Source organism: Lampetra planeri, chromosome 10, assembly GCF_965212315.1.
Source record: "Lampetra planeri chromosome 10, kcLamPlan1.2.h2, whole genome shotgun sequence".
NCBI lineage: Eukaryota > Metazoa > Chordata > Hyperoartia > Petromyzontiformes > Petromyzontidae > Lampetra > Lampetra planeri.
The window spans coordinates 10,137,582-10,281,064 of record NC_136116.1 but is presented as its reverse complement, the minus strand read 5'-3'; the positions used below and the strand labels follow the sequence as shown (position 1 = coordinate 10,281,064).

Genomic DNA, 143,483 nt, shown 5'->3' with positions numbered 1-143,483 from the left:
CTGTAGAGGCTCGAACGGCACACGAGGGGGCGCTTGGGCAGCACAACGCTCGACCACCTTTGTCTCCCCAGTGGCGATGCTTACACACCCCACCAGGTACTCATTTAAGGCTGAGTCGACCTAGAGGAAGCCTAGAACCGGTTCAGATAATCGTCACCGGTGTTGGTGGCCGTGAGCGGGAATCGAACTTAGGTCGCTGGGTTCGTAGCGCAGCGCGTTAACCGTTCCGCCACCGCTCCCCAACCACACGGGACACAGACGTTGGGCACACGACAGGGGACGCGTGGTGCAGGGCAGTGGTCGTCTAGAGATAGGAGAGGGGGTGTGTTCATTTGTAATTGTACTGTGCTCAGTCTATGTGTATGTATGTGTTGAACTTCTTTCGCACCATACATAGCCAACCGTGCTAATCGAAGGTGTGGGGGAAGGACGCCAAACGAAACACAAAAAGCAGTTCCAACGAAATTAGTTTTCCATCCAGTCAAACATTTCTAAGAAATCATCATCTGCCCGAGCCGACTTGTGCCAGAGGGATTTGACGAACGTTGATTTAACATTTTGCAATATTTCTGATTTCGTTTGTCGCGCAGTTGTTTTTGCCCTGATTTATATTTGCTTCATTGCTGAAATTTTATTTTAATTTCGCGTCATTTTGGTGACCCGATTCACTGTTACAAATGAGACTCCTATCGTGATATCTCCAGTTCTCACCCAGTAACACAACAATTAACGTGAACCTGAGAGCTGACAGGCCATGGGACATGGATGGCAGCTAGTAACACGGGTAATATTTCACATATACTATCACCATCACCAGTGAACCATGGTACACCCTAAACCGCATCCGCACAAACCATGGCAGATGCGGATATCTGATGCAGAAATGGAAAAATAAAAACCTTCCAGTATGCGACTGTGGTCATCCACAACTTTCCGTACAGTGTATGACTCCGCAATGCCCCGATCCACAAATAAACGAAGGAGACATCACGGCGACACACTCCGCTGCTCCTGACGCGCTCATCTGTCTGGAACACCTGAACGTGAAACGTGCTCGTTGCTCTGCAGCTACATCGGCAGCCGTGCGAAAGAAGAACAAGTGAAACCAATCTGGATTTGAAGCTTTCGTGACTGCAGGAATCCACACTCTTTGGTTATTTCGGTACAGTCACGTAGGTAGATTTTGTTGTTGTTTTATTTTTCTACCTACGTGACTTTACCGAAAGAACCAAAGAGTAAGTGAAACCAAGCTTGTCGCCTGCCGTGGTGTTTGGCGATAATGCTGATGGGAAGCTGCTGGAACACACCGCCGCGTCAAATGATGTCATATTCCCACGCGTTGTATTCTATCCGCAAATCGTGACTTAGGAGAGTGATTGGTTGATCCAGTTTTTTTTTGAAGGCGACATTGCAATGGTGAATGGAAATCTTTGAATTATCTCGGCGCTCTTTGCTGCACGGTAGTTGGGTGCAGCAGATTGCACAGCCAAGCGCCTTGTCCTGCTGCTTGAGTCGTTAGGCTGAGAGCAGTCGTCTGGCTTTCGTCAACGTTACTAAAGCCTCCTGTAGACTTGGAGTTTGCGTGTCCTCTCTCTCTCTTTCTCCCTGTGATCGCGTGGATTTTTCACCCGGGTCCTCCGGAGTTTTTTCCTCTCCACATTCAGAATCAACGTCACGCGTTCAGAACATTTGGGCTGCAAAACATAACCAGGCGACAAGCCACTTCGTTGAGATGTCATTTGTGGATAGCCAGGTCGCTTCTGAAAAAGAGCAACATTTTCTCAGTGTGCCTTACACCTGGTGAAAAAAACTAGTTTAGTTTAAAGGGCTTGCAAGTGGTAACTGTGGTGACGCAGCGTGGTTTGCGTGGGCCTTGGGTGCTTCGGCGGTCCAATGTCCCTCGCTCTTCAGAGCCCAGGGCCTGCCCCCCCCGCCCCGGGCACCCCCCCCCCCCGCTCCTTCCGTGCCCCTCCCTCCCGCGCCCCTGCCCCCAGCCGGTGGGTCCCAGTCCAATGTCACGTGCTGCCCACTGAGTCGCAGCGTTTCTCTCCGTACACGCGTAGAGGTCCATTTACGAAACCGGATATATTTTTTATTTGACCAGGTAAGGCCCACTGAGCTATGCAGCTCTTTTTGTCAGAAGCGACCTGGTCACAAATGATCGCTTACCGAAGTGGCTTATCACGTGGAAATGTATTGCAGCCAAATACTCCGAGCGGCATGTTTCTAAGTGTGGAGGGGGAAAAACCGGAGAAAAAAAATCCACGCGACCATGGGGAGAACATGCAAACTCCAAATATACGGCAGGTGTCAGGATCGGGATCGAATCCACGACCTTCGGTGTACCAGGCGAGGTAGTTTACATCTCGCCACCGTGGCGCCCCATATATTAGACGCGTCCACGGAAGCTCTGGGTGGAAACCAGCGCAACACAAACAGCAGATACCTTATAAAGACAGCGAGGCAGATTTGTCAAAACAAATTTAAACTGAGGGCGCAACATAGACTAAACTTAATGTTGAAGTTTAAATTGATGGTTCGATACAGAAAAGAAAACTGTCTTCTCAAAATAAGTTACACATTCCTATATACTGTGTGCAAACCAAAATGCTTAGATGGATAAATGATCTTCAGTTAAACCAGCTGAGAGCCCAAGTTGACTTAAAGTCTCTTATTCCAAATCAGTGGCGGCTCCTGCAAAATCTCTCAGGGGGGGCAAATGTCTGGATGATTGATAAGGATAAGGTCCACCCATGCAATGGATAAATTAACAGCTTAAGCATGTAAAGGCAACTTCACTTCTTTAATATTAATGAAAAATAAAGTGACTCTTACAATACATCTTGTTTGTTTCTATACTCACTATTAAAACAAACCACTCAAGTTTCTTTTATTAAAGATTCCACTAGGTGGCGACAAATTATATTGTTGGATGAAACGTGCTTACGTATGATGACGTAAGCACGTATGATGACGTAAGCACGTTAGGGCGAGCCCTCCCGGAAGCCATAGAGAATGCATTGCAGCGCCCCCGTTCGAAAAAAAACATCTTTGAATGTAAGTCTATGGGACCACTCGGGGCGATTTTCAGCTGGAGGGAAATCGCCCAAAAAGAGGCGGTACTCCACAGAACGTAGCATGACGCTGATTGGACTATATCCAGAGGCACAGTGACGGCTAGCGTGACTCTGTGGTTGAATGACATTGGTGGTGCGTCGCCCAATCGCCCTAATGAAGAAACCGCCCTTGTTCCAAATGAAGACACAACCGAGATATAAAGGGTGAAACGCAATGCATACAATGTAAATGCAAGCTCAACTGGACATAGCAGAGCCAATTCAAAATGAGGTACGATTTTAAATGAGATATAAGGCGAGGTAAAATGTTAACAAATGTAATCTAAGAAACCCATGCTACGTTGTGTCCTGCATGTGACAGTATCCTTGCCTGCTGTGGTCGTGTCACAGAGAATACAATGTCGAGCACGGCATCCACAGTCATTGGCGATGTTTTAGGCGATCGCCCTTCTACAAAGTACAAGGGCCCACTAGGTGGCTGTGATTGCACCATGGTGACCGTGCCAGAACATGTGCCATTTGAGGCCACGTAAAGTGTGGGAGGCTTTCTGGCAGGACAGGGCCAGACCCAGGTGTTACGGGTGAACTGTGCTCCCCGCCGTGCCAACTGGCTGTGTTTGAGCTCCGCTCGTTACTTTGAGTGTCGCTCGTCTACTCCCAGTTGTTGTTAGAGGGCAAACTACCTCTCTGGCTTCGATCCCTCTGGTCTATCTGCTGTGAAGAAAGGCCAATGCCTAAAACATCACACGTCATAGTTGTTATTGACGAAAGGTGTTCATTTTTTTCGTGTAGTTATTTGTTGATGTGCGCCACTGGCAATGCAGCAGCAGTAGCAGCAACGGATACTTTGCTGAGGACAGGCAAAGGAACAGCATCTCCCTGCTGATGTCGCCAAGGATCATCAACCATCATCACGCGAACTGCGGTCATCCTCGCAGCAGCAGCTGCGGCAGCGGCTTTTGACTGCTGCCCATCGGTCAAAGACGGCGGTCACCGCATTGCGCGCTTGCTGATGCGCTTCTGCGGCCGTCTGGAACGCTCTTCCTTCCGATATTAGGAAGCCGCTGGAGCCGTGCACTTTTACATCAATCAATCTAGCATCGACATCTCATTTCTTTGGAACTGATTGTTGTGTTTATTTTGTTGTCCTTCCCCCGCACATCCAATGAACGTGGTTGGCTATGTACAGCGCAAAATAAGTTCAACATACACGCATGTATGCATACATCTCCACCGTCCGTCCCTATAGGAACGGCTCCAGAAACCCTCGTGCGGAGTGCGATGTGCTGGGGAGGAGACGGTGATGAGATGGAGGAACCTGGAGCTATGGACCGGCCCTCGTGGCAGAGAACGTGAGAGGAAGAGGTCAGATTGTGGGCGATAATCAACAAATGCCTTGGTCAGGAGTGGTGCTATATAACGCAATTAATGAGATTGGGATTTAGATAGCGGCTGAATGAAATTCCGTCTCAAGGCACCGTTCACTGGATAAAATAGGGGCAAATTATTAAATTGTGGACCACCAAAATGGGAGGTATTTTATATATATTAAAAATATTTTACAAAAAATATATTTTACATATTCCGGGGTATCGATAAAGGTGTCACCCACCAATAGGGGCCCACATTAATACAGTAGTATGAGCAGGGTCAGTTAAAACAAAGAACCCCGTATAGCCTTAACAGAATGTTGGAGCAAGTGCCGTCGTGCGAGTCTCTTGTCTCTAAGCACCCACAAGTCCTGCACACAGCGTTGGTGTACGGTGTTTTTTCTGCAATATTTTGCTGTCTTTTCTTAGATTTTCTGTTTGCACTCAGTCACATATTCACTTTAAGATGTTTTTTTGTTCATGTTTTTGTTTTTTGTTTGTTGCGGTTGCACCCGATTCAAGAGCCGAATGGCTCACATGGCTATACCTAATAAATGAACTTGAACTTGAAGTCCTGCGTGGAGTCTTAGGGCCTAGAGCCAGACACTTCACTCGTCGCTACCACTGAAGGTGGCAAAACTCTCGCGGTTCCTGTTTCTTTACGAGGCCAATAACAGCGAATTGTGTGATGACTCACTGAAGTTAGTGGGATTATCAGATACTTCACACTCTTGTTGACCGTATAAATAAATCGGTGCAACGCGTAGGCTTTCGTGAGCAATGTTATCCAAAATAAAGGGTTAGTTTGGGTTAGATCGCGTGAATATAAATGTGTCGTTAAACCCACCACCACCCGACACAGCCCATTAGTAAGGTTTGTCACGTCAACGAAAGTTACTACTTCGGCACACCGGTGTGTTGGAGAGTAAACCCACAACATTTAACAAATAAACGCGTTCGACTAATGTCTTTGCAACCCTTACGTCGGCTACCGATTATTCTTGCTCTGGCCCGTGGACCGAGTGCTTCGAGAAATTCCCCCGGCGTTCGCCGGCATCGAGAGAGGAGTTGATTGTCGCGAACGCGTCTCTTGACGGAGCCCACTTGAAGTTCTCCTCGAGCTTTTCAGTGGAAGATGAAGAAAAAAAATAGACTCGAGCATATATAAGGTGTCTGTTGTGAGTCATTTCAACCGCAGGGGCTTAAACCGCCGTCTAATTATAACCGCTCAACAATGGAAGGGGACTCCCATGGGATGCCCGCTATTTTCAGGGAGTGCGAGAACAAAGTGACCGATTGAGGGCAGCTCTCGGGAGCACGGAGCGGCGTCTACGCGCCACGGCTCCTCTCAAGACGCGGGACGGAGGCGGTGGGCCACGTGCACCACGAGGTAAGGATGCGATGCCATTGGCCACGTGCACCACGGGGTAAGGATGCGATGCCATTCTTTTATAAAAAGAGGGCAACGGGTGGTGGGTTTTTTTTTCTCTGCATGGTTCCAACGTCTGTTTCTCTCTCTGTCTCTCTACACACAGTTAGAAACATGCATTTCGGGTATTTGGCTGCTGTAGATGTCCACACGATACGCCACTTCGTCGGGCTACCGTTTGTGGCAGCCAAGTCGCATCCGAAGAAGAGCAACGCAAGCTCAGTGGGCCTCACCTGGTAAAATATAATAAAAGTTTTGGGTTGTTTTAGAGTCGTGGGCGAAGTAGAAGTGGAAGTTATTCAGGCCGGACTCGAACGTGAGGTGCAGGGAGTTGACAGCGCGGGTGGCTGGTGGAGATGGGTTTCACTTCCAGAGCGTGGGGGTAAAAGTTCCAGGTGGTCATATATTTTTTTTTATGTTTTATACCATTCAGAACTTCTCTCCCACGGCACCAACTCTGGAGTGGTTTTGTGACTCGTAAAGTAACAATGCGGAACTACGAGAATAGAGTCTGTGGCCACGCAGGGGCGTTTACAAAACAGGGGCAAAAGGCGACGTTGGCAAGATAGGCCGCAGTTGATAAATATCCCCTCTGCCATGTGCGTTGTTGTCCCTTTCCCCAGTCGTATGCCGATTGTGCTTTGTCAGCTCGTTACTCGAAGAAGCCATCGGGAACTCTCTCTCTCTGAGCAGCGCAGAAGCTTCGTGTCAGAGAAGAGTTCACGGACGCTGATATCGTTGAGCTACCTCTGAGATCCCTTCAAGTGACCTCTGGTTGACACAGCAAGGCGGTGGCGGTGGTGGTGGGGGGGGCAGCACTCCCCCAACCGTCACACCACTGAGAGTCGTCGTCGCATTACAGTCAAACCGATATGTGCAATTCTCAGAGCTCGGATTGAGCCAATATTAGTGCAGAACCAAATTTAATGTGATGGGGCGGGGGGGTTATTTTTTTTTCACTCTTTGGTGACCGGGCTGATACCATCAACCCACTGCACTCAAGAATCCGAGTTTGACGACAGACGGCTGCCGAAATTTGGCAGAACCCGATATCTCAGCGCTCTGGCCTCTGAATCACCCAGCCATCAATTTGAATTCGTTTATATCAATGGCCTGCGATGAGCGGTCACAAAGCGTTTGGCGGAGCGCGCTATAAACATATGGCCTGAGATGAATTCCTGATCGTGGAGTGTGCTATCTGAACCGCTCCTGGGGTCCCTCACTTGACCACGTTAGCCAGCGTGGTGAAGTATGGTCAGACAACTCCTGTGAACACCAACAGCTTGGAGAAGTCTCAATGCAGCAGTCGATCGACAAAGAATTGATAATGTCCGATCGATATTTCTGGACTATGTTATTCTTAGCCTCCATATTTTCTATGCCATCGTTTTATTACCTTTAAATGTGCGTCTTCTTTCCGTAACTGCTCTACACTTTGTACTTTACTCACACACAAAAAACAACATCGCCACATTCATCTTGATCACTGCCTTTACAGCACAAATATTGACACACGTTTAGTCGACTTCTCGGGAAATGGCCCTTCGTCAGCAGAAAGAGGCACATACGGCAGAGGGGGTGACTCATAGCTATAGATCACAGTTTACAGGTTGCGCCTAAGCATTTAAGAAAGTTGAAAAACTAACACTTTTTAATCGACTTCAAAAACTGCATCGTGGAAGGTCTTTTTTATATATATAAAAGTGTGCGCTTGTGCACCACTGCCCACCGCAGTCACTCAACGCAGTGACACTCGGATGAATCGGGGTGGGGGGGGGTGAGAGCGCCGACGCGGGCAACCACTTAGAAACCTGAGTTCGAATCCTGGCGCTCTCAGCCGCCCGCGATTCAACTTCGCGCGGTAGCGAGCTGACGACGCCGGACTGGTCAGCGAACGGCCGCTCAAAAAAGAGGAATCACATGCAGCGTTGGGTTTGGAACCTTCTTGTACCTAAGTTCCGGGCTCTGAGAAGCACGCGCACACGCGTACGCACAGAAGTCGGTTTGACAAACCGTCTCGCGACAAAGAGTGCATGGTGGGAGTGGTTGTGCCTCGTCGCTGCGCAGAGGGTTCAACGTTGTGCGTTGAACTTCTTTCACACCGTGCGTTGCCAACCGTGCTAATCGGAATGCTGTGCTGCTACTCGAAGGGTGCTTTGGGATTTAAAAAAAAGAAAATCCCGCGAAGAACATCGTTCTCACAGACGTGAGCGGTACTACATCTGCTCTGTGAGATTTCCGAGTAGATTCCCCTTCTCATTACGCGTTCTCGACGGCACATTCGCAATGTAAATAAAAAAACAACACCAATATTGCACAAGTTGTTGTTGTTTGTACCCCTCCGTGTGTGCGGCACATTGCAGCCTTTAACATCCCAAAGCGTCCAGTAAGTAAAACGGCGCCAGTGCCAATGGGTTCGGGAGCTGGTTATGAAGAATGGCGACTTGGTTAATCGATCACGCGAATGACGCAATTTCACTTGGAAGACATTGAATCGAGGTGCACGTGATGGATATTCACGGCAGGATTTCGCACTCTGAAGTTCCCAGCAGAGCCTCTGCGCTGCATTAGCGAGGCTATTAATAATCCCTGTTGTTGAGTTTCTGTGTCGAGACATCGCTGGGAGTGCATGGCAACTCGCCTTATCTCTCTCGGCAGGTGACTGTAGCTAGGTAGGTGTATGCGAAGAAAGGTAGGCAGGTAAATGGATGTATAGGTCGGTTAGTGGATACGCACATAGGTAGGTGAGTGCGTATGCAGGTAGGTAAGTGTATACGCAGATTGGTAGGTGAGTGGGTATGCAGGTAAGTAAGTGTATACGCAAATTGGTAGGTGAGTGGGTATGCAGGTAAGTAAGTGTATACGCAGATTGGTAGGTGAGTGGGTATGCAGGTAAGTAAGTGTATACGCAGATTGGTAGGTGAGTGGGTATGCAGGTAGGTAAGTGTATACGCAGATTGGTAGGTGAGTGGGTATGCAGGTAAGTAAGTGTATACGCAGATTGGTAGGTGAGTGGGTATGCAGGTAGGTAAGTGTATACGCAGATTGGTAGGTGAGTGGGTATGCAGGTCGGTAAGTGGATACGCAGTAAGGGAGGTAGGTAAATAGTAAGGGAGATAGCCAGGCATGTAGGCAGGTAGTGGTGCAATGCAGCATGGGGAAGAACACACGCTGGGGATGACTCCGGAGGGACAGACAGGTGAGCACGTGGATTTGAGGACAAACGCAACAGATAAGTAAGGCGGGACTTGCGCGGGACACTCCGCGAGAAGAGATGATCGCCCAGGTGGGATAGGCAGGTAAGTGGGTATTGCAGGTAAGTAGGCAGGTAGGCAGATATCAAGGCAGGTAGGTATGTTTATAGGTAGATAGCTAGGCGGTTAGGTAGGGGTGCATGCAGGCATTATAGCTCGGCAGGTGTGTGTTATGTCGACGTGTCGTAATGCAGGTAAGTAGGTACGGTACACTCGTATGTGATCAGGTTACTTTCATGATGTAGAAATGTAGGCGGATAGGTAGGTACACAGGTAGGCAGATATCCAGGCAGGTAGGTATGTCTGTAGGTAGGTATATATGTAGGACGATAGGTAGGCGTAGAGGTAGGTACATAGGCAGGTCGGTAGTAAAGGAATAAGAACTCACCTAGTAGTCCCAGGACGCGAAGAACGTGTGGACCCATATTGCCCAGCAGCAGCAGCAGACTTCTCACCACTCCCGATACAGATCTCCCTCCGTCTCGCTCTCTTGCACTCCACGTGCGTCCTCTGCTGCTCTCTCTGCGTTGAAGAGCAGCAACAGCAGCAGCAGGAGCAGCAGGAGCAAGCGAGCGAGAGCCGGAGACTGTGAGAGAGTGTCAGCCCGCGGCTTCCTCCTCTCGCTCAGCGTGCCTCGCGCCGGCCAGAAGTGGAACCAAACACGGCGCTCGCGAAGCCACTTTCAGCTGAATCAAAAGTGTGCCTTGCGTGTGTCTGTGTGTCAACGTGTATGCGTGTGTGTCAGTGTCTGTGTGTGTGTGTCTCTCTCTATTGTGAAGTGCAAAGTCTTGGATTGAGGCAGCTCACAGAGAGGTTCCCAGCGAGACACTGGAGTGGAGGGAGAGCTCTCGGGTCGTGTGAATTAGCCTCGAGTAGAGAGAGTCATGTTTCCTTCGGGGAGGGAGGGAGGGAGGGGAAGGGGCGGTGTGGAGAGCGTAGGGGAGGGAGGTGGGGAGGATGTGGTTGTGGTGGTGACGGCGGCACGAGGGGGTTGGGTGAGTGTCGGTGGGTGGAAGGGGGTGCATGCTATGGGTAGCGAGTGGGTGGTAATATGGGGAAGTGGGTGCTATGGGAAGGGAGTGGGTAATATGGGGAGGGAGTGGGTAATATGGGGAGGGAGTGGGTGATATGGGGAGGGAGTGGATGCTATGGGAAGGGAGTGGGTAATATGGGGAGGGAGTGGGTAATGTGGGGAGGGAGTGGGTAATGTGGGGAGGGAGTGGATGCTATGGGAAGGGAGTGGGTGATATGGGGAGGGAGTGGGTAATATGGGAAGGGAGTGGGTGATATGGGGAGGGAGTGGGTAATGTGGGGAGGGAGTGGGTAATATGGGAAGGGAGTGGGTAATATGGGGAGGGAGTGGGTGATATGGGGAGGGAGTGGGTAATATGGGGAGGGAGTGGGTAATATGGGAAGGGAGTGGGTAATATGGGGAGGGAGTGGGTAATATGGGGAGGGAGTGGATGCTATGGGGAGGGAGTGGGTGGTATGGGGAGGGAGTGGAGATATGGGGAGGGAGTGGGTAATATGGGAAGGGAGTGGGTAATATGGGGAGGGAGTGGGTGATATGGGGAGGGAGTGGGTAATATGGGGAGGGAGTGGGTAATATGGGAAGGGAGTGGGTAATATGGGGAGGGAGTGGGTAATATGGGGAGGGAGTGGATGCTATGGGGAGGGAGTGGGTGGTATGGGGAGGGAGTGGAGATATGGGGAGGGAGTGGGTAATGTGGGGAGGGAGTGGGTGATATGGGGAGGGAGTGGGTAATATGGGGAGGGAGTGGGTAATATGGGGAGGGAGTGGGTAATATGGGGAGGGAGTGGGTAATATGGGGAGGGAGTGGGTAATATGGGGAGGGAGTGGGTGATATGGGGAGGGAGTGGGTAATATGGGGAGGGAGTGGGTAATATGGGGAGGGAGTGGATGCTATGGGGAGGGAGTGGGTAATATGGGAAGGGAGTGGGTAATATGGGGAGGGAGTGGGTAATATGGGGAGGGAGTGGATGCTATGGGGAGGGAGTGGGTAATATGGGGAGGGAGTGGGTAATATGGGGAGGGAGTGGGTAATATGGGGAGGGAGTGGGTAATATGGGAAGGGAGTGGGTAATATGGGGAGGGAGTGGGTAATATGGGGAGGGAGTGGATGCTATGGGGAGGGAGTGGGTGGTATGGGGAGGGAGTGGAGATATGGGGAGGGAGTGGGTAATGTGGGGAGGGAGTGGGTAATATGGGGAGGGAGTGGGTGGTATGGGGAGGGAGTGGGTAATATGGGGAGGGAGTGGGTGGTATGGGGAGGGAGTGGGTGATATGAGGGCGTGTGTGATATGGGGAGGGAGTGGATGATTTGGGGGTCTGGATACTATGGGGAAGGAGTGGGTACTTTGAGGGAGTGGGTGATATGGGGACGGAGTGGGTGTTATGCGGAGCGCGTGAGTGCTATGGGGAGAAGAGAGGCGAGTATTGTTCGGAAAATATTAAAAAGAGACGGGGAAGTTGAAACATTGAGTTGTGGTGCGTGTGTGCGACGAGTGCGTGTGACAGTGTGTGTGCATGCGTGCGATGGTGCGTGTGTGGGTGCACGAGATAAAATACCGTATGCCTATTTTGGGGAGCTGTGTGTGTGTGTATACTTGCGTGGGGTGTGTATGTGTGTGTGTGCGCGTGCTTGTCTGGGGAGCGGTGGTGTAGCGGTTAGCGCGCTGCGTTATGAACCCGGCGACCCGGGTTCGATTCCCGCTCACGGCCAACACCAGTGACGATTATCTGAACCGGTACTGGGCCTCCCCTAGGTCGACTCAGCCTCAAATGAGTACCTGGTGCGGTGTGTAAAAAACATCTCCACTAGGGAGACAAAGGCGGCCGAGCGTGGTGATGGCCACCCACCCCCTCGTGTGACGTTCTGGCCTTCACAGGTGCTCGCTAACATCACTTGCCCCAACAGTCTGTTAAGGCTATATGGGGGATCTTTGTCTTTGTATAAACATGCATGTGGAGAGTGGTAGCGGTGCGGTGAGGAGCGTCGTTGACTTCGCAGCGCACCGCACTACGAACCCAGCCACCCGAGTTTGATTCCCGCTCGCGACCTGCAACAACAGCGGCGAATATTTGAACGAAACTTCATAGTTTACGGTGCTCGCTCACAGCACCCGCCCCCCCCCCCCCCCAACGTTGAGGTTCTACGGGGGATGTTTGACGCTGCGGCTGAGTGAGGCGGCGTGTGGTGCCGCTCTGTGCTACAATCACCCACGGGCTCCGCGGAGGAACGGTACTATGGGGGCTTTTATGATTTAGGCACACGTGCAGCCACGGGGCTCCACGCACAGGGACCCACACACAGACACACGCGCCACTAAAGACCACCCCCCAACTAGTTAAGCCCGGCTACCATCAGTGGCGATTGGCATACTTTAACCAGCCCCCCCCCTCCGCCGTCCCCTTCCTTCACCAACCAGAGCTTAACCGGCTTGGTGAAGTATGGTCAAACAAACCCCGAAGCCGACACGCTGGGTGGGTGGGTGGTGGGGGGGAGGCGGTTAATCCATACTTCACCACACTGGTCAATTGCACGGTGAAGAGGATGGGTGACGGTGTTAGACAATCATCCGGTCACTGGTGGTTAAGCGTTGCCGATAATCTAACTCGGGCAACTGGGTGCCATAAATCCACCCACTTAGACACGCAAGGCGTCGCTCTTTTGCAACGTCCGTTCGATGAGTTACAGACAAAAGGTTCCCGTGGGAGGTTTGTGTTGTTGTAATCTCGTACTGTAATGTCGGGAAATTCGACGGTTTAGAACAGCGAGGCGCCTTTGCCGTGTTCACAAAGGACACGTGTTTAGCAGAAATGTGAGTTTACATCGCGTGTGTTTAGATTTTCACATCAGTTTCACCGCGCCGTGTTCATATTTGACCACCGCAGAATACTCGGCGTCAATGATGTTAAACAAATCCAGTCTCACTCACAACAAACACAAAGACCCCCCGTATAGCCTTAGCAGACTGTTGGGGCAAGTGCTGTTAGCAAGTACCTATGAAGGCCGGCACGGCACACGAGGGGGTGGGTGGCCATCACCGCTTTTGTCTCCCTAGTGTCGATGTTTATACACCGCACTAGGTACTCATTTGAGGCTGAGTCGACCTAGGGGAGACCCTGGAACCGGTTCAGCTAATCGTCATTGATGTTGGCCGTGAGCGGGAATCGAACTCGGGCAGCCGGATTCATAACGCAGCACGCTAACCGCTACACCACCGCTCCCCAGACAAACACGCACACACACACATATACACACTCCACACAAGTACACACACACACACACAAATCTCCCCAACATAGGCATACGGTATTTTATCTCGTGCACCCACACACGCATGCACACACACTGCCACACGCACTCGTCACACGCACCACAAGCGCGCTCACCGCACTCACGAATGTTGCTTTAGAATAGACGGGGGGGGGGGTTGAAATCGCGTCTTATTAAACGCGATTTCAGTATTATTTTTAATTACTCGACCATCTCTTGAATGAACATCACAGCCCAAACCCTACGCACGACACGTGCCAATTCCCAGGCGTCGTCCCATCAAGCAAGCGCTGAGAACCAGCGGAGAACACGCTTTAGCTTACGAGACGGACGTGAGCTTAGGCGCTTGATGGCATCAGTGTGCACCCCCCCTCCTCCCCACCATCGCCCATCCATTCGCCACCTAAACACACTGCGAACAATGCCTTAGATAGCGAGCCTGGTTAACGCTGTGATTGTAAACCCTCTTCTGAGCCTTTGTTTGTAAGAAGTCGCGCCAACTCTTAGTAGTTCCCGAGACGAGTTGAGACGTTGCTATTCGTCGCTCTGTGTGTGTGTGTGCGGCGTTAGCGCGCCACGCTACGAACCCGCACCCCCATTGCAGGTCACTGACAACACCAGTGACGATTAACTGCACCGGTGCGAGGCCTCCTCTAGATCGACTCAGCCTCAAATAATAATATTTAAATGGCGCTTTTCATCGAGGATCTCAAAGCGCTGTTCAGGACACAGCAGCAGACACTCAGCAAAAAAATTAATTATAAATACATTTTTAAAAATACTATAACAACTAAAAATGTAATAAGCGGAAGCGTATAAATAGGTTTAAAGGCACATTTTAAACATGTCCACAGAATCAGAGATCCTGATACCTCGTGAAAGAGTACCCAGTGCGGTGTGTAGTAAACATCGCCACTGAAGAGACAAAGGCGGCCGGGCGCGGTGCTGGCCACCCACCACCTCGTGTGCCGTGTTGGCCTTCATTGGTGCTCCTCGCTAACAGCACTTGCCCCAACAGTCTGTTAAGGCGATACGAAGGGGTGGGGGGGCCTGGTGGGTTGGAGTGAGTGAGTTCGTTGTGGCTAACGGACGTGTAAAAAAATTAATCTGAAGTTGACTCACAAACATCATCATGACAGAATAGCGCACTTCGGAAAACAATTCGTTTCACAAGCACGTGTTAAAGAGCAAAACAAACTCATCACATTTGTCAATAACGCTGCGGCCTTTAAAGGAGGAAAAAGCCATATATGAGGCGACGTTTCGGGCCCTTCTTCACAGCACACGATGACTATGTTCGAGTTGTTGTCTTTGCCGGAATATGCGAGGAGCAAAAGTAGCTACATATGTAATTACGGGCCCCGCACTTTCAAGGGTCCCGCGCTAAATGCTTTCAAGCTATAAATTCCGGTTCAGTGATTCTGCACTTGCTCTATTACTATAGTACTATACTGCCTTCAACTTTTGTGAACGACGGGGTGTTTAAGGTTAGCGATTTGTCCAATTATCTGACTGTATAGCAAATGCATTTATTTTGTTACTTTACTATGCAAGTAAAAAATGTGTGTGTTTTTTAACATTTATGTTTTTTCATTTTATAACATATACTACAGGCCCCGCACTAGCTTAACCCGGCACTGGTTGTTGTAGTCGTAACGTCTCACTTGTCAAGTAAAACGCTAAAAAGGCTCGGCTTACCAAAACGTTTGGCCGGAGCTAATTTATGATGCCACTCGCAAATCTGCGAGGCTCGATTGTGTCCCCAGTGTCAGGGCTCTGTGCAACGACACTTTCCGTTACGTCACTCGGCAATTCAAAAGAGGCAGGGCCAAGGTATTGGTTATACAAGACCAAGTTTAGGGCGCCACGGTGGGTATGAGATGCTAACTGCCTCGTCTGGTGTACAAAAGGTCGTGGGTTCGATCCCGAACCTGACGCCTGTTGTAAATTTTGAGTTTGCGTGTCTCTCTCTCTCTCTCATCATCATCATCATCACGGTGGGTATGAGATGTTAACAACCTCGCCTGGTATGGAGGAGTTCGTTGGTTCGATGCCGACACTGACGCCTGCTGTATATTTGGAGTTTGCGTGTCTCTCTCTCAGTGGTCGCGTGGATTTTTCTCCGGGTCCTCCGGTTTTTCCCCTCCATATTTAGAAAAATGCGCTTAGAATATTTGGCTGCTATACATTTCCACATGATAAGCCACTTTGTTGAGCTAGCATTTGTAGCTGGCTCGCTTCTGAAAAAGAGCTACATAGCTCAGTGGGCCTTGCCTAATCAAATAAAAAAAATCGTTAACACGCAGTTTAACTCGATATCAGCTGTAAGTAAACGACAGTTGAAATCCCTCTGGAGTCGATATAAGTGCATACCACTGTTTGGTTTAGTTTGTTGTCTTTCTCCCGCACCTCCGATAAGCACGGCTGGCTTATGCACGGTGCGAAAGAAGTTCAACATGCATATATACACACTATTGGTCGTCTTATGGAAATAATCGCCCCCGACATAGGAATGTGGAATTTCCTTTCCTGGCGCAGGGCTACAAACGAAACATGTGCACTACCCCAATGCTCGTCTGAGCAAGGAAATCACGTCGGACCTTTTGACTGCGGTAGAGTGGAGCTCTCTGGAGCGGAAGCACTTCAGCCAGCAGTGGCGTGAGCAGGCAATTGCAGGGCTGCGCCTGTACCTGCGGTGTGCCTTCATGCACGCCCCTTGTGTATCGATCGACTGCCGGATTAGCGCCACGCTACGGCGCTAGTCGACAATTATTGTGTCGCTCTGTGGCGTAACGCAGGGAGGAGGGGGCAGCTGAGCGCACGGCGAGCCAAGCGGATATACATGTAGTACCTACGGCTGTCACAACACACTGACTGACACACACGCACGCACTCTATGCTATCACTACACATACGCACACTCCCGCCGCCAAAGTTTCCAATTGACTGCGCGTCCCAAAAGTGTGAAGGGGCGACGCGCGGTGCTGAATTCGGGGGTGAACCAGACAGCTGCTCCCTCCAATCCTCCACCCTCCTCCACCGACAAGGTCCCACCACCCCACCCCCTGTACACCCCCCCCCCGTTCCCCCGCACCCACCCCTGTACCCTTCCACCCCACGCATTGCCTGGCTCCCACCCAGCTTGTAAGTTTTAAAGGGGCAGCGCATTGGGCGCACGGCCGTGACGGATCGCTCGCACGGAGGTGGTGAAAACAGCGCGGAGCGGTGGCATCGTCAGAATCAGAATACGTATTCGTAGTGGACGAATCCGATGAGCTATGAAGCTCTTTTTGGCGGGTGTCCAGTAGGAGCGATGGCATTGAAATTGGACAGGCGAAGACGTGGGGCGTCAGTGATGCAGTTGCGCATTGGGAACGAGATCGTCTCGGTTGGGTGGACATCAGTCGAGTCGAACTGTGAGTCTGGTTCCTCTAGTCAGGCAGTGAGCCTGCCCGGCCAACCACTCGGCCAGATCGTCAATATGGCCCATCAGTGAATAAATTCGCAATTCAATAATCCAGTCATTGAGTTAGCCAGCCGGGCAATCGGAGAGCGAATCATCGATTCAGTCGGGAAATTACTCAATCAGTCAGGAGCTCAGTCAGTCAATAGCTAAGTCAGTCAAGTAGGTGAGTCCGACGGTCTTTCAGTAAATCAGTACTGGGGAGACAAAGGCGCTCGGGCGTGATTTTGGCTACCCACCCCCTTGTGCGCCGTGTCGGCCTTCATAGGTGCTCGCGAACAGCACTTGGCCCAAAAAGTATGTGATGGCTTTTTACGGGGGATCTTTGTCTCGTGTTAGAGATAGGGTGTGTGAGTGTGATTGTGTGTGTGAGCGGGTGTGTGAGTGTGAGTGGGTGTGTGAGTGTGAGTGGCTGTGTGAGTGGGTGTGTGAGTGTGTGAGTGGAATTGGGTGTGTGCGTGCGTATGTGTGTGAGTGGGTGTGTGCGTGTGACTGGGTGTGTGAGTGGGTGTGTGAATGGGTGTGCGAGGGGGAGTGTGAGTGGGTGTGTAAGTATGATTGGGTGTGAGTGTGAGTGGGTGTGTGAGTGGGTGTGAGTGTGTGTGTGGGTGTGCGAGTGGGTGTGTGCGTGTGACTGGGTGTGTGAGTGGGTGTGTGAATGGGTGTGCGAGGGGGAGTGTGAGTGGGTGTGTAAGTATGATTGGGTGTGAGTGTGAGTGGGTGTGTGAGTGGGTGTGAGTGTGTGTGTGGGTGTGCGAGTGGGTGTGTAAGTGTGATTGGGTGTGAGTGGGTGTGCGAGTGGGTGTGTGAGTGTGTGTGTGAATGTGTGATTGGGTGTGAGTGGGTGTGTGAGTGGGTGTGTGAGTGTGAGTGGGTGTGAGTGCGAGTGGGTGTGTGAGTGTCAGTGAGTGTGTGAGTGGGTGTGCGAGTGTGTGTGTGAATGTGTGATTGCTATGCCACCACCTCGCGTGACGTTCCATGCCTAATAGGTAGTTGCGAACGGACTTGTCTCAAGAGGTTATGAAGATTAACGGGGTATATATTTGGATGTCACGTGAGTGTGTGTGTGTGTATGTCTGGGTCTGAGCGTGGCTACTATGGGCAGCGGAGGCGTATTGCTTGGCGCGCTATGCAACCGAACACAGCAAACCTGAATTATAATCCGGCCCACCGAGTGACAGACTTACACGAGTTCCCAGTGCTGTTGGGTGTGAGGACATCCGCACTGGGAAGACAAAGTGGTGGGGGGGAGGGGGGAGGTGTTGCTCATACAGTCCCATCAGTCGTCGTCTGTCCTTGACCAGGTGCTCGCTTACACGTCCAGCACCTTGCACAGCAGTCGAGGAATCTCTGCGTCTCGGTATCGCTGAAGTGGTGGCCCCAACGGCTGAGGGATCTCAAATAGTAATCGCACGGCTCGACTGGAACTGCTGTGACAAGCGAATCGACCGCTGTTTGCGAGCACCTATTGAGGCCGGCTATGGGGGCGTACATAAATGACGTCACGCGATTTTGGACCATTTTTTTACCCCCCCCCCCTCGTCACACGGCGTCACAAAAAGTCAGACCCCCCCTCAAATATGACGTCACAAAGCTCTGCCCCCCCCCCAAACTATATTTCCATTTTGAAAATAAAACATGCTTCAAATCGATTTAAACTATCGTCATTGTAGTGCGTATTTAGTGTGGCGCTGTACTCTCATGTTGTAGGAGAATTTTCTTTTTTAAAGTCTATTTAATTAAGTAGAACGTGTTGTCTATATTTATTGAAAGTTGCGCATTTTGTTGTGACGTCACACATCGTCACAAATGTCTGACCCCACCCCCCCTAGGTGCGTGACGTCATTTATGGACGGCCCGCGAGGCCATCTCATTGACACGTACATGCGGTGCATGCACGTGAACACCATCTTGTCAGTCGACTGCTGGATGAGGTCGTCTCTACACTGCGCAGGCCACACAAAGGGTATTTGTGAGGAGCGGTGGGGCAGTGGTTAGCGCACTGAGCTGCAAATTCGATTCCTGCTCACGACCAATATAACAGTGACGATCGTCTGAACCAGTCCTGGGGCTCTCCTCGGTCGACTCAGCCTCAGATGTGTACCTGGTGCAGTGTGTAAATATCGCCACTAGGGAGACAAAGGCGGCCGGGCGTGGTGCTGGACACCCACCCCTTTCGTGTGCCGTGCCGGCCTTCATAGGCGCTCGCTTACAGCACTTGCCCCGAAAGTCTGCTAAGGCTATACGGGTGACCCTTGCCTTTGTTTGTGTATTTGAACATGACCCCAAACAAAAATAAACAACCCGCTGGCACGGACTCAGAGCGAATAAAACACAGTGCAATAAAGATGCTGAAAGCAACTGTTGTTTGTGTGCGTGCACCACACACAGGCGAAGTCGAACTATGGGAAGAGGCCCAGGACCGGTTCAGATAATCGTCTCTGATGTTGGCCGTGAGCGAGAATCGAACTCGGGTCGCCAGGTTCGTAGCGCAGCGCGCTAACCGCCACACCACCGCTCCCCGCTCCCTACAACACACACACACGTGCACGATGGAAAATGAAAAGACGCTTCAATACGCAAGTAGTAGCCCTGGTTCACGTCGTGGATGCGCTCCTGGAAGGCGCGACCGACGAATATGGAAACGGGGCTAATGAAAGCGATCGACGGGGTAGGCGAAGGCGACATGAGCGTGTGGGGGTCGAGTGCGACGCAAATCTGGTGGTGAAGTTCACAAAGTGACGGCGTATTTGCGAAAACGACGTAAACGGTGGTGGTGGTGGGTGACGTAAATCGGGGCATCGCTCGACTGTTTTTTGTTACGACGGAGTCAATCTACCAGAGCCCCACTACGCCTGCTATTGTGTTGTATTGTCGGTGAATGGGGGGGAGCATAGATCGTCGCAGCATCGTATAGTAGTACAACAATGAATCTCTTGCCCAGCATTTGCTCTCTGATAACGTAGCCACCACACAGCAGCCTCCGTGCAATGCTCGTTGATGCATTTCAAGCACGCGCCAGTCTCAACCCTGCGGAGGCCGTCTGGCAGTTGGAATCGCATGGCCTTAATAGGCGCTTGCTAACAGCACTTGTCCCGGCAGACTTAGTAGAAAGTCCTCACGAGATGGCGTTTTTCTCCCCCCCCCTCTTCTGCCTTGCGCGTTCAGGTATTTTCCGACCATTTTAATAGCGTCATTAATTTTAAGTAATGTTTCCACCCAGGGACTAAATTGGACTGGCGTTGCCCGCTATGTAGTTTTCTTGGGATCGGATTCAACGCTTTTAATCCATTATCGTTTGCAAGCCCTCATCCCATCCAATATCGCGCGTATATTCTGGGCTAACACTGAGCAAAAGAGACTGGGTTGAATATCTGACACCGTAAAACGACGCAACCAGCGTAGTCAACTTCACGATTCGTGATATGTGTGTCGTTGACACTTTTTTTTACAATAATAATAATTATTTGAACTTGTAACGCGCTGCACAGCTCATGCTCGCTTCATGAAGAGAGAGAGAGAGTGGCATACGAGACGCGAGGAGGAAGCACAGACGGGAAGGCAGCAGCCAAGCGGTGAGCTGGCGCCAACAATTGCCAAAGCTCTGCTGTCCTCTATATATCAGGATGTTTTCAGCCAATTCATGAGTGTTTATATATGTGTTTTTTTACGATTGTTTTTTTTATTTTACCACGTGAGGTCCACTGAGCTATATCACTCTTTTGCAGAAGCGACCTGGCCACAAATGATAGCTCAACAAAGTGGCTTATCGCGTGAACATTTATCGCAGCCAAACACTCCAAACGCCTGCTTCAAAATGCTACGTTGCAGCCTACGTGTTGTTAACTACCTCGCCTGCTGTATATTTGGAGTTTGAATGTTTTTTTTTTCTCCCGTGATCACGTGGATTTTTCTCCGGCTGCCATACATGTCCACGCCATAAGCCACTTCGTTGAACTATCATTTGTGGTCAGGTCGCTTCTTGCAAAGAGAGATATAGCTCAGTGGGCCTTACCGAGTAAAATAAATATATACCGAATAGTTTTGACAGGGGCCTAAATCCGGCCATGGCCACGTCCATGCGGAAGGGTCGTGAGTTGGACAATGTCGTCCCCTGGTGTACGAATCGGGCATTACCTGAAAACTAAGTAGAGGCGTTTTACCCTGTCTCTCTCACTCTCACGAAGCCATCTCGTCGTGGCTCGCGACAGAGCCTCGACGTCAACATTTAGCTCCTGAACGTATCGCTGCCATACACCAAGAGCGTAACGACAATCTGTCCGGCGTCTGCAACTCTGTGACACACGATTTATTCGCCCGAAGAAAAAAAACGAAACAAAAAGCCACGTTGTTGTGATACTGCGTTGGCAGTGGCGCACAACAATGCCCTAAAAGGGGCAATTATATACATGCTGTATATAATTGGTAACATTTTCAGCAATTGGCCTTCTTCATAGCAGAGAAACATTGGGCCATTACCCACAATATCGCCTATTAGAGGGTTTTTTTTCTCTTCCCCTTCTAAGGCCGCAGTGTCTTTGACGTGTGTGTTGAGATATTCACCTCGGTTGACACCGTCGTAAAAGTGGCGACAACACGATTCTGCAGTGCCACACGAGAGCACATGTTGAAGTTACATCCAATACTGTGTCCATGGTTGCGTGTCCTTCTCTGACTCGATACCTGCTTAAATTTGTGGAAACAACTTGTGTACAGAGCGATAAACAAATGTAGCCCGCGTGTCAACTTTAATTTAACACGTTTTTTGTTTTACCAGGTAATTAATGCCCACTGAGCTACATAGCTGTTCTTCAGAAACGAACCTGGCCACAAGTGATAGCTCAACCAAGTGGCTTATCGCGTGGCGATTTAGAGCAGCCGAAGACTCTAAGCGCGTGACGTTGATTCTAAATGTGGAGGGACAAACCCAGAGGACCCGGAGAAAAGTCCTCGCGACCATGGGGAGAAGATGCAAACTCCAAATACACAGGCGTCAGTGCGCATTCATTAACGTGACCTAAAAACCGCACGTCCCAACATCCCTGCTCTCAACTAGGGCCGCGGCTGATGACAAACGTGGCGAGGTTTATGTTTTGTAAATTTTACATTACAGCAGACGGGGTTAGCAATTAAATAACACTGGTCAACAAAAAAATTACATTTTTTTCTGTCCTGGACTTTTGCAGCTGTTTTAGACTGATTCCAGGGTGCTGGTTCCAAATCTGATCTCAGATTTGCTCCTTATATGCTATCGGCATACCCCATTTTCATTGATTTTACCCGAAATTAACTCTGTCACTTATGATTGCAAGTTGTTGCGAGTCAGTGACTGCTTTAGTGTTAAAATATGGTGCTGTATTTTTAGCATAGTGTGTTTATAATATCATTTTATGTAGATATCCACATTTATTTAATATTTTTGTTCTGCAGTTTTTATTGAAAATGCAATATTTGATATCTCAAAAACCCGATGTGATAGACAAAAACTGAAGCCAGATTTGGAATCAGCACCCCAAAATTACCTTAAAACCGTTGGAATACCTTATGCCAGAAAAAGTGTGTTGACCAGTGTAATTAAACGCGTGCGGTAGGCTTTCTTTACTAATTAAGAAATTCCGCTAAACTGCCGGACGTATGATCATAACGGAACACCAACGTTCTCACGCGGCCTGCGGGTTTTAATAATGAGAGAGTTTAATCGTCCAACCCACAGACGTAACCATCGTGAGTCGTGCTCTGTCCACTGCTGGCGATGATGTAGTGAGCCGTGCAACATCTTTTGCTGTGGATTAAGACATCACGAGTCTTGCATTGACCACGACCAAGACATCATCACGAGAAGTGCTCTGAATACTGCCAATTAAATTAACACACCGAGCTCTTTCTACTGCGGAATAGAGTCTTTCATTGGACCCCCCGCTGTGACACCATGGCCCATTCATTATCTTAGTTGGGAGCGCACAGAAGCTTATTGAAATTATAATTAACCTCATTATGATGTTTTTTTTATGAAAATCGTATTGATGCTTCCTCTAAACATATCGGTCATAAATTACATTTGACAGAAACTTACCGTATTTTGTTGCCTCGTCAAACTATTGATTTCTGGAAATATTAACGATGTCTTTCATCAAGGTGACTCCTTTTGCTTGCTCCTACTTTGCCTACTTTTCTTATTTCCACTCTGTGTCACGGTGGCTGGGAGATGTTAACTACCTCACCTGGTATACAGGAGATCGTGGGTTCGATCTCGACCCTGACGCCTACTGCTGTACATTTGTAGTTTGCGTGTCTTTCTCTCCACGTTTGCGCGTGATTTTTTTCTCCAGATCCTCTGCTTTCCCCCTCCACATTTAGAATCAACATCAGTATAGAGTATTTGGTTACTATAAACTTCCACATGATACGCCACTTCATTGGGCTATCATTTGTGGCCAGGTTGTTTCTGAAAAAGAGCTAAAAGCCAAGTGGGCTTCACCTGGTAAAATACAAAATAGTTTAGTTTAGTAGTTTATCATCCCTCTCCTTCAGCATATGCTTTCTTTGTGGCAGCACTACTCAAATCTGTTCTCAAACACTTCCATTGTATCCTGCCTCTTTACGTATTCCTCGCCTCTTTTGAACTCTGCTATATGTTCCCGACATCACTGGCTTTCCCAGAATTCGCCCATTATTCTGTCGGCCTATAAATAGTCGAGAAAAGTGACCATTTATCTTTCCGAAAACATTACAGCACGTTCCATTCTATGCATTCTCTTCTCTTAGCAGGAATATAATATAACATCTGGCCAATTTTTGTTAATCGTCCATCGAATCCCCTACCGAATTGTTCAAATGCCTCCCAGGAGTTAATTCGTTTATAAAAGAGTTTGGCATGGCGCGGAGAAAAATCCGTCGGGGTCTTTGACCGAAACTCGTGGGCTTCACGGTAGAACGCTCACCAAAGCTGCGTCCCGACCTCCTCTGCCGTTCTGAGACACGGTCGACTTAAAACGTCCAGGATTGTACCTCAGGGTACGAGGGCAGCAATGTCTCTTAAGGGTTGGACCGGCCTGCAAGAGGTTGCGGCAGTTGCAATGTATGTTCAAAAAGAATGTATTCTGCCGTCTCCCTTCGCACCATCTCTACACCGAGATTGCCTTGAAACAATTGTGCTAAACGTTGGTCTACCAATAGAAAATCGACCCTTGACCCTGATGTGCTGCTATTGGCTGCCTAATGGTTCTGGTAGAAGCCTGTTTCTGAAGTAAATCATCGCTAAATTTTGACTTAAAACTTTCGTGACTGCAGGAATTCATGTCATTTGGTTATTTCAGTAAAGTAACGTAGATAGAAAAAAATAAAATAAATAACAAAAATATTTTTTCATGTTACTTTACTGAAAAAAACTCCAGAAAACGATCGCTTGTGTTGTGATAGAAACGTTGTGATTTAATATTTGTATTTTATTTTATTATTTTTTTCTATCTACGTGACTTTACCGAAAGAACCAAAGAATAAATCATCGCTACTCAACCTAAAGGTGGATTCATTATTGCTGGGGACTTCAATTGGGCCTGGATTGATCCCCCACCAGAAGCTTTCCGATTTTTTAATAACGTTAAAAGTTTAATTTCACAATCTATCGGAATTATGTAACGATTCCTACCCGATCCACAACTTGAGATATTTTTCTCAGTAAATAAATGTCGTTTATTGTTTCATATTAGGTTATCTTTCTACTCATCATCTTCACCATCAGCCATAATCAAGCCACTGCTAAATTAAGGCATCCCAAAGGATTCCGTGGTATTCAGGGGGCTTCGGGTCAATGGTTGTTGCCCATTATTATGCTAAGTGGAGAGACGCAACTGGAAACCAGCAGAATGTGGATTGCTTAAGGGGCCGTCCATAAATGATGTCACGCGATTTTAGACGATTTTTGACCACCCCCCCCCCCCCCCATCGTCACACGGTGTTACAAAAAGTCAGACCCCCTCTCAAATATGACGTCACAAAGCTCTGCTCCCCCCCCCCCCCAAAAAAAAATAAACCATGCTTCAAATCGCTTTAAACTATTGTCATTGTAGTGCGTATTTAATGTGGCGTTGCACTCTGATGTTGTAGGAGAATGTTTTTATTAAAAAGTCGATTTAATGAAGTAGAACGTGTTATCTATATTCATTTAAAGTCGTGCATTTTGATTTGACGTCACATTTCTCAACCCCCCCCCCCTCGTCACACATCGTCACAAATGTCTGACCCCCCTCCCCCAGGTGCGTGACGTAATTTATGGACAACCCCTACCACAGCGTACTGCATTGTGGTGTGAGATTGTGAGTGAGAGTGTGTGAGTGTGAGAGTGTGTGAGATTGTGAGTGAGAGTGTGAGAGTGTGTGAGATTGTGAGTGAGAGTGTGAGAGTGTGTGAGATTGTGAGTGAGAGGTGAGTGACAGTGTGAGTGGGGAGCGGTAGTGTAGCGGTTAGTGCTACGCTGCGCTACGAACTTGGCGACCCGAGTTCGATTCCCGCTCACGGCAAACAGCAGTGACGATTATGTGAACCGGTCCTGGGCCTCCCCCAAGTCGACTCAGCCTCAAATGAATATCTGGTGCGATGTGTAAACATAGCCACTAGGGAGACAAATGCGGCCGGGCTTGGTGCTGACCACCCACCCCCTCGTGTGCCGCACCGGCCTTCATAGGTGCTCGCTAACAGCACTTGCCCCAACAGTCTGTTACAGGATATATCTTTGTATTTGTGAGAGTGGAGTGGATGAGTGTGTGTTTTTGCATAGTAGGGGGCACAGGTGGTGCTATCTGCCAGTCATCTCAGTCAATCAACTCATGGCACCTGGGTCTGTCCCGTGACCTCCTGTCAGCGAGCCTTAAACACTTCACGTGGCCTCGGAGTGCACCTGGCCTGGCACGAGCGCCGTGGTGACGTCACCACCACTTAGTGACAAATGGCGGTCGTTGTTGTTGTTGAGCATGTGTAGATGATCATGGAGATTAGTGCGTGTGGGTGAGCGTGGGGGTCAGTGTATTGGTTAGCTTGGATATGAGTGTGTATGTGTGGGTGAGCTTATTGGCGAGTGTGGGTGAGTGTGGGTGAGCGTAGCGGGTGAGGAGTGTGACAGTGGAGTAGGTCATGCCGCTGGCCCCTTGGTAGCGAGCAAGAGGAAGAATGACGACCTCAGCCCCAGGACCGTGTCCCTCGGTGCCTCTCCCAGGGCCTCGTGTATCCTGCAGGGTTTCAACACAAAAAGGTGCCCCCGTAGAGCCTGTTGGCAGACTTTCTGGACGAGCGCTGCTCACGAAACACCCATTAAGACCGGCGTGGCGCACAAAGGGGTGATACACAACCACACTAGTTGCTCGTTTCAGGTCTGAGTCGACCTAGTGGAGGTCCAGGACCGATTCAGATATCACCACTCACTGCTGATGTTCGCCATAACTGGGAATTGAACTCGGGTAGCAAGGTTCAATGGGCTGTGCACACTCGACTTTGCTACCGCAGGCCTCAGAAAACCCCCATAAAATCGCGAACGTATATGCAACAACTACAACCGCCATTTGCCATTAAGTTGCGGTAACGTCACCACGGCGCTTGTGCCAGGCCAGGTGCACTTTAAGGCCACGTGAAGTGTCGAACGCCCGCTGGCAAGAAATCACGGGACAGAGACCCAGGTGCCATGGGTTGACTGACTGGGATGGCGTATAATGCACACAAAGACGCAAGCACAACGGACAGCACCAGAGGTGACCAGTCGACTTACGGGTCAGGGAACTGACCCCAGGTTTCAGCCACCAGTGACTAACCCAGTTGTCTTGTATACCAAACGTATGGTCTCAACCCAGTGATCAGTGGCTTACGTAGAGACCTGCAGACTTAAACAGCTACCTACAGACTCGCATAGACTGAGTTGTGATTAAACCGGGTTCTCAAAATGTCGCGAGTTGATCGCCTGCGCCCAATCACCAACGCCTGCTCAAAACAACCATCGCGTGAAATTTAGATTTCTCACTAAATTTTCTAAAGAAACGCCATCTCTAAAGGGCAAAAGTAAACACGTATTGCCATGTAACAAATATGTATTCTTGTAGGAGGGCATGTGGGAAGGTGAGCAACCTACTACGTAGATAACAAAAGGGTCGCTGGAAGGGATCTCGGAAGTAGTTCTGTAAAATCTGCTTCCGTGGCCCTTTCTCTGACATGGGGGGGGGGGGGTGATGAACTGCTCGGTTGAAATTTCCGATCGGAAAGTCCATCGCGTGACATCGATAGCATGATCGGAATAAACTCACGAACGAAACCACAGCGTATTTCGTCGTGGGCATTGTGGGGAGGAAACTGGAGAATCCGGAGAAAACCTGAGGAGATGGATTCAGTCATCCGTTTGCCGAACTGCCAAATTGTGTGTATGTTGAACTTCTGTTGCACCGTACGTAGCCAACCGTGCTAATCGGTGGTGCGGGGGGGGGGACAACAAACTAAACACAAAAAGCAGTTCTAGAGAAATTAGTTTTCAATCTAGAACATACTGGCCACCTTGCAGACCACAGGGTTTGGGAGGACGTGATCTGTCAACCCTTGTTTCCAAAGCGCTGGGGTCGGACGCCTGCCCTACCAATCCCCGCGGAACTCCCCGTGTCTGCTCACCTCTGCGCTATCATCTCGTCGAAGGCTCTCGCGCACTCGGGGTGGCGCTTCTTCATCTCCTGGTAGCTGGAGAAGGAGCTGAAAAGTCCCACGATGTCAGGCACTCGCATGTAATTCACTCCCTCGATGCTGGTGTCTCTGGTGAACAGATGTCGTGGGTAGCATTACGAATTATCGTCGTCGTCGGCGTTATACACCACTGCTCGGTTGAAATTTCCGATCGGACACTCCATCGCGTGACATCGATAGCATGATCGGAATAAACTCACGAACGAAACAACAGAGTATTTCGTCGTGGGCCTTGCGGGGAGGAAACTGGAGAATCCGGAGAAAACCTGAGGAGATGGATTCAGTCATCCGTTTGCCAAACTGCCAAATTGTGTGTATGTTGAACTTCTGTTGCACCGTACGTAGCACCCGATTCAAGAGCCGAATGGCTCACAGGGCTATACCTAATGAACTTGAACTTGAACCATCAACCCATTCATCAAGTCCTGATCCTGGACCGCGCTGTCGCCATCCTAGAATCTCACCCAGATCCGGAAGAATGCGGATGACTCAAAGTGGAACAACGTGAACGTCCAGAATAAACACCTCCTCATTCGAGACCTAAACATCGCGACCTTCTGGCTTTGACTTTCCTCGAAGACACCAGTCGTGTAACCAGCGACCACGTCAGAACATCAACAGGCCGATGCACACACCTCCTTCATGAATGGAAAGTTAAAGACAAGCCACCGCAGTGCAAGTGTAGCCATGTAGCGATGTACCGTAGAGTGATCCACTGAAGCCTGCGCTCATTCACTGGGGAATAGCACTCACTACACCAACTCTCAGCTGAAGCCTTCTCGTGGCTAGCAGACCTCGACATATTTCCACACGCAAGAAGATAATTACTCTTTGGTTTTTTCGGTAAAGTCACGTAGGTAAAAAAGTAAAGAAATGAAAAACAACTAAATTAAATCACGTCATTTCGGAGGCAACACAAGCTTCCGTGACTTTCCCGAAAAAAAACAAAGAGTATGAATCCTTGCAGTTACAAAACTTCAAATCTAGAAGAAGACAATTATTAACGAATTAATTACCTGTGCAAAGTTTAAAGTTTACAAGACCCACGGCAGCGCACAATACAAGCGCGATAATAGAACAGCGCCTGCGATGTTGACAGTCTGATGGAAAGGCTTGAGAGCTGTCCTTGACAAGAAGAAGAAGACGAATCAAAACAAGACCCCGGTCGACACTGCGCGTGTAAGAGCGCGCCAAGCTGGACGACTTCGCGTGCGCGCGCCGTACGCACACAACGGGATTCGACCAATTTTGGCCGATCCAAAGTTCGATCGATATGGTGAAAAATGTAGCTGCTAGCCCCGCCCATCGATGTGGTTTGGCTTCCCTCGGCAGGAACATTGTATTAATTCTGTCGCGGATTCATTATATCCTGTTACAGCACTCTTTTGCAATTGGAACGCCTCCGCGTCCCACGAATTCGCCGTACCGGCTCAGCCTTTTATATTAAAGCCCCCCGCCCGGTTTTTGCCATTGGCTCATCGGTCTCATTGTGAAATATGGGTCACCTGTTTCCAACTGTGGATTTTAACTACACCCCCCACTTGGCTTAATCAGGCCTGATAGACACCTCTGACAATAGTTGGCTGATAATTGAATCAGTGGCAAACCTGTCCGGACCAGTTCTACCACCCTGGGTCAAACGTATTAAGCCGGTACGGACGAAGCGCTCATTTATCCCGTGACACTGCTTTGATAGTGGAAAATAATCAAATAACCTTTTCCAAACGCCAGTGATCTTTGGTTAACTAGTTAGGGGAGGACATTCATGCAATGTTTAAAGTGTGAGTTGGTTGTTTAAAAGGTTGCAGAACACAAAGCTTAGTAATTTGTAGAATCGTATGCTTTATGCACTCATTACACAATAAGCATGCATTTAGGATCAGAGTAAACTATCTGGAATGTTACTGTTTCTTAACAGTTATGGAGATGTAATTATGTTTTTGAATCGGTGTGTCTGCTTTATGACCATACTTTAAATAACACCAACTCACCAGCTACAAAGCACATTACACCACCACCACTTCTGTCGATTACAGCAAACGCGTACTGGAACAAAATGCTCAAGTAAACCAGAAGTGTCCAAGAAAATGTTTATTCAATCTTGAATACAGCCATGTAACCAAATTGGCATACGAGGTGGCTGGCTGCCTGAAAATTTTCCAAACGCGACCCTGGTCTTGGATGGGAGCCTCGGCGACCGCAAAACCCACTTTCCCCACGGTTCCATCGTCAAAAAAAGAATTCCCAACGGAGCTCGCAAAATCCCACAACCCAGTCCCTTGGCTTCAGCCCAAGTCAAAGCAACGGTGCAATCAGGGGGGGTGGGGGGCTTCTCTTGCATACCGAAAGGCACACCACTGTAGCCAGACTCGTGAATGTGACCGGGAGAAGACAAGTTTGTTGAGAACACTTGGGTGGTGTTAGCGAGTCCAAGTGGAACCGAGAGATACGGATATTTTGAGAAGCCACACAATGGATGCAAAGGACAATGTTTGCACATAACGCGTTGCTCTGTGACGAGACTCTGCCAAAACACTCCGCAGGGAATAATTTTCAACGCCACGCTCATCCACCAGGATTGGGGGAGGGGGGGGGTCACCGGCGGCTAAAACGAACCTGTGCTATATTCTTACAATTCATTTGTTCATTCCACACGGTTTGTTCCAAGACCGGGTTGCACGCAGCCACGCCGCTGGCTGGCATTGGCCACTGGACATGCCTGAAGAAAAATTCATCCGCGCCACTTAACCTGCTGGAATGATTTCAAGGTTTCTTTTAAGGATTTAAGGCCGCTTGGTTACCGTACAATGCATTTTCATGTATTTTTTTTCATTTGCATATACTTTTTGATGAAAACAAAAAATCTAATTCACCAACATTTCAGTTGTGTCACGTTGAAGGTGTTTACTGTAAATTTGTGTGTATCAATTATCCAAAAGAAATTAGGAATAGTCGGCGCCTCCAGTGCGGTGTCAATGTAGGCCCTTTCGAAGTTCAAAACTACGCTACAACTTACACGTGCAGCTTCCACCATTAGCACCATTTCATACAATGCAGCAATTACCATTAACTGTAAAATAATAATAGAAACAATACCAACAATTAAAAAAAACAATAACCAAGGGTAAAAATAATAAGTGCCTTCAAAACGAGCATTTACCGTCAAGTCGACGCACATTCGAGCGATATTTTAAGCAGTGCGCCTTTTAGGGAAAAACAGCACCAAAACAAATTCCGTTCTTTCTGCTCCCAATGCCGTAACATCAGCCACCATGAAAAACACAGCGCTTCACTAACTCAACTTCATATTAACCGTGCATCACCTCCGTCACACGCGCCACCCCATCCCCGAGCAGATACGCTACTGCGTGTAGTAGTAAACAGTTGTGGCGCAACAGCTGCCAGATTAATTTCTTGCGGCAACAAAATACAGGATTTTGAGATGACGCTTTAAACCGTACGCAGACACGCGTCGTCGTTCGCTACAAAAAGGGGACAGTGGGCGCAGCATACGATTTGAAGTTCTCTGCAAAGCCAGTGAGAGCATGGTTAATGTGAACTTGGTGATAAACTTGCGATGCCATTATAAAGGGGGCGGATATTGTTGAGGTTTCCCGGTTTGAGGTGTTCTTTTTTAGAGGTTTCTTGTTTTGACTGCAACAGGGGAAGGGAAAAAAAAAACGCACAGACTCGTCCCGAGCGGGCTGTGAGCTGCCTGGGCAACACGTGCCCCCATGGAGTTTTACAGAATCCCAGTTTCCAATGAGACGTTATGAGGTACCAGTGAATGAGGTAGCTGCTGCTGCTAAGTCACAGTCTTGGAAGGAAGACAGAAGTGCACGCACGTACGCGCGCACACAGAGTGTGGGCCAGCGTCTAGAAAATCATAACGAAAATCACCTGCTTTAGTGTTACACGTTCCAATTTGCTAGTTTACAAATTGCCTTTCAGCACAGTTTGTGCATTAAAAAAATATACCAACTCGTGTCAATTACAAAAAAAGCAATCTCAAAAGCAACAATAAAATTCCTACTCTTTTATTGCCTTGTACTGTGGAAATGTTTTTTAAATGTCTTTTCTAGACGCTGACCAACGGCATACTTTTTTTTGGTTTCAATAAATGACACGGACCAAACACGGCCAACAATTGATGTCGAACCGTTGTCACGCAGACTGAAACTGCTGCGTTTGGTCAACACAGCGGTGAGGAAGGAAGGACGCACTGACAAGGGGGGGGGAGGGGGGGGGGCACACGAAGCTGCGGTGAGAGAGCTGCGTGAGCAAAGTGCGCCCTAGCCCCCCAGCACCCTCTTCCAGCGTTTGGCAACAGTGTGTACGAAAGTAGCAGAGACTGTTCGGAACACGTAGTGTTTTTTTGGCCTCTGTGGTTGGGAGCAGACTATTTGAGAGCTTTCGGTAAAACACTCTTTGCGCTGGAGATATCTAACCCAGTGGGAGACACTTGAGAGAGAAGAAAGCACAGTAAACATGCTCGGTGTTCCTAGAAACAAACTTCAAGCCACATGGCGACTCCTGGCTGAGCCACGCTGGTCCGAGGATTCACTTTTTTTCTCCTTTTTTTGTTAGAGGAATACAATACAAATAAAATAAATGAAAACAATTACTAATCCCGAAGAAGGGATATGCATTTTTTTGTGGGGAGCAAAGGAGCCGAGAGAGTCAGAGGTTTTGGAACAGGGAGAGGATCTCTCTAACATCAGTAAGAGAGGAATATGAAAAGGCACTTTCATCCACCCAGGTATGAATACAGAAAACAGGTGGTTGTGTGAGTGGGTGAGAATCATAGGGCTCGCTGACAAGACTGCCTCCACAATCCAACCAACCATCCCTGTGGTTCTGCTCACTGAAAAACCTCCCCCCCCCCTTCCCACTCTCAACCCCACTCCTCACCCTCCCTGACATGGCCCCGGTTTTAATCTTGCTCCTGCTGCTGCTGCTTGCCTTGCCGAAGAGGACTGGGCCTCTGTTTCAGCCGAGCCACGATCTCACGGATCTTCCTCTGGGCCATCTAGAGAGAACACATTCCATTTGCACGATTAAAAAAGACCATTCAATTCGCTCGATAAACATCAGCTCTCATACAAAGGCATACATTAAATGTCCTTCTCAGCTAGTGGGTCTGTGCATGTCTTTACGAATGGTGGCTGCGTTGTATTGAGATATATGGCATTTACGTTTAAGCAGTCAACGCGCTCCACCTTGCCGGTCACCGCATAACAAAAATCTCACGACGATGCCACATAGTGTGGACATACAGCTGATGCCATCGCACCTGGCTGGCGAAGAAGTGCCCGACAATCTTGACGAAGATGTAGTCGTCTTCATCCGGGGTCTGGTCTCGCGGCACCAACACCTCGGCACACGTCAGGTTCTGCAGCTCGGTCACCTGTGCCGTCAACGAGGGGGACAAGCATTAAAACGCACACTCTGCGTTCATTAAGGGGAGGAGACCGGGGAACAGGCAAACAAATCGAGAAAACTAGAAGGGGACGAGGACATGAAGACGAATGGAATGACAACCCAATGAGGCCCATTGGTGAAAACTGAGGTGTGAACCTCGCCGTCCTGACCACACCAGCGGCGTCGGATGTGCCCCCCCCCCCGTGCCACCTCCCCAAATGCTACGTGCCCCACTCCCTGCCCCCCAGCTCACCGTGCGCCCTCCTCGGCCGATGACTCGTCCGGCTGCTGCCGTCGGCACCTTGATGCGCACCTCCAGCCTCACTTCCTCTCGTGGGGGCACGAAGTTCTCCTCCTTCAGCTTCCGGAAGATCCTGCCCTGAGCCTGCGCAAGTGATGGACAGCAAGAGCGTCGTTAATAATGACGACGGCGGCAATAATCGTCGTGTCACTCACTCGCCTGTCCAGGATGACTATTCGCCCAGGAGAGGAGCCTCACAGAGTCAGGACTTATTTGCAAAGAGGATCCTGCGCTCATCGGGGTACGTTTGGCCAATTCCACCCGAGATTGCTTTGCTTCATTGTGGGAAAAAAATTAACCCGTAAAAAAAGTTTTTCACTATAAATCCTTTATATGCGTGTTCAATGGGCCACAACCCAGCCCATATTGGTCTTTGAAACAGGCGGCTAGAGTCCTCTCGTCCTCTGGCTTGAGATGGCTGCCACCTATGGGTCAGATGATTGTCTGCCACCATTAAGCAATTGGTAATTAAATATATTTTTTTTTTCCCTAAAAGGTGTAAAATTTTGGAAAAAATTTTCACGAAAATACATTGTCACGCACAACGAGTCTTTGTGCAAAATGTCAGCTCGATTGGATCACGGGAAGTGGGTTAAAAAACGACCGAAAGATTTGTACGGTCGTAAGCAAGCAAGCGAACTTAATATAAAGGATTTAAAAAGAGAAGTCCTGAAGAAATCTGGGCATGCAAAGGAGGGGATATTTCTCCAAGGTCCGCACAGATGGGTTTCACCAACCCACTTCGACAATTCCATCTCTGGCAGTCCAGCAAGGTCTGGAAATTTCACAAATCTGCATGGTCGACGAACCCTTGGCCTCCACGGTGCTGAACCACAGGTTTGTACCAGCACTGCTTGTTACTTTCTGTTTGTAGCAGAAGTTCACTATGTGGGGTCCGGTGGTTATTATCAAAGGGCGACAGCAGAGAGCCAAAAGCCTCAAATGGTTACAGCATTAGTGGGTCCCCATAAAAAAAACGTTTCATGTATTCAAGGCTGGCTTCTGTGCTGATGAACGTGCATGATATAGCATCCAGAACGTCAACAATAATGTGCACATAAAAAAACAGTCTTACGGGGGTCCATGGTAAATTCCAAGAGCAAACGAAGTATTGAATAAGACGTGAATATAACATGTGAATTGTTGTGAAATTTCAATACCAATCCTGCTATAGGCACGAGATATTTATTTTTATGCTCGGCTCAAAACCCACCTTGAACTGAGCCTCGGCATGGCCTGTGATGATGACCATCCTCTCCTTGCTCTCTGGAGTTTCGGCCGGGGCGATCTGAGGATGACAACACAGCTCTACAAATCAGTGCAATACTATTTTAGAAAGATTTTTAAAATTTTACTTACCAGGTTAAACCCACCAAACTATTAGCTCTTTTTCAGAAGCGACCTGGTCACAAATGACAGTTCAACGAAGTAGCTTATCATGTGGAAATTTATAGCAGCCAAATACTCTAACTGGTAGTAGCTCATACAGAAATATGTCTGGCCAAGGCAAATATATACATATTGCCGATATGAAAGCAAGATACACAAAAGCTGGAGAGGGGAGCTGTACACAATCTCAAGACAATGAAAACTGATTTCTTTCTCACTGCTTTTGTGTTTAGTTTATTGTCTTTTCCCCGCAACTCCGATTAGCACGGTTGGCTGCATACGGTGCGGGAAGACATTCAACATACAAACATAACCAATAACTAGCTGAAAGAAAGATAACAGAAAACCACCTGGAGAAAAGATTCAAAAGATTGGTCACGTGTACAGACACCGCGAAATGACGCGACATCACAACATCTGTAATTGTGACCCTTTGATGTCACGTGGCCTGCCAGCCACATCACAACTTTATTGTGGCCCGCTGAACATCAGGGCCGAGTCATCCTGTGCTACGAAACCACAACGCCGGCGACCGCACCTTGATGTTGGCGCCGGCGAAGCGCGCCAGCTGCTGGATGTGCTGGCCCTGCCGCCCAATCATGGTGCCCACCGCCTGTGCCGGGATAAGCAGGAACACGGTCTCCTGTTCGCCCTGCATGCACCAACACGCGCACGTGCAAAACAGAAACATGCACACGTGCATTTGCTATACTGGTGTTTTAAATCGTCTGCTTTGAGATTGGAAGTGTCCCAAACAGTATGAGGATCATTGCTAAAGATGTTGTGCTTGGAAAGACATATTTTTTTATTCTTGTGAATTGTATATTTGTAAATTATTTTTTAATTGTGCGTTTTTTTTATATCTGTAATTGTTTGTTATAGTGATAAGAAATGTTTAAAGTGTGTGCTCTCAAGATGCCTTGGGTGAAAAGTGAGCAATGTCCTTGCCAAATCCTGGCCAGCTCTAAAACTCAACCAATAGATCCCTGTATTCACATATTAGTACAAGTCACTCCATTTATCTTACTGTTTTTGTAATTTAATTATTATTGCACCGTTTAATTACAAGTAATGTGCAAAAGAGCCAACTTGCTGCACGGAATGTGTGAATTAACATTCATTAATGTTTGTGCAATGTTTAAGACTTAAATCACACGAAACTTTATTTTGCTCTTAATTTCTACTCGCTTCATTGCTTTACTTTATCAAGTTTTACTTTTGTCATTTTGGTGACCCAAGTCACTTTTGCAAATTAGATTCATCCTCGTCTCTCAAGTTCTCACGGGTAAAAAAAAAAATCAACTTCACTCGACTTAAAATGTGTTTTTCCACAAAAAGTAATCGCCAGTTTCATCATCGTCATGCAACTAATGTATGCTAATGTCATTTATTTATAATACAAAAATACAAAATTCAGCCCTTTGTCAATCCACATGCTGGAAGGCCTGCCGATGCTGTTGTCAGTTGCGCGGGTTATCGGACCAACTTCACCACGCTGGTCAATGCAGGTTGGTGATATTACTGTGCACTGTCAAGAACATCATGAGATTTCTGCATTGGGATGTTTGGCCAAATTAATGGAAGTGCGTTCTAAATACAAGAAGAAATTTCAACTCCCAGAGAGGACCAATGCGCATTTGAGTGTTTAACACCCAAATGCGTCTAAACACTCAAATGTCTGAAAAAATGGGTTCACAAACCCACTTGCTAGACTGCCACTTACTTGCTGGCCACCTCACAGCCCTTGCCCCCCCCCCCCCCCCAAAGCTCCATGGTCTGGTTGAACAACTGAAAAAACCGCCGTTGGCGAGTGCATATTTAGGCCAACGCGGCAGACACAATCTACCAGCATTGTTGCCGACTACATAACACCGGGTAACTCTTATGGTTCAGGTGAAATCGAAACACAAGGAGGTACCTGCCATCGAGCACCAACGCGCATAGCTCTGAAACCACAAAGCGACTCGCTGGGATTTGCAAGGCAGTGCACACATGAACGCGTGCAAGGCCACCCATGCACATTACACAACACCCAGGGCACATGCAACGCGCGCAGAATTTTCACGGCATGCTGCTCAAAAAGCACGCCAGGCAGCTGGAGCCCGAGTGAGACCGACCACAGCTGTTGCAAGTTTTTTCTGCTGTGCCACATTGCCTGCAGCTGTTCGTGCTTTCTAGTTTAAACGGCCATTCGTGCTCCGTCTAAGAGCGAGCGAGAACGTGGGGATTTCTTTGTTTCGGACTCACGATTTTCACGGTGCAAAGAACATGCTCATTCTCTCCACGTGCGTGTATACGCGGGCATCCGACATTTACCACAACGTATAAGAAAAACATTCATTGTGGTCTTGGTGTTAAAATAACTGTCGTCACCAGGCATGTTACGAGTCACATCCCCCCGCCTGTTCCGTGGAGTCACGATCTTGGGTTGCATTTCGATTGAAACAATCGTTATTGTCTCATTTGTGCTGTCTTTTCTTCCTTGTTCAATCTACCTTCTACCGTGTTGTTGACTTCATTAGCCTGTGTACAATATGCATATCACCTGGATACATCTCAATCTACATGCTTAGATGCATTTAGAGAGAATACATTTTATATGCAAATTGTTAAACCTTCCCAATCAGCCTGTCCGCCCCTTAGAATTCGTACTTAAATGACACTGCAAAGTCAAGAAATGTTAATTCGTTTAAATATATTTCACTATCTTGTATTCAAAAAAAGAGGACAAAAATTAGCATTCTTGAATGGAGTAGTAGCATTCTGGAATGGAGTAGTAGCACACTGGAGAGCACACTGCACTGTGAACCTGGTGTCCTGAGTTTGACTACTGACCACGATTAATATAATTTAGCGAGTGATATCTGAATTAGATCTGAACCGGTCCTTTAACGATTTGCAATACCCGACGTGGTGAAGTATGGTCAAACAGCCCCAAGACCAATACGAGTTGATGAAGCCTTTTATCCAGCAGTGGATTGACAAAAGGGCTGTAAATAATTATACGGCTGTATGCATGTGCGCATGTGCGTGTGATGCATGTGTTTGTAACCGAGGAGGCAGACGACACGGTAGAGGTTTTGCTATACAGCAGTTAGCAGACGCTTACCCTGGGGGTGTTGGGCATGCTGCCACTAGGCGGAAACAGCCCCACCATGCCCAGGTTCATACCCGGAATGAAGTTGGCCTCCATCTGCGACACAATTAAAATATAACAATTTTAATTATATACACACATACGCACGTACACACACATAGCAGTCATACATATCTGTAATGCAATACATAACTGGACAGATAGCTGCAGCACAGCAATCTCTATTTAATGTGCTGTGTATATAGTGAAACTCCTCTGATCCATTTATCTAGTACTCATTACTTATTATCCATGCCACCAAATCAGTGTGCACAAATCCTACGATGTGTTGATCCTTACTATTTTCTAAGACTTTGCGATTTTAATAGAAGTAACCTGGAAGTACCAGCTAATGTATTCTATTGTCCATATCTCCATACCTTAACACATGGATAAACAGTCAATATTGATGAGAATAACTGGATCTACATTGATACTGATGCCCCTACATCAGTATCAATGTACCAATTCAAATAAACCATTTTTTCCTCTGATCAAACTTATATTTTAATTGTCCTATCGGCACCATGTCACAAGAGATAGAACATCCATTCAGAACTCGTGCAGAGCAACACCGTGTGTTAGAAAATGGCTCAAAGAAGACCAAATTACCTTTGATCCACACAATAGAGGTAGCACTTTCCAACCGAACCCTGCCAAAAAGTAACGTTCGTCACACGACAGTCAATAATTGAACTATGAATTTGGAGCGGCGGCTACTACTTTACGACTTAACTTTAGGGTACAATTTTGAACTTGGTGGATGCGTTCCAGCCCAGCACCGGCGGTGTCTGCACGCGAGCTTTGGCACGCAACTCGTAAGAAACCGCAGGAGGAGGGGAAACCAATTCCTGTACCTCGTTACTCACTTGAGCCGACTCGGCGTCCCGGTCGCACATCTCCCAGACCTGCTTCACGATTTCTGCTTCGGCCTTCATGCACTGCTCCGTGCTCCCGTCCAGAGAGATGGTCCGCTCAGGGTTGTACATGGACAGATCTTGCAGACTGTGAGGAAAAAGGCAACGTTACGCGCTTTTGCGACAACCAACGGCGCCATTGCGTCCAGTGCGAAACAAGGCGTCAACGTGTTATGACGACAGAAGAAACCGGTTTTATGCGACTTGATGTCGGCCAAAGATTGGAGGGTTTTAGAGAGAAATCTGCTTGCGTTTAACCAACCGAATTGAACAGGACTAAAGCTGAACAAGCAGTCAGAATAATCCCATTTCTCAAACACACATTGATGCAATAATGTATAAAATAGATCAGGTTTGATATCGCATGGCTAATTCCCACCCCCCACAAGTGTCTGGCTTCACACACTCCTGTCTGCCGCAAAGCAAATGGGCTTCGGAAAAAACAAAGGAATGGATGATAACCGACTTCACTTCACAAACTGGTTTCCGAACCTAAAAAAAGAGCAAATAGGAATACAATTCTGAAATTTCTAAAACCCCAGAAAATTAGCAGGGTGAAAGTTTTAAATCGCTTTTGTTGGCTTAGGTCAAAAAGGTCAAAGTTTTTAAAATCATTATCAAAATCAGGGACCCTTTTCTTACCTTGTAGACTATCATGGATAATGCTGCTTTCTCTTCACTGAATTTCAATATCGAACTCTGTGCATACAAGCCATATATGCTTCAGCCAATCCATCCCTCAGGTTTGCCATCTCACCGGGAGATGGTGATCTTCGTTCCAGACTCCTGCTCGATCCGTTTCAGGTTGCGGCCCTCCCGGCCGATGATGCGACCCACAAAGTCATTGTGAACCAACAGCTTAAGAGGGATCTCTCCGGAACTGTGATACACGTACAAATAAGCGTTCATGTTTACATGCACAGGACACACCGATGACCAAATCATATGGAATGCACACAATCTCATAATATCTCAAAACTAAGCAGGATACAGCTTGCATAGTACTTGGATAGGTGGCCAACAATCATAGCTTCGGGGCTGCAGGGTGCGTAGCAGAAGCAATGCAACAATACCCATTACTGTATTATGCTTCTATCATTCCACATCTACCCCCACGATGGCATTGCGTTGAAAAAACTGCTGTATATGTAAATACATAAAAAATCACGGTTATACATGTAAACTGCTCTCATCTGATTTGGTGTGGAATCAGAAGGGGTGGATGTGGTTATTATTTTTATCCATGCCAGATACCCCCTTTTATCCATGCGGTAAAGCAGAGATGGATGCTAACCATACGAATTTAACGCGAGCGAGTCGTACAAGTTGGTGCTCTTGGCCTCGTCGCGAACGATGTCCAGGATGAGGCGGCACGCCTCGATGGAGCCCTCCTCGCTCGAGTGGATGGTGACCACCTTCTCCGCCGAGCCGCTCCACTCCTTGCGCTGCACGTCGATTCTGTCTCATTCGAACACGCGCGGCGCACACACATTGGCGTCGGTCGGCGGTTTACAACGTTGCGCACCGTGACGTGGCACCATCCTGAGAAGTAATGGGTTAAACGGCGGCTTTTCAAATTCCTAGTCCTCGTAAACCTTTCCACATTCATCAATATTCCATTGAAATACAAACTTGTACATGCTGCACATAGGACAGAATTGCTGGCTGAAATTTAGATAGTGATTTAACGGACGTAATTTTATTTAAAACTGGACACACACAAGATCTTTGCAACAATTTCAATCAGTGATCTGTCACAAGGTATGTGTGTTCACCAACCCCCAAGAAACAGATGCATTGTGTACAATTTTTTTTCCGAATTTTACAGAAAATGTAATCAATCCTGAAAAAGGTACCATTGGCTTACAAAGACTGTGGATTTGGGAAGCCCTGGGTTAAACCTATTGCACTCAAACCACGCCAAGTTTAAATTGCTCTAACAGCAAGCGATTGATTCTACAGCCAGTGAGCCAGCTGCAGTGGCACACACTTGCAATCCAGCGCTTGAGAGAGGGGGTGAGATGAATCGCACACATTTTGAAATGCACCCCAACCTGTTGGATTGCAGGTTGGCCAGACGGGAGTACAGTAAATTGGTTTGTGAACCCATCTGTGTGGCAATTGAGTGTCAGCCCCTTATGTATTGCACTTTTTTTGTTATCCTGCATCCAAGAGCTCCTTTAAATAGAAATGCCCAAACTGCCAAATGTAGGAGTCTCCTAAAATATACTGTTGAGACTAAGTGAGGCTCTGCTGGATAAATTATAATCTTAATTACAAAAGCTTTCATTCATTTATTTTAAACGTCAAACTATTTCACCAGGCGAGAGAGACCGGGGAGAAAAGTCTCCATTGTAACGAGCGACTTTGGTAAATATGCACTCTTATTAAACTAATTCATATGCCGGGGAAGGTTAATGTCCAAAGTGTCTTTAAATCCATGTTTAGCAGCACAGAACACCATGGGATTACAAAACACTAGACGGAATGTGCCAAGAGCAGCAGGAAGGGCGGGTAAAACTTTAGACGAAGGTACAAACTTTGAGCGCGACTCCTGCGTGATTTTCTTGATGGTGGCACCTTCCTTCCCAAAAACGGCTCCCAGAAACTGGGCAGGAACCAAAATGCGCACGGGAATGTCCGGTCTGCTGGCAGAAAACACACGCTCCTTATAAAAAAGGCATCGTTTCGCGTTATCCAGCTGAACAGGTACAGTAAAAACCTTGGATTGCGAGCATAATTCGTTCCGGAAACGTGTTTGTAATCCAAAGCACTCGAATATCAAAGCACTCGTATATCAGTTGTGATCACGTGATGCTCGGCAGACAAAGCGTATACACGTACCGCGCTTGTTTATGAAATTAATATTTAGTAAATTTTTGCTCGTCTTACAAAACACACGGAGACCAAGTTACCCGCAATCCAAGGTTTTACTGTAATTAAAATAGCTATCAACATTACGTGCAAGCCTGTAATGATATGCAAACTCGACTTTAACAAATACGTTTTTTACGTATTTTAGCAGCTTGGCAAAATCCATAGCTGTCCCATATTGTTATGCTTCCACGTCTCTGCTACTCGCTTTACCAACCCATACCGATCAGCGTAACGCATGGTCAACTAACATCCACAAAGGACAAGGGGGGGTAGGGGAGCCCTCATCCAGCAGGAAATTGCCAAAATGTTTGGCTATACATGTACATTGTCCCAGTTAGGAAACCCAACTTCATCACTGCTAAGCAGTTCATTAATATTGCTGTACATTAACTATTAGTATTATTACTTCACACAGAAAACTGCAAAAGGGGTTATTATAGACATTAACAGCCAGACTCGGGTACAATATATGTGATTGCAAGGATAATTGCTTATAAGATGGGCACAAATGCCCATCAATATATCACCCACAATACAAAGCACCCACACTTAATCTGTTCTGGCTAATGTGGGCATTCATGACAAGCAGCACAGTATGACAACATATACGCCACAGGGCCACTATGTTCAAACACATGCACAAGCATCCAAAGTCGATGTGAAACTCTATTTTAAACGGCATTACAGGTGTCAACATTTTGTTTTTTGCTGTTGAGCACGTTGCGTGTTTGACAATTACTGTACAATCGGCATCATAAGAAGCAAGCTGAATTCACAGAAAAGAGTACAGCCTTGTTAGAAAACAGCGTCAAATTGTTTCCATAATAATTTATTGGGTGGCTCAGTCAAGAGCATTGAATTGGCACCGCCGAGATGGAGCTATCTAGATTTTAGCCACGAAAAAAATCGCTTTGCATCTTCAGTGGTGACCAAAGACCTCACGAAAAAAAACAATTGTATCATTGTTTGTTTTTCATTCAATGAGCTTATACGAGCTCTGAGAATTAAAAATGTGTTTGATTGGCGTGCACCACTCTTTAAAAGGGATATTTAAAGGCGTTTGCCAAGTGTGGATTAAGAGGCCTAACGAGGGGACTTGAAAATTAGTAGCGACATTTGCGGCCATTCTGACAGTGATGTCGTCTGCTAGGGCCCGTTGTAAAACATGGCGATGTACTTGTAGATGCAAGGGTTCCAAACAAAAAATGTCCAACTCCTGAAATAACACCAGACCAGTTACAATTGTAACTGCAATTAATTACCATCATAATGCAATTGTGATGTCAGCTAACGATGTTGAAATCATAATTATAATTGCAACCAGGTCTGCTTGACGTATAGCACCAATTTAAATGCGACAAAAACAAGCAACAGAAAATAAATCCGGGTTTTGAACCCAGGATCTCAGCAATGTTTGGCTCCGTGCGCTGACCTTGAGCTTCCCTGTCAACCTCAAGTCATCGTTCTAATTTTAATAACGTAACAGCAGCTCAACTTGGGGACTTCTAAGAAGTGGACAGCTGTGATGGTCATCTTTACCCTTGCCTGGGCGCATCCTGTCTGGGGAAGTAGCCCCCCCCCCTCTTGGGGTTCCGCATCGTACGGCTGTCACCCGCCTCGCGAGGGCTCTGGTTTGGCACGTCCTCGTCCGGAATGTACGACGCCTTCAGCTGCCGGCTGCTCACCTCCTTGTTATTCAGCATGTCCAGGGCACTGTGCACAACACACACGCGTAGATAAGACAACGATGCTCCACCCGCAGAGCCTCCCAGACTGTCACGGCAAGAGCCGGAAGCGAGCACCTATCAAGGAGTGCAGAGCACAAGAAAGTGGTGTTGTAGCCAGCACCACGCCCGGTCGCCTCGTCTCCCCCTTGTGCCGATCTTTCCACAATGCAGCAGGTACTCGTTGAAGGCCGAGTACACCTAAGGGAAGGCCTAGAAGATGTTCAATATCCAAGATGTTCACGGGATCACACGCCATTGTAGGGCTTGAGACGACTCCCAAGTCTAAAGTCACATGATGTCGGTGACAACACTTGCTACTCCACTACAGTTCCATGCAATGGGGCTAAGTTTACAAAGGGCAGTGCAGCAAATCGATTGTTGTAATGTATCATGCTCCATCTATGCGCTCAAGCCTTCACCAATGCGCATCTACCAGCATGCCGAAGTATGTCAAGTAGATCTCACCGAAAAGTGCCACAACCCAGGTCATGTGACAGAACGAGGGAACTGATTAGTCAGTATCCTAATAACTTTTAATTGAAATGTCCTATTCGCCACTTTCTAAACATAATTATCACCACGACTATTTGCAACCGATAGCAAGGTAAAAATAAATGCACTACCTTTCTTTAAGGTTTAAAAACATTGCTACATTTTGGGCTTCCAATTCAAGTTTAAAATACACTTCATTATTTTACTTACTCTGACCGTAATGATTCTCAAATGTGCAAAATGTGTGTTTTTTCAGCATGTCATTTGAAATAATTGTAAATAGTGAAATGCACGATTGATTTAATGAAATGGTACCGATCGGTGTTTTTCACATGCCTCCTAATCCACACTTTTTTTTCACAAGTTAAACCATTACCTTGAAAACAAAAACCTCAACGAGTGTGAAGGCTTACATCTCCGCTTGTTCCTTGGTTGAAAAAACAACGTTCACCACTGTGGAGGATCCTTCAGAATTTACTGCAAGACACAATTGGGGTTCATTATAATTTTATTAAATGGCCGCATGTTTTGTTAAACCTAAAAATACTACACAGTGTAAGACAGGAATGTGTCAGAAACAGCATTTACATAGGCATCAAATCAGCATAGTGGTGTAATACTTCAAACACTTTTCAAGAGAATTTGAGAAAAGATGGAAAGGCCATCCCCAATCAATTTTGCAAACAGTCGTAATTAAAGGGTGCCCTGGAATATCTTGAAAACCCTAAAAATCCTCACGGTCCAGAAAGTGGGCTGAGGAAAGTGAATTAAATGCGTAAAAATAATGCATTACTTATTTCAACGTGTGGAAATCTGTGCGGAGACCATCCAATAACGATCAAAAATGTGTAAAGCTTTCCCATGATGCCAGCATGAACAATCAAATACATGAGTTATCACAATGTCTTAGGATACCTAAAAGCAACTGATTATTTTTGTTTTATAAATCAGTGAACGATAGAGTATATATAACAGCTGTAGGAGTCGCATGCAACTGTCACATACATGTACGAATCGAAACCCGTGGTGGCGAGATGTTAACTACATCGCCTGGTATACAAGAGGTTGTGGGTTCGATCCCGACGCTTATGCCTGTATATTTGGACTGTGCATGTCTTTCCCCGTGGATTTGTATCTAAGTTCTCCGGGTAATCCCTCCACATTTAGAATCAGCATGCGTTTAGAGTATTTGACTGCTATAAATTTGCACATTTGTAGCCAGGTCGCTTCTGAAATATAAATCTCAGTGGGCCATATCCGGTAAAATAAAAAGTTAAGTTTTTAGCTTAAAAATGATCACTTCAAAAATATGATTCGATGTATCACAAGCTGAAGAATTAATATTAATCAATTAAATCGCTACACCCCTAGTTTTAAGATCCTCATTCCATCCAAGCGTCAGCTATCCAAAGTTCAGCTATTTTAAACTAAAAGTAGAAGTAGAGACTACGTCAATAAATCTTCCAATTTGTTTTTGTAATGTCAAAAGCCGACGCGCCACAATCATTGCATTACACCACACTGCACATTCCGTTCACATGCTAAATATAAATGCGCCAAATTATGCGTCTGCCCATTTGATTTTTACAAACTACGCACAATGTGTACGAATGAAACGTCGTGCGAAGAAAACGAACACAAGAACACGATCGCCAATTGACAAATGAGACGGCACAAATGAGACAAAAAATATCCAACTGTTCAAAGAAATTGCGACTCCATATTGAAATCTCATCAAATCCGACAGAATAGGCGAATCATCAGATGCGCGTGGATGTGTCAATCTGCAGGGGCGGTGGGGACTCACCGCGATTGCAGCTCTCCACGCTGCCACACTCGGCCAGAATGCTCAACAGCTCCTGCATGCCAAACAGAGACGATAAAGATTCCCCATATAGCAGAGTTGTTGGAGAAAGCACTAGGATGGGAGCAACTAGGTGGAGGTGTTGCCAGCACCATGCCTAGCCACCTTCGTCTCCCCAGTGCTGATATTTACACACCAAACTAAGTATTCATGAAAGGCTGAATAGACCTAGGGGAGGTTTGAGAATGATTGATTATATTTTATGGAGATCGTGACATTATTTTTACCAGTTTTTATCGTGGCTTCCCTAGGTTCCACAGATAATCAGTTGCCTTTGTTTATATTTTAATTTTATCTTTGGTTTTATTGCATTATCACTGTTTTACCTCTGATGTACAGCGTGGAAAATTAACAATTTGAAAGGAGCTTTGTAAACATGAGTTTATTATCATGACGGATTCAGATATTCACCACTGATGTTAGCCATGGCTGGAAATTGAACTCTGGTTGTAATTGTCATAGCGTAGTACGCGAACCACTACCCCCCCCACGAGAGAACAACAAATGCCACCATATGCCAGTGACGGTGACATCACCATGCAGCCCGGGCCAAGGCGCACTTGGGCCGACAGAACACACAAGACACGCACGCCGCCGTAGACAGCCGGTCGACGACAAAGCCGCGCGCGCGGCTGGGCGCATGGAACGATGCCAAGTTAAAAAGCTTGTGTGGCGAGTTTTGGCGGACCCCCTTCCAGCTCGAGCACGAATACCGCTGCGAGCGCACGCGGACGCGCCTTCAGCATCACTCACCTCCCACTGCAGGCTCGACGGAATGTCACGCACTTGTATTTTACGATATCTAAAATGGGAAGCAAAACACGTGCACGTGTCCGATGTTAACAGGCTTGATACTTACAACGTGTATATATTTTTTATTTTCTAATACAAACAGTTTTGAAAAATGGTAAGTTGATTTGATGACTCTGAGCTGCATTTAAGTGTAATGCGATTTGAAAGTACAGTAGACCGAGCAGTATTATGTAATGTATTCACTTTAATAAAGAACACCAAAGGAATATGAAAATCATTTCTTACACAGCTGCTTTTCCCCTCAAACACAAACCACTATGCTCCCGGTCCACGATAAATTAACAAGCAATGCAGTATAAAATAACAGCCATTTAATTAATTTATTACATTATGGACTGTGATTCGTGAAATGCAACTCTGCAAGCACATGCAAGAACACCGGTTACCTCTGCCACCTTGGCACGGAATGCTCGATTTCAATAGTACTCCCCTGAATCTCTGCCTTTCCTAGAAAACAGAAAAGATAATGACCTTAATTATTCAATTACAACTGGCAGGAAACTTGGTGTTAAATTGCAACAGAATATGCAGCAATGAATAAAGTTATTTCCACCGTTTATTTCCACTTTTATAACTAAAGCCATTTGGCTTAATTTTCACAACACACAACGTCAAAGGATACCCCGACAAAGACACAAGCGTTCATATTTTACAAGTGCAAATGCCTTCTTCCATTTACACCTCTCTTCCAATTTAGTGTTTGGAGCGATGCACGCACAACCCGCGCTCACCGCCACACTTTGCTGCTCTGGGGGGGGGGCAAGCAACAGGGCAAGGGGAGATGTTTTTTTTAAAAGCGGTCACTTTTTGTTTGATCACTGGCCAACGTGGCATGTGTTTACCCAATTGCTAGAGGGGTGGGAGGTGGTGGAGGAAGAGAAAAAAATAAACCCAAAACCCACTTTCAACCGTTTACTATGCATTGTTATAAACTTTCTTCAATAATGCGTGGCATTGATTTTGCAAGTGTCTGCGCATAACATGACAAACACAGCGGTATTTAGTCGGCTGCAAAGCCCATAGGACGTTACACAAACAAAAAAAGGGAAAACCGTCACGTGGCCATGTTTTATAGAAAGACCTTACAGTACAGCGAAAAAAACCAAAATGCCACGTTCATCCGTTTCTGAGGCCTGCCCCGGACTTTGTACACAGAAGCCTTGCGCTAACTGGAAAAATGTCATGCGCATGCTTGCACGCGCTCGCAAGCAGCTGCGCCGGCTATTGTACACGCAGTGTACTTTGCGGTGTGCCCCTCGACTCCAGAACTAATTAAAAAAAAATCCCTCGCTCCAAATACCAGCACATGAGCTATATAATAACATCCAGCTATGTTTCTTACTTTCCTTAACAGCGATGGGAATAAGGATTTTTAAGCACGAAACAACCAAACAACGCATTTGCACATGCGTTCTACATAAAACTGGGATGAAACGTCGTTCTCTGCCATTGCGTGTGCACATACTGAATTCTGTTTTTTTTTTACCCAGGACAGTCACACTCAAAGACATTTTTCAAGATGGTCCTGCAATGTGGGATGTTTGGCAACTTCCTTTAATGCGTTTTGGCATATGGGAAAACATCGGAGCACCTGCAAAACCTCCACGTGCAACAAGCTAACACTGAAAGCTCTGCACAGATAGGTTGAATTAATCCATTGCTGTACCACCATGTCCTGGCCACCTTGCAGTCCAATCCTATAATGAGTACCATGCAGCCCTCTCATTCATTTGCTAAGCAGGCTCCACCATACAAAAGTTCCAAAACCTGACAAGAATTGCTGCATTCAGGGCGATTTGGTCATATACGCATGAACACATATGTAGTCTAGATTTGAAATGGTACACACTTGTATTGTCATTGACGTTTAAGTGGGACCTTAACAGAGTAAATGTCCTAAATATATATAATTCTCAAAAACACGTGAAAATGAAAAAGGCAAAGGTACATCTCCTTTCATCCCAAGGCCACTTCACAAAATGGTGTAAACGAGAAAATGTTTTAATGTTGTTTGCAATTACGGAATAGAACTACCAACGCAGTGAACGGGTATAGAGAAAAAGAGTATTTCTTTGATTATATCAAATAATGCCTAAAACTAAATAAAAATTATTAAATGCTGTATGTGACAAAAATAAATACCAAATGCACAAGTCAAAAGTTAAATTCGTTATGATTAAATGTGTAAACATAAATTGCACAATAACAATGTGGCATTGATATAAATCATTTACACTTCAAGCCGCTTTTGCCTGAAAGATCACAAGGCGCTGTGCAAAACACGCAAATGCAGCCTCAAACCAATAAAATCGAACCCCAAAGCAAAGTATTCAAGAATCAGAACAGGCCCATAATAGTTCATTTTAAAAAAAGTGAAGTTAGAAATCTTGCATTGCATGAAGCATTTTAAACCAAAAAAATTCTACAAAAAGCTGAGAGAACTCAAATACCAGTAGCAATAAAATGAGCTACATTTATATGGTTATAATTACAGCATAAGAGATATAGGGAACTTAAGTGAAAAATATTTGAATTATAATTTCAATTAACTAAATCATAAAACAATTGACCTGCTAAGTAGTACTCCACAAATTAAAAATCAAAAGTGAATTAAATTCCTTTTCACGATGAAATTAAACACAGGTAAAAATGTGGAAAAGTTTAATAAAATAAAAACGAGACGAAAAAAAAATCCATTAAAACAATAGCAAGTCACCTTTTAAACAAATGTACCATTCAATTTCACTGCACCAAGACCAACTGAAATCAGCTGATGGGTTAAATTCAGCATTCACAAGTTTAACATTAGAGCTCTGCTAAGTATATTTTTAACCAGAGGAAACCCACGCATATCAGGAATAGCAGCACTCAAAAGTGCTCAGATGTGTCACAAATACGCTTGGCTCTACTGCCATCCCTCGGCCACCTCAACAGGTTGATGGCCTTACAACAGCAGACACCTCTGCAAGATCCACGAAACAAAGGGTTGGATTATAGGTGTACAACACACCGCCACATCTGGCTACATTTACACCAAAAAAACATTTCTTCCGACTGCACAGAACGTTGATCCACGTTAAAGTGATGGATGTGTTTTTTATCATTGCACTACCTTGCTTAAATCAAGAATAATGTATTGGCAGATTTTCAAAACAAAAACCCAATCATCCATCACACTTGAAAACAATGAAAAATCCATTTTGAACTCTCAGTGCACCACTCCATGTGTAATCAGATAATAAAATTACTTCTGAGATCTCACTTTTATACACATCCTACTATTAAACGGCAGTCTTATGGATAATTAAATGCTCAGTTGAAATTTAAGAAAATAAAGTCTAATGTTATCAATGGCAACCTGGCTGAGAACAACTTGCTAAAATAACCCGGTTCAGTTACAAGAAGCTGAGACCCATATTCAAGCTCAGGATCTCTCCACAATGTTAACTCAGTGCTTTGACCCCTGAACCACAAGGTGACCTTATGACTGTTTTTAAAAGCCAATGAAACACCCACCCAAAACAATCTAAGTGGGTATCCTGCTGAAAGGAGCACGAAGAAGTGATGCTCACCACCTGTTTTGCAACCCTCAGCCAGTGGTGGAAATTCCATCTTCCTGTGGTAAGGTTGAAAATTAAATCAATAGGAAAACCACTTTTAAATTCCTCGTGGTACAGATTGTATTGACCCCTCCCACCTAACCCCACCTGCAGCAATCGATCACAAAGTCACCCAGCCACAAAGAAACCATCACAAGGTGTTAACGAAAACACAGATCCATGTATGTTGCTTTAACTGTATTACCCACAATGTATCATGAAGATGTGCACTGTAAAGTTACTAAAGAGGAAAACCAAATAATGTATATACAGTACTCAAGGATGCCCAACTAACCAGTGTCCAAAACTGTCACAAGTTTTAAGCTTCATTAACGGTAAACCATACCCTGTACTATAAATCGATGAGAGGTTTTTGGGTTAGATCATGTAAATGTGCTGTTAAACCCGCCACCACCCAACGAGATAGTTGGCTGTGTCGGGTGGTGGCGGGTTTAACGGCACATTTATATATTTACGCGATCTAACCCAAAAAAAATCTATATTATGGATATTGGTCGCGAAAGCCTTCTACGTGTTAAACAGGCTATACATCGACTTTTACTCAGTTTGATGCCACTAGTGACATCATAGAATGTTTGCCTGCTACACGACAGGAACACTACCAGAATCATCCTGGAAGTAGCTTGTAAAGACTTTTAATAAAATCTAACTTCATTCAAACTTGGTTTCAAAAAGCCAGAAAGACTCTGCGTGTTCAGTGTAGTTTCAAGATAATACTCGTTTGTCTTTTACAATACAATGGGAGTGTGTATGTATGTCAACCGCGCTAATTGTAGTAATGCGATGGGCCAACATAGATTGCGAGATTTACCACCAGTAGTGTACTTGCGTGCGTGATTACACAATTATTAAAGGAGCCCTTCTTAGCTGGCAGATGGATGGATAGAGACGGATGAGAAATGTTTCGATGAATATCGAGTTGGATGAATGGACAAGGGTTAATTGAATGGGACTAGCGGATTGGATGTGTATATTGACGAATGTGGCAATTTTTGGGGGGATGTTTGAACGAGTTGGTTTGCCCAGTTGATGGATGTTATTGTATGGAGTGAATGAATTGGGTTAGACGTTTCGGATAAGAGTCTAAACCGGATGGAAGCACGGGGTTATGGACGAGTGGCTGGATACATGGCACACGAATTAATTATGGATCTCCGCCACCCCCACACGGATTGAAACGTTGCCGTTCCTGCTGTATGGATGGCCGTCGAGATTAACAAAGTAGTTTATTACTGATGGGATGAGAGAATCGACGAATAAGGCGGGCGGTGGGGGGACATGCTTATGGGCCCGACTGGCTGAACGAGAGTTCGTAACTTGTTAAACGCTCGAGTTTACTGGGGCCAGCGTGCGGTGCGGAGAGAGGGGGATGGGGAGAGAGCGAGATGGGTTTGGTGGGAGTAGCTACAAACATAAATAACCACGACATCACCGGCGGGGCCGAGACGGCAACAAAACCACCACCACGCGAGACTTTGGAGGTGTTCGGGCCGCACGGGACGCGAGAGGTCTCTGCGTGTGGCCCGCGTGGGGAGGGTGGTGATGGTGGTGGGTGATGGGGTACGTGTGGCCGCACCGGAGAGCAGGTCGATGGCCTTCTGCGCGGCCCTCTCGTCCGCGCAGTCCACGAAGGCGAAGCCCCGTCTCAGCACGAAGCGGCCCCGCGGCGGGACGCCCGCCTCCGTGAACACCCTCTCGAGATCAGCCGCCTGTGTGCCCTCGGCAAGGCGCCCTATGTACAGCTTGTTCATGCTGGGGTCCTTTAAACAAGCAGCAGCAACAGCAGAAGAGCAGCTTCAGTATCATCGGCGTCAAGAACGCGCGGTTTTAATTGCGCGCAACGCCGTTTTGCAAAGCTGAGGGAGGCGGGGTGGGGAGGTCGATCACGCACCGGAGAGGAAACTTTGCTCGTCAAAAATATCGCGCTTAGGAGTTAAATCGTCGAGAAATAACGAGCGCCGCGGAGACACAAGATGGTCGGGCTCACTGTGGAAGCGCGACGAGCGGCCGATGGCTCGAGGCGACGGCGGGAATGGACGGATTGAAATTGGAGGCGGTGGCGTCGGTGACTGTGGCGCGGATGGCGGCCGAGCTGGAACCCCCACTCCTCCTCCTCTCGTGCTTCCCTGCCCCTACCCCGCACCCACCCACCCTGATCTGCTCCCTCCCCACGGGAATTAGGGCAGTAAGCCGCGGTGTTTCTCGATACAAAAAATGGAGGGGGAAAAAATAAGAGTGGAAACCTATTGAAGAAGGACAGCAAATGCAACAGAAACAATGCAAAATATATAAACGATTTGTTGTAAGAATGAATAAGAAACTGCACCCACTGATTGATTGAGTTACGTCACGCCCACCTCGAGCCGTTAGCGCCGCCTACACGCGATGGTCACGCCCATATAGTGGACTTGGCCACGCCCATATAGTGGACTTGGCCACGCCCATATAGTGGTCTTGGTCACGCCCATATAGTGGACTTGGCCACGCCCATATAGTGGACTTGGCCACGCCCATATAGTGGGCTTGGCCACGCCCATATAGCCAACTTGGCCACGCCCATATAGTCGACTTGGCCACGCCCATATGGTCGACTTGGCCACGCCCACATCTTGCGCGTTCATTGGCTAGAGGCTCGCTAGCCTCAGTCCCCGGTTGGTCACCTTCACTCCCCCCTCCCCCGCCGTGGACACGCCCACTGTTGTGATCTAACCTTATGTAATGGCTCATTACTGGGAGGTATCGATTAGTCGATTATGTTAATTATTAAGAAGATGGTACAATCCAATGGAATCGATGTTTTTTAATCCGTACGTGTTGCATGAAACCAGTTCACGTGATTCACTCACTAGAGGCCGCTATTTTCACCCGCAATTGTTTGCAAAGTAATTGATTATTGAATTGAATCGCCGACGTTAATTGGACAATTCAAGTAATCTCCTTCGGGGCGGGGTCGAATCTTTCCGCCGCTGCTAACCACCAACAAATACATAAACAAACGACATTCATTAAGGTTCACCAGTAAGCCAACGTTTATCCACCGCTGGATGCTTTTAAAGTCTTACATCAAGACTTGGGATAACAAACAAAATAACGACACATTCATATATTTGCGCGATCTAACTCCCAAAAAAAACCTGTATTATGGATGATATTGGTCGCGAAAGCCTACGTGTTAAACTAACAATATAACGTTTTAACCATCAATAAAATGAATGACTTCATGTAAATACAATTGAATGCATAATTTCAATTAATCTCACACGAATGGTTGTCGTCAGATTGCAGCGAGATGACTCCGCCACACACTGGGAGAAACACGTGTACAGGGGGTTAATGATCTATCCAACAATACCCCACCCATGTCTAACGATCCCGTTCCTTCTCAACAAGGTTGGAAAAAGAGATAACTCCGTATGTTACAGAGGAAATTGCACACCTGTTAAACCCCTTATCAGTGCCTACCCTATTACAGCCCAAATTCAGACCTTATTGGTGACCCCGTGCCCTTATAAATCTCAACGTTCGTCCTACAAAGTCCCATCGCAAGGGAGAAAAACAAAGAGACAAAAAAATGTGCCCGTATCGAAACGGCTGTACGCCGTATGGACCTGAAAACTCAATTTCCCTGTACAAGAATACGACTAAACCGCATGGGTTGTTGACAGGTATGACCTTGCGAGATTTAATGATGACACGCGAACTGAGATCGGCGGGTACAAAGAATGCTTTGAACTAAAATGTCCAGAATGTCTCCGCGTTATTTTCGTTGGCCATCTAATATTAACGCAACATCTGTTATGCGTTAAACAATAGCTTTCACATTTGAAACGTCCCATTCACAATCAACAAAGGCTGATTTATCGAAAGAAAAAATAAAGGCGTGATTGTCGTCACGCCCTGCGTAAACTTACGAACGCTTAACAAGACAATCTAATTACAAGGCAACGTGAAGAAGGTAAAAAACATTTTTAAGGGTCACTATAAAAAAAACGCGTGCCTGTGAGAAAGAAAAAAAAGATGGAATTAAAGGGGAAACAAAGGTGAATCAACGCACGATTAAACTAATGACTTGAGGGCATCCGCCAATCAAGTTGGCTTCTTTGTTTAACCAGGTGGGATCTCGAGACACGCGGGATTAAGTCTCATTTGCAAGCGTGACCTGGGTGTAAATGAATGAATGCTTTAATTGCCTCGCTTGTTCCGAGACTGAACCCCCCCCCCCACCTCGTAATTGTTACAAGACGATAACATGTTTAACAGTTGAAGATAACACAGATACAACTCCGAATACACACGTAAGTAAAGATTATTATAATGCTGCAGAATGTAGACAAGTGGGACCTCCATTCCATTCGCTGCGGTTTCGTGATTACCCCATTCAAGATCCCACCACCTCCCCCCCCCCTAATCTGTGACTAAATAATTGGAATGCGCCCATCTCGTCCGCAGCTCAGCAGATGTGTTGAGCCACTAAGTCACCACGGCGCTTGTGCCAGGCTAGGTGCACTCCGTGGACACGGAAAGTGTCGAAGGCTCGCTAACAATTGGTTACGGAGACAGACCGAGGTGCCATGTGTTGACCGACGAAGACGACTGTGTTCCCTCCTTGCTGTATTTTAATCGCCCGGCGCTCCGCTCGTTGTTGTGAGCGTTGCTCCTCTGCCCTCCGCTGTTGTTTGAGGGGGACTGCCTCCAGCTACCCAGTATCGTCCTTCACGAGCATCCTCCTGGCAGGCGACATCGTCTAATGTGGAGCGAGGTTTTCTTTTTGCTTCGGGGAGTGCATACACATATACAGAACTGTTATGCCCTACTACACCCCAACGTCTATGCTCCCCGCTTTTACAGACCAGAATTTACCAGCGTGGTGAAGTATGGTGAATTAACCCCCACGACTCGCACGGCCCTCGCCTACCCATTGGGAGATTTGATGGTCTTGGTGCAGGATCCGAAATAAATGAACGAATCGATGATTTGCTTCGTTTTCACCGTCTCGTTTGTATTGTTTGGCGTATTAACACGTATGTTCGCTACGTTAACCTTGAATAATTATCATCATGGCATTTGTAGGTATTAATTATATGATGCAAACATAAAAAAAACATAAATTCGGACACAAATTATAGGATTCAAGTTGTGAGCCTTCATTGTGATCATTAGCCATGATATATCCACTGCTGGGTGAAGGCATCCCTGAGTTCTAGCCATATCTCTCGGTGCTGCAATGCAAAAAAACTGAAATCTGTGAACGATATAATTTCATCGCTCCATCTCATCGGTGATGGTCCTCTTGGTCGAGTTCTCTCCTTTGTCTACCACTCCGTCGTTAGTCTTGACCACCAGTTATCATCCCTTCTAATCTATATTTATCTTTTACCAGGTACGGCCCACTGAGCTATGTAGCTCTTTTTCAGAAGCGACCTGGCCACATATCATAGCTCAACGAAGTGGCTTATCACGTGGCATTTTATAGCAGAAAAACACTCTAAACGCAAGTTTATAAATGTGGGGGGGACCCGGAAAAAAAATCCACGCGGCCACAGGGAGAACATGCAAACTCCAAATATACAGGTATTAGAGTTGGGATCGAACCCACGAGCTCCTGCATAGCCAGGCGAGGGAGTTAACATCTCGCCACCGGCGGGTTTCGATTGGCATGTTGTATGCAACAGTTGCATGCAACTCTTACGCCTGTTATACTCTATCGTTAACTGATTTATATTTTTAAAAAATGCAATTGCTCAGAAACAGTGGTGCCTGTAGAAGGCAGTAGAGAAAGTAGGGTTGCCACCAAAGTTGAGTCATACGCTTATTCATGATGCTGTTTTTGTGAAAATCGGATTGATGCTTCCTCTAAACATATCGGTCATGAATTACATTTGACAGAAACTTACGGTATTTTGCTGCATCGTCAAACTATTGATTTCTGGAAATATTAACGATGTCTTTCATCAAGGTGACTCCTTTACTTGCTCCTACTTTGCCTACTTCTCTTATTTCCACTCTGTGTCACGGTGGCTGGGAGATGTTAATTACCTCGCCTGGTATACCGGAGGTCATGGGGTCGATCGCGACCCTGACGCCTGTATATTTGGAGTTTGCGTGTTCTCCCCGTGGTCGCGTGGATTTTTCTCAGGCTCCTCCGGTTTTTCCCTCCACAATTCGAAACATGCGTTTAGAGTATATGGCTGCTATAAATTTGACATAAGCCACTTCATTGAAATATAATTTGTGACCAGCTATTTAGCTCAGTGGGGGCCTTACCTGGTAAAACAAAACATCGTTTGAATCATCTTTGCGTGGTTTTTCTCCAGTGGGCTTGATCAGAAGATGTCGCTGTAAGGGGGTGATCGCCTGGTACTTGTGAATGAGCATGGAATGTCAGCTAAATGCAGGGACACACCCGAGAGAATGAATTTAGCTTATGTGCAGGAGCTATATGGATTGTTGCATATTGAGAGCGTGAGAGATGGTGACAGCTTTCACTGGCCTCAATCCAGCAGTGGACAGACCATGACTGATAACAAACGCATGAGGATCTTATTAACACACAATGAACATCACCAAAGCAAAATTGCTATTCCCAAAGTGAGCAATGCGTGCATGGATATCAGCTCACACGGTTGCATTGTGGGAATTTCAATCAGCGTGTAATTAAATGCAGAATGGTATGCATACCACACGATCACATAACTCATAATTCCACTCGCACGGCCACCCATGCAGTGTTGTCAATTGAAGAGGTTTTCCCCTCCAGCTTCGAGAGATTCGTTTCACATTCAGGGCAAATTTACATGTGGTGAATGATGAGGGGGGAGGGGGGGCCCAGCAGTGAACCATAGTAAAGCAGTTCACAGCCAAAGTGGCAGACACAAAGGCCTATTGATATATGTACATGCACACACACAAAGATCCTCCTATAGCTACACAGTCTGTCGGAGAAAGTGCTGTGGGGGTGCACCGATTTGCCGGCACGGCGCACGAGGCGCTGGGGTAGGCAGCACCATGCATGACCGACTGTCTTTGTCTACCGGGTGCTCACGGCTCCAGGACTTACCTGCACCAAATATTACCTTTTAAGGCCAGGTCAACGTAGGGTAGGTCTGGGACTGGTTCAGAGATAACTCACCACCGATTAAATCCTGTTTTTTGCTGTTGAGATTGATGAACGTTTTTGGGATGTGAGGTCCTATAATTAATAAAGATAACTAGACAATGAGAACGTGATAATTATTAAATGATTAACTAAACAACAGATTACATGGCGCATAAGAGGGCACAGCAAGCACCACGACCACACATACAATACTGCATGAATCTCAATGTGTTACCAATATTTAATTAACAATGGCCCTGTTGTGTAGAACACGCAGCATGTGGGCCACGTTTGCCAAAGCCCTTATGATGCCTGTGCAGTAATTGGGGCTGGAAACCTATTGAGCGCATGCGTAGTCATTATTAATGTAAATCGAGTTTCAGAATATATTTTAAAGGTACTGGTTGTGTGATGATTTCCTCTCGTTGGGAAGATTTGTCATGTTATGAATCGACATTACAGTACTTGTAGACTCCGTGTAGTAACTCGGAGATATGTGTGGAGTAGGAATTTGCACCGTGCATGTATTCTTACTCTTCTGCCACTATTGTGCCAAGTTTATGACAGCGTTTGAGAAACACTTGACAGGTGGATCACGTGAAGGTTGTCTTCCAGAAAGCTTTCAAATAAACTCTGAGCTTGGCTCCGCGCCTCCAAGTCGCGCTGGAACTTTGCGGTCCATTAAAAAATAAATGAACTGGTTAAAAGTTATTACAGTATCATCTTGGAGACAACTCTGGGGTAATAGCGATGCGAACAAATCTAATATCGGATCCCACCAATGAATCACCTGGTGCCGACCTTCACTGAAAAACAATGGAACACCGTTACTTAATAAGACCAGAATACGGCGACTGCAGAGATCACAATAAAAGAATAGGGCACATTGAGAACCACTGCCAACTTCGGAAATTCAACGGACGCACAGTACCAGCAGCAATTAATTTGGTCACCACCTTAAGTCGTCACTTGGCTTTCAAATGTGGATTCACTGTCTTTCGCAAGATGTGAAATTTGCCCTTAGCTCACAATGGTGTGCAATGCTAACTAAAAGAATAGTGACTGAAGTTACTTTTTATCCAACTGAACACAGGCCCTTGAAAAGAAAAAGTGTAGATGATTGGACGGTGCGCCCATCTTTAGCACGTGGTGGGAGAACTGCAAGCGCCATTCCCATCTCAGCATTATCAGAAATGCAGTGCATTCTTCATTAATACCTGTGAAATTATAGAGACAGGCGAAATGTTTATAACAAGGTGGCGTTCCACAGTATGCCGAATGCACTGCAAATGCGTTCTTGTTTTGCAGTGCTGTCCTCTGACTGGGCGTGTCGCAATGCCTAATCCTTGATGGGAATCCTACACTAGGGATACCTTTTGAGATTCAACATTGTCGGATTTTGAATTTCAGTTTTTCGGATTACGTCTCCTGGCTAACAAGTGACGTCACTGGATATCACGTGTTTCACAATTATGAACAAAATGTGGTAAAAAAAATCAGCACAACGGAAAGCTTGCAAAAGTTGAAATATAATTGTATTTAAATTTGTTCATTACATTACAACTTAAAAGCCATTGGTTTTAAAAGCGCTACCTAAAATATATAAAACCAAGAATGACTCATGCCAGCTTGAACATGCTAATGCTGAAACATCGCCTTGCTTGAACATTCCAAGAACGCGTCCCCGTTATTACCGTTACATTACAGCACATCATCATCTCTCGTCGGGGTGGACAGTTTGTACAAGGAGCAGTAAAACAGTTTTGGTAAAGTGTGATTTAAAATAAGAGGGAATCGCACAACTTCACTTCTCAATGTAGTATCCCATATCAACGCAATATTCGAAGAATAAAATTATGTTCAATATTTTGTCTCGCCCCCCCCTTGCTGAAGGTCTCCCCACGCAGTGTTGGCCACACCTGTCAGTGTGGGTTGGTGGGATGTGGGGGGCATGACCGGTTCAGACATCACTTGCCACTGAAGTTAGCCATGGCCAGTGTCGCTGGTCCTTCCTCCCTCCCTGGCGTGATCATAACGAGGTCGGCAAAAAAAGCATTCAAGGACCATATATGTTGTTCGATGTTGTGTTCGTGTCCCTCTCCGCATCACGCGGTTGGTCGAGATGACTGGACTACTTGGCGAGTGGGTCTTGTAACGGCAACACTTTATTCAAGTGCTCTCCTGGGTAGCTTTTGCATCTCTGCAAACGGTGACCAAGAGCCACCACAGCCCACACGCCACAAAACACCACGCTGTTCAAATCCCAGTCGCTCGCCGAGCCAGCACTGAACAGCCCCCCCCCCGTACATGAACCATACACAACATCAGTCCGGGCGTGGTCCAATGTGCACGTGTGGCCTAGGAACCAATCCCTGAGTCAGTACTGCACCGCGTGAAGGGTGCAGACGCCTCATGCAACGGCAGGATGTAGCACAGAACAGCAACTTGTGACCGCCAGAGTGCAAAACGTTGCCCCGTGCACAATCACAAGTGCAATTCACTGTAGACAAGTCCACGCCGGTTACACCAGCAATCAAACTTAGGGCCTTTGGGTTCGAGGTGCAGTATACCGATTGCACCACTGCTTCCCCCATACCCACAGTTAATTGGTGCAACAAACATGGGTATTTAATGTATACTTTGTGAGCTAGTTTATATTACAGCATTGTGTTCTCAAAATGTTTTGCCTGTTTTTTGTGGATGTAGTATTGCCAAATGACACGCGTGCACACTACTTATCAAGGCTACAAAACCGACAACTCATCGCACGACATTTCTTTAACTCTTCCATCTCCTGGTGTTTTGCAATATCAACCTTTTTTTAAAACAAAATTCCACTTTTGGCAGCCGCAATTGACAGAAGAGCAACACATCCATGCAGGGAAAAGCCACTTAACAGGATACAGCAAGGCTTCCCCCCGTGTCCCATGCCAAAAACGTGTCCAATATTTATGACCTGCCTAGCAGAGGTTGTTCTGGCTGTACATTAGAGTATGCGTCGCTAAAACAAGGACAATGTTTTTGTGGTCTCAAGACACGCTTACCAGTGAATGACGTGTAAAGACAAACTGTGGGCATATATTCAATTTGTGTGGTATGATTAGAGGCTAGGTTGTAACCCACTGACGATTTTTATTTCATTTTCGTGGGGATCAATCACCCTTTGCCACCTCGAAAAGTCACACTGAAAGGACAGTCCTCAATCTTACCTTGGGAGCCTGATCAAGTTCATATTTACATGAAAGCTAACTGCAGCGTGGCCTTCAATTACCATATAAATTCAATTGTGGCGGTTGCCCCGGCATATCCCTTTTCTTAAAAATCCCGGTTATATCCAAATTTATCCCATAGTAACAAATCAAAAACACCAATTGAACTACCGAATATCACAAGGCAATTCTCGAGAGCACAACCCAACATCACAGTAGTCACCGTACAGCACAGCACCAAACTGAGACAACGTGGTGCGTGGTGTTTCTGCGTAGGATGGAGATACAGCGAACAGGAAGTCAGAACTGCTCTGCAGGCTGTTAAATTCGGGAGTACTATTTTTGACGTAATTTTTTGTTGTTGGGGTTCCCACACCCCAAAAAAACACTGTCATGTACAGGACACGGTATAGCCCCCCCCCCATGTTATTTTGAGAACACACATTGTATTGGCCACCTGCATGTGTACGTTAGAGATGCATGCGCGTCACAACCCAGCCTGCGGATAAACCTCTGAACTGGGCAAGATTCGCATTGCGTGCCATTTATAAATTGACCTCATTCACATTCTAAAACTTTCCAATACAGTTAGCGGTTCTTGCATAAGACAAACACAAAATATAATACTATTTAAAATAAAAATGTGCACGTAGTCATCTAAAAAAGTAGCAATTACATACTGTATATTTGTAATACATCGGCATGCGCCTCACATTATTTAAATGGTTCATGAAATGGACTGCGCCTCTTTCGGAATGTAACTTACGAGACGTCACATCCACCGCTGTTGGGACATCTAGGGCCCCAAAGCCTTTTTTTCCATAGCTATAGGTGAGAGTGGCCTTTTAAAATATTTTTCAACGAGTAAACTGACAGCATATGAACTCACGCAAAGGGTACAGGTGCAGCCCAGCAACTGCTTGCTCACGCCACCGCTGGGAGAAGGCTGCCTATGGGGAGCTCTAGAGAGCCCATCCGAAGGGCATTTGGCCTACTTTCCCATGCTGACCAGTTATTTTGAAATAGGTGAAAGTACGTAAACTTGACCCCACGACACGTGGCCTACTGATTGACTTGGGTGTACACGTTTATACTGCTGGGTGGACAGAGGCAATTTAATAAACTTGTCCATTGTTTAAACTGCTTCGCTGAGGAATGGAACCAGTGACCTCTCTGCATTGTAAGTCCAGTGTTTACCATTACAGCATCCCAAATGATTTAGGACAATTACAAGTATTCAGAATATCATCCCAATGTGATTGGCAAAATGAGTACCGTCTAGTGCATCCACTTAGTGGAAGTAAGGCAGTGTTTGTCCTTTGAATAAACACTGTGATGTGGAATTTCTACCACCTGCTCAGAACCGCCAATGAAGATAAGCCTCACTTAATACTCAATGGATACTTTCATTTGACTTGATATATGTCATTTAACAGCACGAACGTTAATAATTAGTGACGTTAGCCTAAATGATGAGATGAACGATGACTTAAGTTTATAAAACAAATAAAAAAACACACAGGACCGTGATAATAAACCAATTTGGGTTCACAAACCTTGACACGTGCACACGCCACGTTTCTTCAATTAACGTCAGTCAACCGACAGTTAAACGGGGAGGGGGGGGCAACCACCCTTACCCTCCTCACACCTCCGCGACTCAGACCAAACACCACCGCCCACACGCCAGCGCTCACGAACTCCAACATGACAAAGCTACTCCAATGTTCCGGGCGGGAGCACAGCTGTGGTGAAGGCAGCGGATGGGGTTGGGAGTATTGGACCGAGGGCTCAGCGAGAGCTCCCGATGAGAGCCTCATCCATGAGGTCGATGGCAATGACCTCTGGAGATGTGGGCGTGGCCTGGACGCTCCCCGGCAGGGCCTGGTCGTAAACGGCCGGCGACTTAGACGATCCCATGCCGGTGGTGATTGAGTCGGTGCCGGACTTGGCGAGCTCTTTCCTGTGCTTGCCCTTGCCGTGCTGCCGCTCCGCTGATGGAAAGCCCCCGATGAGAATCACGCTGTCGTCCTCTGAACTGGGGCTGTCGCTACCGATGTTGCCTCCACCGCTGCCCATAGATCCGGCGCCCAGCGAGTGGCTCAGCCCGCTCGCCTGCTGGCTCCTCGACAGACCTCCGCCGCCACCGCCGCTCACTTGCGAGTTCGAGTCTCCGGCTGCACACGACGCTGACGGCTCGGCCACCTTGGGCGTGGAGGAGGCAGACACGGGAGTTGGCACGCGGGTCACGCTTGAGCCCGTCACGTCGTGGCCCCAGCCGCCCTGAGCTGAAGCCGACATTCGGGACGGCCCCGTGTCATCCCCTTTTGAAACGGAAATGCCCCCGCCACCCCCGCCGCCGCTGCCGCCAGCCGTCGCCAACTTGTGCTTGAAGTTGGCGGGAGATGAGCCACCGCCTTCGCTCCTGCCTACTCCGCCGATTGCGGCCGAAGCGGGGCTGCTCCGTGCCTCGTCGGGCCTCGCTCTGGGGCCGTCCTGCGGCGCGCCGCCGGCCTTGGTGTCTCGATCACGCTTGCACGCCTCGTCAAATGCTGCCTGCTGCTGCGGGTGGGATTTTGGTGGGCCGGACTGGCCCGTGCCAGGGCCCTGCATCCGCTCACGAGGCGGGGGCTGCGCCACCTCGTCGCCATGGCCCGTAGTTGACACCTTATGGTTGAGTTTGTCGATAACGGCCGTCAGGGATGACCTGTGGCTCGGCGAGCGGCCTGTTTTCGACGGGAGCGAGGAGACGGAGCCTGGCGCTGACACGGTCGGGCTGGACACCTTGAAGCCAGGAGCCGGCCCTCCGGAGCCCGCTCTTGACGCAGACATTGATCCCGGCCCGGATCCCGATAGGCCGTGGCCCGAGGATGAACCAGAGACGCCGCCCTGGACGTTGCGCGGGTGAGACGGCCCCATCTTGTAGCCACGGAAGTGGCTGCCCATGCCACCAGAGCCGCCGCCGGACATGGGGGGGCCTCCGCTTCCCGGTGTCTTCAGCTTCATGGGGGGCGGTGCGCCCGGCGGACCCTTCCCCATGTGCTGTCGGTCGGCGGCCGAGCCTGGCACCAACCTTGAGTGCGATGGCGAGCCGCTAGGCTTGCTGCTCAGGCCCGAAGCGAGGGGAGGGGGTTTTGGTGGAGTCTTGATTCGGATAGTGTTGTTATGCACGGGGCGCGTCACATGCGGCTGCGATGACACGCCGGACTTCGGGAAAGCTCCACTGCCCCCACTGGTGCCGCCGCTGTTGGTGCCACTACTTCCGTGCGTAGACCAGGGTTTGAGCATGGGTGCCCCAGAAGAAGAGCCGGTCTTGTTGTTCTTTATCTTGCCTACAAACTGAGTGCTCTGGCGGCTCGGAGACGCGACCACGGACGCCGAAGATGAGCTCTTCCCCGTGGCTGTAAGCGATGAACCTCCACCACCACCTCCGCCGCTACCACCCCCACCTCCTCCACTACCCCCTCCCCCACTGCCACTGCTGCCGCTGCTACTACTTTGCCCTCCGAGCGTTACCTTCTTGGTGGACACCTGGATGGTGATCTTCAAGGGTGCGGTGGAGGCGGGCGGGGTCTGCGATCGAACGTGATGTGACACGGAGGACGACGACCCACCCGAGGAGGCCAGGCTGGATCCTAACCTCCACTCGCCGTCTCCGCGGTCGCGCTTCTTCTTCTTGGGCGGCTTGTCCTTGCGCGGCCTCTCCGAAGGATCACGCTCCCGCTTGACGCCCTTGGGCGCGTCGTCCCGATCGCGCTCACCGCGCTGCTCCCTGTCGCGGGCGGGGCCCGATGCCCCCGCCACCTTCACCGAGGCCACCTCCACGGTGTTGAAGAGCGGGAACGCCGACTGCATGTATTCCTTCACGCTTGTCGGGGCCCCCAAGCCACCGCTACCACCGCCGCCCCCTCCCCCAATCTTCCCGGCAGCCTGCCCCGGTGTCTCGGAGCTCTCCGTCTCCGCCCGCGCGCGGTTGCCCGCGACGTCCGCCGCGAAGGACGCCTGCTCGCCGCCGGACGCTCCGGGAAACGGCGTGTACGGGTCCACGCCCTGGCCTGCCTTGCCGGCCTTGGGCTGGAGATTTCCCTCCATGAGGAGGTCGGGGAGGCTGTCGTCGTCGCTGTCCGGCGTGAACACGTTGGCGTTGAGCGGCGAGTCGAAGTCGGCCATGGCCGTGCTGGACGGCACGCCGAACAGCAGCTCTGGGTCGACGGGAGAGCCGCAGGGGTCGTCGGCGAGGCTGGGGCGCCGCCCCCCGGGCCCCACGCCACCCCCGCCCTCTGGCCCGCCCATCCCGCTCTGCTGCCCGCCATGCGGCCACTGGATCTCCGACAGGATGCTGCCCAGGTCCTGCTCCAGGATGCTGCTCGCGTCGGATGCCACGTGAACGTGGCCGAGCATCCCATGGTGGTGCGACTGCTGCGCAGAGCCCGGAAGATGCTGCTGCTGCTGCAGGGTGGGTGGCTGCATCTGAGGAGGGGGGGCGCCCATGGGGGAGCCCTCCAGCACGCCGCTGCCGCCGATAACGGGGCACTCGTCACCCTCGACAGCCGACAGCTCCTTCTGGAACTCGTCCTCGCTCTGCGGGTCGCGCGGAGACTTGGACGAACGCTTCTTCTTGCGCGGCTTCCAGTGTAGCGGCGGGGATGACGAGTCCACCCCCATGCCGCCAGCACCACCACCGTGGTGATGGTGGTGGTGCTGCTGCTGGTGGTGATGGTGGTGGTAAGGCGCGTGCTGATGCAGCTGACCGTGGTGGTGCATCTGCCCACCTCCTGCCCCTCCACCGCCACCCCCATACATCACGGACGTCGCCATCGTGGACGAGGCCGCGGACGAGGACGGAGCAGACGCAGGCGCCGCGAGCAGCAAGTTAGACCCCTCCCCGGCGGGCGAGTCGCGCAGCAGTGTCATAAGCATGGGATGCGCTTTGGTGCTGGATGGCGACGCTAGCGCCGTCGGGGTCACCGGCGTCGTCGGCGTCTGTGGGGCTGGGCCACCCGCGCCGGGCGGCCCCAAAGAGCCGCCCGACACGGTCACGCCGGCGCCACCACCGCCGCTGCCGTGCGCGCCCGGAATCAGCAGACTGGTGAGGATGGGATTCTGCGCCACCTTGCAGAACTCCGAGTCGAGGTGGTGGGACGCACCGCCCAGGTTCCCCACCGAGAAGGCCGCGGCGGCCGGGGAGGAGAGGCCCGCGCCGTGCTGCTGCGCCGCCGCCGACGAGAGGCCAGCCGCGGTGCCGGCGGCCTGCCCGTCGCCGTACGCAGTGCCGCCCAGGCCGTCCTGCGCCTGCGCGAAGGCGGCGGCCGCCGTGAGATGCGCCCGCTGTTGCTGGTGGTGGTGGCGCTGCGCATCGGCGGGTGGCGCCGCCGTCGCCGCCGCCGCCGCGGGGTGGCTGCGGTGCAACTCCTCGAGGGTGGCGTCGAGGTTGGAGGCGAGGGCGGCGAGAGCGCGCCGCGTCTCCGCCGTGTTGCTGGGCCGCGCGGGGTTCACGGGGGCCGTCTCCGCTTTCTTGTAGACGGCACGCATCGTCACGGGGAGCGACGCGCAGCTGTCGTGGGAATGGGGAGAGGCGGAGGGGGAATGGAGATGGCACTGTGTAATCGCGGTAACTTAACACGTAAGCCGGCATAAGGTTAGAGGGGTGTTGGATGACCAGCCGTTGAGTAGTGAGAATAATTAGGAAATATAATTTTTCACTACGTAAAGTTATACAATATCAGTTTTCACAACAAGACAATTATCGTGATATCAGTTTCGTATATTGTTGTATATGTGCGTTGAATTTTTATTTCACTGTTTTTGCACTTTGCTGTACTTCCAGTGTGACTAACCATTACTTGAGTAATAATCACAATGTTTTGCTACAAGAAAGATATGGTGATCATTGATTTATATCGTACAACACGTTGTAGTATCGCCAGATCACAGCTACCCTTATATTAATGCCCATTATTTATCCACAAAGCCTCAACGACTTTCAAGATTATTTGTTTCCAGGGACTACTGCATTAGGATATTTGGGAAATTCCTTTCTCAGGAATATTTTGCACATCGGAGGAAACCGGAACACCACGTACGAAAAAGGGCAACACATGAATCCGCTACATTTATTTATTGTACTGCCATCTACTGGCTATATCAAAGCCCAGCGGGTTTGGCTCCAACTGAGTGACAGCCAAATGATGGAACACATCCAACAAGGAATCGCGACGGCTTGGGGAGGCCTTCATCTAGCAATGGATTTATCATGGCTGACGACGATGATGACAACAAGAGGGTGCAGCGACACAGAAAGGCGCTTACCGCTGCACCACACGGGAGAGGTAGTCGTCAGTGCAGAAGGGCCCATCGGCGGGGCTGGTGAACAGCTTGGCGCTGACCTGCGCCTCTTCGGACACCTCAACGAGCACTGCAGCCGTTCCAGCCGTCACACACACACACGCGCGATACCACAACAACTCTGTTCATACCAGGTGAAAGCCCACCGGGCACTTCAACCAAGGATCCTCGCAAAAGAGAAGCCTGCCCTGTGAGGACAAAACTGGGCACGAATGGGTGGCACGCGAGGCCGCCACCAGCAATGCACCCTCGGAATACAGAATCTTTTTTATATTGGAAAATCCAATGAGCTATAAAGCTCTTTTTCACAGATGTCCAGTAAGCGCGGGTAAGAAAGTTACAACAACGAACAATACAAAAACATGATAGGACTATAGGAAGGGTAAATAAATCACTTCAAATATTACAAATAAAACTGAAACTATTTCTTCAACGGTTTTATTTAACTTGACTCCTGTGTCGTGGTCAAATCTTGTCATCAAAATTTAGTCTACTTCCTGTTGTCCAATCAATTCCAAATTTTGCACTCGTACTCAGATCCTTTAAAGCGATAAAAATTTTTGTATGGACGCCTTATTAATTATATATTTTTGTGTACATCAAAAACGCCGCAGTCCCTAAACTCTCGAATCGCCTCGCCCAAGAAGCAGGCGCCACACGTGTCTCTCTCATGCGCCACGTGTTACGGGCACCCTCACTTCACACAAACAAAAGTTGTACATTGAAGATTAATTTATAAAGTAAAATCAATTAATTCAAGTAAGCGTTGATGTGGGAGCAGGCGCCGCATCATTGACGTACTTCTCGACCGTGAGTTAAACGAAGTTGCGAATAAAACCGTTCTTTTTAAAACACTTGTTTAAAAGGAGTTTATTATCTTATCAGGAAAAGCACACTGGGCTATTAGCTTATTTTTGAGAAGCAACCTGGATAGGAAAAATGAGGGAGGCGGTGCGGGCGAGGAAGGGTGGGACTCACCGCTGAGCAGCGTGTCATGCTTGGGGTGCTGGAAGGAGACGGTGAAGGACGCGTGGGTGAGTGGGTTCACCTCAAACTGGATCCGCCCCGACAACTCTTCTGGGGAGAAAAGAAAAAGCAAGTGTAAGCGTCATCGTCAGCCACCTTCCATCCACATGGGGGTTGTTTGACCATACTTCACCACGCTGGTGAATTGCACGTTTGTGGAGGACGGGGTGTGGAGGACGGGGTGGGGGGGGGGTCCACAACCGATTCAGATATCACTCGCCACAGTAGCCAGGAAGGGCACTCGGATTCCAAGTGCAGCGTGCTAACCACAACGTAAATACAAGCCACAATTCAACTCACCGACAATGGCTTTGTGAACCTATACTGCCGTGCTGCCTCATACGGATGGAATGACGCCGATTCAATCAGAAGCGGTGGGTGTGAACGTGGCACACACACACGCCCGAATCCGGTAACCCGCTCGCTCACCTCCACAGCGCGGCGCGGCGTCCCCGCGCATGCAGGACGCGAGCAGTGCGTTGTAGAGCGCCTGGCGCCGCACTGCCGCCAGCACGGCGGGGACCTGGCTCGGGTGAACGAAGGGGATCTTGGCGACCAGGACCCCCCGCGTCTCAGGGCCCGCTACCCCGCCAAGGTCTGCCGTTGCCGTGGCTCCCTCCATCCCCACGTTCAGGAAGTAGTTGTGTTTCTGGTCTGGCAGGGTCTTTCACAGAGGGGAAAAACGATCGAACCGAAACTAAATCAATGTTGGGGAGAAAATGAACATCAGAATTATCATGCATTATTTAGGCCGCGCCTCCCATGCAGTGCATCTCTAGGTGCCAGAAAATATGATGCGGTAAAAACGATGCACGCAACAATCAAGAATAAACAAAGTTTAAAAGCTAAACCGTGCCTGAGACTACTCTCTTTTTCTGTCCACTTATTTTGGGTTGTTCATACACTAATCAAACGCATTCTGCAAGTGCGAAGTGGTCTCCTATCCAAGTGCTAGGTGGGCGGTTGACCGCGTCCCACGTACCCCACCGGGGGCCCACGTGTACCGGGGACGTGCGGTGAGACTCACCACGGTGTGGTAGCTGGCATCTCCTGCGCCGCCGCTCGCAATCGAGTCGGCGGTGCTGCCGCCGCTGGGCAGCTTGTCGAGTGCACAGCGGCGGATGAGCACAAACATGTGGTCCCTCTCCCCAACGGGGTCCACGTTCACACCTGCGATGGATCAAGGGCAGGGTCAGTTACCTCCATGACGAGAGGGGAATTTCGCACTGTCTTTGAAATTTCAATAAACTGTTTCTCGTCCAAGCTGATGTGGGAAGAGCACTGGTAGCGAAATCGATTTTCAAAGTTTATTTGTGAAAATGACTCCTTTTATCAACACGGTTATCCGTTGATGTGTGGATATTAGATTGACTTTATCCAGGGTTGGGGAACCTTTTCCTCAAGGACAAAAATGTACTTTAAAATACGTTTGGCAGGCCACACATTAATCAGATTATCGTATAATGCACCCTCGGATAAGAGGAATTTAATTGTAATACCCCCAGTACTGCCGAAACGCAGCATCAATCTTGGGTACGGTGTCTCGGGTGCGGTGCCGTGTGTCTGCAGTGTGGACCTGTGAGCAACTGCAGCTGCTTCACGATGGCCTCAGAAACCGGCACGGGCGACGGGAACTTCAGGAAGAAGCAGCCGGGCAGCTCGACGCTGTTGGCCTGCGAGACGCTCGCGAACTGTGGTGTTCTGCACCACGTTGAGCCGCATAGACACGAGGTGGAAGGTGGGGAAGCGATGGGCACGGTGCAAAGGGAGACGGGGCAGGGAGAGGTAATTGGAATGGCAGGGGAGTGTACAGAAGTGGGACAGCAATCGGAGAAAAGACAGGAGGGCAAGACAGCGCACGCAATGATGGGGAGATGTTCACGTCAGGGGGGTAAAGAAATCAGGAGAGGGGGAATGTGAGTGAGGGGGGCATTGCAGGGAGAGGAGAGAGAGCACACTTTCTGTCATCATTACACTGTACTATGCCACATGAACACACAAATACACATGCAGGTGTGGCCTAGAAAATTGCTCTGGAGGTAAATAATGCAAGTGTTCTTGCCAGGGGAATAAGAATGTTCAGCCAAGGTAATTAATTAGTCGGCTGTGATAACGCTCAGCGCTCAAGTGAGCTGTGAGCATGCACCAGCGAGCTCTGCCTAGCATAAGACACATTCACCCAATGGCCTGGTAATGTTATTAATGCACAAGCCCATAGGACGTATAGTTATTTATTTAACACGGTACGGCCATATTCTGGCTTATTTATTTCACATTTTATTGTCAATTACACCCAAAACTGTAGGCTGGAGTAATTGAGTGTGCAGAGAGCATCACCGCTTGCCCTGGTCAAAACTGGGAAGGGAGTGACCAGGTGGCTCAGGATCGGAGCAATCGGCTGGCCCCACTGAGGTCCTTGGTTCGAATCCAGATGCCAGTGATTAAACCCGATTCTCAATTGCGGCAAGTTGATGGTCTCAGCCTGGCCACCGACGATTGCACAAACAACCATCGTTTTACATTTGGTTTTGCACTTGATTTTCCTTAAGTTCTGCACTCAATTTATCCATAGCTTATAGTTAATTGCTGATAAAATGCCCAATAAATGAGCCTCTGTGTTATCAGCCAGAAGAATTTCAAAGCAACAGCTTGATTGACAGGCAACTCATACTCCTTACGGAGAATATAAAAGGCGTGACGCTAGTGTGCATAAAGAAGCCTAATCAAGAAACTTCATAAATAGTTACGTGCTGTCATCATATGGGGCCACTCTCTCACACAGGATAGTGCACTGCGAGCTGCAGAGTTGAAAATAAGTGCTTTATTCTCTAGTGGACAAATTGGCGACAGCGCACTTGTCCGATAATGTATTTCTCAGACCTACTACTGCTGCTCCTCCTGCCGGAAACCCAGGTGCAATGTCGGGTAGATGGGAGGTGCGTGGTGCCACGTGCTCACCCTTTGTCGTCCGTGGCCCTGGTGCCGACGATGAGCGGTGCGATAGGCAGCCGGTGGGTCCCGCTCACTCCCTCCACGGCCACAGTCACGCCCAACCCCAGCGAGCGGGGAACTACAGCACGGGAGGAGAGAGCAGGTTGAGGATGCATGCACGGAGAAATGCGTACTCGTACGTAAAAACAAAGAAAACGGAAATAAGGTACCCAGACACAGGGAAACATACATGCAAACAAAAACATGTGCATATACAAGCAGAAGCACACACATGTACTCAAATGCAAATACAGGCATGTCTTTATCCAAATACGAGTACATGCGTACAAAGACAGATGAGTTTACAAACCAAAAGCGTGGGCATATGCATATACACAAACAAGTACATACGTATGAAAGCACAAATATGGGGCACATACATATTGAAATACAAATAGACACAAAAAACATGAAAACGTACCCAAAGACAAATACACAAGAAAGCAAACGCAAGTATCCCCAAACAGAAATACAAATATGCAAGCACAAACACTGACACATGAGTAAACACACACATCAAGTTTCAAGTTCATTTATTAGGTATAGCCCTGTGAGCCATTTGGCTCTTGAATCGGGTGCAACCGCAACAAAAAACATGAACAAGAATACATCTTATAGTGACTATGTGCAAACAGAAAATCCAAGAAAAGACAGCAAAATATTGCAGAAAAAGCACCGTACACCAACACTGTGTGCAAAAATCCCAGTGGGATGCAAGTCAACTCACGTTCAAAACTGTACCGCTATTAAAGAGTCCCCTAGGTGCACGTCCCCCATATTTGCACAGCCTACAACGGCCTTGCCAATCCTAACCACACTGTACTGACCATCGTCATCTGTGAGGGTAAGCATTCCACCCGTCTTCTCATCCAGGAGGTCGTAGGGAGACACGTAATACTTGAGGGTCATCAGGTTCTCTGCAACAGCATTGGCCAGCGATCAAACACAACGGAGAACATTGGCTGGGCGGAACTTGGAATAAAGAGCTCGAGAAGAAGACGATTTTTTCTCACAGTGTACCCCCGTGAGTCCCATTGCCTCTCTATGCAATGGGACTCACGGGAGGTTATTTTTACCATGTTTCACCACACTGGTAAAGGGAGTGCTGCCCAGGACCAGTTGAGGTATCACTCGCCACACGTGTTAGCCGTGGCCAGGAATCGACCTCAGGTTTCGACGGGTTCATAATGTAACGCGCTAACCATCGAGCCACTGTTCCACCGTATGGTCTAAGAGTTAATATAAAAAACCTTTAAGAAAAACACAGCATGGGGCGAAACAAAACGTGTGCAACTTGAAATGTTTCGTGGTGGGCAGGCGTGGATGAGCGTGAGATGGTGTCAAGGCCAATCGGGGCACACTCACCGCCGCTCCTGGGAGAGACAAATCCGACGTTGCCATGTAGGATTGCCTCGACTGTTTCGGCGTTCGTCGCCAGTCTGCAGCAACAAGAGCAGCAAAACCGTGACGCGTGTGCACGCACACACACACACACAGATACACGTCTCGGCTCAGTGACGCAGGACAACCACCCACCCCTTGCGTGTGTCAACCACACTGAGCAGCTCGGCAGATTTTTAATCCAGCTCCGGCCAAGAGCGTGCCTTAGTATGAGCGCAAAGCAAAGACTGGGCGCAATTAATTTTGAGAAATCATCGATTGCCGTTTCAAAGGATGTAATTTGGTGTTCGGGAATTCTCCGTACGCAAGTAGACAAATTGCCAGGCACTTAACAATTTATCCACGTAAGAATCGATTATAGTACTTACAATTTATACAAATTATATAGGAGTGATATGCAAACGTTACATTAAAACTAACGGGGTAAATTTACTGATTTAACGAGATATAAAAAATTTGAAAACATAAGAAAAGTACAAAAAAAAATCCTCGATTTTTGAATAAAGAAAAAATACATTGTTAATTGTTGGGAATAAATAAACACAAGTAGACATATATAGATGCAAGGCACGAAACGTGCGTAAAAAGATGCTAACAGATGCGGTCAATACACACAAAAAGATTCACAAAAGCACACAAAGATATGATCACTGGCATGAAATGCAGACATGATTCATCACACCACATGCACATGAGCATCACAGACCGCACACCAACATACACAATCAGACAATCGCAGGACATTACAGCCTTCCGTGAGCATACACAGGACTAGAAATAAACACTGCACCAGTGCGATATATTTGGAATCGAATATGATTCACCCAGGGAATCGTTTGGATGTATATTCGCCAGCATTGTATAGGCATGTAACAATTCGATGGCTTCTTACTGTTTGGGATCATAATTTTATTCGACAATTCATTCCTTTGTCGTGTTTTTGTCCACAGGCCGATATTGATTAATTTTAGTTCTGTATTGCTCGTACATTTATATATGCCCATTAAGGTAAATATAACGTTAGCATTTAAAATGTATATCATTTGCATACATCGTAAATAATTAATTCTCATATATACAATTCAATGTGTATATAATGAGCATACACATCGATATTAAGTGATGCATTGTAGCATGCCTACCACAAAGACCCCCCCCCCCATTAACCTTTAACAGACTGTTTTGTGGTACTGACCATACCACCCCCTCTAAGTGCTGTGCAGAAAAGGAGGGGGGCGGTGTGGTCTGTACCACGTCCTGCTGCCTTTGTCTCCCCAGTGCTGATATTCGTACACCTACCACAAAGACTCAGACCCCCATTAGAGCATTTAACAGGCCGTTGTGGCAAGAGCTGTGAGCGGACGACTTATGACGCCGGCAAGGCAAATGTGGGAGTGGATGGCCAACACCACACCCGGCCGCCTTTGTCTTCCCAGTGCTGATGTTTACGCATCGCATAAACACGTGTGCGCATCACATAAACACGTGTACGCATCGCATAAACACGTGTACGCACGCACACAAAGTGCATTAGACGGCAAGAATTATAGATCAGCCTTTCAGCAGCAAACACATTATCGTAAAATCACAACATCATGAAATCACACGTTCGCACTGCTGCATGGCATGAAACTGGGGTGGATGTCGAGAAGAGACCCACTTGTACCACTGTGCCATCTTGAACAGGTCGAGCTCCAGGGACTGCAGGGCGAGGTACATCTTGTTCTTGAGATCGCTGCAACAAAGGACACACGGTCACACGCACAAGAGGCTGCCCAGTAAATAACAACAGACTTGGCGATCGTCACATACCAGACTGCTTGTGTTTCATTTTCATACAAAATATGGACAAATGCAATTGCATCCAAGTGTGCACAAAACATTCATGAATTAAATTAGCCAAACATTCCAATACAGGATCCCCCCCTCCAAAACGAAATCGGATGTGTGTATGTGGTGTGCAAACGTACCTGTCGCCCGGTAAATTGTAGAGGTTGGCCAAGGCATCCAGGTGTTGGGAAAACTCTTCAAAGTTTCCTTCGCTGCAATGACAAAGAAATTAAATACCAATGTTGAGGATATAAAATGACACGCTACACTATGTAACATAATGTTTGTTCCTGGGTAGTAAGTGTTATTTCGTAATTGCTTATACCTAAAAAGTATAGAAAATTGCTATTATTCCCCGCAAACTTTGCTTTTGTGACCAGGACAGTAATATTTATAAATTTACCTATTTTCAATGAGAAAACGGGCGAATTTGTGTCTTTTCGTTCATATATACAAAAGTAATACAAAATTTACTACAAAAGATTTAGAAGTGGGTAGTTTTTCGAGATTGTTCCTCCCCACAGAGAACTCGGTCTGCTGTGGCCAGTCCCGCCTGTGGTAGTGCGCCTTGGTGTCTAAATCTTTTGTAGTAATTTTTGTATTACTTTAGAATAAATACATGTTAATTTAGATTCATGGTTTTTTTTCTGACTTTACGTGAATGACGAAAAGACACAAATTTTCTAAATATCACTGTCCTGGTCACAAAAGCAAAGTTTGTGGGGAATAATAACCATTTTCTGTACTTTTGAGGCATAAGCAATTAGGAAATAACACTTACTACCCAGGAACAAAAATAATAAAAAATGTGTTACAGTGTTATCGCTGTGCACTTGCGTTAAGGACCGACTTGCATTGAAAAGGAAAATAGGTGTGCATCTACACATAATTTTTAAAGCTTGTCCTGATAACTAGGTCCATTCCAACAGTCCATCACATTGGTAAACACCTGCAGTTGAATCTGTGAAAACGCTCCCAATAATATTTGCATTGTGCAGAGTTATGCAGATAAGTAATTGCACATTTTATACTTATATATATGCATCTCTTCTTGAGTTCTCTGCATCAGGGCTGGTTCTTGGTTCAAGTTCCCTCAATCCTGTCCGACCTTGTGCTTTCAAGCAGCGCCTTTCCTTGTCTACCTCTTGGCCTTTTGCCCAGCATCTTTCATCCGAAAGATTCCTTCAGCAAGCCCTCCTCTCTAACAATATGCCCACTTCAGATCTTATCATCTCCAAATTGTTCCACTGGGACTTCTCACCTCCTATTGAACTTCTACCTTTCTTGAATTATCATCCTCATAGAACCTTTTCAGCAAGCCTTCTCCGATGACAATATGTCCAATGAGATAGTTTTGCTTGCCCGGAATTGTTCCAATTTAACTTCCAGCTAGAAATCCTTCAGAAAGCCTTCCCCTCTGACAATATCACCATTCCAGATCTCTTGCTTTGTCTGAACTATTCCAGTTAGACGTCTGTCCTTTTGAACCCGCTTTAGAACTTCCTCTTTACTCTTTCTTTCCATTTGACACCGCACCCATATATTTGCAACGGTCTCCAGGAAATGAACATGCAAATACTCACCGTAGGATTTTAGTAAGGCCCGGGCAGCTCTGGGTATATACAGAGGGTTGTAGAGGAGTCCCCAGCATCAGGGCAGCAATCAAGCGGAAACAAAAACAGAAGTTAGTTTTAGATCATTTTTTTGACGTGGCAGAGTGGCTTGCTCATGTCAAAGGGAAACTGACTGTTGACAATCTGCATATAACTGGTGACAACTACATATCGGAATATGTAAAGGTTAAGAAGCAGTGCTGCAATTTCACTTGTGCTTCTGCTGGCAGAAGGGCTTCCCTGAGGGAGCTCTAGAGAGCCCTATTGCGGGCACTGTCTCCTCTCATAGGTAGGTACAGCACATTCAAAACGAGCTTTTACATCCTAACACCAATAATGCTCTTTGCTGCACCTTAACCACCACTGGCCACCAGGTCACTTCAGATTTACTTACACGTTCCAAAGTTCAAACCTCGTGAAGACGGAGGCGACGTTAACTTCACAACGCCGCGACATCGCTGAAGCGAGGCTTAAGTTGTGATGACGTTACACGCTTACGTAATCAGAATTTGAATATTTATTTATTAATACTGGAGAAATCTGATGAGCTATAAAGCTCTATTTCACAGATGTCCAGTCGGGGTGGGTAGGAACATTACAACAACAAACAATACAGAAACACGATTGGAGTGCAAAGTGTAGGAAAGGTAAACACAACAACTATTTACGCCGGGTGAGAGCCGACCGGCACCTCAACCGAGGATCCTCGCAAAAGAGAAACCGGCCCTACAAGGAGAAAACTGGACACGGATGATGGCAGGCGAGGCCGCCACCAACAATGTACCATCGGAATGCAGAATTCATAATCAGAATATGTATTTATACTGCAGGAGGAATCCGATGACCTATAAAGTTATTTTTCACAGATGTCCAGTAGGGGCGGGTAAGAACATTACAACAACAAATAATACAAGAACATGAGTGAAAAGTATAGGAAAGGTAAACGTATATAAAAATATACAAATTAAACGAAACTATTTTTTTCATCTTACCACATAAAGCCCACTTGAGGTATTCACTTATTTTTCTGAAGCAACCTGGCCACAAATTATAGCTCAACGAAGAGGCTTATCATGTGGAAATTTATCGCAACAAAATAATCTAAATAATCTCAATGCGTGTTTCTAAACGTGGAGGGACCAGGAGAAAAACAATTCCACGCGAGCACGGACTCCAATTCAGTGTGAATGCAGCCGTTTGCCTGACTGCGCCGGGGTCTGGCCCCGGCTTCCGCTAAAGCGGAGGGAAGTGTGCGTGGATCGGGGCGCTCACCACTGGGTTCTCTCCGTGGTGCGCCACCTTGACGTCAGCCACGGCGCCGGCGCCGTCCGCGTGTATCACCATGTAGAACATGTCAGACGACACGTAGCACTCGTAGTTCGACGGGTTGCAGTGCCAGCTCAGCCTGGCGGGGAGGGGGTCAAAATGGAGGTCGATCGCACAAGTGACAAACAGGTGAAACCAGCACACAAGCCAGGTCAGAATATGCCGAGCAGTAAAGTCCATTCCTCGACGGTTCAAATGGATCATTGCGCTCCGGATAAGATAACTGTTTTGTCTGTGTGAAAATTCATTATTTTTAATGAATTTTATTCTTGCATTCCATCGTGACCCCAAATCATGATGTCATTGAAATACTGGCGATTCTTTACCACCAAGTGATGCATTACATGCTGAGAAAAGGTAATTTTGACAGGTATATGTTTTGCAACGATGATAGTACACTCGTTATAAACTGCATCCCTGGGTCCTAAGCGATATTCATTCGAGAGCAGATCGAACAACGCAAACAACAACAAAGTACTGACAAGGGTGAGGGCTGTTGTTGCGGAAAGGTGAGGAACGTTACCTGTGCTCACGGGCGATGACCTCTAGTCTGCTCACCATGGCAGAGTGGGATGTAACTGGATAACACAAATGTCAGTTTAGTTTCAGCACCAAATCATTTCATTTTTAATCTTCAGCCATGATTAATCTTCCACTGGATGAAGGTCTCCACAACCCATCACATGTATGTATGTATGTTTCTAGAACTCCTTTTGCACCATACGTAGCAAACCGTGATAATAGGTGCGGTGCAACCGTCCACCGAACACATTGCAGAGAATCTATTCTCATATGCATGATGCCACCCGTGTATCATGGGCAGAAGTATCAGTTCTGATTAAATAATCTAAGCATTATTGCATGCTTAATTGATTTATTTAAGGCACTCTATATTACTATCAATATGATGAGGATATTAAACTCGGGAAAAAAATGCGAAGGTTATTTCATATCTGAATAAAGATGATTGGATTCCAGCTCGTGACTTCTTGCTTTGTTTACAGTAGGATTGAGGAACACTTTTCCGGAGGTCTCTGAAGTACAGGTGGCAGACTACACATGAACATGTGCTGCAGCCTCATCCAATAATGACACTAAAAATAGCGTGCATGTGGACCAACTATAAAAAAGTCCTTGCTGGGACAGAAGTGCCTGAGTGTGATAAAATTAGAAACACATGTGTTTGTTGTAAAATAAAAAAAATATTCCCTTCTCGTACCTTAGTGCGGCTAAGAAGATTGCAAGTGTTGTAAAAATATTGTTGCGGGACGTTTACAACTTTTGTATGTATGTTGAACCGCTTTCCCACCGTACGTAGCCAACCGTGCTAATCGGAGGTGTGGACCTCATTTGAAGTAAATTCGAACCCTCGTCTCACGAGCGAAACACTCACTCGGCTGAGGTATCAACCTGCATGTTTGTGTGACGGTGATGCCGACAGGTTTCAAGTGCATTTGTTTATAAACAGGTAGGAACTCAAGAGACAAGGACAGCCTTGTTTACAACGGTGACCTGGGTCACAAAAAGTAACAAAAGCAAATACAAATAAAGTACAGCAATGAAGCAAATAATAACCGGAGTAAAAACAACTCTATTGATTAAGAAATATAAAAAAATTGCACGAACATGAATCAATGTTAAATAATACATTCCCTGGAATGTACTTGATCAGTCAAATAAAAAAAAGTAGTTTCAGAAGTATTTGCCAACAGATAAGTATAGACGTCAAATGCAATTCAAAGTGAAGTTATAAAGAATTGACAGCTTAGAATAAAATTGTGATTCAAAGAAGGACATATTCTTAGGTTTTTTCGGTAAAGTCACGTAGGTAAAACATCAAAATTAATGAAAATAAAATAAAATAAAACAAAAATCACGACGTTTCGGAGGCAACACAAGTCTCCGTCATCAGGTGGGACCGTCACAGCCGAATTAGCTGCATCAATTTTGATGTTTTACCTACGTGACTTTACCGGAAAAAACCTAAGAATATGATTCCTTGCAGTCACGAAAGCTTCAAATCTAGAAAGAAGGACATTTTTGAAGTGATGGAATTCGAGGTGTTTAGGGCATGAACAGAGAATGATTGAGAACCATGTGAGTTATATTTCCATGGTATAGTGCAATTTAGTGGTGTGGGACAGAGAGCCACTCTTACCTTTGAGTGCCTTTTGTACAGTCTGCAGGCACCGGAGTACACGCTGCTGACTGTCATTGCCCGGTCGGCGCTCCTGCACAGAGCACATTGGATACATGCGTGCAAGCACGACAACAGGACGTTACGCGCCACTGCTCAAAGCGTATTAATTATTCATGTACTCATTTGCAGCCAGCCTAGCAAGATCATTACAGCCATAAGTGCACCCAGGATCGCTGGTGAGAATCCTTGTAAGTGTCTGAATTGAGGTTGCAAGGTGCATCAGGGGTCACTGATATCCTGGGTTCGAATCTGGGTTGCCACCACCCAAAAATAACCTGGGTTTAGTTATGTGACACAATGTCCCGAGGCTATTCTCTGACACAAGGTGGTGAAGTGAGATTAAAATTAAAATTCCTTCATCTCACAAAAGCATGCCAATGAAAAGACAATTGTAATATCATGGGAGACAAAAGATCAAGACATTTTAAGAAAAAGAATAACATAGCCTGAATGATGAGTCAGGGCGTGTGACCGCACCATCGCCTGGCGCACCATCTTGATGGTGTCTCCCCAGGGCCTCGGCTGGGCGTGCTTGGCTCTCAGCCGCTCCATCAGTGCGTTGAGCTGCGTCGCCTTCATTTCTTCTGAAAAAAACGGTGACAGATGTAAGAGGTCTTTGCCAGAGCTTCAACCGAAATATGGCTGCGGTAAACATAGCTTCGCTTCGCTTCACATTCACAATACAATGCTGAGTTTATAGCGTCTACGTGTGACCATATCCCAAAATGGTGTATAAAACCACTGTGCATATTTATTGTGGCAGAATTAGCGAGTAGACGGCACAGATGGTTGGGGGAATAGAGTCACAGTTTAGAATATGGTAGCAGAAGAGACAATGATTGCTCAACTCATGGGATGGATTCAACCACACACACTCAGCGCATAGTTATGTCGTTGCGAAGTTAAGGCCCAAAACGCAGAGCAACCAAAAACAGCACTCTGGACGGTGAAACGGATATGAGATAATGTTTCTTGAATTGAGCATGGTTGTATAAGAACTTGGGAAGAGAGACAATAGAAGGCAATTCCAACGTTGAAAAGTGCAAGGAAAGGACGCAGTGTGGATAAGATGAAACAGTAGACCGAGTTAGTCAACGTGGCTGTAGGAATCTGCGAGTGAAGTTGAAGGGAACAGTAACCACGGTAGTCGTGATAACAGAGTGATTATGTTGTCACTGGCTGGCAGTGAGTGACGGTAGTGAATCGGCCAGTATTCGATCATCAATAATCCTGAAAGCTTTCCATTGAATTAAATCAATTACAGTGAGGTAGGAAGTGGGTGCTACATCCCCAGATATGTATATGATGAATTTCAAGGCGACTTGTATTTTTTTCAGGACTGTTTATTCACAGAAAACCAGTGTGCTTCATGGATGGCATGACAGCCGAATACATTACTCAACTCGTCTAGTGCAGTGATATTCCACTGATGTTTTCTCCCCCCGCCATGTGTACAGATACGACTGAATCTATTGTAAGTAGGGTGTGTAGGCATATACGCCTACAAAATAAATATTCTTTGGGGGGGGGGCGGGTCCACTTTCTATAAATTTGTGATTCAGGTCTTCTGAAAGGCTTTCATGATTTAGTTGAGGGACAAATCGAACGCCAGGCTTTTATAATAAACACACGGCATTTCTACACTTTGGGTGGCATTGTTTGATCGTTATCAATAATTTAAAACAAATAGTTGATGTATTATTAAAATTTGGCCAGATTTGTTCCATTAAGCATTTTGTTTAATCTTCGGGGTATTTAGAATGATTCCATGTAACTCAGGTCGTCCTTTTTAAAAAGAAGCAAAGTTGTTTCCTGTGACTCAATGCGTCTATTTCATCGCCTGGTTAAATAAAGGATACTGCCTGAGTCACTGAAATGTAATGAGTTGCCCTAGTGTCAATAACTCTCATAATAAGCGAAGTGTGTTGGCTGCTTTTGACAAATTAATCAAGGCAGTTATCAACAGACCTGTAAAATGTACACATTAACATACTTTTCATGTCAAAAGCGTCAATGATTTCCAGTTCCAATGAGCCCGGTGAGAATATAGTGTCCTTTTTACAGTCAGTGAGTTAAACTCCACACTCTTATAGCAGGAGTGTTAATAGTACAAATGAAAACTAATATTGATAATCCACAAAGTGGTGTTGATTTCAGCGAATTATGAACTCACGACCTTCTGAGTGGCCGCCGTTCGCTATAACCACTACGTCACCTGTTACGGAGTACACTCATTGAATGGGAATACAAAGGTGATGAGAAAGCATAGATTAGTGTGCTGTATACAAAGAGGCATGTTGAGAAAGGGGGAAACAAGCGAGACAGGAGAAGACGTGGCCAGGCAAGGCCGGTCGGTGGCCGTGGATAGAGACAACTGAGCCGGCTAACATTGGATACGATGATACGTGGAGAGAGGGGAACGTGATAGATTGAGAGGACAGATTGAGAGGTTAGATTGAGAGGACGGATTGAGAGGACAGATTGAGAGGTCAGATTGAGAGGTTAGATTGAGAGGTTAGATTGAGAGGTTAAATTGAGAGGTTAGATTGAGAGGTTAGATTGAGAGGTTAGATTGAGAGGTTAGATTCAGAGGTTAGATTGAGAGGTTAGATTGAGAGGACGGATTGAGAGGACAGATTGAGAGGTCAGATTGAGAGGTTAGATTGAGAGGTTAGATTGAGAGGTTAGATTGAGAGGTTAGATTGAGAGGTTAGATTGAGAGGTTAGATTGAGAGGTTAGATTGAGAGGTTAGATTGAGAGGTTAGATTGAGAGGTTAGATTGAGAGGACAGATTGAGAGGTTAGAGTGAGAGGACAGATTGAGAGGACAGATTGAGAGGTTTGATTGAGAGGTCAGATTGAGAGGACAGATTGAGAGGTTATATTGAGAGGTTAGGTTGAGAGGTTTGATTGACATCCGTGACATGGCCATGGAGAGAAAGATTTCGGTGCAAAGGAGACGAGACGAGCCACAGGGGGGACACATCGAGACGAGGACCAGATAAGGCGGAAGAGAGATGGATACGGAGAAGGGGAGCGACGTTGGGACACAGGGAGGCATGGAGATCGGGAACATGGGAGACGCGACAGGTGAGAAGAACACGAGTGGCAAGAAACACGGGGAGAATACGGGGGCAGAGCGGACGCGCCGTACTCTGAGACACAAAAGGAGGCCAATGCAATGGAGACGCGGGTGGTGGTGGTGGACAAGAAGGAGACACCGCACACACACACACACGAGACATGGAACCCCGAGCGGGCCGCAAGCCTCTCCCCGCGCCCCCCTTAGGCCCACACCTTCGCCCGCCGCACAGCCCGGGTCGCTCCCCGTCCCTCCGCCTCCGTCAGAGGCGCCTCGAACGCCGCCGCCTCCACCGCCTCCTCCTCCTCCCAGGGAGCCGAGGGCCGCACACACCTCGAGCGAGGCCGCCATGCCGCGCCAGGCCCCTCGCTCGGTGGGGGCGGGGCGGGGGGTGTGGGCAGAGGGTGGGGGCCGTGGGGGTGGTTGCGGCCATCTTGCGTGGGGAGAACCGAGGCTCGTTCATGGGGGGGGTTGGTGAGGGGGTGGGGGGTTGGTGGGTTGGTGGATGGGGGGGTGTTGGTGGGGGGGTTGGTGGGTGGGAGGGGTTGGTGGGTTGGGGGGGTTGGGGGGGGGTGATGGGTTGGGGGGTTGGTGGGTGGGGGGGTGTTGGTGGGGGGGTTGGTGGGTGGGGGAGGTTGGTGGGGGGGGGTCGGTGGGTTGTGGGGGTTGGTGGGTTGGGGGGTGATTGACGGTCCCACCTGATGACGGAGACTTGTGTTGCCTCTGAAATGTCGTGATTCATTATTTTATTTCTATTATTACGTCTATTATTTCTATTATTTATTTTACCTACGTGACTTTATCGAAAAAACGTAAGAGTATGAGGGGTGATTGTTTCTCTATTTGTGTTTTTGTTCAGGCGAGCATCACAGGACTCTGTGTAAATGACGGGTGGCTGAGTGCGTTACAGAATGCTACTTAGTGCAGGTTGGGGGTGGGGGGTGAAATAAAAGACGTTTTAAACTAAGCACAGACCCCCCCCCACATCCACACTGCGAGGAACAACTTATCTTGGCTTCGTGCCAACACGCTGGTTAAACGAGAGAAAAGCATTATAACAGAACTATATATTTTTTTTTGGGGGGGGGGGGTTACATCTCGTAAATTTGTGTCGTTAACTCACCACCACCCGACACAGCCAATCAGTGAGGTTTGTCACGTAAACAGAACGTGCCGAGTTAGTTAGTTACTCACTCAGCACACCGGTGCGCTGCGGAGTAAAACCCACGGCGGTGGTAACAACAAGAAGCAGCAGCAGCATCATCAGGCGGTGTGCCCGAATTGTGCAGAAGGCATTCCGCGAACCACAGCGGCGGACAGATGGACAATGACCCCGAGGGTTTCTTTGTCAAGGCTCTGACGCTGTCCCCCTTTACCACTGCACATCTGTGGTGGGGGGGGGGGGCAAAGAGCTTCATAGCTCATCGGATTCCTCCGCTCTAAATAAAGATTCTGAATCTTAAGGCCACACGCGACCACCCCCACCGTGCAGGGGCCACCGCGTTGGGGGGCACCGCTTTGGGGGGCACCGCTTTGGGGGGGGGGGGCGCGTTGGGGGGGGGCACCGCATTGGCGGGTCCAGGCCGTCCCTGCCTAAGATGGCCACCGTCAATCCACGCGGTCGCGCTTTTGTGACGTCACGGGTAGGACGAGGCTCCTCCCCCTCTGGGGGCGGGTCACCCTCCTCTCCCCCTCCCACCCCGATTCCGGTTCAGCCCCGGCTAAGTTTATCACGCACAAGACGCCCTCAGGGCGCATTCTTATCGCTTGACACCTCCCCACTCCTTGCAACGAAACGGGCCATTTGTGCCCTAGGGGCGGTTTCTATCGGCGAAGCGCATCCCGCCTCCCGGTCCCCACGCCCCCCCAGCACAGCAGCTGCCCCCCCCCGCCGCTCCTTGTCGGTCGCGCACGGAGCGGACGCATCGGAGGGAGCGGTGGGAGCTCAAAAATCGCGTTGAGAATCGGAGGAGAATAAGAGATCGAAGGAGCGAGCCTCGTCCGGGAGACGCGGCCGAGGTGACGAGCGAAGGGGGTGGGTGGGGAGCAAGAGAAGAGAAGGAAATCGAGTAAAACGTTTCTCTTTACCCTCTCGCTCTGAGCTCACTCACACACACCTCACACACACACAGGGTGGTGGTTGTGGTGGAGGCCTCTTAACACATCACGGCTTTGCCTCAAGCACGGAGGCGATCTGCCGTGGCGTTGTTAACAGGCGGCTGGTGTCATCGCGGTGTCGCCGTCGGGGTTCTCGCTCGGCCGCTGAAGCCGGTGGTGGCAATTCCACGGTGCTGTGGCCGGGCGGAGGACGGCGGGGGGAGGGAGGGCAGAACAATACGTTGCTGTGCTATATATACACACCATTGTTAATTTGGAGCTTTCGTGACTGCAGGAATTACTCTTTGGTTCTTTCGGTAAAGTCACGTAGAGAGAGAAAATAATAATTCTAGATTTGAAGCTTTCGTGACTGCAAGGATTCATATAAAGAGAAAATAACATAAAAAAATGCTATTATGCTATTACTTAATTAATTATTTTCTACTCTTAGGTTTTTTCGGTAAAGTCACGTAGGTAAAAAATAATAAAAATTATAGAAATAATAGAAATAAAATAATAAAAATTACCTACGTGACTTTACTGAAAAAACCTCAGAGTAGAACATAATAAATTAAATAATAGCATTTTTTAATTTATTATGTTCTCTTTAGACGTGACTTTACCGACAGAACCATAGAATAACATCATTGTGTTGGTGAACGCGGTCTTGACACAACCCCGGTGTTGGGGGGGGCCTTGAACAGTGGATTAATAACGGGGCTGCCCTACAATGTCTACAATGACAAGCCACGTGTTACTTGCTATGCGATGATAACATTGTTGCCGCACTGTGTGTACAGGCAAAGACTGTGTTTGTACTATGAATGTATTGCTACTAAGCATGTACGTTTCGTTTGTCAACTGCTGCTGGATGAGAGCCTCATGCCGTTGTGGGTCGTGGGAGTTATTTAACCATACTTCACCATTCAAGAGCCGAATGGCTCACAGGGCTATACCTAATACATGAAACTGAAAACTGAAACCATGACGGTCATTGTGGGTTGGTGAAGACGGCGAACAGATACGTGGGAGCGTATGAATACAGTACAACAGCTGATGTTCCTGTACTGCCCTCTGCTGTCCACCACCTAGACTCGCAGACTCTATGGTAGATCACCTATCTGTGCACAAACCTGTACTGTATTATACACGACAGTACTGTGTGTGTGTGTTAATCATGTGGCCCTGCGCTTGAGAAAAATGCATTGGCCGTGATGCCTCCCTGATTTGCGTTAAACACGAGCCGGGTATTTAACCACCCTGTCGTGGTGTAAGCAGCATATGCTATACGAAACGCACTCAGCTGTGCTTTAACACCCGGTGGTAAATCAACGGTGATTGCCCGTGTGGAATACGTCTCTCTTACCATAGAAACGTGGAATGTACACCACTGACTCAGGACTCTTGACACGTGAGCGCCTCAAGCATGCTTTGAGCTGAGAATCACCTTGGATTGTTGTTGTTACACCGAAACAGGCACACAGTGTGCCCTGGCATATTCTCACAATTTCAAATGTGAGTAATGCAGCGTCTGAATTCTATAACATCCCGAGAATTCTTCATGGCAGAAGTATGTGTAACACGGTGTATACCTTTAGATGTAAAGATTGCGTGACTGCAGGGATTCATATTCTTGGTTCTTTCGGTAAAGTCATGTAGAAGGGAAATAATAAAATAATAAAAATAAAACAATAAAATTCTCACGACATTTCGGCCACAACGCAAGCAGCCGTCCTCAGGTGAAGAAACAGAGCTGCTTCTTGCGTTGTGGCCGAAACGTCGTGAGAATTAAATTTTATTACGTTGAATTTTATTATTTTATTATTTCCCCTCTACGTGACTTTACCGAAAGAACCAAGAATACGGTGTATACCGCGTCGCCTATGACCAAATCAGCCGGAATGTGTCCCATCTCATCAGACATCAGAAGTTAATGAGGAGGGTAGAGCCTGGATAGCACTTTGGGAGGGCCATCGTCTTGCACCTTAAGATATTGTCACAGGCTGCTGCGTAGCTACGTAATCTGCATCGGAGGGTATTTTGTATTGTACTTATGTGCCCCCCACAGTCTTGGCTACTCGCCTACAACTTGCACGGAACAGCGTGAAGTGTGGTCAACTAACCGCAGTGATTTTGCACTGCTTGGGGATGCCTTCATCTGCTACTACAGTAACGAATTAAGCAGACAAAATATCTTATTCCTGTCTGTCCCTTCGCATAAATAAGTATTTTTTTACGCTTCCTGTCAACGACGAAACCTGTACAGTAAATGCATAATTTGTGTGGAAGCAATGCTGCTGAATTTTATATATATACACACATGTCTAGAAGGCATTGTGGTTGGCAGGAAATGTTAAAGTTTGTTTTGCGGAGGGACAGATTTATGGAGATATTTTGTCAGTTTTTCTATTTTTATTACTTATATTATCCACAGTGACTAATGCTACTACGACAGTTAGCAGTATTCGCCAGATGTATAGTAGTTTTTTTTACCTTGATGAATGTCTAGTAACTGACAGTATTCTGCAAGTGAAAAACAAGGAAATCTATTTGTTTACATTATGTTTGAGCGGCGACCTAATATAACAATATATTGAAAACTGAAATGAAAACAATCTTCTCTCCCGTAATCTTTTTCGTCCAGACAATTTATTAGTTTGTGGGCTTGTGTGATAATATCTCAGATGTCTGTGGTCAGATTGAAACCCAGAGCCACGGGGGTTATTCTGAAGCCACAACTTCACCACACCCTCCCTCTGCTGGTGTAATTATTATTACGAGAGCGTTATAGTATTATATCATAATGTCTTGCCCTTTGTCAGTCCGCTGCCGGATGAGGGCTTCCTCATGCCATGTCAGTCCGTGATCGTCATCAAACGAATCGGTTTGGGTTGGTGAAGTGGTGGTGGTGAAGGGGAGGTTCCAGGACCACTTAAGATATCACTCACCACTGATGGCCAGGAGTTTCACAGTACAGTGCACTTGTGACTACGACACCCATCTGTCTGATTTTTTTCAGTATGTAAATTAAACATATGAAGAGCCCCCTGATGTTTGTGTTAATGCACACAGGAAGATGCTTGATGTCCTACAGCAATACCAGTATCTCTGCATGTCCAGTATTTGGAATTTGAACCTATTTTGGACTTACTGTACACATCCTATCACTGAGCAGATAATGTTGAATTTCGAGAACGCGAGTGGGTGAGTTTACTATATTCCAGCCCTCATTCATTCCCTACATAGAGGCGATTTAAATTACCTTATATATTGCCTTATGTATATTTAAGTACATATTACGAATCAAATTTTCCTCTGGCAAATACTGCTGTAAAGCATCACATCCGTGAGCATGAACAATGCATGTTCATGTCACCGCTCTGTCTGTGCCCGCTGTGTTAAAGTCCAAAGGCTAAGCAGCGCTTTAAGAGCAAGTGCCCTTTTTTAAATGTTTTTGCATGAAGGGCCTGCATTGACATGCGTGGCAGTGTTCCAGCAAAGCCCCCTTCAAGGCCCAGTCGTTGCGAATTTAAACGAGCCGCTCAAGGCCCTGCCTGGCCAAGCTAAAGCGCCGCACAAAGAGGGCATTCATAAAAACACCGCATTAATAATAAAACATTAAACTGCAAGGTACAAACAGAAGACTCGCTGCAGAAGGAAATGCCTTTTGTTGGCATTGGCTTGTTTTACAAAAAAAACTAAAAATAATGAACACGCAGCTGAGGAGGAAATTCCGAGCAAATGAGCCATGCTTTGCCAAATGTGAAAAATGTGTCACATTAATTGGCAGGGCAGGGCCTCCTCGGTCGCCCTTTTTGCGGTCGTGTGGGCTGGACTCATCCGTCTTGACTAGCATGCTTGAGGGCGGTAAATACGCTTCCTTGTAGACGTTGTCAGGGCACGCGTTGGTTACCAAAAAATAGAAACATTCAAATTCTTTGGAGCAGTGAAATGGCAGTGGTCGCATTTTTATATTTCTCAGTTGAGCTTGGTGTATATTATACGGTACATTAAGTGCTTTTATGTGCATGTATACATATAGCCTATGATCGACGGATATCAGAAGTTAAGCAGGGGTTGACCCTGGATAGTGCTTGGATGGATACGCACCATGTATAATAGGTGTTATAGGCTGAAACTTTGTGGCAAGCAGCATAGGGAAGTGTAAAAAACTCCATTGTTGCAATATATATCTATGCTCCCACATCTGTTCTATGCCTTCAGCCCTCACTGACCAGCTTTGTGAAGTATGGTCAAATAACCCCCATGAACTGCATAGTGTAGAAAGGCTGTCAACCAACAGTGGAATGACAAAGGTCTGCAGCCTTACAACAACCTGTTTGTGCATGGTGGTCACCCTGGATGAAATGTGTCTTATAAATGTCAATTATTATCCTAGCACTATCAAGGCGCAATCATGATTTAGCTTTCGAAATCTGACGAAATGAAGCGCACGCCGGGTAATGTACACCAATGACCCAGCGGTTCCACAATTGATGTTACCATAGGAGCACGCACTGGAACACTAACGCCATTGCCTTTCGCTTCAGAGGACCACAGCCATGTCGGGAAACAAGGGCAAGGGCCAGAACTCGCTGGCGCTCCACAAGGTCATCATGGTGGGCAGCGGCGGAGTGGGCAAGTCGGCGCTCACCCTGCAGTTTATGTACGACGAGGTGAGGCCCCCTGTTCGCTCACTTTCTCGCATGCATGCACGCACGCACCACAGATCTTATAGTTTCTACGCCACCTGCAGCCACGTGTGTACACACCATTCGCGAGGCAGTGGTTAACAGTTCCGCTGAAGATTGAACGGTAACCTTGAATCCATTTGTCCTGAGATCCTTGTATGTACATGGGTTTCCTTTGGGGTACTCTGATCTCCTCTGATATAAAGCCAAACAAATGTTTACTTCCCTGTGCAGGACCCACCTGAGGCTGAGTCTTGAGACTCAATAAGGATTTCCTTAGGAACGATACGTTAGCGTTTTCATGAGTTTCGGTGCAGGAATACGACATTCTGCTCGCACTACCTAAACAAAGATTTGAACGTTCGTTCGGCAGATCTTCCTAGAATAGATATTGTCTGGCTCTCATATACATTCTCTTGCTGTCTAAAGCAGTTAAACTTGAATAATTGCTAAAGCTATTACCATAAAACTATCATGTTGAAGTATGTACTTGCTCATAGAGAAGTGCCTCCTGTGCAGGTTTTTGCTCCGTTTCCACCAGGCAACCTATGCACAACAGAGCCGTTGCAATTTTAATGAGTCAGGATTGTTTCGCTTTGCCTGGGCTTCCTTATTAATGGATGGTTCTCCTTGCAAGTACAATATAACACAACGCAGCGTGTGCTTTGTGTGCTGAGTTTGTCCGGGTACCCGTGAGTGAGTCAGTTTGGTCAAAATATAATCAGGTGAGAGCCCAATGAGACAGGGTGTGTGTGTGTGTGTATTTTTGAAAGCACGCCCACGATAAAATTTCGCGAGAAATATTTAGGTTTAAGTGTGGCTTCATATTGGGCGGCTCCACATCATACGCGGTGTCTCAGTCAAAATTTCAAAGACATCATAATGTTTAACACTGTGGTGTCATTTTAATTATAGTTATCTATATGTTTAGGTAATGGCACGTACATGAAACTGAATACTGAATGCACCATCACCGTTGCAAAATTGGTGAAAACGTGAGTTCTTATCAGTACATCTGACGTCTGGTATTTTAGAGTATTTCTCCCTTATCAAGAAAGAAGTAGTATATATGTTTTTATCTGCATTACAGCCCTAATTGGTTGACATACTGTGTACAAGCAAAACTCCCCTTGTGATTATACTAGTGATTACCCACATCTTCAAAGTGTCTGAAATGTAGGTTACGAAATCATGGAACTGCCCATAGGCAAACAGGGCCTTGGGGGCTGTTCTTGTGCAAAAGGATACATGCTTCATAAACCCTGTTGCAAAACAGTTACGTGTTAAGCTAGTGACTAGGCATGTAACGATTGGGTCCCTCATGTAATTCAGTAGTCATAATTTGGGATAATATTTTGGGATTGTGGTTCTAGAATCAATTGGTATTGGCATGTTTATGCTCTTCATTTATCACGTCTGTGCTATTTATACTGTCAGTCCAAATCGTACCCCACGTTGATGTTTGTTCTTATCGTAATCATGATCACGATCATGTCTATATTTATGTTGTGCTTCACACAGTTGCTAACTTGTACAGGAGTGCAACTGTCATGCCTGGTTCATTTGAATCATCTTGCTTGAACCCTTGTACTGTTTGTGCTGCCTTATACTGGTAGGAACCTCCTGGTTACACCAGCCCAAAGGGGATTATTGTGTCCATCGTGCAGGGAGGAGTTGGGTGGGGAGGGAGGGGCTGGGTGGGGAGGGTGGGGAGGGGCTGGGTGGGGAGGGTGGGGCTGGGTGGGGAGGTGGGGAGGGGCTGGGTGGGGAAGGGCTGGGTGGGGAGGGTGTGGCTGGGTGGAGAGGGGAGGGTGGTGAGGGGAACGGTGGGGAGGGTGGGGAGGGGCTGGGTGGGGAGGGGCTGGGTGGGGAGGGGCTGGTCACCCCGTGGTGCCCTTATAAAACTCAACGTTTAACCTACTCATGCCGGTTTGTGCCCGCCCTCACAGTTGGGCATATTTGCGGAATACACCACGCCGCCGTTGACATTGGCCATTGACCGAGCAACCCAACGTGTTCCTACCAGCTCCCTCCGCAGGAATGTGTTTTGCGTTATCTCGTTTGTGCTCTGTCATTTTCACGTTTGTCTTGTTGTTTTTTATCGTTTTTCATTTGTTCCGCCTTGTCTGTAAATCACTTGTTACTGTCTCATTCGAGGGCTCTCCTGGAAAATGTGTATAACCCACATTTGAACCCTATGGTGGGACCCCGGGGTCCCGAATAAACGGAAGTCGAAATCGTAATTAATTAATAACATTTTGGCAACTCCATCCCACCGCGTATTTAAACGCCGCGACCCACCTGGCGCGGATCATTCTGTTGTCATGTCGTCCAAGCGCAGCGAGGACGAATGCGCTGAAGAAACAAAACTTTTAAACTTTGATGAGCGCAACGTGTCGAGCTCGTCGAGAGGAATAGTTTGCCGTATTGATCGCCTTCAACAGACATAAAATGACATCGCAACGCAGTTTATGTGAGAGCCGGGGGCTTATGGGACCACGGGGTCCGCCATAAGGTTAATTCATTGTTTTAAGATAAGCCTTGCTAGCTTTACAGGATACTTGATAATATACTCTCTGTTTTTATTTTATCATCTCCTCACAGATGGCCACACAATGAACCTAATAATGTATTTTCATCCACAATCTGCCTTCTGTAAACAAAAACCTGCTTTCAGGACAATTCTATATTGTGGGTATCAGTTTTTCCAGGACATACCCTCATATCATGATGTCTTGTCCCATCTCACTTGTTTTGACCATTTGCCTCAAGTAAAACATTTCCCACGAAATTAGCACAAACTAAATTGATCAGTGCTTGCATACACATGCTCACGATTCGATGCTTGCATCACGAGCGTAACTATTGATCATTATCGGTGCTCTCGTTCTTATTTTATACGGCATCTGAAAGGCAACGGACGCGTTTATAACTGCATGTCGAGTTTGGAAAGACATTCGATGGCACCTGGGGATTGCCCAGTGGATTCCATTTATACCTCTTGCAAAAACGCGTGCTGGACAACGATCGGTGATGTGAGCGACGATTGACTCATCGATCCATCGCGTGCATAACTATGTGACACTCATGCAGTGTTCTTCATCGCAAGGCCCGCGGGCCACCGGCGGCCCCTGGTGGCCTTTATTGTGGCCCGTGACGTGTGGCCCCCGAAAATACACAACATGTGAAAACACCCCCTGCAGGCGGTGTGACGGCCCTCACACTGATGATGTCTTATCGGTGAAAGTGCCCCCCATCTGAAAATGTGTGAAGAACACTGCACTGATGAGCCCGTTGCATAACAGTTTGTGGAGGACTACGAGCCCACCAAGGCCGACAGCTACCGCAAGAAGGTGGTGCTGGACGGCGAGGAGGTGCAGATCGACATCCTGGACACGGCCGGGCAGGAGGACTACGCCGCCATCCGAGACAACTACTTCCGCAGCGGCGAGGGCTTCCTCTGTGTCTTCTCCATCTGCGAGCACGAGTCGTTCGCCGCAACCTCCGAGCTCCGGTGAGCGTTGCTTGGGGGAGAAGGGTGGCGTGGGGGTGTTGGAGGGTTTTATCTTTCTACCTTTACACCCCCTCCGTATGATTTGAATGAATTGAGTGTCCTGGATAAACTTTATAACCCACATAACTCATTGTCCAGAGAGAAGGTAGGCTTCTGTATAGATGATTTCTGGTAGCAGAGATGAACTGGTTGAGAAGGATGTTTGGGAGAATCAGCATGAGACCATGAGGAATGAGAGAATTAGCCAGCAGGAGACGTGAGTGCAAACGATGCAAAAAAGCACGGATGTCTTTGGTTTGATTGCGTAAAAGAATGGAGTCCCATCAAATGGAAGGAGCAGAGGTGGTAGAGGCAACCCATTCGAGGTAGCATAATAGAGGACTTGAGAGAACTTGAATCTGTTAAGAAAAGTAACTGGGTTGTGCAGAACATGCCATGAGCAGGGATGAATGCCGGTGGTCAAGAATAATGACCTCGTGGCAACCAAAGGAGGGAACGAATTCTAAGAGGATGCTCACTAGTTCGAGGGCTATAATAAGCTCGTGTGCAGGTACTTGGTGAATTGTTACATCGCTGGACCATGGGGGTTGGGGGGGTCCCATCTCTGAAAAAGAGCTGTATAGCTTATCGGATTTCTCCAGCTTAAATAAACATTCTGATTCTGAGGCCTTCAACCAGGAGTGGACAGAGCATGGCTGATGACTTGATTTGTTATATGTACAGGCAGTCCCCGCTTTGGTGTGGTTCGGTCATGTGGAGAGAGAGCAGGAAAATTATGTGGGGCAGAAGGTGCAAGTGATGAAAGTGGAAGGAAAGAGATCAAGAGGAAGGCAAAAGAAGAGGTGGGGAGGGAGCGATGTGGTGCGATCGGACCATAGTGGCCCGAGGAGCGGAAAGAGAGATGGTGCAGGACAGGGCAGCGTGGAGAAGGTTGGCAGGACAGCGGGACCCACGTGAGTGGGACAAACGTGTGGAAGACGGGCAGTTCCCGCTCTTACGACGTCACAATACACTCCTGGAAACCCCGTCGTAAATCGGACCGTCATACAGCGAACCTAATTTTCCCGTAGACTGTAGAAACGGTAGAAACATCACTTGCCGATGTATCTTTCCTATCGGCCATCTTTAACAGGGTTTAATGGGTACAAATACACAAAACCACTTGAGAATCAAAAAAGCCGCACTCCAACTCACATCGGTAACCAGACCGACTTTTCAAATGCGTTCGGAGGTCGTGTCGGAAGACGCGTCGTAAATCAAATTTCTGCATCGATCCGCGGTGGCGTTATAAGAACGTCGCGAATGTGCATTGTCGTAAATGGGAACGTCGCAAGCCGGAGACCGCCTGCATTGATATTTTCCCGTGATGCGCTTTGCATACGATCGATCTACTCCGTCTGGCCGCCGACCTCCTAGGCGCAGTCGGCCAGAGCGTGCGCCCTCGCGGGATGCGTCGCAAACGCGAAAGGCGAGGAAGTCGGAAGCGTGACCGACGGTGTTTTGCCGTCTTGTGCGCGCAGCGAGCAGATCCTGCGCGTGAAGGAAGACGAGAGCATCCCGTTCCTGCTCGTGGGGAACAAGTCGGATCTTGAGGAGCGGCGCCAGGTGTCGGTGGAGGAGGCGCGGTCGCGCGCCGACCAGTGGGGCGTGAGCTACGTGGAGACCTCGGCCAAGACACGTGCCAACGTCGACAAGGTGCTGCACCAGTATCCCCCCTCAACACACCTCGTTCTCACCTGTTCTCGCCTGTCCTTCTTTCGTATGGTGACAAGATGTTAACTACCTCGCCTGGTATACAGGAGGTCATGGGTGCGATCCTGACCCGGACGCCTGGATATTCGGAGTTTGCGTGTTCTCCCTGTGGTCGCATGGAGTTTTCTCCGGGTCCTCTGGTTTTTGGCTGCTTTCCATTTCCACGTGATAAGCCACTTCTTTAAGCTATCATTTGTGGCCTGCTCGCTTTTTAAAAAGATGTATATTGCTCATTTGGCTTTACCTGTGTATCGCTGTCCTGATGATTCAGATTAGTTGCTACGCAGCAATGCTGTATCTCACGACTAACACACTACCCCTTCGTCAATCCACTTTGCTTGATTTTTGGTCATGGACTGGAGTCGCCAACCTGCGACTCTGGAGCTGCATGCGGCTCTTTAAGGACCACTTCGCAACATGATTGCCCAGTGGGGCCACCGTCTCGTATTCACGTGCATTGCTGCTCTGGAAATATTTTCCCGAAAAAAAAAATCGCACTTCCTGTTATTTTGGTTGCCGACCCGTGGTCATGGAGGGGCGGGGGGGGGGGTTATTCGACTATACATCGCTCTGCACGCCGGCTGGTGAGAATTGGTGAAGGGGGAGAGTGTAGAAGTACAGTAGAGCGATGGATTTTGCTGCACTATCCTCTGCTGCCCACAGCGAAGTTCTGTGACCTATTGCACCTGTTATGCATGGTGGTCGTCCACCAAAGCGATAAGCAGGCTCAGGCCTGCTTGGGTTCCGAGAGCCAATGAGATTTGAGCGCATTGTGGGCGATTTTGTCAGAGGAATCTCATTATGAAGGTTAATTTAACATTGCCTCTGGCAGCAGACAAATCACAGAACTGATTTGGATCAATGAATAAGAAATAAAACAAGTAAATATTAAAAGACAAGCATTCACTGTTAAGTTAATAACATATATTAAATAACACAACTTCATCAAAACGATTTGATGTAATCATTTGTGAAGACAATAAAAAATATATTTTATTGATTAAAATAGATTCTTACGCTCATCATACAAGTGGAAAAGCACATGTCAGGATAATTTAATAAATATTTAAGCTAATTATATTCTAATTTAATATTTCTGCAAATTAAATGTGTACTAAACTGTCCAGAAGAGGTCAGTAAAAACAAGGCAAAAACAATCTCTCCTTGCATTGAATCACAACCCTTTCCTAGTGAATATTTACGTGGCAAATATTCCTTTGTGACGCATGGCGCGTTAACGGAATGAAACTAAACTTCTGCTCTGCCTCTTGTCGCTGCGAAGGTGTTCTTTGACCTGATGCGAGAGATCCGGACGAGGAAGATGGAGGACAGCAAGGACAACGGCAAGAAGAAGAAAAAGAACAACAAGAGCCTGGCCAAGAGGATTCGCGAGCGGTGCACACTCCTGTGAGAGTTTGGCGCACACCACCACCGCCGCCGCCGCCGCCGCCACTAGCCTTGTTTGCATGATCACGTTTAACATGGAAGGCTCCTCCGTGCAGGCCGATCCGCTGCAAGTCACACTGGCCCTGTGCTCCACTGAGCACTGCTTGATTTTGTCAGCGGTCCTTAAACTGTCGTGGATATTCCACATTCCCTTTGATGGGGACCAGTTTCTCTGTGAGGATGGCCACTGTTTGCTTGCCATCTAGCGGTGATTATTTTTACCCGCCAGAGCAGAGTGACATGGGCGGAGCTTTTAACCCGACCCCGGATTTGAACTCGTGACTTTACAAAGTGGCCGGGATCGCTCAGCCAACTGAGCTATCCTGGCTGTTATGCAGTGCAGTGTGCAGATTGTGAAATTTGCTCATTTCTGTTGTGAAATTACCTGGCGCTTTCACCTGCCCCGTACGTATGCTAGTGGAGTGAGGTGCACTTGGTGGAAACCGGGGATAGGAGTTGCTGATTGATCTGCGGAAGAGAATTGAGTAGTGCCAATTCATTGGGCACTGTGGAGGCTGCACAAAAAGCATTGCAGTCAAGCGTTTTGAATGGCATGGATTTTTAACACATGTTTAATTGGTTGATCATGCAATAAAGGCTATTTGCGTAGCTTACAAATACATCTCTTAGATTTGTCTCCCATTACCTGACTCAAAAGAAATAGTACTGTAAAATTCACAACAACCATTATTAACAATGATTATAACTCGTTTCCATTTTATGTCGCTTTTGTAGTAAAATTAAAACAACCAAAAAACACATTCAGGACATTTCCTCCCCCTGTGCTGAAGTGTATGCTTAGTTTCTTGTGAACGTGGTGATGGGGAAAAAACATAACTAACAGTTTATTTTGTGCCAATCGAATCCAGATCAAATGAACCAATTACTAATGTAGCTCCAAGCGAAGTGCACGGTGGCTCTTTCAGTCTTTGTTCCTGAGCTGAGTTTAATGCCAAGGACAGCATAACGGCAGGGCTAAAGTCCCCTCCCTGCCTTGATAAATACCACTGACCCTCGTTTGAAACAATCTCCTCCTGCTGTGGTTTCTGCTGTTCATTTGCTGCACGTTACATTTAAGCCTTTGCGAGTTGATGCTGTTGTTTGCTGAACTGTTGAAAGGTCGCTATTGTGCTAAATGTCATTGGGTGAATGGGCTGTAAAATAACGATTTTAGCGGTTTGTTTTCAGTGAGCTATTTTTTCTTCCTTTTTTGAAGTAGTCTTTTTATTGAATGAGTGGTGTTTATGCCTTCGTGGCAGAGGGTCGTGGCAATGTTTCCATTATCTCGCTCGTGCTTTGCTTACCGATTTATGCTGAATTGTGTACTCTGAGATGTATTGCGATGAACCGCAGAGTGAAATGTACTCCATTTGACGCACACAACACACACTGGCTTTGCCCGTGTTGGTCATTGCTGTCCTGAATTCATGGACAATGCTGCCTTTATTCTGTATTGCTGAAGCTATGTATGTTTTTGTACAAACAAAAATGTAAACACATTGAAGGTAATGCTGCGAAATAATGTAACATTGTAAATGCATTTGATTCTTAAGTAATTCATCCAGGCTTAAGCATTACCTTTATAGTTTTACTATAAGTTTGGAGTCGTTCAGTTTAATTTGCATTTTGGAACTTGTGTTTTTCTGTCCGCGTGCGTATTTCACTAACACTATCTGTATTTGCCCTGTACTATAAACCGTGAAGTTGGACTGGAATGCTGTGGTGTAACATTACAGCACATGTGGTTCAGTTCCACTAAATGTTTTCTTCTTGTGCTGCCACTAGGAGTGGAACGATGCTTCGATTCATAATTATTGATTATTAAGCTGAAGTTACAAATGGCATATATCGAGTGAAACAAATATTTTTTCGATTTGCATTGTCCCTACTCGATGCACTACTGTTCACGACCATGAACTTTCCGCAAAACCCAAATTGCGAAGATGCGGAATTGTTCCTCTCCTAGGGGACACATTGAACACGTGGCAGCAAGAACTTGGAGGAACCCAATGGCTGTTACCCATCGGTATGATGTACTTTACGTGGTGCTTGAATTCCAATGCGTTTGTGACCGCCCTATGCGACTCTACACTTGGGGTTCGCTTTCCAGACGTTTCAGAATGATTGTGCCAAACGCCGTCTGCCTGTATCTGCACAGATGTAAAATTCCACACTCTCCGTTCCACGCTTACTAAACGCATAACGGATGCATCCATTCATTGATTCTCATGATATATGCATTCAATCATGCACGTGCTAATTCATTGCCATTTTTTTCAACATTTGTTCTCATGGGGGAACACAACTACAAATGAGGTGGCAAAAATTAGAGACAATTTAATTGTGACCCCAAATCGTAACAATTCATTGTATTTCTTGGGAGGTGGAGGTGGTGAATCGTTATTTGCCTAGCATTGATTGGTGTGAGGTATTGCCCCACATCGGTTGTGTCATTGTGGTCAACACGGGGAGCAGAATTGAGTCAGCCCAAAGCTGTTTCTCATCATCGACGTCACAACTTGCTCATGGCATTGCCTCTCTGCGCTTCCCTTTGTCCATTCACATGGAGATTGGGTGCAAAAGACACATCGGTTATGCACAACACACGTGGCGTGTGTGATTTGGTCCGTGTGAGATATGCGTCGTGTGCTGGTGGACGCCCACTTACAATCTTTGTTGATTGTCTTCCCGTACCCACCGCAGTGTTAATGTTTGTCTGCTGGGGTGTGACGTATGTATGAATGTTGAACTTCTTTCGCAACGCGATGTACAATTGGCCCTGTTATTTTTCTTGTTTGCGTATGCGCTCCTCTAAATTGGGTACACCTGGCATGTACAACCTTTCTAAAATGTGTGCAATTTAGATCAGGCTGTTCCAAAAGCGGCATACAAAAAAAGTACAGGACCGTATTTAAATTAAGTGTTACAAAAAAATGTACTTTCCTTTGCATGTGTGGCATTTTTTTGTTATGGCTTTCAAAAAAATATTGTTTCGAATCTGTTATTACGCTACCTTCACCTGGTATAAACACCGGGCTCGTCTGCTGTTTTTTTTTTGCTTTAACAAACCACAAATGTATAAGTGGTGTGTTTACGGAGCACTTGAGTAGCGTAAGTGGCAAGAGAATGGAAAGTGGTGATTTTTGCAATGAACAAACTCCTGCTGCCATCCACACGGGTAGAGGACAGCTTAGTTAATGATACGCTTACAACAATGCCTCGAATGCAGGAAAGCTTCGCCGAGTCTCAAGACTCCTTTTCAGGAGGGTTCCTGTTTTGAGATGTTGGGCCAATTCCATGCATTATGGGCTTTTCACAACGTCAAGCCTTGTGCAAGTTGACAAGCCAGGCTTGGATAATAAAATAACAATCTAAACCAAAATGTACACTATAAAGTGTTAGGAGATTCTGCTAAAACTCGAGCAGACAGAAGCCAATGCAATGATACAACTGGTAGTCTGCACGTCGCCCTCCATGTGTATTTTGTATCTGATCACTGATGTTCTCATTCGCTCTTTGCTAAAGACAAAGGTAAAGCTGTAGCACGCACGGAACCTCACCCTACAGCGCGCGGGTAAGACATCTGTGACTTGATTACCATATTTGCCCCCCCCCCCCCCCCCTTATAAAAACCCATGCCACTGAACTACAGGGACAGTCGTAGCCTTGTAATATTTGCACAAGATCAATGACTCGTCGTTCTGCGAGGCGAAGCTTGCACGCTTCAGAGTTGCGCCGTCAATGTCTGCCCTTGCGTTTGAAACTCAACCCAAGCCTTGGCATCGCTTTCTCTTGCACCCACCCGCTCGCGACTTGTACATTGGGGTTTTTTATTTTATTTAAAAATTTGCCACCAATCATTTAACCACTATGTACAGAATGTATTTTTTTGAAACGTAATCTCTATTTCATTTAATAAAAGTTGTTTTGATGAACGTGGAACTGGCTGCGTCGCTGACGACTTGCAATCTTGAATTTGTATTGTTTTTTGTGAGAAGAGGTTGGTACAATTTTATACCAATCGAAGCATCGGAGTTACGTAATGAGGCTGTCATATCCGTTCAGATCTCCCACAAAGCAGTGCAACCCGTTCTGTTCGATAGCGGTCCACAGAAGCAGATATCACAAGAACTCCCTCTGAGTACCCTTGAAGTCTGATTTAGAGAGGACAGCACTTTCTCATCTCTCCTGCCAGAGAGGAAAATGTACATTCCAAGACAGTCAACCCGGTATTTGTAATTTCCAGAGCTGGAACATCGCTAAATTAAATGTAGAACCGAATTGAATGTGATTTTTTTTTTAAAAAATTTGTTTGGTTGAGGCCATCAATACACGCTTGAGAACGCAGTTCAATCACAAACAGCTGCCAGGATTCGAAACCAATCTCGGTTATACCAACTTGGCACCATTCCCATGTAGTTTGGATTGTTTCGCATTGCGAAATAAATTATGGAATTCGTATGAAGTTACCATTTCGGTTTTTTAATGCTGTACATCGATTGTATCACGTTCGGTTGAATAAGTACACATTGTGATTATGTGTGAGTCCCCCCCCCGGTATTTTTTTTAAATAACTTCATCTTGTAATCATTTGCTACCCCAACCCCTACTGTCTATGTCAATGTTAAGCAACCCATGACTAATATTTACGCAGCCGAATCCTGTAACAAAATGCAGGCTCGGCCAAGACTTCAGCAGAGGGAAAATAGAGGGCTATCAGCCCAATCAGTGCTTAAGCAATAGCCAACTTACAGTGGTTTCAACTACAGTTGCCCCCCCCCCCATATTGAAACAACAACAACAACAACAACCTACAATGGACAGGACACTCCAATTCGCCGACTCGCCTCCTCCCCTAGTAGACTCAGTAGATGTTAACTCAAGAACATCGTCAAAATCAGCCCAGCCAACGAAGATACGCCTGCGATCCAGTGCTTAAGGTAATGGTGAATCATACAGATTTGTGAAACGCCAACAAGACGGCGATGGGCGATTTGCGAGGTGCTCTGCTGGCACGTCCACAGATGGCGGTGGAGCAAAGTGGGTTGGTGAGCCCGTTCACGACGACCTTGGAGCGTTAACTCACCATCATTTACGGCAATGGCCAAACATCGCAAGGCAGGACGCGCCTGAAGACAACAAATATTGAGACTCCGTGATGCGCTCCTGGATAAAAAAAAAAGGGCATTGCCGTTTCAAGACTCACGGGTCAAAATAATTACCTGAAATGAAAACGCATCCAAAAAGTTAAACATCTCTTTGACTCTTAGATTTTTTTCGGTAAAGTCACGTAGTTAAAAAATAATACAAATAAAATAATAATACATGAAAATAAATCAATGAAATCACGACATTTCGGAGACAACACAAGCTTCCTTCATCAGGTGTAAAAAGGCACAGCAAAATATCTAATCTTTTTACACCTGATGAAGGAAGCTTGTGGTGCCTCCGAAACGTGATTTAATTGATTTATTTTCATTTATTATTATTATTTTATTTTTATTATTTTTTTACCTTCGTGATTTTACCGAAAAAAACCTAAACGTATTAATCCTTGCAGTCACGAAAGCTTCAAATCTAGAATATCTCTTTGGTGCACTTCAAATTTTCAATTTGTATGTCACACCCGCCCACCCCCATTTAAAATAAACATTTTTTTATTTATTTTACCAGGTAAGGCCCACTGAGCGACATTGCTATTTTTCAGAAGCGACCTGGCCACAAATGATAGCTCAACCAAGTGGCTTATGTGGACATGTATTGCAGCCAAACACTCTGAACACGTTTCTCAATGTGGAGGGAGGAAAAACTGGAGGACCCGGAAAAAAATCCACGCGACCACGGGGAGATCTTGAAAACTGCAAACATGCAGGCGTCAGGGTCGGAATGGAACCCACGACCTTCTTGCATATCAAGCGAGGTAGTTAACATCTCGCCACCGTGGTGTCCCGATTGCATTGTCACGAGATTACACCATCCGTGCGTATCATTCTCAGATCAGTGCAACACCGTCACGTTTGAGAAGGGCCCGCGAAAGTAGATGTCACAGCGCTTCTCTCGACAGCCTTTCAAGAGACCTCTGGTCAACAAAAGTAGGGGGCAGCATTTTACCCACCAGTCCTGCCTGGTCTAAACCCTCTTAGAAATACATGCCCCACGGAAGATGCGCTTGCCACAACGTGTTTAGTTTTTTGTCCTTCCCCCGAACCTCCGATTAGCACGTGTGGCTACGTACGGTACGCACGAAGTTCAACATGCAGTGCCCATACATATTTATTTTTAGACCATGAGCTAACACCCCCCCCCACTCACTTCACTCTGGTATCTGTGGGCGCAGGGGGGCGTGCGTGCGTGCGTGAGAGCGACGTGGTGTCCAAACCAGCCACGTGTTTCCGCTGCGTGAGAATATTTATTAATTTACTTGGAAGCAATTCTAATGCCCCGAGCCCGCAGTCGATTCCAGTTAAAGGGCCGTTGCAGTGCCTAATTGGCGACGCTGGAGGGCGGATTGGAAGCGAATCATTGCCGCTAACCTTCACTCTGCCCACGCATTTGCTCCGCGTCCCGCGATGATCTTCCACGGATTTCTAAAGGAGCTCACGCGTATTCCACGACCCTCCGGACCGGCCGTTACACAACTGAGAAGGCTTTCTGGTAAGAGATCCTAACGCAGCCGTGCCGTGCCAGGTTACTGTTATCATGACACGTGTGTACATCGACGTTGCCCACCGTGTGCGGTGCACGTCATTGTCAGCAGCTTTGATCTCTCCACAGCTGGCTCGAACGCCTTCCCAAAGCCGTCGCCAGCGCTCGCTGCGCTGACGATGCATTCGTTTATCACCGCGATTTCATAGCTCCATCTCCACGGTGGTGCGGGGGGGGGTGGTGCGGATTGTCCTCTTTCGGGAGTGTTTCCCGCGCTGATCTTCTTTGCCACCGTGCGCTCTTCACACGCGAAGGAGAAGAAGAGGAGGAAAGGAGGAGGAGGAGGCATCCTGGGCAGTGGCGACACATCGATCGTCGAGTAATCTCCGCATCGCCTCTCCCTCCCCCACCCCCAAGGCGGAGAGAGGTCCTCATCCAGCAGTGGATTGACACAGGCCGTCCATGGACATGCACACAATGCCCAGGGACAAATGCGAGCCGCGAGAATGTCTTCCCTTTACTCGGCCCTTGCTTTTCCCTTCCCCCGTATCAAAACAAAAAAAACAAATTCCGCGTTCCCGCTCGCAGTCTCTACGTAAGTAGGGTTGTGAGCCCCCCCACTCCTCCTTTCTCTCTCTCTCCCCTAACCCATGAGCTCATTGTTCGGGATTCTGCCCGCTGAATATCTGTGCCCCCCCCCGCCTTCCCTTAACATTGCTCGCGTTCGTGTCGAATAGAAAATAGAAATCAAAGAGCTGCGAGAACGTGGGGAGCCACACCGGTTGCGATATCGTGGTGAAGTGGAGCACTCACTGAGCCCTGTGTTGTTCCCCTGCAGGAGAGGATGGAGGGAGACCTCTGGATGGCATTCGAGTCCTTGATCTCAGCAGGTACGGAGCAAAACCGTGAGGTCTCCTTGAGGAAGACTGGACATCTGTGATAAAAAAAAAATAGCTTCATAGCTCATCTGATTCCTCCAGTGTGTATATTCTGATTCTGACGAGATGTAGCGTCAAGTCTGATTCTCCTGGCTCAGGATAGACGGTCATCCTCGCAGCAGCGGCTTTTTGCTGGCCATCTAACAAAGATGCGCTTCTGCGGCCGTCTGGAACGCTCTTCCTTCCGATGTTAGGAAGGCGCTGGAGTTATGCACTTTTAAACCATCTAGATTGAAAACGCATTTCTTTAGAACTGATTTTTGTGTTCAGTCTGTTGTCCTTCCCCCGCACTTTCGATTAGCACGGTTGGCTACGAACGGTGCGAAAGAAGTTCAACATACCTATATGTTCATCATCAGAATAGTCATCATCAGGTGGCTGAGTGGCTCCGAGGTCAGATCCTTGAGCTAGCACCAAGAGCCTGGGTTAGAATCCAACGAGGTCCCTTAAGGGTAGGGAGTGGTCTCAGCCCAGCCACCCATGACTGCACACAACAAAAACCACTCAAATTTGATTTCGAGTTAAAGCTTTCGTGACTGCAGGGATTCATATTCATGGTTCTTTTGGTAAAGTCACGTAGAAGGGAAATAATAAAATTAAAAAAAATACAACTATAAAATTATCACGACGTTTCGATTGCAACACAAGCATTCATCATCAGGTGTCACACCTAAAAACAAAACAATAAAACTCTCACGACGTTTCGATTGCAACACAAGCAATCATCATCAGGTGTGACACCTTATGATGATTACTTGTTTTGCACACCTGCTGATGATTGCTTGTGTTGCAATGGAAACGTCGTCAGAATTTTATTGTTTTATTTTTAAAATTGTATTATTTTCCTTTTACGTGGCTTTACCAAAAGAACCAAGAATATACATTCAAATTTGGTTATGCACTTAGTTACGGCTAAAATTCCATCTTTGAGAATTAAAATATTTCTATCGGTTTGACTGTTAATGTTTCGCAACTTACTCCCGGTGGCAGAGCAGCTGCGAAGTGGTGCCGCCAACTGTGTGGACCAGAGGGTCACTTGAAAGGGGATCTCAAATATCATGGGACCTCCTTTCCCAGTACTAAAATATAAGAATAGGGGTTTTACGAGGAATCATATCTGCATTAACCACAATACTTGTGGTCAGAGTGCAAACAAAAAACACACCTGGTTTTCACCTGAGGACGGCTGCTTGCGTTGTGGCTGAAACGTCGTGAAAATTATTTTATTATGTTTTATTTTTATTATTTTATTACTTCCCTTCTACGTGACTTTACCGAAAGAACCAAGAAGATGAATCCCTGCAGTCACGAAAGCTTTAAATCGAAAAAAAAACACACTCTGATAAGATATGCATTGTCCTTGAAACTGATTGGTCTACACCAGAGATAGCTTTCTTTTGAGCCTCATCTCAAACAGTGCTAGTTTCAAGGACAATGCATATATTATCAGAGTGGATTTTTTGTTTGCATTCTGAACACAAGTATTGTGGTTAATGCAGACATGATTCCTCATAAAAAGATTTAAGTTTCGTTGCCAGAAAAAAGGGTAAAAATCTATTCTGGGATTTCAAATAGTTCTACGATACCATTCCAGAGGCTCGTAACCAATAGGGGAGATTGCACTGCTCTGCTAGAAAACGCATTGAGACCTCGTTTCACGGCTCCTGAAATACATAGACTTTGGGACAAAATTGCGGAAACATTTTTGTTCAAAGCAAAAAAAAATCGCGAGTCAAGAGCATGACGTCACATGCCTACGATCCAGAGATTTGGAGTCTATGGTGTGTGGATCATGCAGAACATCCCAAAAGGCCCCAGGTTCCAAGCTGGTTAAGAGGCGGCAGTAGAGCAAGTTGGTTTGGCGACGACTCGTCTGTGAAGGCCACGTGGTTTTCCCATGACGTGTGGGTTTTCTGGGTAATTTTATCTTATGTGCAAAACACTTTAAAAATAAGGAACTGGCCAAACAACATCCCAATATATGACGCTCTTGAATGGGTGCATTGAAGCTCATCGAAGCTTTCCGGAACAAAATGTGATCAATTCAAATAATCGATTACTTACATTATCCCAGTAAATTGTGTCACCCGTTGAAGCAACCTGTGGCACGGTGGTCGTCGGAACAATGGAACCGTGACCACCGGTCGGTCGTTGGGGTTTTATTGTCCTTTTATAAAGCCACAACTTGCATCCAAAGTTCACCCCGCCTCTGCGCACACGTACACCACCCAGGCGCACACCTTCAAAGAAGGGCGCTTTTTTACTGCCAATCTCCCATGCAAAGCAGTGGTTCTCAAATGTTTTGAGCTGCTCTACCCCCCCTTGTTAAGTTTTGTTTCAACCGAGTGCCCACTTGCATGACCCAACATGGCTCTGAGAAATAAATACTGTATATGAATCGGGAACATCAACATTTGAACCAATCGACTACTTTGCGAGGTTTCCTAACCAAGACCGTAATTAATTATATATTGGGGGGGGGGGGGACATTCCCCCCCCCCCCAATATTCATATATGCTCAAAATGTCCCCCCCCCCCAATATATTGCTATAAAATAGATTTCTGTTTATATGATTGTGGTTATGGTTGTACTTTATTAATCCGTAATCTCTGCCATTACATACAATGAAACAAGACAAGGTAAAAAAAGAAAAAACAGAGCAATGTAATACAATACACTATTAGACATTGTAAAAAAATAAATAAAAAGTCCATCCTATGTTAGTGAATTTTTAAAAATATTTTAGGCAAGAAATTAGTTTTCAAATGTAGATTTTTTTTTCTGGGGGGGGGGGGACCCCTAGACCCCCTGGAAGATTTGGTCCCCCCCAATGTTGACTCCATGGCTACGGCCTTGATCCCGACTAGCTAGTAACTGCAAGTGAATACAAACAATTCCAACGGATGCTGTGCATGTGTGACGCCAATTTGTTTCGCGCTCGTTGGTAACTCCTGGAAGCCACTTTTTTGTGAATCGATGAGCATAGAAAGGTATTTTATTATCGTTCCAGGTTACCATATGGATTTTAATGTTATCGTAGTTATTTAATGTTGGCACAGCCATACACGATTTGTCACCAGTGGCTCTCGTACGTGATATAATTTCACACATTTATAAATCACTTCACTTAACCCCCCCCCCCCCTGGGACATTGCCACATTACCCTCAGGGGTCCGCGTACCCCACCCGGTTGAGAACCACTGCTCTCAAGGGTTCTGGATGCCTGCCGGCCTACCGTTACTCGCCCCCACAATGGCCAATGATCGCCATTGCGGGTGTAAAGAATTGTTCCCTTGTACAACCACGTGCTTCACCTCTCGTGCGCAGTTCAGAATCAGAATTAAATATTTACACTGTCAGGAATCCGATGAGCTATCAAGCTCTTTAGTAGGCGCGTCGGTGCTTCCGTGGGAACCTCTCCATCCAGCACCTGGGACTAAAAACGGAATTCATCTCCCACACCGCTCCTCCAGGGGGAGCCGTGGCGCTGTGGCTCACACACCCGCCCTACGAACCTCTGACCACCTGCGTTCAATGCCTGGCCATGGTTAAAACGCCAATAATGAGTGGGGTCGTACCCGGATATGGGTTCTCTCCCCCCCCTCCCTTCACCAAAGCTGCAAGATCAGCATGGGAAGTACTGTATGGTGAAACTACCTCCACCAGCAAAACGGCATGGGTAGTTCTTCATCCAGGCTGTAAATTATTATTGTTTTAACTATTCCTCCAACTGCTCCTTTCAGGGGTAGGAATGGTGCATCTTGAAAAAACGTTAAATCTCACGTTACTATGTAGATGCGTAGCTGTTGACGGACTTTCAACCGGATTCCTAGCGAAAAGTCTCAACCAGTTACCGGCAAATGTTCGGGATCCATCCTTGACCCAGTTTATGAGCCACTTTTGCATGAGACTTAAATCAGTGTTGCTATTACAACGTGCTGACTATGGACTGGACTCAAATGTCTTCTTCTTTCTCCCTCCTTGATTTCCTCTCCACCCCATCCCCCCGATCCTCCACGCACACCTGCGCCCACCCCCCCCCTCACCTTTCTCTTCCCCACAGGGTGCTGGCCGGCCCCTTTGCCACCATGATCCTGGGCGACCTCGGGGCAGAGGTCATCAAGGTGGAACGTCCAGGTAAGAAACAACTCGGAGAACACGGGGCTAGATCGCCGACTAGACGTGTCAAGATTTACAGGCTGACACCTCCCCCCCTCCGCCCACAGATAGTCATGAAATTGTCACGATTAGATTCAAGATGAAGAGCGTAATCTAGGAAAATTGCGTCTCAATGTTGTAGGATTATTTTAAACGAGGCGCACCGTTTTTGCAAGGAGGCGTGTGAAATCACAGACCAGTGGGAGGAAGCTAGCCAGAGTTGGCACCAATAATTACCCAAGGTCAGCCGTCCTATATTGGGAAGTTTGGCCAACTCCATTAAAGTCTGTTTATGCACGTGGGAGGAAGCCGGCATACACGGGGAAGATCCACGTGCGCAAAGGTGGCAACACTCACTCTCTGTACAGATGGAACTCAATCCACTTGCTGTACTGCCGTACCCTGGTAAGCCAGATCATTGTGACCTCCCCAGCCACAGAGAGTGGGCTTCACGAATCTGTGTGATCCACCAACCCTCGTTGGACTATAGGCCACGTGCAGCGTAGCCACCAGTACCTGGCTTTGCATTTATTTTAAAAGCATGTTGCTACTTATTAGCTCATGCGTCCTGTCTGTCTCCTATTGATACCATTTGTTTCAAGTGTTGCCTGCGCCATTTATTATTGTCTGTCTTGTTGCCTCGTCTGCGATGTCTGTCTCGTTTGTACTGCCGATTGTGGTTTGTACTGCGTCGCGTTGTCAATCTGATCCGGCCAATCGGCCCACGTCACTTTTGGGGGTCGGTGGGAAATTCGGGCGCAGGTCTGGGGGACGAGACGCGGAGGTGGGGGCCCCCGTTTGCCAACACGGAGAGCGTCTACTTCCTGAGCGTCAATCGCAACAAGAAGGTACAAGTGGGGGGGAGGGCAGATTAAGGGGGGGGGGGGGGGGGCAGAGGGCTTAAGATGATTCATTTTCAAAACTGTCACCCAATGCTGCAGTAAACTGAAAGAATCGTTCGTGCCATTTGGGATCATCTCTACTTCAGTCCTCCCAATCCCTTGTGGTACAGCTTGCTGTGATCACCAACCATCAGCTGTGCGCAGCTGGCAGTTGCTTAATTAGCATATGTGTAATGACGACTTGACACTTCTCTTGAGATGGCACTTTATTGACGACACATTCACTTGACATAAGGCGGAGACCCCCACTGCAACAACCCCAAGTCTCCTGCGCATCTCCCCCTTATATACCAAGGTGAGGCCACGCCCCCCTTCTCAATCATTCTCGCTGACTCTGGACGCTCGCTCCACCGGCAGACTCCGTCATCCTCTTCCGTCACCTGACCACGTTGCCTTCTCGATCATTCCCGTAGCTACCAGTCCCTTCGCACTCACAACGGATACCCCTGTTATTACCTACCGTAGCCACTAGTGTATTCGCATGTCGGCTGACTCCCCTGTCATTACCTCCCGTGGCCACTAGTCCACTCACAGCGCATGTAGGCTCTACTTTCATTACATATGTATAGAAGAGATACGCGGGGCACTTCAAGCCCATGCTGCGACCAAACCTCGCCTGTCACCAAAAATAACCTCACATGTCTTGAGTGTGGAATGCACTCCCACTTCATATTCACCAAAATGTAGTCGCTTCCACTATTTACGTTCCGTTTAAGAACCCTTTTTGTTTACTACCGCCGTGGTTTTGGTGTGCATGTGTCTTGCGAGGGGCAGTATTGTTTGTTCTTATTTTATTTTATTGCGGTTGTCCTTTACAGTGTTGTGAGATGTAGTTTTGCATGAACGACGCTATATAACATAAACAATTTATATATATATATAATTGAGTGTTATCCTAGATCCCAAAATCTCTTTCCAGGCTCATGTAGAACATTTCTAAGAAAATAAAAGTTGCTTTCCTCTACAGAAAGAAAGAAGCATTGTATTCCCCTCCGTCTCAGTCTGAACATCGTCAAAGCTACCACACTCGCTGTAATGGTGTCTGTCAGAATCAGAATATTTATTTATACTGGACGAATCCGACGAGCAATAAAATTCTGGTCACAGATGTCCACTAGGGGCAGATCAGACCGTCACAACAATAAACAAAACAAAACACGATAGTCGTGCAAAGTATAGGAAAGGTAAACAAATAACTTTACAAAAATACAGAATAAACAAAAACACTCGTTTTTATATTAACAGGTAAAGCCCAGGGCTGTTAGCTTCTTTTTTAGAAGCGCCCTGCCCACAAATGATAACTCAACGAAGTGGCTTATCACGTGGAAATTTATAGCAGAAAAACAACCTCCATAATCTAAACGTGTGAGTCGACAAACCGGCCTCACAGGCTGTCCTCCAACGCTGGGTCCCCCTCTCTTCCATTCAGCCCCTCTTCGTTTGGGCACTCGGCACCCCGCGCAAACCGCACCGCTGTGATCTGTACTCAACGCAAACCTCACTCTCCTTGATGCTCAGAGACAGCGTCATTGCACATCATTCATCCTCAAAATCCTCCAAATCAGCTGATCACCTCGGTGACCACCTCACACTGCAGTCCTCGTCACGTGGCCTTAGCAGCTCCTCTCTACTTCCCCTGAATGCACCCCGAGTGAGGTCCGGCCACGGTGAGAGGTCATCTCACGTGTCCTCCCCTCACTTTTGGAACGAGCTCGCTTCGTGGTTTTGGCTTAAATCCCTCTCCCCTTCTCTGACCTTTCTTTTTTAATTCCTCCCTTGACTTAACATTTCCCTTCTATTGCACATGTGGTTAATGGACCCCGCGCGATTTGGTGTTATATTTCTGATACGTACTCCATCCCTGCACATGTGGTTAGCGGACTTGGTGCGAGTTGGTGTTTCAGTCTTGATTCGCATGACCTGCTAGTGTCACTTGAATGGTGCATGACTTCAATGTTGTTTTCCACAAATGTTATGATTTTATGCTATTACTCTGTGGGCCATTCTTGTAAAAACATCTGACGTCTGAATTTTTCCTACCAGGGTCAACAAATAAGAGTACATAGTGAAATAAACAAAAACAAATACATTCTGAGAATTTAGAGTAAATCCACGCAGGGCATGAGGAGAACTTGTAAATTCCGCGCAGAAAGACGCCAGAGTCGGGAATCAAACCCAGGGGGTGTTTTTGCTGCGAGGCACGAGTATTACCGCTGGGCCACCGCAGCGGCAACACACAAGAGCGTCGCCGCGTTTTATCCACCCGTTTCCTCTCGCGCAGAGCGTGGCCATCAACCTGAAGCATCCCAAGGGAGTGACGGTGGTCAAAGAGGTGAGAGATGTATGTGTGTACGTACGTAGAACTTCTTTGGCACCGTCCAAAGCCAACGGTGCTACTTGGAGGTGCGGGGGCAGGACAACAAGCGAGATTGCAGTGGCGCCACACTGGGGGCCTACACGCAGCGGTGGAGCGGGGTTGGCACGGGCCCTGGTGCAAGGAATTAAATGACCCCCCCACTCTCTCCGCTCACCGCAGATAGCCGCGGCCGGGAACCAAACTCTTGTTGCGGAACTCAAGCCGCAGTGTGCAAACCGCTGCACCCACCACTCTCGCCACCCCCCCCCCCCCCCCCCATTATTTTAATTAAAAGTCAAATACATTCTCAGTGTTTGAACTGGAAGTACGCAGGGGCTTCCTGTAAACAAATACTGAGTCCTGTGTGTCTCGGTGAGGCTTTCCTGGATAAATAGACGGACGGTTATTTCTTGTTATTACCGCACGACATTTGAAAAACCCATCCCCAGTTGGCGCGGGTCAGCGACGTGCTGGTGGAGAACTACGTTCCCGGGAAACTCTCCAAGCTGGGGCTGGGATACGAGCAGCTGCGGGAGGACGCGCCTCGTCTGATCTACTGTTCCATAACAGGTCTCACCAAACGATGCACGTGGAACAAAGTCAGAATAGGAATGTTCATTCAGACTGGAGGAATCTCGATGAGCTATGAAGCTCTCTTTCACAGATGTCCAGGTGGACATACACCACTGTTGAGCAGCTATAAATTATTATTTTTGATCCTGCCAGGAAAGGCCTACTGAGCTATATAGTTATTTTTCAGAAGCAGCCTGGCCACAAATGATAGCTGAACGAATTGGCTTATGTTTTTAGCAGCCAAATACTCTAAAACGCCCGTTGATTCTAAATGTGGAGGAAAAAACTGGAGGAACCCTGGAGAAACATCCACGCGAACATGGGGAGAACATGCAAACTCCAAATATACAGAAGGCATCAGGGTCGGGATCAAATCCACGACCTGCTGCATACCATGCGAGGGAGTTAACATCTCGCCATCGTGGTGCTACTGGCGAGGACAGGAGTAGGGAAGCTCTGACTAACTGCCGAGTGGAGCTTTCAAACACATTTGGCGGGGCTATTAATGTACCCCTCAGTGATATATGTTACTGCAAGAGGCCGCTGTAGGAGATGACAATACGGCAATGAGTTATTAAATGCTTGAATCTATCTGGGCTGAGCTTTTGACTCTTACGATTTCTGCGGATGCTCTGGTTTCCTCCCATATAATGGCGAAACACTTATGACTGGAATTCACTAAATATCCAAAATGCAAGAGTGTCCTGAAAACCATATTGAGACTCATTGAGGCTTTCCTCGGTATTCAAGGGACATCACTATAACAACTTTGGTTCGACCCCCTGATCACAAATGAAAATAAATAATTTTGGGTTGTGTCATCTGGTAAGCGTTTTGCTTTGACCCATCAGGATACGGGCAAACGGGACCGTACGTGCAGCGAGGTGGCATCGATACCGTGGCAGCAGCCGTGTCTGGCTTCCTACACATATCGGGGCCTGAGGTAAGGTTACCAACCATCACCAGCCATCACCAGCCATCACTAATAATAACCAGCTTCCATCAGAAATCACAATCACCAGCCATTATCAGCCATCACCAGTCATCATCAACCATCACCGGCTCTCTTAAAAAGTCATCACCAAGCCGTCATCACAAATAACCAGCCATCGTAGTCCATCACAAAGCCATCACATGCCCTTACGATATGTATGTATCATGTCTATAATAGAGGTTTTTGGGGTTAGATCGCATAAATATATAAATATGTCATCAAAACCCGCCACTACCCAACACAGCCAACTAGTAAGGGTTGTCACATAAACAGAACATGACAATTCGTCATTAGTATAGCACACCGGTGTGTTGGAGAGCCAAGCCACAACATTTACAATCTCAGTACAACGTTTCACCAGTAATTACAACTAGCTTCATCAGGCGACAGACAGATTTGTGGAGAAGTCTAACTGTTTCGTTCCTGATATCGAGGCGTAGATGTGGTGACCATGCTTCTGCGCTCTTGTGCAAAGTGGGGGGTGGGGAATACTGAGTCAACGCACATTATGCATGTGGATTATGCGATTCCTTTGATCTTGTCCTTCCTGTCTATTGTGTGTATTAAAATAGCCTTACCAACGGTAATCCCTATTGAAGTATGCTGCCGTTTATAGGCATGCATTGAAATACTGTATTATTTGATGATTCGCTTCCATGCAGCACTAAGGCGGTAGCTATTCGAACAGTTAAAATTATTTTTATTTCTTTCAATTTCGATAGATTATTTAATTAGTCTTGGCCAATAGTAGCTAGTTTTGCACAGAACTTCAACATTATCAAAATCAATTGAGTGTCCTTGTTGGCACACGCGTTCTGCTACTGCTGACAGTTGCATTTGGGAGAATTTAATATATTTCTCATGTTCTTTTAGTCTCGTGCTGATCATTCGTCCTGTTTGCCCAACATAACATTTACCACACGTGCAGTTAATCCTGTACACACCTTCTGTCGATAGCTTCGGTAATACATCTTTTGTACCAGATATTAATTTCCGTATTTTATGTACTGTGCCAAATCTGACTCGGATGTTTTGTTCTTCCAAACATCTGGCTAGTTTTTCAGTTACTCCCGCAATTTACGGTATTTTGATAGTTTTTATTACTTGGGAAGTTTCATTGCTCGTGTTATTTTATTTCGTTTTGGCATTCAATGCCCTGTAGATTTGTGCATCATTGTAACCGTTCATTTGCAGCACTTCTTTAACATGTTGAATTTTACATATCAGACTGTCATCATCTGACACTTTCTTAGCTCGATGAATGAGCGTCTTGATAAGAGCAGATTTCTGTGTGGGGTGATGGTGTGACTCTACTTTCAGATATGCATCAGTATGCGTTTTCTTTCGGAAAAAACACCGTGTGTTATTTTACAATTTTGACCGCGTCCGAGCAGAATATCCAGAAATGGTATAGTTCTGAATGCCCCTGATTGATTGTCATTTGGAGGCCAAATGCCATCAATGGCCCGTGAAAAAAAAATAGAATTCTTAAGTCACGTGAATAGAACAATAAACACGGCAATGTTTCCTTCGCAGTGGAGAAAGGTTGAGGCTGCATGTTATTTGTTTTGCACTGCGATTCTTAAATAAATGTTGTAGATGTATTCACAAAAAAAACATAATTTAAGTTCCCCCCCCCCACCATATTTTTTTAGTGAGAATGTTTTACAGCTCCCTTTTTGGCAAGGTGGTGTATGTTCTGCCCCACGGCAGATATGAGGGTGTGTTTACACATGAACTTCCTGATATGATGGTGTTTAGTTTGGTCACGTGACCAGGAAGTTACGAGTTAAGGGTCTCGAAGCCACGAGGCAAGGCAGGAGTGTCAGCCATTACAAAGTGTCCAAAATGGAGGCACAATTAGCGTCTCAGTGAAGACGGGTGCATCTGTTCATTGTGGGACTTTTAGAAGCATTGTCTGTAAGTTCGTTTATGTTAATACTGGGAATGCTGTTATAATGTCGGCATTGCCGCTATAATGCTGTAAATGCCTTTATAATGCTGTTAAATTGTTAAGATAAATATGAGGCCTAGTTAACAACGAAGCCTGCCACTTGCATTATTGTGAATGTTATTTGTAGTTGGATAAGTCAAGCCAGACTTGTGCCCATTTAATTTTAATGTGTTCTTGAGAGCAAGGAGGACGAAGTATCTCATCCATAGTTCAGTGTTAAGTGTAGTGCTGTACATTTTGGCTGCAGTATGGTGATTACACAAAGTGACCTTTATTCAACTCAGTAGCTTATTATCTTGTTGTATAGCTATTCAGTGCTAATGTAGGTGCCTGGTTCATCCAGGACCTATTATTGAGATTCATGTTATCTAAGACAATGTTATGATACTGCAGTGTTCATTCATTGTATTGATATTGTAAGTATTAACAGATGCTATATTTTGTGCTGTGTTTTTCCCTCAGTATGACCTCATTCTATTCATTAAATAGGTTGTTGTCGGATGTTCACCCTGGCTCTGAAAGTTTATTGAATGTGAGGTTAACTACTTAGATATTGGTGCAACACAGCGCACAGCGAGGCCGAGACAGTGTCAGAACATTTGATTTAAAAAGTTAAATTTTTCTGAAATAGCAGCTCATTCAGAGGAAGCAATTTAGTAAAAAAAAATATGATTATAAGGCAAGTCAAATTTAACATTTAAATAAACGCAACCCTTTGGCGATCCACTGCTGGCTTGAGGCCCTGTCCCAGGGTGTGTTAGTCATGGAGGTTGTATGACAATACGTACTTGGTGCTGGCTGGGCCAGGACCAGTTCAGGTATCGCTAGCCGTGGCCCAAGAATCGAACTCCGGTCGTCTGATTCAGAGTGCGGTGTGTGCTAATCGCTGTTCCACTACTCCCCTACTTTGTGTGTACATTGCTGTATTATTTTGAAAACCAGAAATTAATATTGAGCCTCAGAATCGTAAGCCTGGCACGTGTTCAGTGATTTATGAGACATATACCTATATTTTTTAGCACTGTGCCTGCAATACATACTTTTTGGTTAACCTTTTTCATCCAATCAACTTTTCCATCCAATTAAATTAGATTTTGTGCAATCGGCGTTTTATACCCCCAAACGAGAACAAAAAAAGTATCCACTCGGGAGACCCTCGCAGTTCACAGCACAAGACCACTGGGGGTGGGTGGGGAGCAGTCCGAGACCAGTGAGACACAGGCGGTGGGGAGCGACCTCCCACTCAGCTGATGTTGACTGGGGGGGCTTCGATAGAGCAGCCTTTGATTACCCCGAATGGAGAGTACTCATCGTTTCCCTCTTCAGCCACGGTGCAATAAGAACATGAGCCCTTGCAAAACAAATCAATGCTCCCAAACCCCCTTTGATAACTTCCAGGAAATGTAAATAGCGGGAAACGTGCTTCGATCAAACATGCGGCCTGGCCACTAATTTCCTTTCTGATTAGCGCCCTTGGATTCGGGGGGGGGCTGCGGTTTCATTTGCACAAGGTCATGACGCGGGGTTCGTGACGGTGCTTGAGGACTCGTTCTCGTGTCAAAATGACAGGGTGGTGGGGGCACGTGCGCACACAAGCAGGGTGCTCACTCGGGTTGCCATCTGTCCAGGTCTGACCTGGACAGTTGGGAGGAATTGACACCGACGTTCGCGTGGCAGCAGGAATTGATTTAGTTCCGAGGTCTGGTGCCGGTATAGAGTTGAATGTCACACCAGTTTACTTCAACGGTTTTGATCACAGACACAGGTTGACTGAGAAATGTGTCCAGGTGTGGACTGTGAGAAGGGTGGCAACCGTAGGGGTCAGAGATTTCGAGGTGGACTCCGTGTTGAGGGACTGAGCTGAGGTGTTGCGTGACGTGGAGGGTGATGAGGGTGTGGGTCTGGCCATGATTGCATGTACGCAAACGCTCCTTGGAAGAATACCTTGAAATAAAGTGTTGACGTTTCACAAACCTCTGGTACCCATCTGTTTGTGGAGTCGCACGCAGAGGCCTGTCCCCCTCGTTACGATCACAGGAGAGCTGCTTTTTTTTGTATTCAGTTCGTTGTCTGTCCCCCGCACCTCCGATTATCACGGTTGGCTGCCATATGGTGCGATAGAAGTCCAACATGCATACGTGCAGGAGAGGGACAGGGCGGGCCAGCTACACTTGACAGTCAGACGACTGATACCGCCGTTATCGCCGCGTGTCCCCAGGGCGGCGACCCCGTGCGTCCCGGCGTGGCGATGACCGACCTGGCGACGGGGCTGTTCGCTCACGGATCCATCATGGCCGCCTTGCTGCAAAGGGCCCGCACTGGGAGGGGCCAGCACCTGGACTGTAACCTCCTCTCGTCCCAGGTGACCACTCCCCAGGGAGGGTTAAGAGATTGCGAGCCTCGTCCGACGCGATTTCCCGTGCCAGAATATTTGGAGTTTGTGTGTTCTCCCCGTAGTCATGTGGAGTTTTGTACGGGTCCTCTGGTTTTTTCCTCCAAATTTAGAATCAACATCACGCGTTTAGAGTATTTGGCTGCTGTACATTTCCACGTGATGATAAGCCCACTTCATTGAGCCGTCATTTGTGGCCAGGTCGCTCCTGAAAAAGAGCTGTATAGCTCAGTGGGGCCTTACCTGGTAAAATGAAAATAGTTTAGTTTAGAATAGACACACGTAGAGATTAAATTGTCACACATTAGCAGAGCCCAACTGCAGAGCAACGAGATGATGGCTGTAGGAGGCGCTACAGCAGGTAATAGGACATGATCATTATTATAATAATCATGTCCTGTTATTGTCTTCATCAGCAATGAACAATCCACTAATGGATGAAAGCCGTCGCCATCTCTCGTCGTAATTGCGATGGGCATGTTCCCTTGATGGGCTGCATCGGTGGCCTCTTCATAATAATGTCGGCAAACTCCCAACCTTCCATTCGCCATCCTGGCGTGAATTTCACCGCACAGAGCAGCCTCGGTTAGCATTTGGATATTTCCGGGGCTTGATTTCAGTTGGACTAGGGAACACATTTGTGGGACCTGGCTACGAGTCACGTGTCATCTACCTCTCACGGTGAACACATAGATCTAGACAATATTGAGCGAGAAATTAAGCCTGCGGAAATTGGTCATTGTTTACTGGATACCCGAGGAAGCTTGTGTTGATTACGTAAGCCAGCCCGCTTTACGCCATGCAGCCCACACCTCTCCTGGTGCGCCGCAGACCTCTGGAGGCAGTATCGAACGGCGTGCGTTGCCAAATATCTGTTACGTTCTAATTATTTACATATATGAAATTAACAGTAGTTCAAAAGCAATTAAACTACTCGAAACTCACAACGATCCCAACATATGTGCGCCATACTCGCAGGGTGATTAAGGCCAGCGCAGGCACAGGATATGGATTTGCTCAGACAGATGAACCCCTTCGCGGTTGTACAGCGCGGGTAGAACAAAAGCAATAACGTGAAATGCCAAAATGCGTTTCGGGTTCCCATGAATTTCGGTCGCAGTGCAGCGTAACCGATCTGCCAGCTGAGGTTGTTTTTATGTTTGCGCTACCAAACACCGAAATTGTCCCTCTTGAAGCGTTCCGAGTTGGGAACATTGGCGTACGCCGTCTCTCGCTGAACACAAGAAGGTGGCTTCCGCGAATCACAAGAGGAAAGGCACAAACAGCCCGTGGTTACCCACTCACACCTGCGCCAAATTCTGATATCCCGTCGCCTTCTTCGAGACAGGCCGTGCTGATTACGCGTTTTTACCCAAATTAGAATCAAATTGCGCTTTCGACGAACACGCCGCGAGATTTTATTTCCGCTTGAAACTCTCGCAGCTGGAAGTGTGAGAGGATAGCCTGGGAGATGATGTGACACCGCTTCTGTTGAAATAACTCTTGTCGGCCTCTTTACCCACAGATGGGACATGATCTTTGTACGCTATACAAAGAGTGTTCATCCACGTGTTGATGAAGACAACATCGTTCAATCTCAGAGCAGGACGAGGGCAAATGTAGCGGATTATGTGGTGATGTGCTTTCGCTACGTTGTCCCCACATGAAGAAGGACGATTGTGTTGTGCCCGAAACGTCGGGATTTTATTTAGTTGTCTTCATTTATTTTATTTTATTTTTTACCTACGTGACTTTACCGAAAAAACAAAAGAGGATGCAGCTATTGGCAGTCGTGCACAAGCACACATAGGAGACCAATCAATGCATTCGTCAATATAATATATAATGTGTATACATCAAAACGGAAATTAAGTCAGAAATACAAATTGATGTATATTTGTCGTGTCGTCATTGGTGACTGGGTGCAGACCACATCAGCTCGTTACACTTTTTAGCAAGCTACTGGAGCTATACACTTTTATATCTAGTTTGAAAACTCATTTCTTTATAATTGCTGTTTGTGTTCTGTTAGTTGTCCTTCCCCCCCACCTCCGATTAGCACGGTCGGCTATGATCGGTGCGAAAGAAGTTCAACATACACACACATACGTACATACGAGGCAGCAGAAACCCAGATTTGAAACCCAGGATCTCAGCCGTGCCGTCTCCAACCTCTGCGCCACCCATCCACCTGAGTTCACCGTCCACTCAAGCGACCGCTCTGCGACAACTGAGCGGCTCGCTTGCTCGCTCGTCCTCCCCGCGTAGCCCGTGGGCCCCAAGCGCCGATGCTAACGACCATCGTCCGAGTTGCGTGTCACGGGGGGGGGGGGGGCGGGGGGCAAGAGAACCACCAACTCATCTCGCTCGCGTCCCCCCTCCTCTCGCCGCCGTGCGGGGCGCGCAGGTCGCCTGCCTCTCCCACGTCGCCGCCAATTTTCTCACGGCCGGAGCGGAGGCCACTCGCTGGGGCACTGCGCACAAGAGCATCGTGCCCTACCAGGTGACGCACGCACATGCGCTGCTTCGCGGAAGCGGAAACCCTTTGCGATGCGCACTACCAGCGGCGTAGCGTTGTTGGCGCAGGGGGGCCCTTGCACAAAGGATGTGTGGTCATCGTGACCAGGCTGAGGCCATGGGTAACAACACGGTGTAATCACGGCTCCTGAAACCCGCATTTGAACCCAGAATCTCAGCGGTGCCGGCTCAGGGTCCCCTTAGCCACGGGTTCACACGCACCACGATCATTGCAAGCTGCTCAGCCTTTCCGGAGCCTCGACGGGGACAGAGATGCCCGCCTGCCCGGACCGTCTGTGGTCAAGGTTGCTGTGAGTGTGCGAGCGGTGTCGCGTGGACGCTGGTTGCAAGCCATGAAACGGGTACACCCCCCCACCTCTCCAACGTCTGATCCCGGTTTCGACTGCACCGCCTGCACACTCCGATAGCTACGTCACTGCGCACTATTTTATTTAACATGTTTCGGTCAAATTAGTTTTTATTGGGTTCACCGTCCATTGGGTCCTACGACCAATTCGGCATGCCTGCGTGCGCTTGATCTCGTCAGATCTCGGAGGCTAAGGGGGGTTGAGCAGCCTGGTGAGGGCGCTTGGATCAGAGGCTGCCTGAGAGCATCGGCTACTGCAGGCGTGGGCTGCGAGGCGGCCAGGAGACAGCATGATAGCGATGGATTTCTTGAATCTATCTGTGCGGAGCTCAGCGTGTGAACCCCCACCCTCGTGTGCGTGGTGGGTCTTCATCTCGAGCGCGTAGCCGCGGTTTCGACCCCGTAAATCCACTTGACACGGTGCTCTCGTGTTTCGGCCGGACTCGCCGCATGCCAATGGGATTTGGTAAATGTAAGAACGGCAATTTGTTTTTGCATTTCAAATATCAAAAGTAAATGGAAGGGAAATAAACTACAAATGTTCCCGAGCTTCGTGAACCGCACCGTGGTAGAAAAAAACAACAACGTCGCAGGGATTTCCGTTTGCCCGCCGTGCTGCGATGGATCTCCGCAGGCTTTCAAAACACAAGACGGCTACCTGGTGATCGGCGCCACCAACAACGACCACTTTGTTGCCACGTGCGAGGTGAGACACGTGGGTCGAGGTTCCTTTCCTCCTCCTGCTCCTCATGCCCCCCAACAAACACAATACAAAGCCCTTGCCTGAGTCACATCCACCCTATACATTTCCACACGGTAAGCCGGATTTGTTGAGCTATCATTTGTGGTCCAGGTGACCTTTGAAAAATAAATAGCTCAGTGTGCTTTAACTGGTACGATAAAAAAAATAGTTTCTTAAAAACTTTTAAAGTAATTTTTTTACCTTTCCTCTACTTTATATTCCCATCGTGTTTTTGTGTTCGTGGTTGTAACGTTCTGACCCGCCCCAACTGAACGTCTGTGAAAAAGAGCTCCTCCAGTATAAATAAATATTCTGATTTAATACAGCGCCTGTAACAAAGTCGCCCTGAATACTCGCAAATATTGTCAGATCTCAGAAGCAAAGCCGAGGAGTTAAGCCCGGTTTGTGTGCGGTTTCTGCTTGGATGTGTGCTGAATGTTGCGCGTTCATAAGGGGTAGTTGGAATCGCTCCGGGTACTCTCTTTTCCGCCCACTAAAGAAAAAACGTTGGCATTTTTGGCTTCCATTTTATATATATTCGAAGCCTGTATTTGAAGCTCGTGCTATTGATATCACATTTTAATTCCTTCCGACAGCCGATAAACAGAGGTTCAATTACCTGTCCGTAAGTAAATATATGCCAACGTCATACCAGTCGACCTCTTATCAATGCCGACCTTATTACAGACCAATTCAGCCCTTATAAATCTCAACGTTCATCCTGAAAAGTCCCATCACAGGGGAGAAACACAAACAAATAAACAAACATTTATTTTTATTTTTGATTTAAAGCTTTCGTGACTGCAGGGATTCATATTCTTGGTTCTTTCGGTAAAGTCACGTAGAAGGGAAATAATAAAATAATACAAATATAAAACAATAAAAATTCTCACGACGTTTCCCAGCAACAGAAAATTGCAAGAACATTTTCTTGCTGTGGATTTCACACCTGATGATTGCTTGTGTTGCAGTCGAAACGTCGTGAGAATTGTTATTGTTTTATATTTGTATTATTTTATTATTTCCCTTCTACGTGACTTTACCGAAAGAACCAATAATATAAACATTTATTTTATTTTATTTGCCCGTATTACAACGTCTGTACGCCGTATGGACCTGAAAAATCTATTTCCCTGCACAATAATACGAGTAAACCATGACTCATGCATGGCCACAAATAATACAATGAGGCCAGCAACAGAAATTGCAAGTTGTATTTAGTTAATCATACGTTGATTTAAAGATCCACCTTGGGAAAAACCTAGCAGAAGTTTTCACAAAGTTACACCGCAATATATTCGATACTACTCCTACACAGTAATCCTGGCTCACAATTCACATTCAAGAATACATTCTCTCTTTGTCTCAATTTTTGCTGCCTAGTTTGTAGTTTTGCTTTATTTTATTGTTCATTTGTGGTTGTGATGGTTGCACTCTGTGGACCCCTGCAGTCTGATCGAGTCAACCTTGTGTGAAGTATTGTTACCTCCGCATCCGGATTATCATTTGATTATTGCTGATTACAGGATAGTTTGGTAATGCAACTGTCCGAATGCTAAGAAACCCGCAGTGCATGTCAGATTGGCGCACCACGGTGGTGAGATGTTAACTATCTTGCCTGGTATACGGGAGTTCGTGGATTGGACCCTGACGCCTGCTGTATATTCGGAGTGTGCATGTTCTCCCCGTGGTCGCGTGGATTTTCATCCGGGTCCTCCGATTTTTCCCTTAAAATTTAGAAGCATGCGTTTAGAGTATTTGGCTGCTGTATGCTAAGTCACTTCGTCGAGCTATCATTTGTGGCCAGGTTGCTTCTTAAAAAGAGTGGGCCTTACCTGCTAAAATACAAATATTTGAATAGTTTATGGATGATTTACAGTTCCGTATGTCCCGCTGGGCATCTCTGAAAAAAGAGCTTCATAGCTCATCGGATTCCTGCAGTCTCAATTACGATTCCCACTTTATTCCACGTGGACCGTGTGCGGTACGAACCAACCCGATTTCAACGCCCACCCCAGTTCGCGACTCACAGGTGCGAAGAACTTCCCAACAGTGTTCACAGCACCCGTCCCGAGCGAGCGAGCGAGGTCACCTGCCGCCACGGGCGTTCCGCTAATTCTCCCCGACGCCCAAGGTGATGTCGCTGCCCGGGGTGGCGCGGGACGCGAGGTTCGCCACCAACGAGCTGCGCGTGCGGCACAGGAAGGAGCTCGTCGCCACGCTGGCCGCCAGGTGCGTGCTGGTGGCCATCACAGAGCGGTGGGGTGGGGGTTGCGTTGAGGTGGTGGGGCGGCGGCGGGGGGGGAGTCGCAGTCAACAAGCCAGCGTCGCGGCGTTCGTGGTCGCTTCAGTGTCGTCGGTAGGGGCGTTCGGGTCTCGCGGGGGGGGGGGGGCGGTGGCGGCGCGAGTGGACGGTCAGCGCGGCGGAGTCGATGGTTCCGTTTCTCCAGCCACGTTGCGCGATGCGTGCGTGGGGTTTTGCCGGTTCACGGCCAACACTCTGTCGGTGCCCCCGAGGGGGCCTGCTGCGCGGGCTCGTGGCGACTCGGTGTAAAATGACGAACGGCGACCAACGTCGTCGGCTCCATTAAAACGACGACGGACCGCGGCGCAGCCGCTGGCGACAAAACGTGGCCCGAGGTTGAAATTGCGCGGCGAGGCCGGTCGCTAAAACTGCTGCCCAGCGTGCCGGACACGCTCGGCACTCTACCCCTGGTTCTCACTCGCCTGGTTCTCACCTGGTTCTCACTCGCCTGGTTCTCACCTGGTTCTCACCTGGTTCTCACTCGCCACGTTCTCACTCACCTGTCACTTATCTGGTTCTCACTCGCCTGGTTCTCACCTGGTTCCTAATCGTCTGGTTCTGACTCACCTGGTTCTCATCTAGTTCTCACCTGGTTCTTGCTCTCCTGGTTCTCAACTGGTTCTTGCTCTCCTGGTTCTTACTTGATTATTGCTCTCCTTGTTCTGAGCTGGTTCTCACTCACCTGGTTCTCACCTGGTTCTCACTCGTCTGGTTCTCACTCACCTGGCTCTCACCTGGTTCTTACTCGCTTGGTTCTTACTCACCTGGTTCTCACTCGCCTGGTTCTCACCTGGCTAAACAAATCAACTCGATGGCATGTGCAGGTTCGCCGAGAAGACGACCGCGCAGTGGCTGGGGCTGTTTGAGGGCTGCCCCGTGCCCTACGGACCAATCAACAGCATGCGCCAGGTGTTCTCTGACCCCCAGGTGAGTCCCCACGCAGTGACCACGCTCACCCCACCTCACTCGCCGGCTCCTGGGTGGCCACTCCAATGCCTGGCTTCGGAAGCCACGTGCCCACTGCCTCCTCCACCCTGCCCACGTGTCCCCGCCCATCGCGACCTCCTTCCCCCCTCCTGGTTCACGCCTCGATGATCTCGTCAGGCAGCATTCAACCATCATCGCACAAACTCTGGCCACCCCCGGCTTTTGGCTGCTGGCCATCAAACAAAGACGGTCACCGCAAGCTTTCATACGCGCTTCTGCGGCTCATCCTTTGGACATTAGGCTGCCACTGGAGCTAGGCACTTTTAAATCTCGATTGAAAACGAATTGCTTTGGAACCGTTCTTTGTGTTTAGTTTGTTGTCCTTCCCCCCGCACCTACGATTAGGACGGTTGGCTACGCAGGGTGCGAAAGAAGTTCAGCATACATACATCTCCAACGCTTTTCTGCCATATTTCCCAAACTTGCAAGTTGCTCACCCTTATCCTACCGTGGGATATCAAGCATGCTCCACACGCGCCTGCATTCAAAGACAAGCGGCTTCTTCACTCGTTGCTTAGTTGAATTCCAGCTCTCTGACTGAGATGGGAATTTACATCAGTCCTGCCTCAAACCATTATCTGTGCGACTGAGGCATAGTTTAAATGTTATTCCATGCTAAATATCAAATAAAAAAACTTTTCCTCATAATTCGTTTATTAAAGCAAAATATAAAAAGATCAGCTTCATATCCATCTCCTCTGCCTTCAGACAGTGCTGATGTATTTATTTTGCATTCAAGTAATGGTAAGAGTGGTGGCACAGTGGTTGGTACACTGCGCTATGAACCGGGCAAGCCGAGTTTGGATTCGCAGCCACGGCTACCATCAGTGGCAAGCGACGTCTCAACCAGTCATGAGGTTCCCCTCTAACCCAGCCCTTTACCAACCCCCACTGACGAGTGCGGTGAAGTATGGTCAAACAACCCACGTGACGGACCCCGTGGCGTGGAGCTTCCATTCAGCAGCGGATTGAGAATGGGCTGTAATATTTTACGTTTTAAGTTGATCCTATTGCAACTTTTTTGGCAAATCTTCCATAGCAGAATGAAACATTCTTGGATTTTTTTTTATATGATACATTACATTTTAAATCTCTGGAGTATATTACGATTCTAAATATATATATTTTTAAATCCAAGTATTTTAGTGAAATTATATTTGATACTTTACTATACAATTATTTTATACCATACATGTTTTCTCCCATAAGGCATGATTATGGAACCGAACCACATGCTTGGGAAATGTTTTGACCCGTTAGCTGGTAGCTTAATCAGCTTTTACTTACAGTAAGGAGGGAAAAAAAATCTCGTGTTTAAAAATGGCGTGCAAAATTCTTGGAAAATAATTAAGACGCGATGTTCTTTTTTTTTTAAACATCGCCGCTTGCTGCTACGCTCTCGACTCCAGGAAGGGCGCGCAAATGTCAGGAGCGGCGACTCGTGGTAAAAACAACACGCGGCCTCTGCGACGTCAAGTCCGGAGAGAGAGAGAAATAAAATAAAATCCAGCGCAATCTGGGATTACTTTTCCCTCCGTCTTCCAGCGGCGGGGTTCACGTGGAAAGTTGTGTCCTTCTCGAGGCACGGCCAGACCTTTTTGACACAAAGTGTTGATGTTGAATTGTTATTGTTTTGTTGTTGTTTTGTTGTTTTGTTGTTGTTGTTTTTCCTCGTGCTCTGCGACCCTGAAACGGAGAGGATGTTTACAGCAGATGCTGGGCTCTGCTCACCGCAACCGCCGCATGCCTCTCCCTTCGTAGAGAGCCAAGGGGGCCGGGAGGGGAGTGGAGTGGGGGGGCCTTGGAGGCACGGAGAGCGGCTCGCAATTGGGAAACGTTGCGAGTTCACATCCCCGCTTGCCGGTCCACTCGGCCCATTACAATTATCCCTCCCGGGGCGGGGGGGGGGTGGTCCATTGGATGGACTCATCTCTGCTCCGTAGGAATGTCCAATTTCCACCACTGGCTCTGCAGCGCTGTGAACGGGAGAGGAGCGTCGATGCCTTGATGCTCCATTGGAGCAAGCGCATTGTGAAGAATGTACTTATATAACGAGGCCAGAGCCCGCAGCAGTTGCCTCGTTTCTTAGCGAGGCCACGGAACGCGCGTTTGGACCGCGGCGGGTGTAGTCATAGAATACGCAGCAGCGGGCGTGTATGTATGTTGCATGTATGTTGTATGTATGTTGTATGTATGTTGTGTGTATGTTGCGTGTATGTTGCATGTATGTTGTATGTATGTTGCATGTATGTTGTATGTATGCTGTATGTATGTTGTATGTATGTTGTATGTATGCTGTATGTATGTTGTATGTATGTATGTACGGTATGTCGAACTTCTTTGTCGCACCATACGGAGCCGCCGACCGTGCTAATTGGGGGAAGGACAACAAAAATAAACGCAAAAAGCAGTTCTAAAGAAATGAGTTTTCAATCTGGATTTCAAAGTGCATAGCTCCATTGGCTTCCTCATATCGGAAGGTGTGGGGGTGGCGGGAGGGGGGCATTCCAGACGGCCGCAGCAGCGCAGAAGGCACGGTGGGTTGGCCTTGATCTTCTCCAGGCATCTGCGGAGGTGAATCGTTGCACCTCTCCAGCTCAATGGAGCCTAATTCTAGATTTGAAGCTTTCGTGACTGCAAGGATTCATATTCTTAGGTTTTTTCGGTAAAATCACGTAGGTAAAAAATAAAAATTAATAAAAGTTAAATAAAAAATAAAATAAAAATCACGACGTTTCGGAGGCAACACAAGCTTCCGTCTTCAGGTGGAATCGTCACAGCACGATTGCTGTTACTTGATACAGCAATCGTGCTGTGGCGGTTCTACCTGAAGACGGAAGCTTGTGTTGCCTCCGAAACGTCGTGATTTAATTTATTTTATTTTATTTAACTTGTATTAATTTTAATTTTTTACCTACGTGACTTTACCGAAAAAACCTAAGAATATCAATGGAGCCTCACCACTCTGCTGTATTTCACCAGGCGGGAGACCCCCGAGTCCAATCTCGTCATTTGTGAGCGACTGAGGCATTTGTAGTTCCAGAGGGAAGATTTCCGAGGAGGGCTGCTGATTCTGTTCACCCCGGATAATGCGGCCACACAGTTCCTCTAACTCGTTAATCACGGCATCATAAACTCGTATTTATTGTATGTAAAATTATAATGATGATAATAATTAATATAATGCCCTATATTTACCAAAGAGAGTCTCACTGCTTCTCAACATTATTTTATTCAAGAGGGTCATTGCCTTGGGATACGTTTGGCTGTTGCCACGAGCGGCTGTTTGGCTCCACGTGGGAGAACACGGGAGGACATACTAATAGGGTTTTTCCCCTTTTTTTTCTGGCAACAAAACTGACACCATATGAGACTAAGCTCTAAAGAAAGCTGTCTCTGGTGTGGATTAATCAGTTTCAAAGATAATGCATACATTATCAGAGTATTGTTTTTGTTTGCATTTGACTGCAAGTATTGTGGTTAATGTAAACATGATTCCTTGCAAAAGGTGTCAGTTTTGTTGCCAGAAAAAAAGGGGAAAAACCCTATTAGTATATTTTGGTACTGGCAAAGGAGGTCCCATGATGTAAACACGGGAGGAGCCAGAAAGAACCCCACCACGAGGGAGAAACACTCAAGTTCTCCGCACAGATGGATTCAAGGAATAATTTCTGTACCGCCATCTCCTGCCCACTCGGCTGTCCAGGTCTGCAACACCTTGGCTTTCCCAGGTAGCCTGCCATGCAACCACGAACCAGGCTCAACAAAGCCTCGCTCGCTAGGTCTGGCAAGTTTGCGCACGTTCAGAGCAATTTGGTCATAGGTCTGAACAGAAAAACAACCATTGTCCTCCTCGTCTAAGTATTTGCTTTGTTGATTTCTCTGTCTAGGTTTTACACAATGGGTTAATTCAGCACATGGATCATCCGACTGCGGGCCACATAGCGGTGCCAGGTATGAGACACACAAACACACTGAGGTAAAGATCCCCATTTAGCCTTGGAGACTGTTGAGGAAAGTGCACCTCGTGAGCAGATATTTAAGACCTGTTTAACACGTTCACTTTCGCGACCAATATCATCCATTATATTGAAGACCCGACTGGCACATGAGTGGTGGTGTTGCCAGCACTACTCACATCCGACCGCCTTTGTGTCCCCAGTGCCGCAGTCTAGTCACCGTACCAGGCACTAGCTTAAGGCTGAGTCTACCTATGCGAGGCCCGGGACCAGTTGAAGTATAGCGCACCGCTGATATTAGCCGCGGCCCAACATTGCAGCCTCGCTGTGCGCCACCAACGTCGTGACTCCTGCCAAAGAAAGGGCTCACGCGGAGAATTGCCCCGGAGGAACCAAGCCACACGCACACCGCACCGCGGCGGCGGCGGCGGTGTTTGGCACGCGCAGGACTCCTCCGCCCGCCCCACTTCACACCTCGCCTCGCGCGCTCCCAGGCGGAGGCGCGGGTTCCGAGGGTTCCGGCGAGCGTGCCCCCCGGGGTGGGAGGGGGGGGGGCGTGGCCTCGCTACACTCGCGTCGCACGCGGCGAGCTGCGGGTGAGCGGCTTACGAGAAAGACTGGGTGTGCCGCCAGCAGCGGACCGTCTCGGCATGCCCGCTCACCGCCTCGCCCACGGGGGGCGGCCTACGCCAACCGCGCCCTCAGATGAATCGCGCGAACGCACCGCTCGCTGCGCTTCTCGTTCGCCAGCTCGCGACCCATATCGGCGTGGTGGCAACAAGCCCGCGTGGGGGAGGCTCTCATCCAGCAGTGGATTGATAACTCTGTGTCTAATTAGTGTTTATTTTTTACCCCACCACACCTGGGCGGCCGGTGGAGGTGTCCAGATGTCGCTTGCCTGCGACGCCCATTAAAGCTCAGCGGCTGCCACTGTTGCCCCAGCTGCTGCTGCTGCCGCTGCAGCAGCAGCTGTTGCTGGGAAGAGACAAACGCACGGCGGTCGCCAGGGGAAGGCCCCTGCCGGCCTCACCGTGGCGACGCGGCCGCGAGCGTCATCACGCCCCTCCGCGCTCCCGTGGGAACGCCGCTGCCTTCCTCCCACCCCCCCCCCGCCACGGAAGAGAGCCGGGCACCTCCGAGCACGGAGGACGGAGGCCGCTCACGGTCTCACCGCCCGGCAAGGGGAGGTGGGAGTTGGGTGGAGAGGGGGATGACCTGCCCCACCGCAAGTGGTGCGAGATGGTGGCGAGATGTTAACTCGCTCGCCTGGTCGTGGGTTCCATCCCGGCCCTGACGCCTGCTTTGTATTTGGACTTTGCGTGCTCTCCACTTGGTCACGTGGATTTTTCTCCGGGTCCTCTGGGTTTTCCCGGCACATTTGGAAACGACATGCTTTTAGAGTATTTGGCTGCTGTAAATGTGCACGTGATAAGCCACTTCGTTGGGCTATCATTTGTGGCCAGGTGGCTTTTCGAAAAGAGCTGTGTAGGTCAGTGGGCCTTACCTGGTAAAATAACAAAAAGTAGTTTTCGTTTTCATTTAGGTTGACTCTCATAGCTTGTGCGCGGTGGGTGTGGGGCGAGGAGGGTTTTGATGGTGTGACGATTGACAGAGACGATGGCCACGTGGATCAGCCGTATGGCGAGTTGCTCGCGATTGGAAGGTTGCGAATTCTCATCCTGGTTGGAGGTTGAATCGGCTCATCCGCGGGTCGATGAAATGAGCACCACGTGGCAGGGAAGTCGACGGTGGTTGTCCTAAGGATAGATTCACCACCACAACGGGAATGTGACATTTACAGTGCCGGCTGAGGGCTGTAAACAGGCAATGAGCACCGCCTCAATGTTCATTTGCGCATGCAATGACTTTGACTTATTGACATAATTATAATAGTGGCGATGATGATGAGAGTGAAGATAAGATTGGTGATGATGTTGCTTACAATGGTGATGAAGATGATTATAATGATGAATGGCAATGATGATGATGAGGATAATGGTGACGGTTTTAATGACAGAGATGACGATGATTGATGGCAAAGATAATCAGGATGATGATGATGATGGCAAAGGTATTGATAATTATGATGGTGACTTATCCTAATGATGACTATGATGATGGGCGATGGGCATGATCGGTTAATGATGAATGATGATGGGTGATGGATGATGATTATGGATGATGATAATTGATGGTTGATGATAGATGATGGATGATGACGGATGATGATGATGGATGATAATTGTGATGATGATGGATGATGGATGATGATGGATGATGATGATGGATGATGGATGATGATGGATGATGATGATGGATAATGATGATGGATGATGATGATGGATGATGATGGATGATAATTATGATGATGATGGATGACAATGATGGATGATGATGATGATGGATGATCATGATGATGGATGATGATGAATGATGATGGATGACAATGATGGATGATGATGATGGATGATGATGATGATGATGGATGATCATGATGATGGATGATGATGGATGATGATGGATGACAATGATGGATGATGATGATGATGGATGATGATGGATGATGATGGATGATGATGATGATGGATGATGATGACGGATGATGATGAATGATGATGATGATGGATGATGATGATGGATGATGATGGATGATGATGATGGATGATGATGGATGATGATGATGGATGATGATGGATGATGATGATGAATGATGATGATGGATGATGATGATGATGGATGATGATGGATGACAATGATGGATGATGATGATGATGGATGATGATGATGATGATGATGGATGACAATGATGGATGATGATGATGATGGATGATGGATGATGATGGATGATGATGATGATGGATGATGATGATGATGGATGATGATGATGATGAATGATGATGATGATGGATGACAATGATGGATGATGATGGATGATGATGATGATGGATGATGATGGATGATGATGATGATGATGGATGATGATGATGATGATGGATGATGATGATGATGATGGATGATGATGGATGATGATGATGGATGATGATGATGATGATGATGATGGATGATGATGATGATGGATGATGATGATGATGGATGATGATGGATGATGATGATGGATGATGATGATGATGATGGATGATGGATGATGATGATGGATGATGATGATGGATGGATGATGATGGATGATCATGATGATGGATGATGATGGATGATGATGGATGACAATGATGGATGATGATGATGATGATGATGGATGATGATGATGATGATGGATGATCATGATGATGAATGATGATGAATGATGATGATAATGATGATGGATGATGATGGATGATGATGGATGATGATGGATGATGATGGATGATGATGATAATGACGGATGAGCCGGAGTGTGCTCATGATGTGTGGAGCGGCTCAACGCCATTCTCGTGTGGCTCGGGTGATGGATATAAAAGCAATGCTGCTGATGATGCTGCTGCTGCTGATGGTAAAAATGGTGATGATGAGGATGATCATGACGATGACAGTGGAGATGGTGGTTTTGCTGATGATGACAATAAAAATAACAGTGATGATGATAGATGATTACAATGGAGTTGATGATATTACTTATTCATGGCCATGATAATCAGGATGATGGTAATGATTATGACTGTGGTGGTTATGATGATGATGATAATTATGAGAAAACGTTTACTCTGCCCAGTAATTGAATCCACACATTTGCTGTGCAGCCTCTCTGCTGTTGCTGTTCCTTTACCTCCAGGGCTAGGGTTTCTGGGTGGGTGATTCGGGCAGAGGACCAAGGCGCAAAGCCTCCGGGGTCTCCAGAGAGCTACACAGTTTGACGAGGATGCATCACCAAATCACGCGCGTTAACCGCAACATAAAACAAAAATCTGCTCTTGAATGGAATGTCCCTGATTCGTGACAGTCGTAAATCCCAGTGCCGGTTCACTCCACTCTCAATCGTTCTGCACACTCGGACCACGAGATGTGGACCTCGTAGCTGGGCGGCCGGCGGTATATTGGCCTGGAACTCGCCTCACTCAACTACTCACCCACCCACTCACCTACTCGCCTACTCACCCACCGACTCACCTATTCATTCACCCACTCACCTACTCACTTAACTCACCCACCCACTCACCCACTCACCCACCCACTCACCTACTCACTTACCCACCCACTCACCTACTCATCCACCTACTCACCTACTCACCCACCCACTCACCTACTCACCTACTCACCCACCCACTCACCCACCCACTCACCTACTCAGCTACTCACCCACCCACTCACCTACTCACCCACCCACTCACCTACTCACCTACTCATCCACCCACTTATTTACTCACCCGCCCACTCACCTACTCACCTACTCACCCACCTACTCACCCACTCACCCACCCACTCACTCACCTACTCACCCACCCACTCACCTACTCACCTACTCACCCACCCACTCACCTACTCACCCACCCACTCACCTACTCACCCACCCACTCACCCACCTACTCACCCACTCACCCACCCACTCACTCACCTACTCACCTACTCACCCACCCACTCACCTACTCACCTACTCACCCACCCACTCACCTACCCACTCACCTACTCACCCACCCACTCACCTACTCACCCACTCACCCACCTACTCACCCACCCACTCACCTACTCACCTACTCACCCACCCACTCACCTACTCACCCACCTACTCACCTACTCACCCACCCACTCACCTACTCACCCACCCACTCACCTACTCACCCACCCACTCACCTACTCACCTACTCACCCACCCACTCACCTACTCACCCACCCACTCACCTACTCACCTACTCACCCACCCACTCACCTACTCACCCACCCACTCACCTACTCAGCTACTCACCCACCCACTCACCCACCTACTCACCCACACACTCACCTACTCACCTACTCACCCACCCACTCACCTACTCACCCACCTACTCACCTACTCACCCACCCACTCACCTACTCAGCTACTCACCCACCCACTCACCTACCCACCCACTCACCTACTCACTCACCCACCCAATCATCTACTCACCCACTCACCCACCTACTCACCTACTCACCCACCCACTCACCTACTCACCTACTCACCCACCCACTCACCTACTCACCTACTCACCCACCCACTCACCTACTCACCCACCCACTCACTCACCCACCCACTCACCTACTCACCCACCCACTCACCTACTCACCTACCCACTCACCTAATCACCTACTCAATCACCCACTCACCTACTCACCCACCCACTCACCTACTCAGCTACTCACCCACCCACTCACCTACTCACCCACCCACTCACCTACTCACCTATTCACCCACCCACTTACCTACTCACCCGCCCACTCACCTACTCACCCACCTACTCACCCACTCACCCACCCACTCACTCACCTACTCACCCACTCACCCACCCACTCAACTACTCAGTGGTCCAACTCACTCACTGCCCAGTCTCGAATATCACTGTGCGATATTCGAGACTCTTCACAGACATTTAACCCGTGCAGTAGAAAATGCAAGACAGAGGTGTTTAACAAAGCTTACAATGTATACACATTGCATGCTCGTGATAGCCTAGCTGATGAAAGCTGCGAGTTCACGAACGTACTTACCTCGCGCGAATACCTGGGCACAGCATTCTGCAGCAGCTGTCTCGTTGAGATGTGCATGCACCTATGTTGAACTTCTTTCGCACCGTACGTAGCCAACCTTGCCAAACGGAGGTTGCGGCGATTTCTCACTGAACAGGAGAGTGTGTGTGAGTGTGTGTGTGTGGGGAGCGGTAGTGTAGCGGTTAGCGCGCTGCGCTATGAACCCGGCGACCCGAGTTCGATTCCCGCTCACAGCCAACACCAGTGACGATTATCTGAACCTGTTTCATGGCCTCCCCTAGGTCGACTCAGCCTAAAATGAGTACCTAGTGCGATGTTTAAACATCGCCGCTAGGGAGACAAAGGCGGCCGGGCGTGGTGTTGGCCACCCACCCCCTCGTGTGCCGTGCCGGCCTTCACAGGTGCTCGCTAACAGCACTTGCCCCAACAGTATGTTGAGGCTATACGGGGGATCTTTATCTTTGTGTGGGACAAGTAAGAGATGTGGGCTTTCGATAAGTGCCCCCCTCCCCCCTCCCCGCCACAGGGCCCCCCGTGCGGTACGGGGACCACGAGGAGGGGTACCCCGCGGTGCCGCCCCCGCTGCTGGGGGAGCACACGGGGGAGGTGCTCACGCGGCTGCTGGGCTACAGCGACGCCGCCGTCACCGAGCTGAGCCGCGACGGCGCCGTGTCCCTGTGAGGACCCCCCCCCTTCCCCCCTTCCCCCCCCCACGGGGGGCACGTGGCCCGCCTTCGTCGTCGGCCAACGACCCGTCCACTGCTGGATGAAGCGAGCCCTCGACGTCCCCCCGTTGTCTCGCGATGCGACGGACCGCGTGACCCCCGTCAACGCCACGAGCTCGCTTCGCGTCTCGCTCCGTCTCCGCGCGACCCCCGTCAACGCCACGCCTGCTCATGTTCTGGATGATGCTGTTGATGGTGCCACCATCAGTGTCTTCAAGGAGGATGTCGGAGTGAGGAGGTGCGATGGTTGAGTCCCGAAGGAGGTGTTTATTCAGCGACCCCCGTCAACGTCACGAGCTCGGGTCGCGTCTCGCTCCGGCGGTTGACCTCTCGAGCGTCGTGGATTTACGAGGAGCTGTCCATGAACGTTGCCGTTTTATTCGTGTAATGATGTCGTTCTGGTGGTGGTGGTGGTGTTAATGGCCGTGACGCCGATAAATGATTGCGCCGTAGTTTATCGCAATCAGATGACAAATCAAGAGTGACCTCGCAATGACGAGCGCTGGGGAATCACTTCACTGTAAATTGAGATAATTGCCAGTGACATCTCCCCTGGGCTCAGAGCACCTCTCATCTCACCCCCCCCCCCACCCCCCGCCACCCGCTCGCCCACCGCACCGCCCCAGGGAGACAGATCCGGCAATGATGACCAGTGAGCTCCCTCGGCGAGGCGGAGAGAGCGGCGACCGTCACTAAATAATGGCAATGAATAGCGACGTTGATGGCGGTTTATTGAGGTCGTTATCCGGGCCATCCGTGGTTGTAATTGGACGTTGAGGTGGTTGAACCAGATAGCTTGCGTCAGGAGCAGCGGAGTGGCCCTTTTACAACTTGCGTGTGATGCCAAATTGTTCAGGAGCTAAATGCCAATGTCGAGGTGTGCTCGCCACGAGATCGCTTCAGGAGAGAGTTCGCGTCGTTGTGCGATTCCTCCTTCATTAAAGGAGCGCAGGCTACAGTGGGGTTACGATATGGCCCGTGGTTTGGGTTGCGTGGCCTACAATCGCACAACTGTGCCTTGTGCCTTTAATTTCTCATTCATGAATCAGATGTGTGACAATCGGCCTGCTCATGTTCTGGATGATGCTGTTGACGGAGTGAGGAGGTGCGATGGTTGAGTCCCGAGGGAGGTGTTTATTCTGGACGACCGCTTTGTTTGTTCGCCAGCGTTCTTCCGGATCTGGATGAGATTCTCGGATGGTTCAAGTTCATGTACTAGGTATAGCCCTGTGAGCCATTCGGCTCTTGAATCGGGTGCAACCGCAACAAACAGAAAAACAAAAACATGAACAAAAAACATCTTAAAGTGAAAATGTGACTAAGTGCAAACAGAAATCCAAGAAAAGACAGCAAAACATTGCAGACAAAAATCACCGTACACCAACGCTGTGTGCAAAAATCCCAGTGGGATGCAAGTAAAACAACCAACAACAACCACAAGACAACTTAGATTAAGGTCATCAGTCTAACTCTGTACTACAACAAACGAACATGGCTAAACCAATATACTTTTCGAAATCACCAAAATAAAGCCATGAAAGCAATGAAACAGTGATCATAGGAACTGTGACGGAATTTTCACAATAAATGGCATAAACAGCATGTACTACCAAAACCTTGCAGCCATAGCTGGCTGCATGAGTCACTCCACAACAGCAGGAGCATCAATCGGAGTATTATAATTTTTCAATGCACCTTTAAGATCATGGTGACTGCAGCGCAGTGCCCAGAAAGGGGATCGGGCCTTGAGTCGGCGGTGACGAACATTGTTGATGTCTCGCTTTTCGTTTGCAAGAAATCGTTTAAATGTCTTGGCAGTTTGCAAGCGGAGCTGTGTATCGCTGTGACGATGACTCCTTCGTATTTACGAATCGGGCATTGAGTCATTACACGTTCCATGGTCTGTTCTGCGCGACCGCAAGTCGCGCTCTGATGGGATATTTTTTTTTCTTTTTCCACGTTTTGCATCATCAGGTATCCGCATCTGCTGCTGCTGCCATATTTTGTAGCGGTGTCGGGTTGCTGCCCATACGCTTCGTGAAAGATCAAAGGCAGGGACTTGCGTGAGTCGAGATGTCTTCTCGAGAACGCGGACTCTCTCGATTGGGTTACGGTTAATTTGGGCCAAATACGAGGATCGCATTTGAATAACAATCAAGCTCATCTGTGGTTGTCAAGACTAATGGTGATCATGATTGTTACGTAATGTATATCGTATGTACGAAGAGACATGGCAGATTTAACCAGGACCTTCAAACCTCCCATGAACTCTATTAAACATTAACAAGCGTGGGGAGCCGAAACCAAAAAAAAAACTACTTGTAATTTTTGTTATCGGCACATACAAAATGTAATTTATCTTTAATTAAATTATAGGACACGCGGTGTACTGTACACGTAACCCGCAGCTGTGCGTGTGCCCATGATGAATTCGCTATGTTAAATAAAGAAATAAACATTTTATTGCTTTCTTGAGCACAACATCACATGTTTGTTATGTTCTATAATAAGCGGTGAAGCGCGCTGCACTATGAACCAAGCTACAACCGAGTTCGATTCTGGGCCACGGTTATCATCAGTGGCAGTCTTGAGAAATATGCAACCCCCCTCTCTTCATCAATCCTCACTCAACCGGCGTCGTGAAGTATGGTAAGAAACAACCGCCCACGACCGGCATGCTACGGCGGGTTGACGCCTTCATCCAACAGTGGATTGAGAAATATCTGTAAGTCATTACCATCTCTCCACACAGGTTCACAAACCGGCTCTTGCGCGCACCTCCAATTTAGGACGGTTGGCTACGTACGGTGCGAAAGAAGTCCAGCGTAAGTGTGCGTACATCATCGGCCCCATCAAGCCCATCACCTTGATCCTGGTGCGCTGTAGCTAACAGCCCGAGGTGGACACTTCGCGCTGTACGCTCTGCACATCGTGACTCATTACGCCTAACAGATGGGGCTCACGACTCCCAGGGCCGCGCGACGCGCACGCGATAAGTTGCCAGTTGAACCTGGCGCAATTATTATTACAGTCGCCGCTCCTCGTGTGTGGCTCCCTCGTGGCTTTTCCCATCCCTCCTACCGCCTCCTCCTCCCTACCGCTTTCCTCACTATCACCCCCCCCCCCGCTCTTCCCCCACCCCCTCCCGTGCAATGAGTCCCTTGGGTCCAGGACGCGAACTCAGACCCGCCCCTATACAGACCCTGACAGCCACCACCACCACCACCAATCAACTATCCACCCAACACGCACACACACCCACGCGCGCACACACACACACACACCACACACCCCACACACATCCTCCAGCCCCCACCTCCGCACTCCTCACCAAAGCGTCAGACTCCGCGGCACCAAATCGCCTCCGGCTCTCTCCAGCCTCCTTCTAAAAGTCACTCTCGCCAAATTCGCTCTCCGCTTTGCCCTCACACACAGACGCACACACACACGCGCGCGCGCACTTTGCTCACACACACGCGCGCGCATTCTATTAGCACGATTGGCTACATACGGTGCGAAAGAAATCGAACATACGTACAATTTGGGGCGTCTTTCTATTATAATTCGTTACGTAGATGCATTGTTAACGTGGACTCCGATGGCTTTCATTGGAAGATATTGCGACACGCAGTGTAGAGCAATCGAAGGGGAGTTATCCTTAAAAGCCACAAACCGCGTTTCGTGAGATGACACGGGACGTCATTGTTACCACCACTGCGACTTCACGTAGCTTGAGGAGCACAGAAGAAAGTTGACTCACCAATGTCCGGCTAGTGCGACGAGCTTTCATGGCTGGTTGATGACCATCATCATCACCACCCACCACCACCATCATCATCATTGTCGTCATGGGAGTGATGATAGCGCTGACGGTGGCATTATCGGCGATGCTGGGCTGCGCTCGGAGCTCGCAGCCGATGGACAACCTCTCCCTCTCATCGTCCACGCGAGTCCAAATTCCCGACGCGGGCGCTTGCTGGACCTGTTCCCTTCCGCTCCAACACGAGCTCCATCAACGTCGTCACCATCACGAGGCGACGACTCAGCAGGAGCAGCAGCAGCAGCGTCGACATGAACATCAGGATCGTCAGCACTACGACCATCAGCAGCAGCAGCAGCAAAGCACGAGACAGCGAGGAGAGCTCGCCTCGATCCTCACCGAGGCCGTGAAGCAGCACATCCTTGCCCGACTCCAACTGCGCGCGCCTCCCAACGTGAGCACGCGCGCGCCCGTGCCGCGCCGCGCCGTGCTCAGCGCGCTCCGGCGCCTGCACCACCACGGGGGGTCGCGACCCCTGACGGGGGCCCCGGCTCACGGGGTCCACCAAACCTGGGCCGGACACGCACGGAGGAGGGCGGGGTACGCGCGCGACGACGACGCTTCCACCAGCGGTAGTAGTGACAAGGGGGGTGCTGCTGCTGCTGATGACGATGATGATGACGATTATTATGATGATGATGATGATTATGATGAGGATGAGGATTATGACGATGGTGGTGGTGGTGGTGATGGACGTGCCAAGTATGGACACTCGTCTCGCCGTGGAGAGAGGAGGCAGCGCGGGGAGATGTCAGAGATCGTGAGCTTCGCGGAGCCAGGTGAGTGAGTGAGCCAGGTGAGTGAGTGAAACAGGTGAGTGAGTGAGCCAGGTGAGAAAGTGAGTGAGTGGGCGAAGTGAGTGAGCGAGCCTTTTGGGTGAGTGAAACAGGTGAGTGAGTGAGCCATGTGAGTGAGTGAGTGAGTGAACCAGGTGAGTGAGTGAGTGGGCGAAGTGAGTGAGCGAGCCTGGTGGGTGAGTGAAACAGGTGAGTGAGTGACCCATGTGAGTGAGTGAGTGAGCCAGGTGAGTGAGTGAGTGGGCGAAGTGAGTGAGCGAGCTTGGTGGGTGAGTGAAACAGGTGAGTGAGTGAGGCAGGTAAATAAGTGAGTGAGTGAGCCAAGTGAGTGAGTGAGTGAGTGGGCGAAGTGAGGGAGTGAGCTGGTGAATCAGGTGACAGATTGAGGCAGGTGACAATATTCGGGAGTGAGCCAGGAGAATGTGCTCTGAAATAGGCCCATTTCCAGAAACGTCGCCCTTTGTATGCCCCCCCTCCTTCTACAGCAGTGCTATTTACGAACATGTTGAGCGCGCGTACTTTTTGTTGTTGTCATTTTAATTTTGATGGAAGACAATTTTTTAGAAATGTCAAGTTGATTTTGTTCAAACCCAGACGAGAACTCTATACGAATCCGGGACCAAGTCTCATCATCTTTAAGAGTGGCGTCGGTAACTCAGACGGCAAAACAAAAATACCGTAGAGAACCCCAACGAACCGCTAAATTCGTAACCTCGGAGCGGTTGGCTACGTACGGTGCGAAAGAGGTTCAACATACACACGCACATCGAGGAACGGAGCTTTTGGAGGCATCCCAATTAGGGGTCGGCACGGTTTGAACCGACTCAAACTGGTTTCAAATTGAGCAATCCAAACCAAACCAGCGACGACTGAACCAAACCAAACCAAAACCAAACTAAGCTAAACCAAACCTCTTAAGTTGGCTTGAACCAAACTAGTTTGAGCCGGTTCCACCCTGTCCGAGCCAAACCGAGTCGGTTTTCGTAGCCCCAAACCAAACCGAACCAGTTCAAACAGAGCCAAACCAAACCGATTTGGTTCGGTTCAAACCGCGGTTTGGTGGTTTGAGCCAAACCGTGCCGACCCCTAATCCCAATCTATGAGGACGTGCAACGTTGTGCCAGTCCCCTGCTGGGAGGGTGCCATGCGGATCATGGCGAGAGTTTGTTGACCATATTTCACGTGTCACCCGCCACTCGTGCCACGTGTTAGCGATTGTCTCTAAGCTCATGTTACACCGCAAACCGAAACCGCACAAGCCATGGCAGTAGATGCGGACACCTGATGCACAAATGGAAACTTAGAAAAACAAATTCGACTTTCCAGCCGCGTGCGACTGTGGTCATCCAGAACAGACCGTGCAACGTGTCACGGCGCGATGCCCCGATCCATATAAATACGAAGGAGACGTCATCACGGCGATGATGACGACACAATCCGCTGACGCGGTTGTCCGGCTCGACCGCCTGAATCTGACATTGTCGTCGTTGCTCTGCATCTACATCAGCAGCCGTGCGAAATAAATAAATGAAATCAATTGCCTGGAATCGAACTCAGGTTTCGTATCGCATGGCGCTATCCACGTGTCCCAGTGGCTCTCAACCTATTTGGTAGACCCCCCCGTCTCTCCCCCAATCAAGACCATTTGTTCCGCCCCCACGCCTCTCATCTTACTAAAGGCCAGAAAACACAGAGCTATAGAGACATCACGTGGCCGTGCCTCCGGTCAAAACGCGATGCGACCACGGCTCGCGTTGTGGATCCGTGGCTTTTCCTTTATATTAAGTTCACTTGCTTGCGTGCTTGCTTGCTTACGACCGTGCAAATCTTTCGGTCGTTTTTTAACCCACTTCCCGTGATCCAATCGAGCTGACAATTTGCACACAGACTCGTTGTGCGTGACAATAAATTTTCGTGAAATTTTTTCCCCAAAATTTTACACTGTTTAGGGACATTTTTTAAAATATTTAATTATCAATTGCTTAATGGTGGCAGACAATCATCTGACCCATAGGTGGCAGCCATCTCAAGCCAAAGGACGAGAGGACTCTAGCCGCCACGCATATAAAGGATTTATAGTGAAAAACTTTGTTTTTACGGGTTAATTTTTTCTTGTCGCCGCGATGTGGCGCCGACGTTACCCGCGCTCAAAGCGACATTTCTCCTGTCACCGGTATCCGTAAACGCAGGACGCGACCAACCCCCGCCCCCCCCCCCCCCGTGTGTCGTGGTTGTCTCTGAACGCGAGGAGTGCAGACCGCGGATGGAGTGGGGAACTCCGCTTCCACGTGCTGGGCGAGGGCGGCCGTCGCCTTCACGTAAACCAGGCGTCGCTGTGGCTCTACCTGAGGATGGAGGGTGAACGCGGCACGGCAGGAGGTGCTGCTGGCGGCGGGGTCAAGAGCGGTGGCAGAGCCAAGGGTGGGCCCAGAGGTGGAGCCAATGTTGAGGCTGGTGGACGAGGAGGAGGAGGAGGCGACTTGGATTCGTCATCGGCATCAGCAGCAGTAGCAGCAGGAGAAGATAAGACCAAAAGTAGCGATGTGACGGGAGGTGTGGACAGCAGGTCTGGTGGTGGTGGTGGTGCGGATGGTGGGGGCACAGCTAGGAGCAACCCTCGGCACAAGTGGCACCACCACCACCAGCAGCAGCACCACAAGCAGCAGCACAAGCAGCAGCACAAGCAGCAGCGGCTGAGAGCACGAAGCCGGCAACGCGCCGCCCTCGTCACGGTGAGAATCCAAGTGTCCGGCGCGGCGCCCTCCTCCCCCTCCTTCTCCAAGAGGCTGATGCTGCGGCGGGCGAGCTGGCGCGCCGTGCCGCTGGAGGCCGCGGCCGTGCGGGCCGCGCTCGAGCGGGCCGGGGGCCGCGTCTCGCTGCGGGTGTCGTGCCCGGACTGCGGGCCCGCGGGAGTGGCGCTGGGGCCGCGCCGCGTCTCCGCGGGAGCGGGGGCGGCGGCGGCGGCGGCGCGCGTCGATCCGAGCGCGCACCGCGCCTTCCTGCTGCTGCGCGCACGCGACAGCGGGGCGACGCGCGCCAGGGGAAGGAAGCGACGGCGAGGGCTGGAGTGCGACGGCGTGGCGGCGCCGCTTTGCTGCCGCAGGCACTTCTACGTGGACTTCGGGGCCATCGGCTGGGCCGACTGGATCATCGCGCCCGCGGGGTACTTCGCCAACTACTGCGAGGGGAAGTGCCCCGCGTTCATGAGCGGCGCGCTGGGCACGGCCGCGTCTTTCCACAGCGCCGTGCTGAGTCAGTACCGGCTCCGAGACACGACGGCGCCGGGCGCCGGCTCGTGCTGCATCCCCACGCGCCTCAGCGCCATGTCCATGCTGTACTTTGACGAGGACCAGAACATCGTGAAGAAGGACGTGCCCAACATGATCGTGGAGGAGTGTGGGTGCGTGTGATGGGTTCGTGCTTTGGGAGGGGGGCAGGTGGTGGTGGTGGGTGCGTGCACGGTCGGTCGGTTGGTGAATGGATGGTTGGTGGAAGGGTGAGTGGATGGATTTGTGTTTGGTGGATCGATGGATTGATTGATTGATTAATAGAGGATTCATGGATGGATGATATTAGAGATTTCCAGATGGATGGGTGGATAGACTAAAGGATAGATGGGTAAGTGGATTGAAAAATGAAAACAGATGGGCGTAGGAAGGAATGAGTGCATGGCTGCACTTGGATGGAAAGTTGCATCTGTAGATTATTGGTGGATTAATGGATGAATGGATTCGTGTGTTGAGGTTGTGATTAACATGGTCTGAAACGCATGCAAAGACAAAGATCACCCGTATAGCCTTAACAGACCATTGGGGCAAATTCTGCAAGCAAGCACCTATGAAGGCCCGCACGGCACACAAGGGAGTGGTGGGGTGGCCGGCACCACTCCCGACCGCCTTTGTCTCCCTAGTGGCGATGTTTACACATCACACCAGGTACTACACGTTTGAGGCTGAGTCGAACTAGGGGAGGCCTAGGACCGGTTCAAATAATCGTCAGCGGTGTTGGTCCGTGAGCGGCAATCGAACTCGCGTGGCCCGGTCCGTAGCGTGCCACCGATCCCCACCACTGCCCGCTGCAACGCAATGCCCACCACCACGACCACCACCACCACTCACTCGCACAAACGTCATCGGCAGAATCGGCAAAAAACGATTGAGTGGCGCCACACGTTCCGTGTCGTGAACAAACGAGCACGTGGGACAAGGACATGGCGGAGTGTGACTGCTGGTGCGGAAGCAGAACGACACGGGAACAACACCGCTACCGTGGCCACCACCATCACCACCACCAGCAGCAGCCATCATTAGCCCTGCCACCAACCACCACCACCATCACCACCACCACCATCACCACCACCACCAGCAGCAGCTATCATTAACCCTGCCACCAACCACCACCATCACCACCACCACCATCATCGCCGTGTAGAAAATGGATTCGCTGTTTTGGATGAGCCTGATGGGACCGTCACCTGCCACCTAATGTCTCGTCACTCCGGGTCCACGTGTTCACGTGAACCAGGTGAACTCGTGGCGAAACGGAACGCAGATCTCACGTGCGAGGCCAAGACCAGCCTCGGGAGTGGAAGCGTCGCCTCTGACCTCGCCGCCACGGCGATGCGCAGCGCCCTCTCTGTGACCCCACGCTTTGTGAGAGGTCGACAACACAGTGAATTCGTGTTTCTAAGGGGGTCTCTGTAAAGGGTGTCAATAGGTCTCAATAGAGGGCGATGGCTTCCATGATCCGTGCTCCACACAATTTGAAATTCTATTCCGCCTACAAATGTTGCTTGTCAATCGCTCTCCCGTATCGACCAGCTGAGTGTCACTCGAATTCAGGATGTTCCAAACACCGGTGCTCGCATTACCGCTCTCCTCCGTTTAAATACGAATTAAGTCCTTACCCGCTGCACG

At 48.0% G+C, this 143,483-nt stretch overlaps 6 protein-coding genes across 17 annotated transcripts in view; 3 read left to right on the top strand and 3 right to left on the bottom strand.

The window, feature by feature from the left end:
• Positions 1–10,114, bottom strand: part of LOC144721008 (receptor activity-modifying protein 1-like) — a 17,043-nt gene extending 6,929 nt beyond the window's left edge. The window contains exons 1-2 of one of the 2 annotated variants that reach the window (XM_078598281.1): positions 9,938–10,113; positions 9,519–9,652 (exon numbers count right to left, since the gene is read on the bottom strand). In XM_078598281.1, coding sequence (XP_078454407.1) covers positions 9,519–9,555 — 37 coding nt within the window. In that variant the 5' untranslated portion in view covers positions 9,556–9,652; positions 9,938–10,113. Of the gene's footprint in view, positions 1–9,518 lie in introns of both variants that reach the window. The other variant, XM_078598282.1, reaches the window with a different exon arrangement.
• A 19,566-nt stretch (positions 10,115–29,680) lies between these two features.
• LOC144721007 (insulin-like growth factor 2 mRNA-binding protein 1) lies at positions 29,681–52,515 on the bottom strand. Of its 6 annotated transcripts, none has more exons than XM_078598279.1 (17): positions 52,149–52,515; positions 51,738–51,921; positions 46,928–46,988; positions 46,482–46,530; positions 45,672–45,723; positions 44,278–44,341; positions 43,185–43,358; positions 41,309–41,416; positions 40,092–40,226; positions 39,526–39,648; positions 38,721–38,856; positions 37,825–37,908; positions 35,254–35,367; positions 34,540–34,614; positions 33,279–33,410; positions 32,898–33,011; positions 29,681–32,633 (listed from the first exon to the last, which is right to left on the bottom strand). In XM_078598279.1, exons 2-17 carry the CDS (start codon positions 51,910–51,912, stop codon positions 32,538–32,540), a joined length of 1,692 nt encoding a protein of 563 aa, XP_078454405.1. In that variant the 5' UTR covers positions 51,913–51,921; positions 52,149–52,515; the 3' UTR covers positions 29,681–32,537. The 6 variants fall into 6 exon arrangements, with proteins under 6 accessions (XP_078454405.1, XP_078454406.1, XP_078454401.1 ...); XM_078598280.1 differs by having other exon boundaries at positions 41,309–41,413; XM_078598275.1 differs by having other exon boundaries at positions 32,515–32,633; positions 38,709–38,856.
• A 6,259-nt stretch (positions 52,516–58,774) lies between these two features.
• Positions 58,775–82,536, bottom strand: LOC144721006 (uncharacterized). Of its 4 annotated transcripts, none has more exons than XM_078598270.1 (17): positions 82,496–82,536; positions 79,676–79,782; positions 79,157–79,229; positions 77,522–77,576; positions 76,945–77,077; positions 75,643–75,671; positions 74,200–74,271; positions 73,890–73,964; positions 72,194–72,267; positions 71,656–71,745; positions 70,796–70,907; positions 69,414–69,538; positions 68,865–69,007; positions 68,267–68,501; positions 67,790–67,888; positions 66,776–66,881; positions 58,775–66,020 (listed from the first exon to the last, which is right to left on the bottom strand). In XM_078598270.1, the coding sequence occupies exons 2-17, from the start codon at positions 79,775–79,777 to the stop codon at positions 62,258–62,260; spliced, it is 5,286 nt and encodes a 1,761-aa protein (XP_078454396.1). In that variant the 5' UTR covers positions 79,778–79,782; positions 82,496–82,536; the 3' UTR covers positions 58,775–62,257. The 4 variants fall into 4 exon arrangements, with proteins under 4 accessions (XP_078454396.1, XP_078454398.1, XP_078454397.1 ...); XM_078598272.1 differs by having other exon boundaries at positions 67,790–67,885; XM_078598271.1 differs by having other exon boundaries at positions 79,676–79,779.
• Positions 82,537–84,163: 1,627 nt separating this feature from the next.
• On the top strand, positions 84,164–97,495 carry LOC144721004 (ras-related protein Ral-A-like). Of its 2 annotated transcripts, none has more exons than XM_078598268.1 (5): positions 84,164–84,349; positions 88,928–89,053; positions 92,374–92,582; positions 94,103–94,277; positions 95,617–97,495. In XM_078598268.1, the coding sequence occupies exons 2-5, from the start codon at positions 88,940–88,942 to the stop codon at positions 95,743–95,745; spliced, it is 627 nt and encodes a 208-aa protein (XP_078454394.1). In that variant the 5' UTR covers positions 84,164–84,349; positions 88,928–88,939; the 3' UTR covers positions 95,746–97,495. The 2 variants fall into 2 exon arrangements, with proteins under 2 accessions (XP_078454394.1, XP_078454395.1); XM_078598269.1 differs by having other exon boundaries at positions 84,171–84,299.
• Positions 97,496–102,194: 4,699 nt separating this feature from the next.
• Positions 102,195–136,436, top strand: SUGCT (succinyl-CoA:glutarate-CoA transferase). 2 transcript variants are annotated; one of them, XM_078598266.1, is made up of 14 exons: positions 102,195–102,434; positions 103,264–103,315; positions 107,428–107,501; positions 108,285–108,370; positions 110,706–110,756; positions 111,230–111,350; positions 112,205–112,296; positions 116,520–116,663; positions 119,101–119,196; positions 120,212–120,283; positions 122,454–122,551; positions 123,449–123,551; positions 127,502–127,565; positions 133,752–136,436. In XM_078598266.1, exons 1-14 carry the CDS (start codon positions 102,350–102,352, stop codon positions 133,904–133,906), a joined length of 1,293 nt encoding a protein of 430 aa, XP_078454392.1. In that variant the 5' UTR covers positions 102,195–102,349; the 3' UTR covers positions 133,907–136,436. The 2 variants fall into 2 exon arrangements, with proteins under 2 accessions (XP_078454392.1, XP_078454393.1); XM_078598267.1 differs by lacking the exon at positions 133,752–136,436 and adding an exon at positions 128,450–129,838 and having other exon boundaries at positions 102,196–102,434.
• Positions 136,437–137,807: 1,371 nt separating this feature from the next.
• On the top strand, positions 137,808–141,977 carry LOC144721144 (inhibin beta B chain-like). Its single transcript, XM_078598539.1, has 3 exons — positions 137,808–138,360; positions 140,824–141,120; positions 141,313–141,977. The coding sequence occupies exons 1-3, from the start codon at positions 137,808–137,810 to the stop codon at positions 141,975–141,977; spliced, it is 1,515 nt and encodes a 504-aa protein (XP_078454665.1).
• The last annotated feature ends 1,506 nt before the right edge of the window (positions 141,978–143,483 follow it).

What these genes read in the sequence shown, in the direction of transcription:
- LOC144721006 (XM_078598270.1), bottom strand. Translation starts at nt 79,777, where the DNA reads ATGAAGGCGACGCAGCTCAACGCACTGATGGAGCGGCTGAGAGCCAAG. An exon ending in TGTCTCTCCCAGGAGCGGCG is followed by an intron (nt 71,746 to 72,193) that starts GTGAGTGTGCCC and finishes ATGCTGTTGCAG; the next exon opens with AGAACCTGATGACCCTCAAG. An exon ending in GCAGCTGCAGTTGCTCACAG is followed by an intron (nt 69,008 to 69,413) that starts GTCCACACTGCA and finishes GATCCATCGCAG; the next exon opens with GTGTGAACGTGGACCCCGTT.
- LOC144721144 (XM_078598539.1), top strand. Translation starts at nt 137,808, where the DNA reads ATGATAGCGCTGACGGTGGCATTATCGGCGATGCTGGGCTGCGCTCGG. An exon ending in CGGTAGTAGTGACAAGGGGG is followed by an intron (nt 138,361 to 140,823) that starts GTGCTGCTGCTG and finishes CGAGGAGTGCAG; the next exon opens with ACCGCGGATGGAGTGGGGAA. An exon ending in AAGTAGCGATGTGACGGGAG is followed by an intron (nt 141,121 to 141,312) that starts GTGTGGACAGCA and finishes TGAGAATCCAAG; the next exon opens with TGTCCGGCGCGGCGCCCTCC.
- LOC144721004 (XM_078598268.1), top strand. Translation starts at nt 88,940, where the DNA reads ATGTCGGGAAACAAGGGCAAGGGCCAGAACTCGCTGGCGCTCCACAAG. An exon ending in TGCAGTTTATGTACGACGAG is followed by an intron (nt 89,054 to 92,373) that starts GTGAGGCCCCCT and finishes GTTGCATAACAG; the next exon opens with TTTGTGGAGGACTACGAGCC. An exon ending in GCCGCAACCTCCGAGCTCCG is followed by an intron (nt 92,583 to 94,102) that starts GTGAGCGTTGCT and finishes TTGTGCGCGCAG; the next exon opens with CGAGCAGATCCTGCGCGTGA.
- SUGCT (XM_078598266.1), top strand. Translation starts at nt 102,350, where the DNA reads ATGATCTTCCACGGATTTCTAAAGGAGCTCACGCGTATTCCACGACCC. An exon ending in CATCAAGGTGGAACGTCCAG is followed by an intron (nt 107,502 to 108,284) that starts GTAAGAAACAAC and finishes ATTCGGGCGCAG; the next exon opens with GTCTGGGGGACGAGACGCGG. An exon ending in GTCGCCACGCTGGCCGCCAG is followed by an intron (nt 122,552 to 123,448) that starts GTGCGTGCTGGT and finishes TGGCATGTGCAG; the next exon opens with GTTCGCCGAGAAGACGACCG.
- LOC144721007 (XM_078598275.1), bottom strand. Translation starts at nt 51,912, where the DNA reads ATGAACAAGCTGTACATAGGGCGCCTTGCCGAGGGCACACAGGCGGCT. An exon ending in GAGGCCAAGAGCACCAACTT is followed by an intron (nt 39,649 to 40,091) that starts GTACGACTCGCT and finishes CGTGTATCACAG; the next exon opens with TTCCGGAGAGATCCCTCTTA. An exon ending in GGCACTTCTTCGCCAGCCAG is followed by an intron (nt 32,634 to 32,897) that starts GTGCGATGGCAT and finishes TGTTCTCTCTAG; the next exon opens with ATGGCCCAGAGGAAGATCCG.